Raw genomic sequence first — 144179 nt, forward strand, 5'->3', positions numbered from 1 at the left:
TTTGGAATATGTAAAACATTGGACAAAGGAAGGGAAGGAGTGCAGTTAATGATTCCTTTTCCAGAACTGGAGGAAAGGGAACCATCAGCCACCTTGACTTTGTCTTTCCCAGAGGTAGGAGAATAACGATGGAAGAGGCTAGAGGACCCGGTCATGTGATCTGTAGCTCCAGAATCAATGATCCAAGGATGGGAAGCTACAGAGGCACAATGACCACCAAACGAAATACCTAACCGAGCAAAGTGTGAACCTAAAGGAGTAGACGAAGTGGCAGTAGCTGGTGTAGTAGAGGCAGCAGCAGTGGAAGACTTTAGCACACGTAGGAATGCCTGTAAATCCTCCCGAGATAGGCCAGTGTCAGAAGTAGGGGCTGCAATGACAGACTCCGAGTGATTGGCCTTGGTTTTTGGTTTTCGCTTGGCAGCCCGTTTAGCCTCAAAGTCAGCAGGCTTCCCATGAAGTTTCCAACATTTGTCCTTGGTGTGATAAGGCTTATGACAATGCTCACAAGTAATAGTGCCGATAGTAGTACCACCCACAGAGAGAGTGCCATGGTGTAGAAGGAGCCAGTCGATGAGTCGAAGGGCTGATCTGTCGGGGACAGCGGGTGCAACATAGCAGCTCGGCGATTTTCTTGAGAGGAGACGAGGCATAAGACTGCTCAAGTTTGGGAAAAGGGGAATGGCCCAACACTTGAACACGAATTGGGTCATACTCAACATTGACCCAACCAAGAAGTCATAGACCACGATTTTATCCACATGTTTCTTATAGGCAGCGGATTAGTAGCATTATCGGGTTGGTAATCGGAGAAGTGTCCATCTGTTGCCAAAGGTTGCGCAGAGTAGCATAATATTTAAAGACGTTAAGTCCCCCCGAGTAGTATGAAGAACCTTCTTCCGAGTTCATAGACTGTGCATCATCACCAAGTTGTCCGTACGTTTCCTTACAGGTGACCAAACCACGAGAAGCTGTATCAAAAGGAGGAACCCATGTGCAATGTCCGAAGTCATAGAACCAATCAAATAAGACATGAGAACACCATTGTTGGCAAGCCCGGAGTCAAGGCACCACTTGGGGCAGCGGCATGGGAGCAAAGTGCCATCAATGTGGCGGTGAGACCACGGCCAGCAATAGCAAAAGAGGCCGACCGAGACCACAATAGGTAGTTGCTGCCATCAAGTTTGATGGGATTGGGCTGAAAAGTATGATAATCTGATTTTTCATGGCCAGGTTGATTAGAAGTTGCAGTGGAATCAGCAGAGTCACCCATAGTTGCAACAAGGCTGTCGAGAATGAAAAACCAGCAATTACACCAAACCAAGAGCTAAAATCAAGGTCGAGTGGGCCAATATGAAGGGCAAAACAGCTTCCAAAAAATCAGCAGCAGCAGAGAGATCCCTTCCACAGAGATCGACAATGTCAAGGTTTTGGAAGAGAACCCGAAATTGGAGATCGATGTGGTGATGGGGATCCAAAAAAAATTGACGAAGAAGCTTGATCGAATCTGTCCAGGAACCTGTAGAGGATGTCCTTGATGAAGAGAAGAAGCTTCAATAAAAAAACAGCAACAAATAGCCCAATTCCCAAAAATCGATAATGATCAAGGTTTCAGAAAACCCTAAAAAAGAGGAATCGATTGGGAGAAGGGGTCTTCAACAACCAAAAAAGGCTTAAGGGCAGCTGGTCCAGATCGCAGATGAGTGTCCAATATGCAGAAAACCAGCCTTGATCAATGGTAGTGGCTAGGGCTTCAAAATTCTGAAAACTCCAAAAATCGCAGACAGGAACCAGCAGCAATCGAACCAAATAAATTATCTCATAAAAGGGAAAAACAGAGGCGGGAATAGGGCAGCAACTAGATCATATGATCACCTCGTAGTGCTGCCCTTAGGAAGGGAGGAGAAGCAAAGGGGAAAAAAGGAGAGAAAAGAAATCGAGAGAAGGGGAGGAAAGAAAAAACGATAGGAAGGGGGTGGGTTTTGAAAACTTAGATCAGAGAAATTTTGGCTCTGATGCCATGTTAACAAAATAGGTTTGTGGAATAATGCTTGAATGATCAATGAGATCAGTCAAGCTCTCTATTTATAATAATAATAAAAGAGATTATAAGGGAAAACACTATTCACGATATTGTTCATGACACTGTTCACGTGAACAGTGTCATAGCCCTAATTACATTTCTACCCTTGCTCATAAATACATAAATAAAAAATAAATAAAACACCCAAAGGTATTCTGGTGTACATAATTTAACAATATGGATGGTGCTTTTCGGTCATATTTGGACAGCCATGGGATCATTCATCAAACCTCTTGTGTTGATACTCCTTCTCAAAATGGGGTGGCTGAACGCAAGAACCGACATCTTTTGGAGGTTTCTCGTTTGCTTATGTTCACTATGGCTGTTCCTCCTCGTTTTTGGGATGATGCTGTCCTTATAGCAACATATCTTATCAATCGGCTTCTCTCCCGTGTTTTGGATGGCCGCTGCCCTTTTGATGTGCTCTGTGGGAAATCGACTTTTGTTGTGTCTCCCAAAGTCTTTGGTTGTGTCGTGTTTGCTAGGAATCACCATGTACATGGCAAGTTTGATCTCAAGGGATTGCAATGCATATTTCTTGGTTATTCTGCTACCCAGAAGGGGTATAAATGCTATCATCCTCCTACCCGAAAAGTGTTTGTCATTATGGATGTAGTGTTTCGGGAGTCCGAGGCTTACTTTAAATAACCGGAACCTCTGCAGGAGGAGATTATAAGTGGTGAAGAGGTCCTTCTGATTGCTCCTCTAGACATTGAGATACCTACTATAGAGGATGCTTCTATTGAATTTGAAGATGGAGTTACAAGTCAAGAACAACAACTGGGACAGTAACAACAGGCAAAGGGGGGAAAAATCTGAACACTCGAGAAACTGATTTTCCTTTGGATGGCCCTTTGTACAAAGAGATCACCACCACTAATCCTACTCAATCGGCATCTGTTCCTGCTCCAAGTCTTGCTCCTAGTCAGATTTCTGGTAGGCCTCCTCTTGATCCCAGTCTTGATTTACCCATTGCTATTCGAAAATCAAAGAGAAGTGGTACATTGCACCCTATTTCCAACTTTGTGTAATACAACTCACTAACTCCTGCTTTCCATGCCTTGTATCTTCTTTATCCTCTGTTTCCATCCCTAACCATTGGTAGGAGACAATAGCCGAACAGAAATGGAAGGATGCAATGAATGAAGAAATGCATGCCCTTGAGAAAAATCAAACTTGGGATTTGGTGAGTCCTCAACTAAGGAAAAAACCTATTGGTTGTAAATGGGTCTTTGTTGTGAAGCATAAGGCTGATGGCTCAGTGGAAAGGTACAAAGCAAAACTTGTTGCCGAAGGGTTTACTCAAACCCAAGGAATTGACTATTAAGAGACCTTTGCTCCTGTAGCAAAGATGAATACTGTACAGATTATTATCTCTTGTGCTATGAATCAAGGATGGGAAATCCAGCAACTTGATGTGAAGAATGCCTTCTTGCATGGAAACTTGGAAGAAGATGTCTACATGGAAATACCTCCTAGTTTTATTTCTTCAGAAACTCAGGGAAAGTTATGTAAGCTGAAAAAGGCCCTATATGGTCTGAAATAGTCACCAAGGGCTTAGTTTGGCCGGTTCCATAAGGCTATGATTGCTTATGGGTATGAACAGAGCAAAGCTGATCATACATTGTTTGTTAAGAAGATAGGACAGTAAGTGACAATGTTAATTGTCTATATTGATGACATAATGTGTTGGCAGAACTAAGAGTTAGAGAGAATTAGAGAATAGAATGTATTAGTTTCATTGATAGGTAAGCCCCTCTATTATAAATAGAGGGGAACGTTACAAAGGGACTGAAATAGACATAATTACCCCTAACTAGCTGACTCTATAAAAGCAGCAACTTAATCATAATATCATAAGAATAAATCTACCCCAAAAGGACCAGAATACCCCCACGGTATTCTTGATTACATATTCCAACACTCCCCCTCAATCTGGATTATACATACAAGTAAAGAGGGAGGATCCCGCTTGAAATAATAAAAAAAATTTTAAAAAAACTCCATAATAATGCTAACACTCCCCCTCAAGTTGGCGCATACAAGGCACTAATACCAACTTGAACAAAACGAGAAGAAACAAAGTTGCAGCAGCATCCAGCTTGACAGATGAATGCAGCTCCCAAATAAACCTTCAAGAACTTGAAAATTAGATCTTCAAAACCTGGGCAGACTTGACTAGCAAATTAGGGCTGGAATATCTTCTAAAAGTCTATGGTCTGAAGTGCTTCTCCACGAGTGAAAATTATGGCATGATTTTGATTTTCAGGCTTCCCTTCACCAATATCTGTTGGAGGACCAGGGAGCTTGATGCGGTAAATTTCCTAAGAAAGAAGCAAATCCATATTTAAGGAATCAGGTTAGAAAAAAAAGATATGGTGTTGTATCATAGAACAAATATCAAATTCTTAACCACAATATATGTATGTATTGGTTATTTGGGGGGGGGGGGGGGGAGCAATACAAAATGCAACATATATAAATTGTATTCAGACCTTTGGGATGAAATTTCCAAATGGCAACCTCCTTGCCCCTAGGATCTACCCCTGTTTAATACTGTTCTGCATTTGAGAATCGAACGAAGCATATGGTCTTTCTTATTCAATTAATTATGTTTTGGCTCTTTCGAAAGTTCGTAGTAGTAACTATCGCTTCATCCAACCCCAAAAAGAAGCTATTGGGCCCAAAATATTCTGTGGGGGAATAGACTCACTGAAGAGTCTATACATTCAGTATCCCTTTTATTTTTTGGTTGTATTCAGAGTAAAAAGAATGTCCCAATGCACGAGGCTCCCACAACTGCAGGGTCTGGGAGGGGCAAATGTATGCAGCCTTACCCCTACTTCACGGAGAGGTTGTTTCCATGTTTTGGAACCCGCAACCTAATGGCTGCAATTGGGCAACTTCACTGTTGCGCCAAGGAATATTTTTGAATTCAGTCCTATTTCACATAAGGAGTTTGTATTTTGAATTATCTGATATTAGATGTCAGAAATTATTCAGTTATCCGATGTCCCATCATACACATATTCCATTATTGATTTTAGCTCTCCAATGGATATTTAATTGGATTCATGTTACACGAGATTCAAAGTAGGATATGCCTATATCTGCACCAAATTTGTTTCAAATTTCTCCATTTACATTCATATACTATAAAACCCTAAATTTTGCCTAAGGGTATTTTTGTCTTTTCACCTGTTTCAGGGTTAGGACAAGTTGGACTGTGAGAAGTTTGGGCTGGTTGGGAGTTACACTTACATAAGCTTGGTAAGTAGTCAGCCCTAATGTGCCTTTTATTTGAATTATGTTATTATTTTTTGCCTAATATGTAATTAGGGCCTAATTGGGATAAATATTTGATTTTATCTGTTTATAGCATAACTTGTAGTTTAGTCTAGTGGTTTGAGCCTTTAGTGCAAGAGTCGGAGTTCAAGTGATCAAAACTTGTTGGAGGCTTTTGTGAGGGATTGTAAAAGATAAATTTCCAGAATTTAACTGTTTTTCTTTTCCATTGCTTACTAGCCTTACAAGATTTTGGTAGCTTGGTGGTTTGATTTGGTCAATCTTTGATCAACGAAAATAGGAAGTAGAGACCTTCTTTGGTTCAAACTAGAAAATAAAAGTTACTTTTGTGAGGGATTGTAAAAGATAAATTTCCAGAATTTAATTGTTTTTTTTTCCAAGGCTTACTAGCCTTACAAGATTTTGGTAGCTTGGTGGTTTGATTTGGTCAATCTTTGATCAACGAAAATAGAAAGTAGAGACCATCTTTGGTTCAAATTAGAAAATAGAAGTTACTATAATTAGGGATTCTTATTATGGACTACCTTGTTATTAAAATAAAAGATTCCAATCTCTATTATCCTATTGGTTAGTGTCACCATACTAAAATTTGAAGGATAATTGCACTAAATAGGATTATTCTTGTAGATAAAATCTAGAGTAAATATCATCCCCCTCCCCTCAAGGTATCCATAATATCAAACCCCTCCATCGGGTTTTGAATAATGATAATGCCCTCCCCTACTTTTGAAAGATTCTATCAACTGTACCCTAATCGTTAAGAAACGCCATTATGTGATGACATGGCATTTAAAATTTTCTAAAACCCCATAATACCCTTAATGTAATTTTATTCCAATTTTACCCTCTTCAACCTAATGGGCCTTTACACTTGGAAATGGTATAAGGATCAATTCAAGAGAGCAAAGAAGGTAGGAAGTGAGAAGAGTAGAAGAGAAGATGAGGAGGGAAGAGAGGAGAAGAAGAGAGAAGAAGAAGAGAGAAGATATGCAACCAAAAGTTAGGGAGAGAAGATTCCTCTCCCCTATTTGATTTACTAACATGAAGTAAGAATTATATATACCTATCTAGGGAGGTAAGAGGTGAAAAAGTAAATTACAACATAGGACAATAAGATACTAACTAGTGCCCAAACTACCTTTATTACAAACCCTAACACTCCCCCTCAAGCTGGAGAATAAATGTCATACATTCCCAGCTTGTATAAAAGGGCACTAAACTGATTAGGGATGAGCTCCTTGGTAAAGATGTCAGCCCATTGATCATCTGTCTTAACAAAAGGAGTACAGATGTAGCCAGAGTCAATCTTCTCCTTGATGAAATGTCGGTCCACCTCAATGTGTTTTGTTCTGTCATGTTGTACAGGGTTGTGTGCAATAGTTATGGCAGCCTTGTTATCATAATAAAGTCTCATAGGTATCAAATCCCAACTCTTGGACTTGCCGTCTCAACCATTGGAGTTCATACACTCCATGAGCCATAGCCCTAAACTCTGCCTTTGCACTAGATCGGGCCACAACAGGTTGTTTTTTGCTTCTCCATGTGACTAGGTTACCTCCCACAAATCTACAATATCCTGATGTAGACCGTCTATCAGAAATTGAACCAGCACAATTTGCATCAATGTAGCCCTCTATTCTCAGATGGTTGTGCCTGGCATATAAAAGTCCTTTTCCTGGGGTAGACTTCAAGTACTTATGGATACGATACACAATATCTAAGTGCCCGCTCTTAGGGCCATGCATAAACTGACTCACCACCCCAACTGCATAGGTGATATCTGGGCGAGTCAAAGAGAGATAAATCAATTCCCTACAAGCCTCTGGTATTTCCCTGCATCAACAAGGGAAGGTCCACAATCTTCTCCTAGCTTATAATTCTAATCAATAGGAGAATTTATTGGTTTGCAACCCAACATCCCTATTTCTTTCAACAAGTCCAGGACAAACGTCCTTTAACATATATTTATTCCCTTCTTAGACCTTGACACTTCAATCCCCAAGAAATACTTTTAAGGGACCCAAATCATTAATCTCAAACTGTTGAGCCAAGTAAGTCTTCAGCCTAGCTAACTCAGCCGTGTCTTCTCCAGTCACTACAATGTCATTAACATAGACAATAAGGGCTGTGATGGTACCATTACCTCGCCGGGTAAATAAAGTGTGGTCAGCTTGACTCTGGGAATACCCATTCTTCAAAATGGCCTGTCTAAACCTCTTTGTTGAAATCCTTGAATAATGGCTCAAGTCAGAGTGACTACAACCGTCCTTTATTTATAATAAGATAAAGAATGTTCTGGAATAGGTTCAAGGACAATATTACCCCTATGACCATTTTACCCTTGAACCCATGTTACAACACTCTCCCTCAAGTTGGTGCATACATGTTAAACATGGCCAACTTGCTAACAATAGAACAAAAATAATTTACTACCAATTCCCTTAGTAAGAATATCAGCCACTTGATAACCAAACTGAACAAACGGAATACAAATGACTCCTTGCTCCAACTTCTCCTTAATATAGTGCCGATCAATCTAAACATGTTTGGTCTGGACATGTTGGACTGGATTATGGGCAATGCTGATTGCAGATTTGCTGTCGCAATAGAGTCTCATGGGAAGATCAACTGACATTCCAAGATCTTGAAGAAGCCCCTTGGGCCATAGAAGTTCGCAGATGCCTTGTGCCATGGCTCTAAACTCAGCTTCTACACTTGACCGAGCCACCATTGCCTGCTTCTTGCTTCTCCAAGTAGTTAAGTTACCTCCAACATAGGTGCAATATCCAGAACTGGACCTTCTATCATCAGGGCTGCTTGCCCAATCTGCATCAGTATAAGCTTCCACTTGGAGATGAATATGTGAGGAATATAGAACTCCTTTACCAAGAGAGGACTTCAGGTACCATAGGATCCGGTATGTTGCTTCTCAGTGAGAAGAGTGAGGATCATGTTAAAAGTCATGTAATAGGGGTAGTTTAGGAACTAGTCCCATTACTAGTTGCCTTATTATGTAATTATGTTTTTTCTTCTTTATTTCCCTTGTACCTCCCTAGGGAGGTGGATGTAATTTCCTATTTGTTATGATTGAATTAATATAGGTGTATGGAGAAGCCTCTCCAACACAATTGATTACAACCCAAATATTCTCTTCTCTCTTCTCTCTCTTCTCTTGCTATCTTCTTCCTCCAACTTCTTCCTTCTCTCTTCTGACCTCCTTAACCTAAAATCTAACTTGGTATCAGAGCAGGCTCAAGGTTTGAGAGTCGTGTTCAGTCCCTATTTTCATTCTTTCTCTTCTCTTTGAAATCCTTTGTGTCTAAGGATTCCAAAGAGGAGATTCCTGTGTACAGCTTTGCTTAAAGAGTATGGAATAAGCTCATTCTAGCCTCTTTTGATGATCGAAGGATATACCTGAGCTGTTTTGAAGCTCTCTTGAAGGTTTAGATCTCACACAGCTGCGGCTACAAGTTCCGCCAGGTTCAGGTTCAGGTTGCAGCTGCTGCTATTCTCGGATTGCTTTTGTGTCTTGGTCAGGCTCATTTGCATCGCCCTAGGACACTTATGAGGACGGCTATGATCTTCCTTGCTGATTGAAGAAGCCATATGAGCAGACTTGCTTCTTGTGTGGGATCCTCTGTTCTGCCCAGGTAAACCCGAGAGTGTTTACACTTTTTTCTTGCTTTGAGCTACAGTTTGATGCTCTCTTGGTTGAGGGATGTGTATGCACAGCCTTTGTGAGGCCTTTCCTCTTGTTTGGAGTTGATACTACTCTTTGCAAGTTTTGTGGTACAGTATTATAAGGGACTGCTTGCTGGACTGATGTTGGAATGCACTAGAAGTGCTTGATTTAAGTCCTCTTAGAGATTTGCTGCTAGGACTGCTTCGGCAGTGTGCTATCCTAGGCTGCTTATTGGACTTTTTGCTTGTTTGGGTTGAGTGTATACTCCCCATTTGTCTTTGGTGTTCTTGTTTATTGTCAAATCCCTTCCATCATGATTGCTTCAGATGCATCTGTGCTTGGTACTGCTGATTCACAGCCTCCTACTGTTGTCCCTCAGTTGGCTTATGAGAGTACTTACCAACAGATTTCTTTTGTGAAGCTTGATGGTACTAATTACCTAGATTGGTCACATTCTGTGAGATTTTCTCTTAGGAGTAAGGGAAAACTTGGATATATCACAGGTGCTATCAAGGCTCCCACAGCTGGTTCACCTACTTTTGATAAATGGGAGACTGAAAATTCTACAGTTATGACATGGTTGATCTTCTCCATGAAGCCCAAGATTGGGAGAAGGTTTATAAGGAAGGAAACAGCCAAAGCTATTTGGGATTGTATCTCTGTGGCCTTTGACAGAGTAGGTGACACTGCCAAAGTCTATTAGCTCCATCAAAAAATTCACTCATTGAAACAAGGTGACAACACTATTTCTGAGTACTACAGTGCATTCCTTAATCTTGTGGAGGAGTATGATCACTACAAGGACCTTCATTTGACCAATCCAGAGGATGAAGCAACAGTGTATCTGACTCTTGAAAAGGAGCGTGTCTTCTCTTTACTTGGTGGTTTGAACCCTGACTATGAGCCAGTTAGACTCCAGCTGTTAGGCCGGTCTCCCCTTCCCACTCTTAGTGAAGTCTGTAGTTACTTATAGAGTGAAGAGACCAGGCGGCTTACTATGGCACCACCACCAGCATCATCTGAGAGGTGAGCCCTCAATTCTAGTTCAAATCGAGACACTCGTGGAGGTGGTAGAGGCCCAGGGCCTAACCGTGAGGAAGCCAGTATGGTGGAGACTGTTGGTGCCAGTGGAGATGGGTGAGACAGATTTAAATGTGATCATTGTGGACGCACTGGACACACCAAGGATAGTTGTTGGTCTCTCCATGGTCGTCCTCCTGGTATGCGTGGTCGTGGTGGCCATAGAGGGGGAGCTCGGGCTCATTCCGCGGCGGCGACTGATGCTGATGCCCTTCAGGATGACTCCACCTTCATGGATGCAATGGTTCGTAGGGTTGTGTCACAGTTGAGCACATCTTCTACATCTAGTATGGCTGGATCCTCATCATCCTCAGCTTTGCAGGTCTCCACCTCAGCTTCTACTGCCACCTAGTCTTGCGTCATTGACTCGGGTGCCATAGACCACATGACTGGTACGTCTCATTATTATGATTCCTATACCATTTGCTCTGGTAAGGACAAGGTTAGGGTAGCTGATGGCTCCCTTTCCTCCATATCTGGTAAGGGTAATATCCCTTTGACATCATCTATTTCCCTCTCTTCTGTTCTTCATGTCCTTAACCTTACACTGAATCTTTTATCTGTGAGTCATCTGGCTAAATCTCTCAACTGTTGTGTCACATTTTTTCCTTCTCACTGTCTTTTTCAGGATTTGGTGACGAAGAGGATTATTGGTAGTGGATGTGAGGAGCAAGACCTCTACTTTTTTGATCCGTTTTTGCCCACAGCTCCATCTTTTGTTGTAATGAGGAAACAATTGCCTCACTTATTTTCTTCCATTGCCTCTTCTCATGTTTTTCAATGTGAACCATGTATGTTTGCCAAACATTGTCGGTCTTCATATCCTTATCATGGTAATAGAACTGTTGCTCCTTTTCATATTGTGCATACTGATGTTTGGGGTCTTTCCCCTACTACTTCTTTATTCGGCTTTCATTACTTTGTGTCATTTATTGATGATTTTTCCCGTGCCACATGGACTGTACTTTTGAAGCATAAGAGTGATGTTTGTGATGCCTTTCAGAATTTTTACCAAATGATCGTTACTCAATTTGAGACCCGCATCAAAATTGTGCGATCTGATAAAGGGGGAGAGTACATGTTTGGTGGCCTTCAAACCTTCTTTACTACTCATGGCATTATCCATCAGCTAGCGTGTGTTGACACACCCCAACAAAATGGGGTTGCTGAGAGGAAAAATCGCAATCTATTGGAGGTCACCCGTAGTCTATTGTTTGGCATGCACGTCCCCAAGACCTTTTTGTACACAGCTCTTCTCACTGCCTCCTTTCTCATCAATCGTATGCTTACCAAGCTTCTTAATTTCAAATCTCCCCTGGACATCTTATCTCCCAAGGCCTCTGCTTTTTCTCTTCCTCCTAGAGTCTTTGGCTGTGTTTGTTATGTGCATGTTAACAAATCTGCCCATACTAAACTTGACCGTAAAGCTCTAAAGTGTCTCTTCCTTAGGTACTCTTCTACTACCAAGGGGTACAAGTGTTATCATCCTTCTTCCCGCCGATGTATCATTTCCAAAGATGTTACCTTTCTTGAGTCAGTCCTTTTCTTTGTCCCTTCTCAGCATCCTCTTCAGGGGGAGAATTGTGGGAGTGAACAGGCTACTGATGATTTCTTTCTTTCTCCTCTACCTACATCTCCTTTTATGCTTAACATTGGGAAACACAGGACTGTAGATGTGGTTGAGGTTGATGACCAACCACCAGGGGGGAATACAGATTTGGTTGTCGAAAGTGGTCCTGGTAAGGCGAAGGATTATCACATTACATACAAAAAAGGTGAAGGCTTGCATAATACAAGAAAGAAGACCTACCAATAGTCCTCTTCAAATCCAGATCCACATCCTGAGATTCATTCTTCTCGATCAAGTGACATTTCTTCTCCTCCATCTGATTTGGACCTTCTTATTGCTATTAGGAAAGGGAAAAGAACTTGTACTAATCCTATATCCCAGTTTGTTTCCTATGATGTAATTTCTCCCACAGGCCTTGCCTTTATTACTGCTCTCTCTACTGTTTCCATTCCCAAGAATGCCATTGATGCTATATTTGACCCAAAGTGGAGACAAGCCATGTCTGAGGAGATGATGGCACTTGAGAAGAATGGTACTTGGCAACTTGTTGACCTACCCAAGGGACGTGTCCCAGTTGGACGCAGATGGGTCTATACAATCAAGTATAAATCTGATGGCAGTATTAAGAGATACAAAGCAAGGTTGGTGGCCAAGGGGTACAATCAAGTATATGAAATTGACTACCGGAAGACATTTGCTCCTGTGGCCAAGCATAACTCAATAAGAGTTCTTTTATCCTTGGCTGCCAATAAAGATTGGCCTTTATATCAGTTGGATGTGAAGAATGCCTTCCTTCATGGTGATTTGGAAGAAGAAGTGTACATGCACACTCCACCAGGCTTCAAGATGCCTTCAGCTGAAGGGAAAGTGTGCCTCCTTAAGAAAGCCCTATATGGTCTCAAACAGTCAGCAAAGGCATGGTTTGAGCGCTTCCGACAAGCTATTCTGAAGAATGGATATTCCTAGGGCCAAGCTAATCACACTCTCTTTACCAAGCGAAGTAATGGTACTATCACAGCTCTCATTGTCTATGTTGACGATATCGTGGTCACAGGAGATGATACAACTTAGATAGATAAATTGAAGAGCTACTTGGCACAGCAATTTGAGATCAAAGATCTGGGTCCCTTGAAGTACTTCTTAGGAATAGAAGTATCAAGGACCAAGAAAGGAATCAACATATGTCAGAGGAGGTTTCTCCTTGACTTGTTGACAAAGACAGGGATGTTAGGCTGTAAACTAGTAAACTCTCCTATTGAGCAGAATCATAAACTAGGAGAGGACTGTGGTCCTTCTCTTGTTGATGCGGGGAAGTATCAAAGGCTAGTGGGGAAGCTTATCTATCTCTCTATGACTCGGCCAGATATCTCTTATGCAGTGGGAGGTTTCAGCCAATTCATGCATGCTCCCAAGAGTGGCCATTTGGATGCTGTGTATCGCATTCTAAGGTATTTGAAGTCCTCTCCAGGGAAAGGACTGTTGTATGCAAGGCACAACCACTTGAGAGTGGAAGGTTTTATAGATGCCGATTGGCTGGTTCCATTGGAGATCTAGTTCCATGGAGGTAACTTAGTACTGAGGAGTAAGAGATCTACCTGGTTCGCGAGATCTACCTCGCTATTGTACCTTTGTGGGAGGTAACTTAGTCACCTGGAGGAGTAAGAAACAACATGTTGTGGTTAGATCTAGTGCCGAGGAAGAATTTAAACCTATGGCACATGGAGTGTGTGAGCTCATCTGGCTAAAAAGACTTGTTTAGGAACTGGGATTCGACACTGAAGGACCCATGAGATTGTACTGTGACAACAAGGCTGCCATCAGTATTGCTCACAACCCTGTTCAACATGACCGGACTAAGCACATTGAGCTTGATAGGCATTTCATCAAGGAGAAGCTAGACTCTGGCTGTATTTGTACTCCTTTTGTGAAGACTGGTGATCAGTTGGCAGATATCTTCACCAAGGCTCTTGGCTCTCCTCAGTTTAGTTCTTTCCTAAGCAAGCTGGGAATGCATGATATATATTCTCTAGCTTGAGGGGGAGTGTTAGAAGTTATGTAATAGGGGTAGTTTAGGAACTAGTCTCATTACTAATTGCCTTATTATGTAATTATGTTTTTTCTTCTTTATTTCCCTTGTAATAACATGCAAGCTCGGAATTCTTCAATGGTCGGGGCTATCTTGACTTTTCCAAACTGGAAAACATGTAACTGAGGATCCCAATATTGGAATGCTTTTTGAAGTAAGTCATAATGGAGTTTAAAGCATTTGATTCTTCCCAATATTGGTAGCTTGACATCTTCTAATAATGTAGGGCCATCCATATGCATACGAAGAGTCCATTGGCGCTATTGCTCATCCAATCCTTCTTTCTTTGGCTCACGCATAATATCTGCATCAAGGATTCCTGTTAGTGTTGTAGACAAAAGTGATTCCTTAGTTAATAGCCAACTCTTATTATTTCTAGACAAACCCTAGGTCAACATGACAGGGGAATTTTGAAGGCCAATTGGCGGAATTTTCCTTTGTCGAAGGAATGCCAATTGGCAGAGGCATGAAACGGACTATCACAATGTGCCCTCCTGATATATATATATATATATTTTGAGACCGCACTTGGACAAACCAAGTTACCTACGTATCCCTGGAAAGGAATCAGGTCGAACGTAGTTCAAGTTGATCCATAATTTAGATGAAATATTTCTTCAAGTGATCCATATTGACCAATCCCCAAAGGTCTTCTTCGTCTAGGTCTGTGAGACGCACTGCATTGCTTGGTAAGACTATCTTCATCCTATAGGGACCACTCCAATTGGGTCGGAACTTTCCTCTTGGATCGTGTATCGGAGCTCTTTGTTCCCTCAACACCAGAACTCCTACATTGATATCTCGAGGACGTACACCTTTATTGAATGCTTTAGCCATCCTTTACTGATATTTCTTAAGATTATCCATAGCCTTCATTCTCTTCTCATTTAAGAGATTCAGTTCTTTATATCTGGCCCTCATCCATTCTCCTTCAGAGAGTTGATTGTCAAACAATATCCGGAGAGAGAGTACTTGTATTTCCACGGGCAAAACAACCTCTACTCCATACACCAGAGTACCTGTACGAATGGACGTTCGGTAAGTCCACAATGCCAGGGGAAGCTTATTAGCCCAATCCCTGTGTGTGTCAGCCATTTTTTGCAATATGACTTTTATATTCTTGTTGGCTGCCTCCACTGCACCATTAGTCTAAAGTCTATATGATGTAGACCTATGCCTTTTTATACTGAACTTGTCGCAGATTTCTTCCGCTTTTCCTTGAAAATGCATTCCTTGGTTTGAGATCAACTCATGAGGCACACCATATTTGCAGATGATATTTTCCTTTATGAACTTTGCCACTTTGGCAGCTGTCAAGACTGCATAAGACTAAGCTTCCACCCATTTTGTGAAATAGTCTATAGCAACCAGGATGAACTCATGTCCATTAGAAGCTTTTGGATTTACTTTTCCGATAACAAAGAAATCCTCATGTGACTAGAGCACTAATCCGTTTTTACTTCTTTCAGTCTAATTTTATATTTTTGTAAATAGTCTCTCTGCAAAAGTGCAAAGCAAGGGTAAGGCTGTGTACATTATGACCCTCCCCAGACCCCGAAATGGCGGGAACCTCATGCACTGGGTACGCCCTTTTTTAGTCTAATTTTATACTTTTGCAGCTAGACCATTTTACCCTTGAAAATAAAGTTAATAGTTCAGTATTTCTAGTCAATGTTTTTAGAAAATAGACTAGGGTAGTAGGGTGTAGTCCCTTTTGAGGGCAGTACAATATTTCTATTTTTGTATCTCCTTTCATTTGCAATAAAAGTTTTTCCATTATTTATCCAAAAAAGGAAAGAAGACAACATTTCTGACTTTGAGAGTAATCACAAGAATCTGTGGTTTATTTTGTTGTATTAAAAAGGAAAAACAATAAATAAAAGAAAAAAGAAAAAAAGGAATTGAGATAGAATTGGAGGGGAGGGAAAAAGACTAGGGCAACTCCCCTACCCCACAAACAAAGGAGAAAAAATCACTGCTGCTGTGAGATTTATAGGTCAAAAGGCAGATTGAAAACATCTAAAAATTCAAGATATTAAGGGATAATTATCAACAAATTATAGCTGAAGACTAAATACTATTTTTTTAAGAAAAAGGTCACCAAAACTCTGTAGGAAATAAAAAATGGATTATCAGAAAATTGATGGGGAATACAAGTTAGATTCTAGGTTTAGGAAATAGGAAGGGAAAAGAAAGAAGTTAGAGGACGAAGATAGCAAGAGAAGAGAGAAGAGAGAAGAGAGAAGAGAATATTAGGCTGTAATCGATTGTGTTGGAGAGGATTCTCCATACACCATATATTCGTTCAATCATAATTAATAGAGAATTACAAGCACCTCCCTAGGGAGATATAAGAGAAATAAAGAAGAAAAACAGAATTACATAATAAGGCAACTAGTAATAGAACTAGTTTCTAAACTACCCCTATTACATGACTTCTAACACTCCCCCTCAAGCTGGAGAATATATATCATGCATTCCCAGCTTGCTTAGGAAAGAGCTAAACTGAGGACAGCCAAGAGCTTTGGTGAAGATGTCTGCCAGCTGATCACCAGTCTTCACAAAAGGAGTACAAATACAGCCAGAGTCTATCTTCTCCTTAATGAAATGCTTATCAACCTCAATGTGCTTAGTCCGGTCACATTGAATGGGGTTCTGAGCGATACTGATGGTAGCCTTGTTGTCACAGTACAATTGTAGCGACCCAAATTTTGGGTTTGACCCGAGAGTCAAATGGGTTGCTGGCTGATCCATCAAGAGACCGTGGAGAACAAAAAGAAAAGGAAAAAAAAAAAGGGGAAAGAAAAGAAAAGGAAAGAAAAAAAAAAGGAAAGAGGGGAAGGGGGAGGAATCGTGCCTGATTTTCCTTCCCTATTTCTGATTGAGTTTTGGATTTTTATATAGAGGAGAATAAACCTTTTGGAGTGATTCCATCTTGGCCTGAAGACTTCAAGAACAAGAGAGGGCTAAGGAGATTGGAAAAGGATCGGAGGAAGGCTAAGAGGAAAGCTGCTGAAGAGAAGAAGGAGGACGTTGGCCTTGCTTGAGGTAGGCTTCCTATCCTAATCTTTGTTATGGTCTGAAAAGAAACTCAGATTTGGATAGACTAAGGTTCTTGTCTTGATTTCGTTTGGATTTGGAATTCATAGGCTAAGGGTTATAATGGGTTAGAGCTATATACAAATCTGCCCAATGCTATTGGTTATGGTGTCTTAAAAAAAACAAAATCTGATTTAGCTTCATTCCTATGAAATTGTTTAACATTGTTTATACCTTGTCTTGACTTCATCTTATGTATTTTAAAAATTTCTGTTTTAAAGTCTACTATGCTGTTTTTGTTTTTTTTAAAAAAAATACTGTCATGCGCTTTAAAAATAAAAATACTGTTTGGGTTCCAAATACTGTTATGAGCTTTAAAATACTGTTTTGGTTCCATATGCTGTTATGTTGCTTAAAAACACTGCATTTCTGTTTTAATTTCTGCTTTAGTTTCTGTTATGGAATCCTATTTATAAAATTCTGCATTTCTGCTCTAGTTTCTGTTATGGAATCCTATTTATAAAAATTCTGCATTTCTGCTTTAGTTTCTGTTATGGAATTCTATTCATAAAAAAAAATTCTGCAGTATGGATTAATTTCTGTTTTGGGATTTCATTCACAAAATTCTGCAGTTTTGATTTAAATTCTGTTTTGGAATTTTATCCAGTAAAAATTCTGCAGTTGTATTTAAACGCTGTTTTTGGTCTATGCCATGTTACGTGGTGTTATAATTCTGTTTTGGTACACATGCTTTTATGTACATTAAAATTATGCTTGGGTTTACTTCATGAATCGGTCCAGTACACATATGGTTCAACCCTGTTTTGGGGTCCTTTCTTACGTGACTGGTCTAAAGAACTTTCAAGGTTTTACTCTATTATATTTTGAGAATACATTCGAGCCGAAAGTGGGGCTGATTTATCAGTCCTTAGGGGTGGCTGCCCCCAAAAGATGGTTATGGTCCTACCGGTAGAGTCCCTTTTGTTGCTTCTCACTAGAAACCCCGTACGACGGTATGGGAGGTGAAAGCCCTTTGCTTTTGAAACTAAATTGTTTTGCAAGTCCTATCCCACCTTATGACGGGTAAGGATTGGGAATAGGCCGGCATTTGTATTCGTGCCGTATTAGTAAAATAGTCTAGTGGGCTATACTTGTACCACTAGTTATTTTGGTGAGTTTTGCCCGTCTCTATGAATTTAGTATAGTTGTCATTTGATTTGGATTTTTGAAATGAAATTAATGAGTATCGTATTTTGGAAATTTATAGATGTAAGAATTTACACGTGCATACATTGCACCTTGTTACTCAGTTAGTCCTTGTACCACTGATATTATATCTTCTCAAGCATTTCTTTCTTTAGAAGGTAGCCTATTGAGTTCCACAACTCAGGCAGAATGTGATGTTTTGCAGATGAGGGTTTTGGCCAAGCTTGAGATGAGGACGTAGATGTAGCCAGAGAACCTTGGGGAAATGTGGTTGAGCGCAAGTGATTGGAAGAGTCTGCCCAAGAGAAATCTTATATTTGTGATTATCTTCAGAGTAGTATTTTGTGTTCCTTGAATTGGATAGTCTAGGTTGAACTTGACTCTAATTCGGTTTATTTGGTTTGGAACATTGGTTATGTTTCTCCTTTGAAAGACTTGGACATTTATTTTGGTTTTAAATTTAATGACTAAGTGAATTTTTTTTTTATCTTAGGTGTTCATTGTGTTGCCTTGAGGTGTAACAGGTTAATTTGAGTTAACGACTCGAAATCCGAAAGTTCGGGTTTTGGGGCGTTACAACAATCTCATGGGTCCTTCAGTGTCAAATCCCAGTTCCTGAACTAGTCTTTTCAGCCAGATGAGCTCACACACTCCATGTGCCATAGCTCTAAATTCTGCCTCGGCACTAGATCTGGCCACAACATGCTGTTTCTTACTCCTCCATGTGACTAAGTTACCTCTCACAAAGGTACAATCGCCGGAGGTAGATCTCCTGTCTGTAATGGAACCAGCCCAATCGGCATCTGTGAAACCTTCCACTCTCAAGTGGTTGTGCCTTGCATACAACAGTCCTTTCTCTGGAGAGGACTTCAAATTCCTCAGCCTTTGATACTTTCCCGCATGCATGAATTGGCTGACGACTCCCACTGCATATGAGATATCTGGCCGAGTCATAGAGAGATAGATAAGCTTCCCCATTAGCCTTTGATACTTTCCCGCATCAACAAGAGAGGGACCACAGTCCTCTCCTAGTTTGTGATTTTGCTCAATAAGAGAATTTGCTGGTTTGCAGCCTAACATCCCTGTCTCTGTCAACAGGTAAAGAATAAACCTCTTCTGACATATGTTGATTCCTTTCTTGGTCCTTGATACTTTTATTCCTAAGAAGTACTTCAAGGGACCCAGATCTTTGATCTCAAATTGCTGTGCCAAGTAGCTCTTCAATCTACCTATCTCAGCTGTATCATCTCTTGTGACCACGATATCATCAACATAGACAATGAGGGCTATGATAGTACCATTACTCTGCTTGGTAAAGAGAGTATGATCAGCTTGGCTCTGGGAGTATCCATTCTTCAGAATAGCCTGTCGGAAGCGCTCAAACCATGCCTTTGGTGACTGTTTGAGACCATATAGGGCTTTCTTAAGGAGGCACACTTTCCCTTCAGGTGAAGGCATCTTGAAGCCTGGTGGAGTGTGCATGTACACTTCTTCTTCCAAATCACCATGAAGGAAGGCATTCTTCACATCCAACTGATATAAAGGCCAATCTTTATTGGCAGCCAAGGATAAAAGAACTCTTATTGAGTTATGCTTGGCCACAGGAGCAAATGTCTTCCGGTAGTCAATTTCATATACTTGATTGTACCCCTTGGCCATCAACCTTGCTTTGTATCTCTCAATACTGTCATCAGATTTATACTTGATTGTATAGACCCATCTGCATCCAACTGGGACACGTCCCTTGGGGAGGTCAACAAGTTGCCAAGTACCATTCTTCTCAAGTGCCATCAACTCCTCAGACATGGCTTGTCTCCACTTTGGGTCAGACATAGCATCAATGACATTCTTGGGAATGGAAGCAGTAGAGAGAGCAGTAATAAAGGCAAGGCCTGTAGGAGAAATTGCATCATAGGAAACAAACTGGGATATAGGATTAGTACATTTAAGTACAAGTTCTTTTCCCTTTCCTAATAGCAATAGGAAGGTCTAAATCAGATGGAGGAGAAGAAATGTCACCTGATTGAGGAGGATGAATCTCAAGATGTGGATCTGGATCTGAAGACGACTCTTGGTAGATCATCTTTCTTGTATTATGCAAGCTTTCACCTTTTTTGTATGTAAGGTGGTAATCCTTCTCTACCTTCTCTTTACCTGAACCACTTTCAACAACCAAATCTATATTCCCCCCTGGTTGATCGTCAACCTCAACCACATCTACAGTCTTGTGTTTCCCAATGTCAAGCATAAAAGGGGATGTAGGTAGAGGAGAAAGAAAGACAGTAGCCTGTTCACTCCAACAATTCTCCCCCTGAAGAGGATGCTGAGAAGGGACAAAGAAAGGGATAGACTCAAGAAAGGTAACATCCTTGGAAATGATACATCGGCGGGAAGAAGGATGATAACACTTGTACCCCTTGGTAGTAGAGGAGTACCCAAGGAAGAGACACTTTAGAGCTTTGGGGTCAAGTTTAGTGCGAGCAGATTTGTTAACATGCACATAACAAACACAGCCAAAGACTCTAGGTGGAAGAGAAAAAGCAGAGGCCTTGGGAGATAAGATGTCCAAGGGAGATTTAAAATTAAGAAGCTTGGTAGGCATACGATTGATGAGAAAGGAGGCAGTGAGAAGACCTGCGGACCAGAAGGTCTTAGGGACATGCATGCCAGACAATATGCTACGGGTGACCTCCCGGAGATGGCGATTTTTCCTCTCAGCAACCCCATTCTGTTGGGGCGTGTCAACACACGCTAGCTGATGGATAATGCCATGAGCAGTAAAGAAGGTTTGAAGACCACCAAACATGTACTCTCCCCCTTTCTTAGATCGCACAATTTTGATGCGGGTCTCAAATTGAGTAAGGATCATTTGGAAAAAATTTTGAAAGGCATCACAAACATCACTCTTATGCTTCAAAAGTACAGTCCATGTGGCACGGAAAAAATCATCAACAAAGGACACAAAGTAACGAAAGCCAAATAAAGAAGTAGTAGGGGAAGGACCCCAAACAACAGTATGCACAATATGAAAAGGAGCAACAGTTCTATTACCATGATAAGGATATGAAGACCGACAATGTTTGGCAAACATACATGGTTCACATTAAAAAATATGAGAACAGGCAATAGATGAAAATAAGTGAGGCAATTGTTTCCTCATCACTACAAAAGATGGATGGCCAAGACGGCGATGCCATAACATAACAAAATCCACAGAACTACTATCATTTCGACCACACACATAGGAATGAGCTGTGGGCAAAAACGGATAAAAAAAGTAGAGGCCTTGCTCCTCACGTCCACTACCAATAATCCTCCTTGTCACCAAATCCTGAAAAAGACAGTGAGAAGGAAAAAAAGTGACACAACAGTTGAGAGATTTAGTTAAATGACTCATAGATAAAAGATTTAGTGTAAAGTTAGGGAAATGAAGAACAGAAGAGAGGGAAATAGATGATGTCACAGGGATATTACCCTTACCAGATATGGAGGAAAGGGAGCCATCAGCTACCCTAACCTTGTCCTTACTAGAGTAAATGGTATACGAATCATAATAATGAGATATACCAGTCATGTTGTCCGTGGCACCTGAGTCAATGACTCATGACTGGGGAGCAGTGGAAGCTGAGGTGGAGACCTGCAAAGCTGAGGATGATGAGGATCCAGCTATACTAGATGTAGAAGATGTGCTTAACTGTGACACAACCCTGCAAACCACTGCATCCATAAAGGTTGAGTCATCCTGTGGGGCATCAGCATCAGTTGGCGCTGCGGAATGAGCTCGAGCTCCCCCTCTACGGCCACCACGACCACGCATACCAGGAGGACGACCATGGAGAGACCAACACCTATCCTTAGTGTGTCCAGTGCGTCCACAATGATCACATTTAAATCTGTCTTGCCCAACTCCACTGGCACCAACTGTCTCCACAGTACTAGCTTCCTCACGGTTAGGCCTTGGGCCTCTACCACCTCCACGGGTGTCTCGAACAGAACTAGAATTGAGAGCTGACCTCTCAGATGATGCTGGTGGTGGTGCCATAGTAAGTCGCCTGGTCTCTTTACTCTGTAAGTAACTACAGACTTCACTAAGAGAGGGAAGGGGAGACCGGCCTAACAGCTAGAGTCTAACTGGCTCATAGTCAGAGTTCATACCACCAAGCAAAGAGAAGACACGCTCTTTTTTAAGAGTCAGATACACCTTGGCTTCATCCTCTGGGTTGGTCAAATGAAGGTCTCTGTAGTGATCATACTCTTCCACAAGACTAAGGAATGCACTATAGTACTTAGAAATAGTGCTGTCACCCTATTTCAATGAGTGGATTTTTTGATGGAGCTGATAGACCTTGGCAGTGTCACCTACTCTGTCAAAGGCCACAGAGACACTATCCCAAATAGCTTTGGCAGTTTCCTTCCTTATAAACCTTCTCCTAATATCGGGTTTCATGGAGAAGATCAACCATGTCATAACTGTAGAATTTTCAATCTCCCATTTATCAAAAGTAGGTGAACCAGCTGTGGGAGCCTTGATAGAACCTGTGATATATCCAAGTTTTCCCTTACTTCTTAGGGAAAGTCTCACAGAATGTGGCCAATCTAGGTAATTAGTACCATCAAGCTTCACAAAAGAAATCTGTTGATGAGTACTCTCATAAGCCAACTGAGGGACAATAGTGGGTGGCTGTGAATCAGCAGTACCAAGCACAGATGTATCCGAATCATTCATGATGGATACCAACAATAAACAAGATCACCAAAGGCAAGTGGGGAGTACATACTCAACCCAAACAAGCAAGAAGTCCAATAAGCAGCCTAGGATAGCACACTGCCGAAGCAGTCCTAGAAGCGAATTTCTAAGAGGACTTAAATCAAGCACTTCTAGTGCATAACAATAGCAGTCCAGCAGGCAGTCCCTGAGAAGAGGCCTCACAAAGGCTTGCAAGGTGTAGTAATAACTTCAAACAAGTAAAAAAGCCTCACAAAGGCTATGCATACACATCCCTTAACCAAGGGAGCATCAAACTGCAGCTTGAAGCAAGAAAAAAAGAAGTAAACACTCTCGGGTTTACCTGGGCAGAACAGAGGATCCCACACAAGGAGCAAAACTGCTCATATAGCTTCTTCAATCAGCAAGGGAGATCATATCCACTCTCATAAGTGTCCTTGGGCGATGCAAGTGGGCCAAACCAAGACACAAAAGGAATCTGAGAATGGCAGCAGCTGCAACCTGAAACTGAAACTGGCGGAACTTGGAGCAGCATCTATGGGAGATCCAAATCTCCAAAGAAGCTTCAAAAGGTCTCAAGTAGATCCTTCAATCATCAAAAAAGGTTAGAATGAGCCTATTCCATATTCTTTAATCAAAGCTGTACACAGAAATCTCCTCTTTGGAATCCTTAGACACAAAGGATTTCAAAGAGAAGAGAAAGAATGAAAACAGGGACTGAACATGACTCTCAAACCTTGAGCCTGCTTTGATACCAAGTTAGATTCTAGGTTTAGGAAATAGGAAAGGAGAAGAAAGAAGTTGGAGGAGGAAGAAGATAGCAAGAGAAGAGAGAAGAGAGATGAGAATATTAGGCTGTAATCGATTGTGTTGGAGAGGCTTCTCCATACACCATATATTCATTCAATCATAACTAATAGAGAATTACATCCACCTCCCTAGGGAGGTATAAAGGAAATAAAGAAGAAAAACAGAATTACATAATAAGGCAACTAATAATAGAACTAGTTCCTAAACTACCCCTATTACATGACTTTTAACAATACAGAAGGCAAACTCATGAAGATATGTAAAATAGCATAGAGAAGTGGCAGGAAATGGTTAAAAAACCTAAACAGTGGATATAACTCTTACTGTGTTATATTTTCGTCATCGATGAGCGAAAACAAAATTATCAAAATGTCAAATTTTGGTCGAAATAATCAAAATGACACATTTCTTTATTTAAAATAAAAAATTTCAAATTAAATGGGTCGAAATTAAGGAAATGTGTCAAAATTGCTAGAACAATTCAAATTTCTTTGAAAATTTACATTCATTGAGGATTCAAACCTCTCCAAACTCATCTAAGTTCCCATGACATGATTGCAAAGGGATTATCAATAGATATACGTCTCTATATCTTTCCATCTTGATTCAAATTTTTCGCTAAATTATACAAGGGAAATGATACAATATGCAACAGTATACACTAGCAACCTAGGTTCCAAATCCAAACTACCACTTTGGGTGTTGTTTTTTCCAATCTATGAATTCAAATGTGTATTCATGCTTAAATGGGCACTCCCAGAAGTTACAAGCCAACATTCCACTTTTTGGGCACAGAAATGGCCATTTCTCTCTTTCAGCCATGGATCAAATTTCGGTGCTGTTTCAACCATTTCTTCGAATTATATTTCAGCTTCAACCATGGTCGAAATGGTCACCAAAATTGAAATTTAAAACCTTGGTCCATCCTTACTTTCGTTGCATTTGGTTAATATAGAAAACTCTAACCCATTGATGAAATCTAACTCTGTGTCCCAGAAGAAGTAATAGGAAACATCTTATATAGATCATAATAATTAATACCTCATCGTATTTATCCCCTCCCTTGAGAAGAACAGAGTAATAAAACTTTTCAGGTTTCCCATTAACATTCTCCTCTCTCTCATCTATGTAAGCAACACGCAATGATCGATACCTGTAAATATGTATAGGATTGAATGATTGACAGTCACAATTAATCAATAGATTTGCATCTAGAGTAAAAGAACTACTAGCATCCTATCAAAAAAATTTATAGCTTACTGTAGCATGAGATTTAAAATGTTCTGGTAACAACTGCGGTCACGAGCTTCACTGGATTTTTTCTGTTGGCCATAGATCTGACAGGAAACAACATAGGTAAACTTCATATCTGCAACAGCTTCTGAATGGGTAGCAAGAGCTGTTTGCTCCCTATGGTCTACTGTCCTGTAACCACCAAAAATGGCTGCAGGAGCATACATTATAGCTCAAGGTCATTCATTCAGTCAATGGCTATTAAGAATTTAAGATGATTACAAAAGGAGATGAAGGTCAAATAAATGTGAAGATACTGAAGATCCAGGGGAGAGGAGCAAGGAAAAGACAAATCTGTAGCAGAAAGCCACTTACCAGGGTCTTCTGCCTTGTCCAGGAAGCATTGAAGTTCAAGTGCCTGCCTATAATACATCATCCCTCTCACTGGATAAAGGTATAATGATGTTATGTCAAAGTAACAAAATACGAAAAGACAGACTGCACAAGTGCTGTGGTGCCCAAACCTGTTCTAGAAAGTGTCTGGCCTCTGTAAGATACCCATTGACGAGTTAACTCCGCCTTGGTATTATCATCCTTCTCATCATTACGACGTTCCAGAAAATTGCTCCATTCATCTAGTTTCCAGTCATAGAAAACACTTGATACAATTAATCACTAGATTGAATCCACATTAATTCAAGAAAAAGAAGAGCACATCATATTTGAAGTGCCCTAGGAGTTACCAGGATATATCTTCTGTAGGTAAAACAAAATTGATATTCCATCCTCATTTTCTTTGTTAAGTTCCTCCACAGAATAGAGGACATCTTCTTTGAAATATGGCGTCAAGACACTACACCATAGAAAGGAGTACATATTAGAGCAACAAGCCAGACCACAACCCTCCAGCATCTAGTAATCTCCTATCCACACGTAAAATATTAACAAATCAAATGTGCTTATTGGTGAAGGTGCAATGTACGTTTTGTACAAGCTTACTCAACCAAAGTACATCTCCAGCTATCACACAAGATGAATTATGCAAAATGCAAAGAGAATGCAAACTAAAATGGAGAGAGACATTAAAAAAAATGTGGCAATTGGCATTACCAGGGGGAGCAAGGTGAGCCTACTTTGAAGACATTTACAAGAGGAACGTGGCATAAAAAAAAGCAAGTTGACAATACCACTACCACTGCTCCTAACCAATTGGCATTACCAGTCTCAAGTCCTTTTAGTACCCCTGTTCCTTCTGGTGAGTCTTCTTTCGATCCTAGTATTGACTTACCAATTGTTATTCGTAAGCCACGTAGAATTTGTACTCAACATCCCATTTCTAATGTTGTTTCATATAACTCCCTTTCTCCATCTTTCTATGCGTTTGTTTCTTCCTTATCCTTTGTTTCCATCCCTAACACTTGGCAGGAAGCACTAGCTAATTCAAGGTGGAAAGAAGCAATGAATGAAGAAATGAGTGGCCTAGGAAAAAAATGACACTTGGGACTTGGTGACTCTTCCCCTAGGAAAGAAACCCGTAGGCTGCAAGTGGGTTTTCGCAAATAAGCAGAAGGCTGATGGAATGGTGGAAAGATACCAGGCAAGGCTGGTTGCTAGAGGTTTTACTCAGACTCATGGGATCCACTATCAGGAAACAATTGCCCAGTAGCTAAGATGAACACTGTCATGGTAATTATTTCTTGTGCTGTTAACCAAGGGTGGGACCTCCAACAACTTGATGTGAAGAATGCCTTTCTCCATAGGGAGCTCAAAGAAGAGGTGTATATGGATATCCCTCCTGGCTTTACTGTCCCAGAAACTCAAGGCAAAGTGTGTCGTTTGAAGAGAGCTTTATATGGCCTAAAACAATCCCCAAGAGCTTGGTTTGGTCGTTTCCATAGAGAATTGATGTCGATTGACTATTCAAAAAGTAATGCTGATCATACGTTGTTTATCAAGAAGACGGGCTAGTATTGTTATCTTTTAGAGAGCAAGAAGGAGAAGAGAAGAAAACTGAAGAGAGCAGCCACGGTTTTGGTTTGGTGTGTTATGTCTCAAAACAAGAGACTAACATGCTTATATTGAAAAGAATATATAATTACACTCAGGCCCTTGGCCTTATACAAATGACACATAAAGTACATAAAACAGGGGTTATGTACATATATACCCCTGATACAACTATTCTTAACACTCCTCCTCAAGCTGGGTGGTATATGTCATATATACCCAGCTTGTCTAACATAAAACTGAAGTGATGAGAGCTAAGTCCTTTGGTGAAGATGTCTGCCACTTGTTCATTTGTCTTCACAAAAGGAGTACAAATAGTCTTAGATTCTATCTTCTCCTTGATAAAGTGTTTGTCAACCTCAACATGCTTTGTTCTGTCATGTTGAACCGGATTGTGAGCAATACTTATTGCTGCCTAGTTATCGCAGTAGAGACTCATAGGCTCAGTTGTCTCAAACCCCAATTCTTGAACAAGTTTCTTCTACCACAAGATTTCACACACACCATGAGCCATGGCTCTAAACTCTGCTTCAGCACTTGACCTTGCTACCATAGGTTGCTTCTTACTTCTCCAGGTGACTAAGTTTCCCTCAACAAAAGTACAGTATCCAGAGGTGGACCTTCTATCAGAAATAGACCCGGCCCAATCAGCATCTGTATAAACTTCGATTCTCAAGTGACCATTCCTAGAGAAGAGAAGACCTTTTCCAAGACATGACTTCAAATACCTGAGGATCCTGTAAACCACATCAAGATGTCCCACCTTAGGTGCATGCATAAACTGACTCATCACTCCAACAACATAGGTTATGCCAGGTCTGGTGAGGGAGAGATAGATTAGCTTGCCTACTAATCTCTAGTATTTTTCAGCATCCACAAGAGGTTCAGCACAATCCTCCCCTAGTTTGTGATTCTGCTCAATAGGGGAGGAGATTGGTTTGCATCCTAAGTAGCCTGTCTCTGTAAGTAGATCAAGGACAAACTTCCTTTGGCAAACATTGATCCCTTGCTTGGATCTTGAAACTTCAATCCCCAGAAAATACTTCAATGGACCGAGATCTTTGATCTCAAACTGCCGAGCCAAATAAAGCTTAAGTTTTGAGATTTCAGCTTCACTGTTTCCCGTGACCACAATGTCATCAACATAAACAATGAGAGCTGTAATAGTGCTGCCCTTACTTTGTATAAACAAAGTGTGATCAGCTTGACTTTGAGTATACCTATTTTGTAGGAGGGCTTGTCTAAACCTCTCAAACCAAGCCTTGGGAGACTGTTTGAGTCCATAGAGAGCCTTCCGAAGTCGACACACTTTCCCATTGTCACCAGGATGCTTGAACCCAGGAGGAGAGTACATATATACTTCTTCTTCTAGGTCACCATGTAAGAATGCATTCTTTACATCAAGCTGGTACAATGGCCAATCAAGAATTGCAACCATTGAGAGAAGTACACGAATGGAGTTATGCTTGGCCACCGGAGCAATGGTTTCCTGATAGTCAATGCCATACACCTGGGTATAACCCTTGGCAACAACTCTTGCCTTATTCCTCTCCACAGTACCATCAGACTTGAACTTGACTGTGAATACCCATCTGCATCCAACAGGGATTCTCCCTTTAGGGAGTTCAACAAGGTCCCAAGTGTGATTCTTCTCAAGAGCCAGCATTTCTGTGTTCATTGCTTCTCTCCATTTTGGATCTGCCATAGCCTCTGCTACATTCTTGGGAATAGAGATGGATGAGATAGCCACAGTAAAGGCTATACCTGTAAGGGAGATAGAATCATAGGAAACAAACTTGGCAATGGGATTAGTACATGCCCGAGTTCCCTTGCGGTAAGCAATAGGAAGATCTAAGTCTGAGGAGAGGAAGGTATACCTGTCTCGCTGAATGGAAGCTCAGGATGAGGAGACGAAGAAGGATTTTGGCAGGTCTTCTTTATAGGAAGCCATGAAGAAGGATTTCTCTTGTCCTTCGTATACACCAGTAGCTCCTCCGTTCTCTGTTCTCCTGTGCACTAGGAGGCTCCCCCTCAACAACAGTATCCACAGAATTTTTCTTTCCTTTGTCAATCTGAAAAGGGGAAATAGGGACAAGAGAGGAGAAAGGAAATGAAACAAACTCGGGAACCTCTTCACCCTCAACACTACCACCAAGAGATGAATACTCCCCCTGAAGAGGTGACTGAAAATACGGTATGGTTTCAAAGAAATGGAGATCTTTGGAGAGAAGCCACCGACGAGTAGGAGGATGATAGCATTTATACCCTTTGGAGGTGGAGGAATACCCAAGAAAGATGTACTTCATGGCCTTAGGATCCAATTTAGTGCGGGCAGATTTGCTAATATGTACATAGCAAACACAACCAAACACCCTTGGAGGAAGAGAAAAAGAAGAAGACATTGAGGGTAGAACATCAAGAGGAACCTTGAAGTTCAAGACACTAGAAGGCATGTGATTAATAAGAAAGACAGCAGTGAGTAGGGCATCAGACCAAAAGGTTTTTGGAACATGTATGGTAAACCAAAGGGATCTAGCCACTTCAAGGAGATGGTGATTTTTCCTTTCAGCCACCCCATTTTGTTGTGGGGGTATCAACATAGGCCACTTGATGAATAATGCCATGGTCAGAAAAAAGGTTTCCAAACCACTATACATATACTCCCCACCTTTGTCAGAGCGGAAAATTTGGATCCGAGTGTGAAATTGGGTATACACTAACTCATAAAAATTTTTAAATGCAACATAGACATCACTCTTATGTTTCAAAAGGTAAACCCAAGTAACCCGAGAATAGTCATCAATGAAATAAACAAAGTAGCGGAAGCCACGCAAAGAGGTAACAGGGGAAGGTCCCCAAACATCAGTATGAATAAGATGAAAAGGTGAAGTAGATCTATTTCCAGTAGATGGATAAACTGTTTTACAACTTTTGGCAAATAGACAAGGTTCACAATGAAAAACATGAGTGACAGGAAAAGAAGTAAATAAATGTGGCAACAATTTCCTCATAATAGAAAAGGAAGGGTGCCCCAAACGACGATGCCAAAGCAAAATATCCTCCTTAGTACGTACACCTTCTTGCCCACAAACATAGGACTGAGCTTGCTCAATAGGGGAAACACCAGTCTCCAAAACATATAAGCCGTTAGCTTCATGACCACTGCCAATCACCCTCCTCGTCACCAAATCCTGAAAGAGACAATGGGTAGGAAAGAAGGTGACAAAGCAGTTCAAAGATTTAGTCAATTGACTAACTGAAAAAAGGTTAGTGGCAAAGTTGGGAACATGAAAGACAGACTTCAAGGGTAAAAATGGTGCAACTTGGATATCTCCCTTACCAGAAATAGAAGAAAAGGAACCATTAGCAATTTTTACCTTATCTTTCCCAGAACAAACAGAATAGGAGTTATACAGCTGAGACCTACCAGTCATATGATCCGTGGCACCTGAGTCAATGACCCAAGGTGTAGTACCGAAGGAGGAAGAGGCCTGCAGTGCAGTGGATGTAGGAGTAGTAGAGGAACCATCCAGTGAAATGGAGCAATGTCTTCTTTGGAAAGAGAGGAGGGATCAGATTCAAGGACTCCAACATGAGCCTTAGGTCCCTTCTTCCGCTGCCCTTTCAGTCCCCCAGAGGAACCAGAAGGAGGCTTCCCGTGGAGATCCCAACAAAAGTCCTTCGTATGCCCAGATTTGCCACAATGGTCACATAAGAAGCGGCCCTTCGCAGCTCCCTTAGCAGCCCCCTTATCAGCTCCCTTAGTGGAGTCCTGAGGGGTGGAAGAAACCAGAGGAGAGTGCTCAACAGTGGGAGCAGTTTCCATGGCATCCCTACGGGTCTCCTCACTTTGTAGATATCCACACACCTCGTCCAGTGAGGGAAGACTTGGGCGGCCAAGGATTTGTACCCTAAGAGGTTCAAAATCAGAATTAAGGCCTCCAAGGAGAAATAAGACCCTCTCTTTCTCAAACTACCGGTGCACTTTGACCTCATCATCAGGACACAACTGAAGATCTCTATAGTGATCATACTCCTCCCACAAGCGCACAACAAGACTATAGTAGTCAGAGATGCTTCTATCACCTTGGCGCAGGCTAACAATCTGTTGGAGAAGTTGGTACACCTTTGTAGAGTCCCTAACTCGATCAAAAATACGGGCCACACTGTCCCAAATGTCTTTGGCAGTCTCCTTGCCCATAAATCTTCTTCCAATCTCAGGCTTCATTGAGAAAAGAAGCTAAGCCATCATAAGAGAATTCTCAGTGTCCCATTTGGAGTATCCTTGGTCGGTAGGGAGAGGAGCCTTGATGCTGCCATTGATGTATCCCATCTCCCCCCTACACCGAAGAATCAATTTCATGGATCGGGACCAATCCAAATAGTTGTGGTTCTCAAGCTTGGCAATAGGAAGTTGGATATTGGGGCTCTCAAAGGAAAAAGGGAGAGAAGGAGCTGTTTCCACAAGGGGCAAGGGTGTTCCAACATTTTTCTCACCCATATTTGATCTTAAATCAACCACTTAGAAGATGTAAACAGCAGCACTTCAAGCAAACATATTTCTCTCAAAACGGTAGCATAAAACAGGGCAAACAATAGCCAAAAAAGGCTAGAAACACTTGTAGATCTTCAGAAAATACTCAAACAGCAGCGGAGTAAAGATGAGTAATGCTCCTTACCAAAAAACGATGCAAATGAACCATAAACAATGGCCAAACAAGGCTCTATTGAAGAGCAGGTGCCAATCTAGACTCTAGCTAGTAGAAATTCTGGGCAGAACAGCCAAACCGAGATCTCTTAGTGGATGAATGGATGCTTGCAGAAGGCTTAAGAGGAGCCAAGGAGATCAAAGAGGACCCCCAAATGAAACTAAAGCACTAAGAAGCACTCCATTTGGTTTCCAAACAAGAGAGAAACAAGTTGGAGAAGATAACCTAACGGACCTTGAACAAAGAAACCAAGTGAAAGAAAACCTTCTTCACTCCCTAAACTTCCTTCGAACACTTGCAAACAGCAGGATCAATTCTCTGATACCATGTTATCTTTTAGAGAGCAAGAAGGAGAAGAGAAGAAAACTGAAGAGAGCAGCCACGGTTTTGGTTTGGTGTGTTATGTCTCAAAACAAGAGACTAACATGCTCATATTGAAAAGAATATATAATTACACTCAGGCCCTTGGCCTTATACAAATGACACATAAAGTACATAAAACAGGGGTTATGTACATATAAACCCCTGATACAACTACTCTTAACAAGTATATCATAGTTTTGATTGTCTATGTAGATGACATAGTAATTACTAGGAGTGATGCTGATGAAATAAGCAAACTGAAGACATACCTGGGGACAGAGTTTGAAATAAAGGACCTGGGAAAACTGCGATATTTTCTTGGAATCGAAGTTGCCCATTCAGCTCAAGGTATCTTCCTATCTCAACGGAAGTATACACTTGACCTTTTGTCGGACACAAGGATGTTGGGATGTAAGCCTGCCAATACTCCATTAGAGCCTAACACTCATCCAAAGAGTAAGGCTGGAGAGCCAGTGGATAAGGGTAGCTACCAGAGGTTGGTAGGACGCCTAAAATATCTTTCCCACATGCGGCCAGATATAGCCTTCACTGTGAGTGTAGTTAGGCAGTATATGCATGATCCTCACTCAACTCATCTAGAGGTAGCATATAGAATCTTGAGGTATTTGAAGTCTTCCCCAGGAAAAGGTGTTCTTTTCTCTCCTCAAAATCACTTGCGAGTTGAGGCTTTCACCGATGCAGATTGAGCGGGATGTCCGGCTGATAGGAGATCCACTTCAGGTTATAGTAACCAAGTTGGAGGAAATTTGGTTACTTGGCAGAGCAAGAAGCAAGCTGTAATTGCTCGATCTAGTGCAAGACCAGAGTTTCGGGTTATGGCTCATGGTATATGTGAACTCCTTTGGCTTTAGGGACTCCTACAAGATTTATGTGAGATTGATCGTCATTTCATCAAGGAGAAGCTGGAACAAGGAGTCATTTGTGTCCCGTTTGTTCAATCTAGTGAGCAATTAGTTGATATTCTCACTAAGGGAATTAGTAGTAAAAATTTTAGTTCTATAGTTAGCAAGTTGGGCATGTTTGATATTTATGCACCAATTCGAGAGGGAGTGTTGTAATATGAGTTCAAGGGTATGTCCTAGGGGTGTTTTTGTCCTTGTACCTATTCTAGAATGTTCTCTAGTTCATTATAAATAAAGTGGGGCTATGACCATAATGTCATAAGCCATATTTCTCAAATCTCCACACCCACATATGACATGAATAGAAAGATACTTTTTAAAAGGAATCCTAATCAATTCTACCATGGGAACTCCAATAATCAGCAGTCGACACACACATGGGTCCCTCAAACATTTCCTACGACAAGCTAAACTCACCTTCAGAGCTGTAAAAATAAAATTTCATAAATACCCTTGATTACATGATTAATCCTCACATACATGAGAGAAAATCTGGCCCCTCCATTGGGTATCCCAAGATGCTACTGAATGACTGCATCAATATGAAGAGATATTGCCATTGCTCTTGTGGATTGGGCATATGAAAGGGTGAAATGCATAAATGAGATAATCTTGGCAACAATTATGGCCTATAGTTGTAATCTAAGTGCAAATAGTTTTAGATATGTCAGTGCTGTCATGGGTGAGCATAATGCAGTGCTAAACTCGAACTAAGGGTAAATCCAGTGGGAGATTAGCTTGTAACAGGATCGCAGTAAAAGGACAAAACAGGTTTGAGAGAAAACGGATAATTCAATTTAAACAATTCTGATCAGTCTGAATTCCAATCAAATGAACAATACAAGCAGTAAATCGAATCTGTAAAAAATGATCTAAATCTTAAATCTTAAGGTAGTGATAGAATCCTTCTAAGACTAGGATTCTTAAAACCCAGAAACCCAGAGAATTCGATAGCAGAAATTAAAATAGCCTACCCTGGAGGTTGTCTTAACTGATTAGGATACTATAAAATAATGAAGAAAACAACTTGAAACAAGGCTGGAATCAAATACCTAATCTAGGCCAACTAAAACACTTATATAACAATTAAAATTAGAGGAATAGAACTCTAACTAGACCAATGGTCCTCCCTCCTAACCGTTCTAGCTTACTAATTTATCCAATTTTCCAAAATTCACAAAAAGTAGATTTACACACATTTCCCTAACTAATAAAGTAAATCCCAAATTCCTACCTCCTAAACATAGTTTTAGCCCATTAAAGTGGCATATTGCAATAAAAACCCATTGGACTAAAGGCCCATATATATGTAACCCAACCCAAGGCTTATTACCATTAAAATAAGCCCACTTCTGTGTTTTATCTGCATCAGACCAGGCACCATACATGAGTTGCAAAACAAAGCCAAGTGCTTGAGTTGCACCTTGCCTCCATGTCCCGCACAGTGATTTAATCAGGGGCTGCACTTCGGTGCCTTCTTTGTGGTTTGCTTGGTTCAGGGAATTGGTAGAGGCACTTGCTTGAATAATGAAATGTGATTTTGCTTAATTTCTTCATAGTTTAAACTTAATAGTTGATATTCCATTGTAATTTTGCCCCAATTCAGCATATGCATGTCTTCCATGTTCAACGGTATCTTTGTTGAAACCTTATGAACAAGTCTAAGGAAAGGGGGGGGGGAGGTTCGGGAGAAACTGAATATAAGAGTAATTGGACTGAAGCTTTCCTCCACCAACGACTGGAAGCCAAGTACGCTTTCACTTCTTTGATGAACCCTTATGACTGAGTCTAAGGAGAAAAAAAGGAACTCAGTAGCTTACTGTTCTTCCTCTACCTCCTCCCTTAATTCTCCTCCTTTTTCCACTTTCTCATTTTTTTTTTCATGTTGCAACTTGAAATCAACTTGGAGCTTGCTCCATTTGTTCAGAGAGATTCCCCAACAAATAAAGCTGTGATCTTGTTCATTTGACCAAAGCATCCACAAGGGACACACTGTCCAAACAGATGGAATTGCTGATTGATCAATGCTCACCCCGTTTTTTATTCCGTTTCAACCTGACCCCTTTTTAGTTCTGTTAGCATGACTTACTAAAAGCAATACGTGGCAAGGAAGGCTTGACAGTTATAGCAGATTTCAACTTTTTGTCTAAGCTTGACCATCAAGGTACACTTTGGCATCATATCATATATGGGAGGATGGAAATTCCATCATCCTGGCCATGGTAATATTTTTTAAAAAAAAAAACACAATTCTGCTTGTCCTTCCTCCTTTGGTCCTTCCCTTTCTCCCCCTGTTGGAAAGTGCATGAAAACAGATCTTTAGCCAGTGCTCTCCTATAGAAGCTCTATCCAGTACTATATAAACTTCATATTAAAATTTCATTTCATACATGCTATAATCAACCTAACAAATAGGTTAGCTGAGTAGGTTAATATCTTAATTATTTCCATATTTTAGTTGCAGAATGAAGATTATAATCCAACAACTTGAGTTATGAGTCAAGGAAAACTTGATAATTTGTAATTTGATGTTACGTTTGTGTTTTTACTGTTTTGATAAATATACCTCATTCGTACATGTTTATAGAAATTTCTTTCCCACAGATTTCTTTAATTGGGTGTGCATTTCACTTTACGCCTTGCACTTCAGGCCTATTGGAGGCCACGTGCCTTTTTTGTGCTTTTCAATATGTATAATTTCTGTATCTAATGTTGAGATCTGTTTCAGCATAATACTTAAGCATTCTTAATGAATGACAATACTTTCATTGCCAACATATATAACAGAATTACTAGGACTTTGATTCAAAGGACCAAACCTGAAAGATAGCATGTTTCGGACTTTTGGAGCTCTTGGCATTTTCATCAATAAAGAGTTAGCAAAGAAAGTGATACGGCGGCGTGCTTCCAAATTCATGGGCACGTTAATTGCAGATTCCTTAACAGTCAAAAGCAAGTGAAGCCTAATAACCTGAAGATAAAAAGGTGGAAACACATAACAAGAAGAAGAATTGACTAAAGCTAAAGATGCAATGGTTCAAAATTTCAGATGAAGGCAACAAGCCAAGGTGTACCTTCTCCATCCAAGAGCTATTTTGCATTAGGTGGAAGTTTATCTTTCCAAATTTTTCTTCTTTTCTGTCATTGTCCTTTTTGCCTCTATGAGATCTTTCCATGATTCTATAAAAATGATGAGAAAAAGATAATTAGATACCAAGTCATCAAGGCACATTTTGCAGTATCGAAGTAATCATTTGAATGGAATGTTACTTATGTCCATTAACCATGACATCCTCTGTAATGATCTCCATAATATCCTGAAGGACATTGATTGTTTGGGTCCTATATGACTCAACATTGTCTGTATCACCTTTCTGTCAACATGCGACATCAAGTAAGTCAATGGATGGTACCAATGAGACAGAACTACACTCCAACTCACTACTGAACAATTAAAGAATAAGAGAGTTGAAACAAGATCACGACCAAATGAATTAGAAGTCTTTCCAACTTAGAGCTGAGATTAGGCAGTTCACTCATCCTGAATTCATTCAAGAATCTATGCTCCTCTATGCTGGTATCCAGTTCATAACATATGTGTTTGACAACCCTGGTAAGGAAGAAAAGCCACAAAATCATAAAGCGTTAATTAAAAAGAGACAATTAAGAGAAGATATCTTCTTATAATCAAAACAATGTATGTAAACAAAAGCACTATTTCTCACAGTTTATCCTCGTCATCATCCAAAAGGCCATACAGTATGTCTCTGAGAGCTTCATAGCATTCAATCACTGCCGAATGCATGTAATCATCTCTATTAATCTTTTTAAATAAATCAATGTCTGACTTCCCCTTGAAATCTTTCGCCATGTTCAATGCTATAGGTATCTACTTAAAATGAAATGAGAGGACAATGCAGAGTCAATATCTTGATCATATCATTTAACATAAGATTCCTTGCATAAAACATACTTTACTCGCTAGAAGAAAAGGTGGCCACTGGACAACAGATATGTCGCTTGAAGAATATGGTACAAGAAGCAGGTCCCTCTCCCTGGACAATAAAAAACCACCTAAGAAATAACTTAAACCTATGGGATAAAATACAGAACACAATAAGAAAGAGCAGTCTCACCGATTACTGATCAAGTCCTCCATGCGCATACTATTGATGAACTCATTCCACACTTGAGAGAACTTTGCTATATTCCTTCTTTCCAATGAATCATCCTGATAATGCACAACATACATCTTTAGCAAAACAGATGTCATCATTTAGAATGGATAGAAATTAGGTGTGGAATATGTTCAACTGACTAGCAAAAACAGACATAAACCATAGTCAGATCCAAAAGATCCCAGTCCAGCATTCTTAGAAGCACTTTGTCTGGATCCAACTGATTCATATTCAATCCAATGGAACTTAAATGAAGAGCAGATCCAGGTCGGCTCGGAATATTGTGCTTAGTGTTAATGTGATGAAATCTTTGGGAGAGAATAATGACTTATGTCAATGTGACACAGGCCAGCTTTATTTATAATAGAGAATAGAAAGATCTAGAATGGGAACAATTACAATATTATCCCTAGGACAATTCTACCCTTGAATCCTGTATTACAACACTCCCGCTCAAGTTGGTGCATGGTAATCACATATTCACATATGCCCAACTTGGAAATAACAGACTGGAAAATTTGACTACTAAGACCCTTGGTATAGACATCTGCCAATTGATCTGCAGATTTAACAAAGGGTATACAAATAAGTCCTTGCTCAATTTTCTCCTTGATAAAATGCCGGTCGATCTTCATATGCTTGGTTCTATCGTGCTGTACCGGATTATGGGCAATGCGAATGGCTGACTTACTATCACAATACAACATCATAGGGAGCAGTGGAGAAATAACAAGATCTTGTAGAAGGCCGTTTAGCCAGAGCAACTCACAAATACCAAGCGCCATTAATCGAAACTCAGCTTTTGCACTTGATCTTGCAACCACAGTCTGCTTCTTACTTCGCCATGTCACAAGATTACCTCCAACAAAAGTGCAGTAGCCAGTAGTGGACCTCTGATCATTCGGTGAACCAGCCCAATCAACATCAGTGAAAGATTCTACTTTCATATGGCCATGTGGAGAGAAAGAACTCCTTTACCGGGGGCAGATTTCTAATATCATAGAGTACGATATGCTCCCTCAAAGTGCTTGGTACGTGGGTCGTGCATGTAATGGCTCACCAGACTCACTGCATTTACTGTATCAGGCCAAGTATGGGAAAGATAAATCAGCCGACCAACTAGTCGTTGGTATTGTCCCTTGTCAACCGGATCTCCATCATTGCTCATTAAGTGAGAATTAGTCTCAATAAGTACATCACTTGGACGACTCCCGAGCATCCCAGTTTCAGACAAAAGATCTAAAGTATATTTCCTTTGGGATAAAAAAAAATATACCTTGACTTGAACGAGCCACCTCTTTGTCCAAGAAATATCGAAGCTGACCCACATCCTTAATTTTAAACTCTTGACCAAAGTATTTTTTAAGGTTGGAGATTTCTGTAGAGTCACTTCCTGTCAAAACTATATCATCAACATACACAATGAGAACAGTGATATGCGGGCCAGATCGTTTAATGAAAAGGGTATGATCTGCATTGTCCTGTGTATAATCCACGGATATCATCGCCTTGTGGAAGCGGCCAAACCATGCTCTGGTTGACTGTTTTAACCCATATAATGCCTGCTTCAGCCTGCATACCTTCTCGTGAGTCTCTTTGCATGCAAAACCATGAGGAATTTCCATGCAAACTTCCTCTTCAAGCTCCCCATGAAGGAAAGCATTTTTTACATCAAGCTGTTGCAGTTCCCAACCTTGATTCATCTTTGCAACAGGTGCAAAGGTCTCTTGATAGTCTATGCCGTAGGTCTGAGTGAAGCCCTTAGCCACTAATCTGGCCTTATATCTGTCCACAGTGCCATTGACCCTCTGTTTTATGGTAAAAACCCATTTGCAGCCCACAAGCTTTTTTCCCTGAGGAAGAGTTACAAGTTCACAAGTATCATTCTTACCAAGTGCCTGCATTTCTTCTGGCATAGCTTCTTTCCAGCGAGAGTGTGTCATAGCTTCCTGCCAACTTTGAGGAATGGAAATAGAAGACAAGGAAAGCGCAAAGGCATAATAGGAAGGAGAAAGAGAATTATAAGATATAAATTTGGATATAGGATGTTGAGTGCACGTCCTAGTTCCCTTTCGAACAGCAATGAGTAATTCAAGTGAAAGATCAAGTGAGGGAAGAACATTATCAGAATTAGTTGGAGGAGGGCTTGGATCAAAGGGCTCCGATTGAGGTGGTAGAGCAGTAGTGGAAGTGGTGTTATCTTGCTATTTGGGAAAGCGACTCCGAACAAACCGTTAGAGTTTATGCTATAAAGGGTACTTTTGTAACTGGCTTGTTATAAGTCATATTAAGTTGTATGTTCTATCTTTTGTTCTTATTTCCTTTTACCTTCTCAGGGAGTTATGTAATTTCAAGAATGTTGTTAAAGAAGAAAATAGGTGAGTGGAGAAGTCTCTCCCTCACAATCGATTCTCTCCCAACTCTCTTCTCTTCTTCCTCTTTCCCTTGCTGTAAATCTTGTTCTATTGCTTGAATCTATCCATTCATAGATTCTAACTTGGTATCAGAGCTTGGTCCTCTGGTTTGAGAGTCAAATAAAGCTTGGTTGTTCTATTCACCTCTTCTTGGAACCCTAGAAAGGTAGAGGGTTCCAATAGAGGCTATACTATGTGAAATACCACACATATTACATTCTTTGGAGCTATATCCTTCAAACCAACATCAATGGAGGGATGAGGACTGGAGCATTTGGATTTAAAGCCCTAGAAGCTGGACAGCAGATTACAGCCAGCCTGTAGAGTCTTCTGTTTGATTCTCTCTCATCTCTTCACTATTTGGGATGAGGACTGGAGCATTTGGATCGCCTGAGGGCCCTCTTTCAGACCCCCAACAGCTCGGTAAATAATAGGAGCTGATTGAAGAGCATAGCTCAACTCATTGGTGCTCCCCATGTATCGTCAGATTCTGGTTTCTCTTCTTATTGAGCATTCTATGGCTGTAATAGGTGGAATGATCCTGTTGAGTTATGTAACCCGATAAGGGTATTTTAGGTATTTTCTTTATTTTTCCCCATAGCTAGTATAGTCGGCTATGTAGGGATTTACTTGTAATTCTGCCTCTCTCATTAAAAATTATAAATAAAGGTGCTTAGTGATCACATTGATCATTCAAGCCATTCACTAAATTCTGTTTTGTTAACTTGGTATCAGAACCAAAATTTTCTTTGATCCAACTTTTCAAAACCCACCACCCTCCCATCGTTTTTTCTTCCCTCTCTCTTTCCCTTGATATTTCTCTCCTTTTCTTCTTGGTTCTCATTCTTCACCTTAGGGCAGCACTAATGAGGTGATCATATGATCTAGCTGCTGCCCTCAACCTACCTCTTCTTTCCATTACCTAACCATTAATTCTGCTCAATAGTTGCTACCACAATTCTCTGCGATATTGGAATTCTCCATGTTTTGAAGATCAAGCCTCTATCACTTTTGAAGGTTGATTTTCCCCTTGTTGGAGATTCATCTGCAGTCTTGACCAGCATCTATCCCAGCTCTACTACAATTTTTTGAAGCCCCCTAACCTAAATCGATCTCCACTTTCAGGGTTTTCTAAAACCCTGACACCTATCAATTTTTGCGTTAGGGCTGTCCACTGTTGCTGGTTTTCTTCACACAAAGGGCCCACTCGATATTAATCTCAGCAAGGTTTTCTGAGTTTTTTTGCAAACTTCAGATTTCCTTTTATTTGGATCGAATTCTCCCAATATCGATTCCAGGTTTTTTGGTTCTTCATGGCTGGCTGCATCGATTCCTTGCTTGTTCAAGTTATTGTTTGGCTGCCACCATGATAGGCTCAGATTCTTATTTTGTAACTTCTGAGATTGATGGATAGACCCGCACTGAATTTCTCCCTCTTGCTGCTCCTATCAAGCTCGATGGCACCAATTACCACATGTGGTCTAGGTTTACCGGCTTACTGGACATATTGTTGGGAGTACCCCTATGCCAGCTGAACCTGGTTCTCTCCAAGACCGATGGGTGTCCCATGATGCTATGGTGATGTCCTATTTGATCCACTCTATGCAACCTGACCTCTCCAGCAACTACTTATTACTGGAAACAGCCCATCAAATATGGAGTGCTGCCAAGGAGACTTATGGGCAGGTAGGGAATGATGAGTTGAAACTCAAGGGTAGATCGAATCTGGTAAGAGGAGAAGTTTACAGCAATAAGGAGGGAAGAGAGAAGAAGAAGAAGAAGAGAAGAGAATGGGAGAAATCGATTGTGTGTGTTGAGTGAGTCTCAACACACATACTAGCTTCATTAATTTAAGTCTTCCAAATTACATAAGCCTCCCTAGGGAGGTAAAGAGAAATAAGACAAGAAAGTAAAACTACCTCTAGGGAGGTAAATACAACTTAGCCATGTCTTATAACTAGACAGTGACAGAACTACCCCTATACAAGATATTCTAACACTCCCCCTCAAGCTGGAGAATAAATGTCATACATTCCCAACTTGCACAATGGGGTACTAAATAGACTAGGGGAGAGATCCTAAGTGAAGATATCTGCTACTTGATCACCTGTCTTCACAAAGGGAGTACAAATGCACCCAGAGTCCAGCTTCTCTTTGATGAAGTGACGATCAACCTCAATATGCTTGGTTCGATCATGTTGAATCGGATTATGGACAATGCTTATGGCAGCTTTGTTGTCACAATAAAGTCTCATGGGCCCTTCAGTTTCAAAGCTCAAGTCCTGAAGAAGCCTTTTTAGCCATATGAGTTCACATACTCTATGGGCCATGGCTCTAAACTCGCCTCAGCACTGGATCGAGCGACAACTGGTTGTTTCTTGCTCCTCCAGATAACTAGATTACCACCCACAAAGGTACAATACCCAGAGGTAGATCTCCTGTTTGAGACTGAACCAGCCCAATCAGCATCGGTGTAGCTTTCAATCTGCAAATGGTCATGCCTGGCAAATAGAAGACCTTTTCCTGGACAGGATTTCAAATATCTAATGATGCGATACACTGCATCCAGATGACCACTCCTGGGAGCATGCATGAACTGACTCACCACTCCAACTGCATAGGAGATGTCTGGTCGAGTCAAGGAGAGATAGATTAGCTTCCCAACTAACCTTTGGTACTTGCTTGCATCTATAAGAGGAGAACCACAGTCATCACCAAGTTTATGATTCGGATCAATGGGGGAAGTAGCTGGTTTGCACCCCATCATCCCTGTCTCTTTCAGAAGATCCAAGACAAATTTCCTTTGACAAATGTTGATCCCTTTCCTTGATCTAGATACCTCAATTCCCAAGAAGTATTTCAAGAGTCCAAGGTCTTTGATCTCAAACTGTTTAGCCAAATAAGACTTCAATCTATTTATCTCAGCAACATCATTCCCAGTCACCATAATATCATCAACATAGACAATGAGGGCTGTAACTGTACCATTACCTCTCTTGATAAACAAGGTGTGGTCACCTTGACTCTGAGAATAGCCATTCTTCAGAATGGCTTGTCGAAATCTCTCAAACCAGGCCTTAGGAGACTGCTTTAGGCCATAGAGAGCTTTCTTCAGCAAACACACTTTCCCTTCAGCTGAGGGACACTTAAAACCAGGTGGAGGTTCCATGTATACTACTTCTTCTAAATCTCCATGAAGAAATGCATTCTTCACATCTAATTGGTACATTGGCCAATCTTTATTGGCTGCTACAGAAAGAAGAACCCTGATGGAGTTATGCTTGGCTATAGGGGCAAAAGTCTCCTGGTAGTCAATCCCATATACCTGACTATACCCTTTTGCAACCAGCCGAGCTTTGTACCTTTCCACTGTACCATCGGATCTATACTTGATTGTATAAACCCATCTGCATCTAACAGAAGTTCTCCCCCTGGGGAGATCAACAATTGTCTAAGTATTATTCTTCTCTAGAGCCACCATTTCCTCAGTCATTGCTTGCATCAACTTTGGATTGGATAAGGCCTCTGCAACATTTTTTGGAATGGAAGAAGACTCAAGAGCAGTGGAAAAGGCAACACCTGTAGGAGAAATGGAGTCATAGGAAACAAACTGGGCTATGGGGTTAGTACAGGTTCTCTTCCCCTTTCTCACAACAATGGGAAGATCTAATTCAGAAGGAGAGGGATTACCTGAGTGAGGAGAATGAGACTGAGGATGTGGATCCAAAGAGGGATTTTGGCAGGGTTGCTTATACCATGGTTGCTTCCCTTTTCCATTCAACAAGGATTCACCTCTTGTGAATACACCATCTTCTTTGAATCTCATACCCTTGTATTCTGTTTCCCTGCTAGCATCACCACCATCAATATCAACAACATCCACCTCTTTGTACTTTCCAATATAAAATAGGAACCGGGAGGTGGAGGTAGGCAAGGGAGATAGAAAGGGAATGACATCCGCATTCTGTTCACTGGTCGTACTCTCCCCCTGAACAAAATGGCTAGGGGAAGGAGAAAAAAAAGGAATAGACTCAAAGAAGGTGACATCTTTAGAGAGAAGTCACCTTCAGGAAGGAGGATGGTAGCACTTATACCCTTTGGTGGAATCAGAGTAAATCAGAGTAGCCCAAGAAGATGCACTTGAGGGCTTTGGGATCAAGTTTGGTACGGGCTGAGTTTTTGACATGTACATAACAAACACAGCCAAAGACGCGGGGAGCCAAAGGAAAAACTGAAGATTGAGAAGAAAGAAGAGCCAGGGAGGATTAGGAGCCTAGGAGTGGAGTGGGCATCCGATTAATAAGAAAGGCAGCGGTAAGAAGTGCATCAGACCAGAAGGTCTTAGGCACACGCATAGCAAAGAGAAGACCTCTGGTGATTTCCAGTAAGTGGCGGTTTTTGCGCTCAGCTACCCCATTTTGCTGTGAGGTGTCAACACAAGCCAATTGATGGATAATACCATGATCAGAGAAAAACTGTTGGAGCCTCCCATACAGGTACTCACCCCCCTTATCAGATCTAACAATCTTGATGTGAGTACCAAACTGAGTACTGATAAGTTGATAAAAATCCTTAAAGGCATCACAAACATCACTCTTTTGTTTCAATAAAACAGTCCAAGTAGACCGAGAACAGTCATCCACAAAGGAAACAAAATAACGAAATCCAGATAAAGAAGTAGTAGGAGAAGGCCCCCAAACATCAGTATGAACAAGAGAAAAAGGTGCAGTAGATCTATTACCACGATAAGGATAAGATGTGCGACAATGTTTAGCAAAAATACAAGATTCACACTGAAAAACATAAGATGCAGGAAAAGAAGTAAACAAGTGGGGTAATTGTCTCCTCATAACAACAAAAGAGGAATGACCCAAACGCTGATGCCAAAGCATAACAGACTCCACAGTACTACGGTCATTCCGACCACAAACATAAGCTGCAGCAGTAGATTGAGCAGGTAACTGTGGCTCAAGAAGATAGAGTCCGCCTTTCTCAGTCCTACTGCCAATAACCCTCTTTGTCTCCAAATCCTGAAAAACACAATAAGAAGGAAAGAAAGTGACACAACAATGTAAGGATTTGGTTAGGTGACTCACTGATAATAGGTTAGTAGCAAAGTCAGGAACATGAAGAACAGACTCGAGGGAAATAAAAGGAGTAACCTGCACATTACCCTTACCAGAGACAGAGGAAAAGGAACCATCAGCAACCCTCACCTTGTCCGGCCAGAGCAAATGGAATAGGAGTCATAGTACTGGGACATACCAGTCATGTGATTAGAGGCTCCAGAGTTAATAATCTAGGTGGGTGCAGTAGGGGTAGCAGATGAGACCTATAGAGCTGAGGCAGAAGTGGTAGACCCTCCAGAGCTAGAACCAGTAGCTGACCCTCTAAGGTGAGACATCAACCGACGTAGGGCTGCAATGTCATCCTATGAGAGGGAATTAGGAGCAGGCTGCAGTCCAGGTGGCTCGGACTCAGATGTCACAGAATGAGCCTTAGCTCCCCCTCGCTTGCCTCCACGGGCATTAGATGAACTACCACGCGTACTAGGGGGCTGCCCATAAAGATCCCAGCACCGGTCCTTAGTATGTCCAAGCTTGCCACAATGGTCACATTTGTATCTCTCACGGCCTTTCCCCCCACTTTTCCAGTCTTTCTGGGAACTGGAAACAAGAGCAGACCTCTCTGTTGATGGTCCAATATCCATAGTAGTCCTCCGGGTTTCCTCACTTTGCAAATAACTGCACACATCATCCAAAGATGGAAAGGGAAATCTCCCCAATATTTGTAGGCGAAGAGGCTTATATTCAGAGTTAAGACCACCAAGCAAAATAAGGATCCTTTCCCTTTCTTGGCTCTTGTAGACTTTTGCCTGATCCTCAGCATTGGACAACTGGAGATTGTTATAATGATCATATTCCTCCCACAAGCTAATAATAGAGTTGTAGTACTCAGATATACTCCTATCACCCTGTTTCATATGAATGATTTTTTGGAGAATTTGATACACTTTTGTTGAATCTCCAACTCTCTCAAAAACTCTGGATACACCGTCCCAAATATCTTTTGCAGTCTCCTTACTCATGAATCTCCGACCTATCTTAGGTTTCATGGAGAATATCAACCAAGTCATAACAGTGGAGTTTTCAGTCTCCCACTTGAGATAGCCTGCATCAATAGTAGCAGGGGCTGTGATAGACCCAGTAATATACCCTAACTTTCCCCTACTGCGTAGGGACAACTTCACGGAACAGGACCAATCCAAATAGTTGGTATTGTCCAACTTCACAACTGAGATCTGGGTGTTGGGGTTATCAAAGGAAGCCATGGTTGGGAAACCACCACTTGGACTGCCGACTCTAATTGGTCCACTGACCTCAGAATCTTGTCCAGACACAGTGGACATAATAGGCAAACACTTCAATAATCAAGATAAGTTGTTTGCACAAGTGGGGAGTATACTCAACCCAAACACAAGGAGGCAAACCAATACACAGATGGTTCTCAATCAACTAAACCACTAGGCTGAGACCAAGCCTAAAAAACCAGCAAGCATATGAAAAGCAAAAAATTGCATAACTCAACCCAAATTCCTCTAGTAGCCAAGAACCTTTAGTCTATAACACCCAATAATCAAGATGTAATACTATCACATTCAGCCATCCAATACAGCAGACCTCAGAGAAAGCAAAAAACAGAGCAGCCGATACCTGTATACCAGCAGAAAAAAGTGGTAGTAGTCCTCTGATGCTCCCCCTTCAAGGGCAGGCTCTTAGGGCTTCAAAGAAGCACTCCCATACGACACAAATGGGACAAGGTCCAAGGCTATCCAAGCTGCCAAAGGCAGAATCGAAACCGAGACACTCCTAGGCTGGCAGAAAAACAAAGCCTGGTTTCAAGTCTTCAAGACATCTGGCAGTAAGGCAGCAGGTCCTTTCAACAAACAAGAGCTTTGGGGTTTGAAACAACACCCCTAGGCGATGCAACTCCAATAGGCCTCATACCAAGATGTAGAGAAGAGAAGGAAAACCAAGGAGAAGCTTCACAGGCTGGCGGTAACTTGCCTGTCTTCCTCCATAGCCTCAAGTCACCTTCGCAGCTCCTAAACTCTCCAACTTAGAGAATAACACTCCCAAAACTGTAAGGAGTATAGATCTCACATATACAGCCTCTAATGGAACCCCCTTTACATTTATAGGGTTCCAAAGAGAGGAGAAGATGAGGACTGAGCTAAGCCGACTCTCAAACCAGAGAACCTAGCTCTGATACCAAGTTGAAACTCAAGGGTAGATCGAATCTGGTAAGAGGAGAAGTTTACAGCAAGAAGAAGAAGGAGGGAAGAGAGAAGAAGAAGAAGAAGAGAAGAGAATGGGAGAAATCGATTGTGTGTGTTGAGTAAGTCTCAGCACACATATTAGCTTCATTAATTTAAGTCTTCCAAATTACAAAAGCCTCCCTAGGGAGGTAAAGAGAAATAAGACAAGAAAGTAAAACTACCCCTAGGGAGGTAAATACAACTTAGTCATGTCTTATAACTAGACAGTGACAGAACTACCCCTATACAAGATATTCTAACATGATGCTCAGGTGTATGAGATTCGCAAGAAGGTTCATGACACCACTCAAAAGGAGCTGTCCGTTTCTAAATATTATGTTGCCCTCAAGAATTTAGAGTAGCAATTGGATCATTACTCAGATTTTCAGCCCTCTACTGCTACTGATATTGCTGCCTATCGCAAACACCTTGACAAAATCCATGTGTATGACTTCTTGGCAGGTCTAAACATTGAGTATGACCTTATTCGAGTACAAGTGCTTAGCCAATCTCCATTTCCTACACTAGAGCAGTCCTTTGCTTTGGTTCATACAGAGGAGACTCGTAGAGCTGCTATATTGCACAAACCTATTGTTGATCGATCTGCCTTACAAGCTGGTTCCCCTCCTACTTCTATTACCATTACTGATGGTGGTAACACTGTCTCAAAAGAGCCTGTAAAGTATGAACATTGCAACAAGCACTATCACACTAGACTCAATGCTGGAAATTACATGGGAATCCTGCTGACTTTGAGGCGAAAGTGCAAAACGTGGCCGTGGGTAGTCCAAACCCAAGGCTAATCATACTGAATCTACTGCTGCTGCCCCTTCTACAGACATTGGTCTCACTCCGGATGAACTTCTGGCTTTCCGTCGCATGTTACAGGCCTCTTCCGCTGCACCTACTACGGCTTCTGCACCTACTGCTCCTTCTGGTTCTCACTTTGCTTAAGGTATTCCAATCGGTAGTCATTGTGCATCGGCTGTCTCCAATCCTTGGATTATAGACTCCAGTGCTACTGATCACATGACTGGCTCCTCCCATGTATTTCACCAATATTCTCTCTCTTTTGGGAAAGACACTGTTCGAGGGGCTAATGGTTCCCTTTCTCCTATTAATGGACAGGGTTCCATTCGCTGCTCTCCTACCCTTACCTTATGTTCTGTTTTGCATGTTCCCTCTTTTTCTACTAATCTTCTTTTAATTAATAGTCTTACCAAAGAATTAAATTGCAAAATCACTTTTTTTCCTTCTCATTGTGTCATTTAGGATCTGGTCAAAGGGTACACGATTGGGGGTAGTAAGATACATGGTGGTCTCTACTTACTCGACACGGGTCAGACTTCTCTTTCTCCAGCTTCATCTCCAGCTGATCAATTACATTCAGCCACTTCTCCTGATCTCCATCTATGGCATTGTCGGCTTGGCCATCCTCCACTTAGAACTTCTAGCCTTTTATTTCCTCAGTCAGTAAAAGATTGGGGGTGGTAAGGCACATGGTGGTCTCTACTTACTCGACACGAGCCAGACTGCCTTTCTTTCCTAGTTTTTAGTTTGCAAGAAGAAAAAAAAAAAAAAAGAGAAGAAAGTGGTGCAGCTGGTTGGATCCAGCCTATTCTTGAAATAAACAACTTGCACACATTCCCTTTCCAAAAAAGATCAATACACCAAGCACTACACTTCAATTTATTGGATTTGTTGCTAAAATATCGGTATTAAACCCGAAACTCTCGGTGAGTTACCAAGGAACCATGCATAGCACTGAATAGGGAGCTACTCGTGGCTGCTGGCACAGAGTTAGCCAATGCTTATTCCCCAGATCCACAGCTCCGGGATTAATGTGCTGTTTTTTATGCTGGAGTCATGAATCGCATCTTTGCACAATTAGTTTCTAATTAAACTTTTTTCCATGTTCCTCCTTTTAGTAGAAAGCGAAATAAGAACAATGAGAATCCTAGTAGTAGTTCCACGCTCCCTCTCGCCCCTTAAACCAACCATTCTCTTCTGCCAACTTCATCTCCAGCTCATCAGTAACATTCAACCACTTCTCCTGATCTCCATCTATAGCATTGTCGGCTTGGCCATCCTCCACTTACAACTTCAGCTTTTTTATTTCCCCAGTTAGTCAAAGATTGTAAAACGGATGAGTTTTTATGCGAGGCCTGTGTTTTGGCCAAACAAACTTGTTCCAGTTATTTTCCTTTGAATAAAAGAAGTGTTTCTCCCTTTGCTTTAGTTCATACTTATCTGTGGGTCCTTGCCCGCCATGCTTCCATTTCTGGCCATAGATGGTTTGTTTCCTTTATTGACTGCTTTACTCGGACCACTTGGGTATACATGATGCACAAAAGTGAGGTTTTTCACTGTTTTCAGCTATTTCATCGTATGGTTCAGACCCAATTCAATGCCACCTTGATCCAGATCCACAATCTGCTACACCATCTGGTAAGGATCCTTCTCTTGACTTACCTATTGCTGTTCGTAATGGCATCAGGTCCTATACCCAACATCCCATCTCCAATGTTGTTTCGTATGATTCTTTGTATTCTTCCTATCGTGCATTTGTGTCTTCTCTTTCCTCTGTTTCTATTCCTCAAAAGTGGCAGGAGGCGATTGTAGATTCAAAGTGGAAAACAGCCATGATGGAAGAGATGAAGGCCTTATCCAAAATGAGACGTGGGAGCTAGAGGTTCTTCCTCCAGGTAAGAAACCAGTCGGTTGTAAATGGGTGTTTGTTATCAAGTAGAAGATGGACGGGACAATAGATAGATACATAGTTGTCACGGAGGTTAGGTGACCCAAGGCGTTGGAGAGGGTAAAAAAGCAAGATGACAGCAAGCAGGCGACCAAGGCGTCCGCCTAGGTGATCTAGGCCCCCAAGTCGACCAAAGTGCCTAGATGCCTAGGCGGCGCCTTGAAAACTATGGATAGATACAAAGCCAGACTTGTGGCCAAGGGTTTTACTCAGACCTATGGGATCAACTATTAGGAGACATTTGCCCCAGTTGCAAATTGAATACTGTTCGGGTTTTACTGTTATATGTTGTAAATTTAGGTTGGGATTTGCAGCAATAGGACATAAAAAATGCCTTTCTCCATGGAGAACTAGAAGAAGAATTTTATATGGAGATTCCTCCAGGTTTTTCTTGTGACAAGACTCATGGGAAGGTTTGCAGGCTGAAGTAGGTGTTATATGGGCTGAAGCAATCTCCTCAGGCTTGGTTAGGCAGTTTCCATGAAGCAATGATCTCTGTAGGACACAAACATAGTAATGCTGATCACACCTTGTTCATCAAGCGAAATGGAGATAAGATCACTCTTCTTATAGTTTATGTTGATAACATAGTTGTGACTGGTAATGATGCAGATGAAGTTTCTTACTTGAAGACTTTCTTGGGACGAGAATTTGAAATAAAAGATCTAGGATAGCTAAGTTATTTCCTTGGGATTGAAGTTGCCAGTTCTCCCAAAAGAAGTATGTTGTAGACCTACTCTCAGAGACTGGTTTGTTAGGATGTCATCCTTGTGATAATCCTTTGGAAGCTACTACTCATCTGTAGGAGAAGGATGGTGATCCGGTTGATAAGGGTTGATATCAATGCTTAGTGGGAAAATTGATTTATCTCTCCCACACCAGACCGGACATTGGATTTGTAGTAAGTTTGGTCAGTCAGTTCATGCATGATCCCTACTCCACTCATATGGCTGTTGTTCTTCGTATTCTCCATTACTTGAAGTCAGCTCCAGGAAAAGGGATTCTCTTGTCTCTGCAAAATCATCTTCGTATTGAGGCTTACACTGATGCTGACTAGAGTGGTACACTGATGCTGATTGGGCTGGTTCAGTTTCTAACAGACGATCCACGTCTGATTATTGTACCTTTGTAGGTGGTAATTTGGTTACATGGAGGAGTAAAAAACAACCAGTGGTAGCTAGATCTAGCGTTGAGGTAGAATTTTGAGCCATGGCTCATGGGGTGTGTGAACTCATATGGCTGAGGCGGTTGATTCAAGAGTTGGGATTTGACACCGAGGGACCTATGCGGATTTATTGTGATAACAAAGTTGCTATAAGTATTGCCCATAATCCTGTGCAACACGACCGAACGAAGCACATTGAGGTTGATAGGAACTTCATTAAAGAAAAGTTGGATTCTGGTTGCATTTGTACTTCCTTTGTGAAGACAGGTGATCAAGTGGCAGATATCTTTAACAAATGTCTCATTCGTAACCAGTTCAGTACCCTCTTATGCAAGTTAGGAGTGCATGACTTTATTCTCCAGCCTGAGGGGGGTGTTAGAGTTTATGTTATAAAGGGTACTTTTGTAATTGGCTAGTTATAAGCATGGTTCAAAATCTCGCGATATTTCGCCAAAATATCGCTTAATTTCGTATATCTTGAGCTTACCGAGATGCGAAATCAGGTCGAAATGAAAAAATACCATATTTTGTCAATATCTTGTGAGATATCGATGATATCGACGATATCTCGATATCTCACGAGATATCGAGTCGATATCTCGTGAGATATCGACGAAATATGGTATTTTGGCTTAAAGTGTCACGTGAAGGGGGGCTTTAATACAATATTTCGCAGATTTTGGTCCATATTTCGACCAAGAGCTGCATTTGCTAAGGAATTTCAGTCTTCTGCCTATTCTTCCACTCTTCCAAGCTCTCATCCAACACTCTAGCCATTATTCAAGCACATTGTTGTCGGATTTTCGCCGGTAAACTCATCGGAGGGTCATCTAAGCTCATCATCCAAGCCTTTTTCCACTATTTAAGGTAAATTCTATTTCTCTAAAACTATTTTTTTGAAAAGACTATGTACAAATTTTGTTGGATGGTGATGATATTAATATCTGTTAGACACCGGAGGCCGATCTATAGCCTCACGGTGTCGAAATTTTTTTTCCATATGTTTTTTATTTTTTTTTATTTTCTGGTTTTAAAAATTCATTTTCCTACAATTAAAATAGGAAATAATTAGGGGTAATATGACTTAGATGGTAATGAATTAAATATATGTTAGACACCAATGGCCGATCTACGAACCGACTGGACATTGGTGTGCCCCATCTTTTGACGCACATACCACTCCATTGGCATCGGATTATGGTGCATCACAACCTTACGGTGGATATGGATATGGATCATCATCATATGGGCAGTTTAGTGGGGTAGGGGACTATGACTACCAGTCCCAGTCCCAGGGACATACTGGATCATCTTTTGTAGATAACATCTTTGCATATCCTAGCGGACCTAGCTACCAACCTCACCAGCCATACATGCAGCCAATGCCATCGCCTCTTGCGCCGGCGCCAACATCATATCACAGTGGATCATCTTCTTCACGGACTGGATCGATTGGTAACCCTAGCTTATATCCTAGGATAGGTTACCTACAGTATGTTGATGATTCCATTTACGTGACACTTGTGGATGACTACACTCGTTTCTTCTCCGATTCTATACCGTGGTCCACATATGTCCTTCAAACAGAGAGCAATGGACGTCGACTCCAGCGAGGCATGAGTGGGATTGATCCAGGGAGGCACAACAACTACTATTAGCAGTTTAGCACTTGTAATTTGTAACTTAAGTTGTGATTTCATTGATCTATGAACTTGTGAGTTGTGACTTACGAGTTGTGAGTCTTGTGACTTACTGACTTTGACACTTAGTGTATTGCCTTTAAGGCTTTAAGCGAGTTATTGAATATTATGGAGTTTATGAGAATCATGGTACTCATCAATGTGTATTGGCTTTAACTTGATATGTGATGAAGTCAAATACTATTATTAAATATTAACTGCCTAATCTATGTGTATTTAATTATTTATACATTAGGGTCGGCGACCGTATGTCAATCAAGGGTGCAAGCCCAAAACACCAATTTGAATTCACATTTTTACAATTTTATGGTTTAAATGTGTTTATTAAGCTTAAATAAGGCTGTCCATGAAGTTTCAGGCCTAGATATGGCCAAATACCCCCCGAGATGGACCCCCGAAATATTGCAGAAAAAATGCAATATTTCGGTCATATTTTGCGATATTTCGGGTATCTCGGATATCTCGGTAGGCCCGAGATACCACGAAATATTAAACCTTGGTTATAAGTCATATTAAATTGTACTTTCTATCTTTTGTTCTTATTTCCTTTTACCTCCTTAGGGAGTCATATGTAATTTCAAGAATGTTAATGACGAAAATAGGTGAGTGGAGAAGTCTCTGTCTTACAATCGATTTTCTCCTAACTCTCTTCTTCTTCTTTCCCTTGCTGTGGATCTTGTTCTATTGCTTGAATCTATCCATTCATAGATTTTAACTCAAACATCTTCATGGGTTTGCTGCCTCTATTCTCCCCCTGAACCGAAGGATCAACACCAATAGACTCCCCTTCAACAAGAGGATCGGTTTCAGCTGGAGGAGTCAAGGACTCATCAACTAAGGTGTCAAAAGGAAAAATCAGCACATCTTCACTAGTACTAGACTCCCCCTCAAGAGGTGATGACCGCGAGTAATAGGCCTTGGTCTCCTGAAAACCACATCCATTGTGACCAGCAGGTGGCGAGACGGAGGATGGTAACATTTGTAACCCTTCTGAGTGGGCGAATAACCAAGAAAAATGCAGCGAAGCCCATGAGGATAAAATTTCCATTTCTGATGGTGATTTCTGGCGAAACACACACAGCCGAACATTTTAGGTGGGATAATGAAAGTAGTGTTACCTTGAAGAGCCTCTAAAGGAGAGCTACCACCTAAAACACGAGATGGCATACGATTGATTAAATAGGCAGCTGTGAGAATAGCGTCACTCTAGTACATTGAGGATACATTCATTTCATACATCAACGACCAAGCCACTTCCAACAAATGGAGGTTTTTCCTTTCGGCAACCCCATTCTGGGCAGGCGTGTCAACACAACTTGTTTGATGAATGATACCTTGGTTTGCCAAATAAGACTAAAATGTACCATCCATGTACTCCGTGCCATTATTACTCCGAAGAGACTTCACTTTGGCATCAAATTGAGTCTTGATCATGTTGTGCTGCCCATTGTATAGACCTCATGTTGAACGATATGGGGAAGATCAAATAGGTACATTATTGTGGAAAAGGCAAGACAAATGACCAATTTTGTATACAACCATAGGTTTGCATTAAACCTCTTGAGTGAGAAGTGTGGGGGTGACTTGGTGAGGCCGGACATAACTAGATTCGCCATCAACTACATTGCACTCAAGAGTATTGAGACCAAGAAGTTCGGACTTAGAGCTATGTTTGCTTCTGAAGAATGGTTTGACTGGAACGGGTCCAATACCCAAGGTGGTAGGGAAGCACATGCTACCATTCATCAGATGACTTTTGGACAAAGCTGCATAAAGTGGTACAAATTTTGGACCCAATGGTCAAGGTCTTGCATATAGTTGACTCTGCTTTCAAGGGGCCAACCATGCCACATTTGTACGCTGCCATAGACTTGATGAATGAAAGTGTGTACACTGCGAATCCACGAGATAGCAAACACATCCTCAAAATTATGAAGGATCGCTGGGAAAATCAACTTATGCATCTGCTACATAAGGCTGGTGAGTATTTTTTTTTATGCAATTGCATCTTTTAAAGTTAATTGAAAGATATATTACTAACTAGTAAGGCATTGACAGTATGTAATGTGAATTTTAGCATACTATTTGAACCCCAAATAAGTTAGATTTTAGGTTTAGTTAGAAGAGAAGAACAAGGTGAGAGAGAGGAGAAGAGATGAGAGGAAGAAGGAGACCAAGAGAGAGTGTTACGGTTGAACCTCTTGTGTGTTGGAGATTCTCCACACTCTATATTACTTGAATAGAACTACAGAGTTATTACATCCACCTCCCTAGGGAGGTACAAGGTAAATAAGACAAACAAGATAAAAATACAAAACAAGGCAACTAGTTCACAGCCTAGTTCCCAAACTACCCCTGTTACATAGTTACTAATAACTCTAACACTCCCCCTCAAGTTGGAGAATATATATCATGCATTCCCAGCTTGCTTAGAAGAGAATTAAACTGAGGAGAGGCAAGGGCCTTGGTGAGGATGTCTGCCAACTGATCACCAGTCTTCACAAAAGGAGTACAAATGCAGCCAGAGTCTATCTTCTCCTTGATGAAGTGCCTATCAACCTCAATATGCTTAGTCCTGTCATGCTGAACAGGGTTGTGGGCAATACTGATGGCAGCGTTGTTGTCACAATAGAGTCTCATAGGGCCTCCAGTGTCAAATCCCAGTTCCTGAACAAGTCTTTTCAACCATATGAGTTCACACACTCCATGCACCATAGCTCTAAATTCTGCCTCTGCACTGGATCTGGCTACAACATGCTGTTTTTTGCTCCTCCATGGAACCAAATTACCTCCCACAAAGGTACAATAGCCAGAGGTAGATCTCCTGTCTGCAATAGAGCCAGCCCAATCTGCATCAGTGAATCCTTCCACTCTCCAATAATTGTGTCTGGCATACAACAGTCCTTTCCTTGGAGAAGATTTCAAATACCTAAGAATGCGATATACGGCATCCAAGTGGCTAATTTTGGGAGCATGCATAAATTGGCTCACCACTCCTACTGCATATGAAATATCTGGGCGTGTCATAGCAAGATAGATAAGCTTCCCAACAAGTCTTTGGTACTTTCCAGCATCAACCACAGAAGGACCACAATCTTCCCCTAGTTTGTGATTTTGCTCAATAGGAGAATTTGCTAGTTTGCAACCTAACATCCCTGTCTCTGTCAACAAATCAAGAACAAACTTCCGTTGATTTATGTTGATTCCTTTCTTAGTCCTTGATACTTCAATCCCTAAGAAGTACTTCAAGGGACCTAGATCTTTGATCCCAAACTGTTGTGCCAAGTAGCTTTTCAGTGTACCAATCTAAGCTATATGATCTCCTGTGACCACAATATCATCCACATAGACAATGAGAGCAGTGATGGTACCATCGCCCCGCTTGGTAAAGAGTGTGTGATCAGCTTGGCTTTGAGAATATCCATTCTTTAGGATGGCCTGTCGGAAGCGTTCAAACCATGCATTAGGTGACTGTTTGAGACCATATAGTGCCTTCTTGAGGAGACACACTTTCCCTTCAACTGAAGGCATTTTGAAGCCTGGTGGGGGCTGCATGTACACTTCCTCTTCCAAGTCACCATGGAGAAAGGCATTCTTCACATCTAACTGATATAATGGCCAATCTTGGCAGCCAGTGATAAAAGAACTCTTATAGAGTTATGCTTAGCTACAGGGGAAAACGTCTCCTGATAGTCAATCCCATAGACTTGACTGTACCCCTTGGCAACCAACCTTGCCTTGTATCTCTCCACAGTACCATCAGACTTGTACTTGATTGTATAGACCCATCTGCATCCAACTGGGACACGTCCTTTAGGTAGATCCACCAACTGCCAAGTATCATTTTTCTCAAGAGCCATCATCTCCTCAGACATAGCTTGTCTCCACTTTAGGTCAAGCATAGCATCACTGACATTCCAGGGATTCTGGGAATAAAGGCTGTAGAGAGAGCAGTGGTAAAGGCAATACTTGTAGGAGAAAGAGCATCATAGGAAACAAATTGAGTTATAGGATTAGTACAAGCTCTTTTCCCTTTTCTAACAGCAATAGGAAGATCTAAATCACATAGAGAAGAAGGGAAGTCACCTGACTGAGAAGGATGAGTCTCAAGGTGTGGATCTGGATCCAAAGAGGACTCTTGGTAGGTCTTTTTTCTCTCATTATGCACGCCTTCACCTCTCTTGTAGGTAATATGGTAATCCTTCTCCTTATCAGTACCACTATCAACCACTAAATCTGTATTCACATTCACATCCACAACCCTGTGCTTTCCAATGTCAAGTGTAAAGGGAGATATGGGTAGAGGATAAAGGAAATCAGCAGCCTGTTCACTTCCACAATTCCCCCCCTGAAGAGGATGCTGAGAGGGGGCAAAGAAAGGGACAGATTCAAGGAAGGTGACATCCTTTGAAATAAAACACCAACGAGAAGAAGGATGATAACATTTGTAACCCTTGGAAGTAGAAGAGTATCCAAGGAAGAGACACTTGAGAGCCTTGGGATCAAGTTTAGTACGGGCAGATTTGTTTACATGCACATAACAAACACACCCAAAGATTTTAGGAGGAAGAGAGAAAGCAGAAGCCTTGGGGGATAAGATGTCCTAGGGAGATTTGAAATCAAGAAGTTTGGTAGGCATGCGATTGATGAGGAAAGAGGCAGAGAGAAGAGTAGTGGACCAAAAAGTCTTGGGGACATACATGCCAAACAAGAGACTACGGGTGACCTCCAATAAATGGTGATTCTTCCTCTCAGCAACCCCATTTTGTTGGGGGGGGGGTCAACACACGCTAGCTGATGGAGAATGCCATTAGCAGTAAAGAAGGTTTGGAGACCACCAAACATGTATTCCCCCCCTTTGTCGGATCGAACAACTTTGATCCGAGTGTCAAACTGAGTCAGAATCATCTGATAAAAAGCTTTAAATGCATCACAAACATCACTTTTATGCTTCATAAGAACAGTCCAAGTGGCATGAGAAAAATCATCAACAAAGGACATAAAGTAACGATAGCCAAATAAAGAGGTAGTGGGAGAAGGTCCCCAAACATCAGTGTGCACAATATGAAAAGGAGCAGTGGTTCTATTACCATGATATGGATAAGAGGAACGACAATGTTTGGTAAACATACATGGTTCACATTGAAAAACATGAGAAGAAGCGACAGAAGAAAATAAGTGAGGCAATTGTTTCCTCATTACAACAAAAGACGGATGGCCTAGACGGCGATGCCACAACATAATAGACTCCATAGAACTACTATCATCACGTCCACATACATAGGACCGAGCTGTGGGCAAAAAAGGCTAAAAAAAGTAAAGTCCTTGCTCCTCACGTCCACTACCAATAATCCTCTTCGTCACCAAATCCTGAAAAAGACAATAAGAAGGAAAAAATGTGACACAGCAGTTTAAAGATTTTGTCAAATGACTCACAGAGAGAAGATTAAGGGTAAGATTAGGTACATGAAGAACAGATGTAAGAGAAATAGATGAGGTAAAAGGGATACTGCCCTTACCAAAAATGGAGGAAAGGGAGTCATCGGCTACCCGGACCTTATCCTTACCGGAGCAAATGGTATAGGAATCATAATAATGGGACGTACCAGTCATGTGGTTGGTGGTACCAGAGTCAATGACCCAAGACTGGGCTGCAGTAGAGGCTGAGGTAGAGACCTGCAGAGTAGAGGATGAAGAAGAGCTAGCTACTGTGGGTGTAGAAGGTATGCTCAACTGTGACATGACCCTACAGAACACTGCATCAGCCAAAGTAGAGTCATCCTGCGTAGCATCTGTTTCTGCCACAACAGAGTGGGCACCTCGAGCTCCCCCGTGACTACCACTACGAGTGCCACCGCGTGTACCAGGAGGACGGCCATGAAGAGTCCAACATCTATCCTTAGTGTGCCTAGATCTCCCATAATGGTCGCATTTAAATCTATCTCTGCCACCACCACTAGTACCACCTGTCTCCACTGCTCTGTCCTCCCCATAAGTAAGCCCCTGGCCTCTTACCACCACTATGTGTGTCCCGGAATGAGGAGGAATTGAGAGCTGATCTCTCAAGGGATGATGCTGGAGCAGGTGCCATAGCTGCACGCCGAGTCTCCTCACTTTGCAAATAGCTGCAAACCTCATCAAGAGATGGAAGAGGAGACCTGCCCAAAATTTGGAGCTTGATGGGTTCATACTCTGGATTCAGCCCACCAAGAAGAGTGAAGACACGCTCCTTTTCAAGAGCACGATATTCTTTGGCCTCATCCACTGGGTTGGTCAATTGGAGATCCCTGTAATGATCATACTCCTCCAACAGGCTAATATAGGCATTGTAGTACTCAGAAATAGTCTTGTCGCCCTGCTTCATTGCATTAATTTTTTGATGAAGGTGATAAACTTTGGCGGAGTCACCCACCCTGTCAAATGTCTGGGCGACACTGTCCCAAATAGCCTTGGCAGTTTCCTTTCTCATAAATCTTCGCCCAATCTCGGGCTTCATGGAGAAGATAAGCCATGTCATGACTGTGGAATTTTCGGTCTCCCATTTCTCATAAGTAGGGGAACCAAGAGCTGGAGCAGTAATGGTGCCAGTAATATACCCAAGTTTCCCTTTGCTCCGAAGGGAAAGCTTCACTGAGTGGGACCAATCCAAATAATTGGTGTTGTCTAATTTTACAATGGAGATCTGTGGGTGTGAGTTCTCAAAGACAAACTGTGGAGCAGCTGGAGTAGGTTGTGATTCAGCCATGCCAAGCCCAGAGACATCAGAATCAGGCATCTTGTGGGGATAAAAGAGGCACTTAACCATACACAAGGAAGTCCAAACAAAGTGGGGAGTACACACTCAACCCAAATGAAGATTCCAATCTCAAGAGATAAATTCCAGCAGCAGAAAAAACAGAGGAAAAACTGAACAGAACTTCACCCAATCATTTTTAAACAAAAACATCCACTCATACAAGTTGTAAGACCTTTAACAAGGTATGCATACATACTTTTAAGCCAAGAGAAGAGTCCACGATGCTTCAAATGCAAGAAAAAAAGACAATAGCAGTCACAGTCGATACCTGGGCAGGAACAAAGAGACCACGAAAAAGAGCAAAGCCCCAGCAAGAGAGCCCTTCAGCTAGGAGATACACAAGGGGCTTGAAAAGCACACTTGTACGATTCTAACAAGCCATTCCAAGCTCCAAACCCATGCCAAGAGAAGGAAATATAAGAGCTGCAACCCTGAGATGGCAGAAAAATCTGGGCAGAACAGAAGCTCACGAAACTGAGCTATGTTCAAAGGAACTCAGCAACCATCAAAGGAGGACCCAGGAGGCATGAAGAGGACTTAAAAACGATCTCAGTAAGCTGCTCCATGGTCCAAATACATGCTGAAATGCAGGTGAAACAAGGCCTGCAACAGAGGACTGGCGGAAGCCCTAGCAGGTCTTTGGTTGTCTTCAAAAACCAAACAAAACTTCAAGGCAGCTCAAATAACTTCATCCAACATTGAAACAGGTTGTGTAGAACCTTTCTCATACCATCCCAACAAAACCTTTTTACATATGGTCCTTCTCCTTGGAATTTCTTGAGTTTTCGGATTCCAAAGAGAGGAAAAAAAAATGAGAAGCAAAAAAGGGTAATACGACTCTCAAACCCTGTGGTGGCTCTGATACCAAGTTAGATTTTAGGTTTAGTTAGAAGAGAAGAACAAGGTGAGAGAGAGGAGAAGAGATGAGAGGAAGAAGGAGACCAAGAGAGAGTGTCACGGTTGAACCTCTTGTGTGTTGGAGAGACATCTCCACACTTTATATTACTTGAATAGAACTAAAGAGTTATTACATCCACCTCCCTAGGGAGGTACAAGGTAAAAAGGACAAACAAGATAAACATACAAAACAAGGCATCTAGTTCACAGCCTAGTTCCCAAACTACCCCTGTTACATAGTTACTAACAACTCTAACAAAATACCATTATAGTCATAGGCTTGGGTTGAATACTAGTCTTATTGAAGCAATGCAAAAAGTAGTTGCCAAGTTGGAGCCAGACAGTAAATTACAAGCTATCTACAACACTGAGGTGAGTCTTATAATTCATTTGGAATTATCTCAGTAAATAGTATTGAGTCATTACTAATTTTAAATATTTTCCAAATGAGTATAGATGAAGAGTTTTAGGGATGCGTTGGGGAGTTTTGGAACCGATGCTGCAGAGCAAGGCCGGACACGCAGTGATGCTGGTACTCATTACTCAATTCAATAACTTATTCTTTAAATTACGTATGTATTAAAACCAGTGAAATGAATTTAACATGTCTTTTGTTGTAATGCAGCTGAATGATGGGTGTTGTATGGGGGTACAATAGAGAATTTAAGAAAAATAGCTATTAAGGTCCTCTCCCAGACATGTTCCAGATCTGGCTATGAACGGAATTGGAGTGCATTTTCTCTCATCCACTCTAAGAGGTGAAACAAATTGGGTTCCCAACGTCTATCTGATTTGGTGTATGTGCATTACAATTTAAGGCTGAAGATGCAACACATACGCATGGGACAAGAGGGTATCAGGAAAAATATCGATCTCGCCAACATTTTCCAGGTGGATTCAGATGATGAAGATCCTATTGTGGATTGGGCGAAGGATAGAGGTGAGCCAGTGTTGGATCAGGCTGTAGATAGGCCTGATCCCTGTTTCCTTCATTTTCCTCTTTGTCTCTCCATTCACTACCATGCTTTTTCTAAAGCTGATTAATCACAATTCACAACTCAGTTTAAATTTTGTTTGCATTCAGGATGGATACGATCCCTACCAACCTATCCCCACCCCTACATTGCATTGCCAAGTAAACAGATCTCAAGAAAAAAATTCATAGAGTTGTTATGGAATTTTGCAATTTAAATCTGATTGATAGTTTACACATATTGAGTAGTGAAATATATTAATATGTATGATAAATGATCCAAGACTGTGTATCTCATATAAATACTCGTACCGAGTGGTTCCTTTTGACATCCTTGATTGGCAGTGGCACAAGACGTTTAGTGAAAGCTCCTGGCACAGAATTAAATCTTGAGCGCAACATCCCAAGAGTACGTATCTAAAGAAAAGCAAAAAAACATAAATGATGGCCAGCATGATACATTATTTCTCACAACTATCAATCAAGTTTATTTCTCCCTATTGAACTAAATATCAGTGGCCTTCGGAAGATTTACTAAGAAGAATTTGGAACAATTTCTGTAACATGTTTCCTAATGGTACTGAAGCAGACTGCTAGTTTGCCACTAACCTCACCCAAATGGCTGAAGGCTCCATGGATACCACCAAATATGGTGGAGAAAATAGCATACCATATCTGCGCATCCATTAAATACACCTACATGCAAACAATATAATATGAAGATTGAAACTTACAATCTAAAGATGGTCCAAATGTCATTTCTCGAAAATTTGTCTGGAGTTTCTTACCAGAACAATTGGTGCCCATATGGAAATAACAACACCAATATTATACCTTACTGCATCAGTTTCAGTATATTAGGATAGGCAAAAGCCACTCAAGAAAAGTGAAACAAGCTAGTGACAGAGTTAACAAAATTTAACCATTAGGAAAAAACTCATGCCACGTGTAAGTAGTAACTTTCAACCCCATGATCAGCTTTGTAGGTCCAATTAATGGTAATATCTGCATGCAGAAAGTGTACCATTAGAGTTCAAAAAATTTGATAGCTGCAAAGAATATTTGTAAAATCAGTAACTTTGTAATTGCAAAAATTAGAAGCTTGGAACAAAAGATAAACCAAAACATTCAAAAGATGTTTAACACAGGAAATATGTTTTCTTTAATTTTCAATATAGGCCAAAAAATATATTTATTCACAATATTAATAGACAAAACATGGTAATTACTAATCTGAATCCTAAGAATAGACAATTGCGGGAAACAAAATCACCTCAACATAGTAGCTGAATGCTAACTTGCTGATTAGCAGAAGGATCCAAAACAGAGTATATCTAAGCAAATGAAATGTTTCCCTGTCAGCAAAACAAAAGGCATTATCTTCAACACTGAACTTGTCCTTTTCTTGCGTCTTACCTGAGTAGTGAGAACAAGTTCTCATGCATGCCCCTTCCAACATACAGTTTTGGCTGCAAAAAACCAAAGTAGGGTAAAGAAAAACACCAGTCAAATAAAGGAAAAGACAGGAAATAAACACTAATTAAAAGACAAAGCATAGACTTGCCTGAGCCCACCACATAATAAGTACTATAATGTGCCAATTTGAACGCTCCAATTGACTCCGTAATGGTGGTAGAATGAATAGCAATGCAGCCAATATATTGGGCATCATAAAAATTGCAACGGCAAAGTTAAAGAAAGACTGGCTTTGCCAATTACCTGCCCAATCACTAAAGTACCTGACAAGTCCTGTCGGATTCTGCACAGAGCTGGAATAGCCTATGGGAAGGATTACTACCCATACAGCTGCAGCCGCGAATTTCAGGAGATACCGAATAATTTGGGTATATTTCAAGCTTCCCCAAGCTCTACAACTAAGAATTATATCCAGAGTAGCTGCATTACATAGAAGGTACAAAGGATAAGATAACGGCAGAGAATGCTAAAGAAACCACTATCCAATGACAGATGGCAGTTCTAGGCCCCCATTATAGTAAAACAGCTAAAGAGATGCATGAAGCAAAAAAAGATACAGCTATGAGCTCAAGTTTAGAGTCTACAGTATACATTAGGCATATGTGAACAATGCATTCCCGTTTTAACAAGAATATCATAATGACCGCAGAAATATTAAAGAAGTTAAAAGAGATTCAGACACTACACCTTGCAAGAAATTCAGTATAGAATAGGTGATAAAAATGCTCATAACTTTTCTAAACACATCCGCATCAAAAAGAGCTGTGAGTGATCCTCCATTGCTCCATGCAACTATTACCATAGCCTGAAGACCAAATGAAAGTATTACTATAGTTGTATTCCATACAAAGGCAAAGTCAAACTTTTACTTCAATGAATCTATAACTGAACATACCTGGAAAGACAATATAAAGTATACCCACATTCGGTCAAAACTTCTATAAAGATGCCAGAATGTTCGGACTTCAACAAAATTTGTCTTGGGCTTTCTCTTTCCAGCAGTGACATTGTTAGGTCGCTGCCCGAAACAAACAAGCATGAAATTAAAAATGTCTCTTAAAGTGCATATAACTTCCATGGTAGAAGCAGAAAGTTACACCTCAAACCAAATAAAAAGAATGAAAGGAAGTTGAAAAAGCTAAAATGTAGGATCACATCCTAGAATCGCAAACCGACATAACATTCTAGTGATAACTCAATAAATTATTGTTTTTAAGGGATTTCTGAGCACTCAAACCATGTCTGATCATCCCCTAAATCATTAAGTGTAGAACCCCTTAAAAAGACATTTACTTTTCAGCAGGACGGCCATTTATTCAGTCTCTGCAGCAGGACGGCTCAAAAAATGACGATTAATGTGTCTCCCCTTCTTCCCAATATAAAATCCTTGATCTTTCAAAGTTGATGTGAAATCCAGTGTAAATTTGAACTTTGGAACACTTGTGTGATTTCAGGTTCTAGTTCAGTGTCTATGGTTGCTTCGATGCTGTTGGCTGCATCAGTGGAGGATGCAGATCAATTCTCTGACTCACCTATGGAGGATTCCGGGGAGTCATCATAGCAAGCCATTCTTGACTCTGAGGGTTCGACAGGCTGCCTGCATCTGAGCTACGTGTGTCAGACATGCTTGGATGCACAAATGCAGAAACTCTGTATTGCATAGCTTGAGTGGTAAGTATTATATTGTTCCTATAAGCTTATATGTAGTTCATTTGTTTAATTTATGTATTAGGGGCAGAATGGTAATTTACCCTTATTGGACCCACCTCCCAGTAAGGGATTCAGCTTCCCATAGTCTACCTCAGCTGGATCCCTATTGGTGTCATATGACATAACCTGTATGACTTAGATATAGGCTGATTAAGTAATTAAATTCTATAAAAATCAGATTTGGAAAATGTTTCTTTAAAACTAATTTTAAGTTAGACTAAGGCATACATGCCTTAGTTAGACTTTACTATATAAACTATACTTAGTTTTACATTTCATTCCTACCAAAACTAAGACCAAAATCGTTTCAGCATTGAGAGCTCTAGAGAAAAAGAAGAGAAAAGGAAGAAAAGAGAAGGAAGAAGGGAAGGAGAAGAAGAGGACTTAGAGGCCAAGGCTTAGAGATTGATCTTAGAATTGAAAGGAGGGGCTGACATCACCAATTATACCTTCAAATTCAGGCAGGCTTTAAATCTGATTGCTGTAATGGTTCATATCCTCTCTTCCTCCTTCAATTTTTCCTTTAGGGTTTAGGTTTATAGAACCCTAGCATAGAATTCAATCAATTATTGGTAAATCCCAAAATTAATGAGTGATTTTGAGTTTAATTAACCCAATACCACTTACCCATCTTAGATTAACCCAAAAACCTGAAATTGGGTCCATGCATTTGGAGCAAAAGCCCCAATTCTGACTGAGCAGCCAGATGGAGTTGCAAGCTCCATGGCGGACGTCCGGCCCTCTGGCAGTCTGCATCCGGCTGCCCCTTTTGATGTGTTTGTTGGACTGATTCCTTAGGGTTTGACCTAGACTACTACCCTAACTGATATATGATGTTTCCATGTCTATTTAGGACTGGTTTACTCCATTTTTGGTGAGGATTACTTGAACTTTTGGGTTTCTATTTGACTAGTATTATCAATTATCTCAGGTAAGGGAATTTGACCTTAATTTTGGTGTGTTTGTGAAATTAATTGCTGTTTTGTTAAGTATGCCATATCATGCATCATTCCTACAACTCTATTCATATAGTTTATTAACTTTTATTTCTTTGCATTAGATGTGCATGATTTAGGATGCATCTGCATATTGCATTGCACATATTATTGTTCTTGGAAATGTATGGTTTATGATGATGTTACTGGACAGCTTATAATATTACTCTTATAGAAACATATGCCATCATATTAGACTACATATGGTTAGGACTAGCATAAACCCAGTACTATGGCCCTTACCAACAGGGGAGAGGTGTTGGATAACCCGTGGTAGGTCCGAAGGGATGATTCCGGAATGCCATTCACTGTCCCATTTCCGAAGAACATTACAGGAATGGGAACAAACAGTAGAGTTAGTTACTGAGGGTTCGTTAGCGCCAGATGTTTGATGCCGGAGCTGCCGAGTCTCCACCGTAGTAGAATGGTTTCGCTCGGGTGGCCGACGTCTGGTTATGTGTTTCTGGGACCGAGACTATCATTCTATTACAGTAGTACTTATACATTATGAGACCTAGTATCCATGTTAGGAGCATCTTTAACTTAGGTCATACATCATGGACTATCTGCATATGCTTGCATGTGGTAAGGTGGTTGGTGGTCTATATGTACTCAAAGTGGTGTTTTGCGTTTGCACCCTTGATTGACAGTATACGGTTAGACCCTAATGCATAAATAGTTAAATACACATTGTATAAGTACTCAAAGACATAATAACAAATTAAAACAAAGTAATGAATAAAAAATAAAGTCCAATGTAGCCTTTAGTTTAAACTTTGAATTCAAAAATTCATAAGTGCATAAAGTCATTAGTTTAATACTCAATAGTAAATACACAAAGTCACAAGTTCACAACTCACAAGTCATAACTCACAAGACTCACAACTGTCATGAAACAAATCCAAATAATAATTGTTATGCTTTCCGGGATCGACCCCACTCATGCTTTGCTGGAGTCGACGTCCATTGCTCTCTGTCTAAAGGACATACATGGACCACGGTATAGTTTCGAAGAAGAAACGAGTGTAGTCATCCGCAATTGCCATGTAAATGGAGTCATCAGCATACTGAAGGTAATCTATCCTAAGTTATTGGTGAACAATCTGTGACTGAAGAAAAACCATGACTACCTACTGATTCAGTATGACATGATGTCGATGCTGGCAGCATGTATGGCTGGTGAGTTGCGTAGCTAGGGTATGAAAAGATGTCGTCCACAAAAGATGACCCAGTACGTCCCTAGGGCTGGTACTGGGACTGGGAGTCATAGTCCCCAACGAACTGCCCATATCCACCTTGAGGTTGTGATGCACTATAATCCGATGACGATGGAGTGGTATGTGCGTCGAAAGATGGGGCACGCCAATGCCCACTCGATCCTCCCTCCCTACCATCCATACTCAATCCGCCAACAGAGCTAGATAACTCATCAATATCCATATAATCAGCAACCTGTGTCTACCGACCCCTACACTTCCTTATGTATGATAAGGGGGTACATGAGGGTGCGGGTGCGGGTATAGCCTCACGTGCACCGTGGTCCATATCTTGTGTGGCATAATCAAATTGTGTTTCTCCGGTAAATCGGACTGGCTCTACAGGCGTTGTCTGCTGGTCTACCACATAATGCTCTCGTATTCCATCAAATGCTTAACCACCACCACCATCATCATCACTGCCATCATCATTACCATCACCATCAATTCCAGTCTAAGTCTGAGTCTGAGTCCGATTCCTACCAGTACCACCTGAAGACCTGGACCAGTCATCATCCTTATCAGCATTGCCGCCTATGGGTTGGAATGGTATGGGTGATGCTTCCCGTGCATGTATCTGACCCTCTTCAGCCATATAGTCATCCACATCAGCACCCATCTCAGAAGCTATCATGGGGTTTGGCCTACCTCCCTCCTGATCTAACACCGGCTCACCTCTATCCCTCACCCAATCCACAATAGGGTCCTCATCGTCTGAGTCAACTTGAAAGATGTTGGCGAGGTGAATAGTGCCCCTTTATCCCTTATGTCCCAAGCATATGTGGTGTGGTTTCAGCCTCAAGTTGTAGTGCACATACACTAAGTCAGATAGACGTTCGAAACCCAATCTATTGCGCCTCTTAGAGTGGATGAGCGAAAACGTACTCCAGTTCCTCTTACGGCCAAATGCGGAACATGTTTAGGCAAGGACCTTGATTGCTATTCTCTTTAATTTCTTAGCCAATTCCCCATACAATACCCACCATTCAGAATAAGATATGTGTCAAAATTTTCACAACTTTCAACTTTCAATACATATGTAATTTAAAAGAATAAGATATTGAATTCAGTACCAGCAGCATCGCGTGCTCTGCCTTGTACTGAAGCATCAGTTCCAAAACTCCCCAATCCATCCCCAAAAATCTTCATTTATACCCATGTGGAAAATTAGTAATGACTCATTACTAATTAGTAATTACTACTTACTAATTATATTCCAAATGAATTATAAGACTCACCTCATTATTACATATAGATTGTAGTCTACCATCTGGCTCCAAGTTTTTTACTACTTGTTTCACAGCATCAATAAGTTGAGTATCCAACCCAAGCCTATTATTATATTGATACTTAGGGTTTAAGTAGTATGCTGAAAATTGACATATAGAAATGAGATATTGTTAAATGCATAGGTAATTAGTAATATTACTAAGATATGAATTAGTTACATAAACAAAATTACTCACCAGCCTTATGCAATGGATGCATAAGTTGATTCTTCCAGCGAGCATTGATAATGTCCAAGAAGTGTTTGCTACTAGTGGAGTCCGCTATATGTAGAACTTTAACTACTGGCTCAAAACTTTTCACCACTTTACCTAGCTTTGTCCAGAATTCCTCAGAGGACATGGTTGCTTGTGCTTCCCTCCCACTTGCGGTATTGGAACCCTTCCATGCAAACCACTCCTCAGAAGCAAACATAGATCTCAGCCCGGCCTTCTTTGTCTCAAAGCTTTTTAGGGCAATCTAGTTTGTGGCGAATCTAGTGATGCCTGGCCTCACCAAGTCACCCCCACATTTTTCCCTCAATAGATTTAGTGCAAAGGAGTGGTTGTATACAAAGTTGGTGACTTAACTTGCACTTTCCACCACAGTCTTCACCAACTTTAACTTCTCCATATCCTTCAGCATTAGATCAATGCAATGGGCCGCACAAGGAGTCCAGAAGAGCCGGTACTTATTATTATTCATCATCTTTTCACCGGCCTTCTTGAAGTTGCTTCCGTTATCCGTAACGATCTGGACAACGTTCTTTATTCTTACATCTTTTTCAACCACTTCCTTCAACAATCTATAAATGTATTTTGCATCCTTTTTCTCTTTGGATGCATCCACAGATTTGAGGAAGACTATCCTCTTATCACAGTAGACCATAAAATTGATGATGGACTTTCTTGTAGGCCCAGTCTAACCATCTGCCATTATAGTCACCCCATATGTCTCCCATATACTCCTCATTTCACCAATGTACTCATCAATCTCAGACTTCTGTTGAGGTAAATAAACATTCATTACCTCATATAGAGTGGGCCCCTTGAACCCTGGGCCAGCCTCTGCAATTGTATCATCATGGTATCATAATGGGGGCCTTGTGCGGTGTTTGCTGGGATGGTATGGTATAGCATCCACTTAGCTATTGACTCTTTCACTAACCCCTTCATATTCTTCCATGCTCCTTTGATTTTTGGTTGAGTGCTTCCCTTCTTCCTATGTAGTTTAGTATCTGATGCTGATGGTGATACTGGTACAGATAGAGGTATTGGAGTTGCCTTTATACTTTGTGATCTTTTAAAAGGATTCAATAACCCACCAACTCTAGAACCTCCAGATGTGCCAGCTCCTCCACTACCCCCTACTCTTTGTCTCTACTGATCATGTTGAAAACTAACTTTACTCCTCGAAATAGACCGTCGAAAGTCCCTAGCCTCCTGTGATGTTTGTATATCATCAGGCACATAGATGGGGTCATCACTATCATCATCATCAGAGTCGTCACCATCATCATCATGGTATTCTCCTTCTCCTCCTCCCATTCAACTCCTCATTGCCTCCTCAAGTTGTTCCCTTACCCTCTGCTTGTCAGCCTTCCTCTTATTCTTTCCCCTCAAACTGTCACCAACTTCCCTAGCTACTTGAGTAGGGACCATATGGTAACCTTCAACATCTTTAGATCCTCCAGTCAGATGTTGTTTAAGTCTACTAGACCCACCTCCCAAAAACTTCATGTGACAATAGTTACATTGAGATTTTTTCTTACCCCATCAATTGGAGTGCCATGTAACCATGCAATGTCACCCTTAGGCTGCCAGGCTAGCCTCTGCTCTCTCTGCTCCCTCTGTTGACTACTTTCCCCTACCTTCTGGTTTCCTTTAGCACGTTGTCTTTCACGATCCGCCATAATAATACTTGTTTACTACAATGTATGTAAAACAAATAATTAAAAACTTAATGTAGAAGCACTTCAATTGATACTTTGAGAATACTAAAACAATTGTATAGCTATTTATTTTTCCCCTAACCTTTATATTTTTCTCATAATTAAAAACAATTTTTTATAAATAACTTTCATATAAATATTGACCTAACACAATAAATGTGAAAACCACTGTAAATTTGAACTTTGGAACTTGTGAGATTTCAGGTTCCAGTTCTGTATCCATGGTTGCCTCGATGCTGTGGGCTGCATCAGTAGAGGATGCGGATCAACTCCTCGATACACCTATGGAGGATTCCAGGGAGTCTTCCCAGCTTGCTATTCTGAAGTCTGAGGACCTTGCTGGTACCTTGGACCAGAGCTACCTGTGTCGGATCTGCTGGCTTGACCGCATGCAGAACCTTTCTATTTCCTAATCCTACTGTAAGTACTAACTTATCTTATTGTATATTGTATAATATTGATCAATAAGGGTATATAGGGGCAGTATAGTAATTCCACCTGTGGGACCCACATCCCCAGTGGGGAATCCAGTCCCTAGTAGTTACCCCAGATGGATTTCCCCTGATGTCATATGACATCATTTTATACTCAAAAGAAACTAGTTAAGTAAATAATTCTAATTAGAATCAATTTAAGAAATTAATTTAGAAAATAGATTTTGGTTAATAAAACAAACAAGCCTTAGTTAACTACTTATATAACCAAAGTTATTAGTACTATTCACTATTCCTAAAGCTAATAGAATCGATTCAGCATAAGAACTTGGGAGAAAACTGTAGAAGGAAGGAGAAAAGAGAAGAAGAAGAAGGGAAAAGAAAGGGCTACACTTGGGGCTTTTGATCTAGTACTTGGAATTGAAGCTTTGGGACCTCCATTGGAGACCTTGCTGCATAAATCAAGGCTGCCTTCACCTTTTTCTCACTGCTATACTCAGGTAAGCCATGATTCTGCTGTTCCCATCTTTATCTTCTCCATTTTCATCCCTAATTGACTCCTATACCCAATTCAGCCATTAAAGCTTGGAATTAGTGGGTTTAATTGATCAAATCCCATATTTTAACCCTAAATTGAATCAAATTTTGGTTCAGGTGTGGCTGTGACCTTAGAATTGCATCTTAAGAACCCAATTCACAGCTGAATTGTTCAAATTACAAACCCTAGGATGCTAATTAGGGTTAATTAGCCAAAACCCCCATATTGATTATGATTTTTGGAATTAAACTGTTAATTTGTATTGACCCACCTTAGAATAGGTCCAAAAAGTGAAATTGGGACCTTGCATGTCAAGATCCATGAACCATAGACAAAAGCCCCAATTCTGACTTTTGGACTGGATGGAGTTGCAAGCCTGCAACCGGTCGACCGTAGGGCCTGGGCTCTGAATCTGGTTCAGTATGTTTACTCCATTTTATACCCTAATACTTAGGTTTTGACCTAGGACTCTTCCTAAGTCTAATTTATGATGTTTTGTGTTAATTAGGGCTTTATAAATCTGTTATTGTGTGGTTTGTCTGGACTATTGGAGTTTTGCTGGCCTAGACTAGTCTATTATATCAGGTAAGGGAAATTTGAACTTAATTTTGTGTGTTTATTGGCTTAATTATCATTTGTTAAGCATGCCATGTCATGCATCATAAATATAACTCAGATTATGTAGTTTTATAGTTTTTAATTCTTTGCATTAGTTGCATGTGAATGAGGATGCATCGGCATGCTGTATTGCATTGATACTTTACTTTGGAACTGTATGAATGATGATGATGTACTGGTTAACTTATAATTATTCTATTGATACATATACCATCATGTTAGACTGCATATGGTTAGGATTGAGATAACCCAGTACTACGTCCCTTACCAATAGGAGAGAGGTGTTGGATAATCCGTGGTAGGTCCGAAGGGATGATTCCAGAATGCTATTCACTGTCCCATTACCAAAGAACATTACAAGAGTGGGAACAAACAGTAGGGTTAGTTACTGGGGGTCCGTTAGCGTCAGATGTATGATGCCTGAGCTGCCGGGTCTCCACCGTAGTAGAATGGTTTCGCTCGGGTGACCGACATCTGGTTATGTGTTTCCGGGACCGAGGCTAGCATTCTATTACAGTAATACTTATACCTCATGTGACCTAGTATCCATGTTAGAAGCATATTTGTTTTAGGTCATTCATCATTGACTATCTGTATGTGGTTGCACGTTTTTCTTTACTGGGCTCAGTAGAGCTCACCCCCGTGGATATCCCTATTTTTTAGATGATATTACTGCTGCTGTTGCTGGTATTTCTGTGGGAGTCTCTTCTGCTCATGACACTCCTTCAGCTCTCGGAGTTGATACTCCTCTTGTAGTAGAGCACGAAGCAAGAGCACGATGCTTCGTGCTCGTTTTGATGACTGCGCGTTCTCCTAAACCTCCTGACAGACCAGGCTTCTTCCTTCTTTTTGTTATAACACTTTTGTATATAGACTTGTGTAGATATGTCTTTTGGTTCTAGACTACTGTGTGGATCAGTCTTGTAACTCAGTTTCTCTTTTATATACATATCAGCTTTATTACTAGTTCCCTTTATTACTACCTTATCTCTATATTTAAATTGCTTCTGCTCCGTTTAAATTCTGTATTGTGATAATGATTGTGAATAGGGTACTGCACTTGCGATCCTGGTGGGTTGGTTGGATGTCAGAGACATGCAGTCACACTTGGTCCTTATAAACTGGGCCGGGGTGTGACAACAAAACCGAAATGATTAATTATAATATATATCTAATGCACTTAAAAAACATGTAGAAATTACTTTCATATTTTTTCATGATTTTTCAAACCAAAACCTAATATTTTTCCTTTATTTTTTTTTTATTTTTAAATATTTTTCTTAATTTCCAAAAATAAAAATTATTATTGATGGGCAGAAAAATATTTTTGGCACCGTGAAGCCATAGATCAGCCATTGATGTCTAACATATATTTAATTGATCCCCATCCAATTTATATTACCCCTAATTTTTTCCTATTTTTGTTGTAAGAAAATCAATTTTTAAAATAAGAAAATTAAAAATACAAAATACATATGTAAAAAAAATTTCGACATCGTGAGGTTGTAGATCGGCCTCCGGTGTCTAACATATATTAATATCATCACCATCCAACAACTCTTGAACATAGTATTTAAAAAAAAAATAGGTTTAGAGGAAAAAAATTACCTTAAAAAGTGAAAAATCCTTCACAATCTTGCTAGGAGGGGTTTCCGACGTGTTTAGGCGATGATCCGTCGAAAAAGATGAAAAACAAGTTGGAAGATGCTTAGAATCCAAGTTGGAAGAGTGGAAAACAAGAAAAAAAACCCCCAAAAAGAGCCTCCGCCCAGCTCTAGGTCGATAATTCGACCGTTAGCAGCGAAATATGGCTTTTATAGGAGGCCTTTAATGAGTCATGTGGGGGGGGAGGGTTGTAACATTTTGGCGATATTTTGGTATATCGCCGAAATATGCCGAAATGGCCCGAAATTTTGTCGAAATCTTATACTTTTTCATTTCGCCTAGCCATTTCGTCTCAGACATGTCGAAATTTCCGAAATTAACTGATATATCGCCGAAATATCGTGAAATCTGGAACCATGGTTCCAACCATTAAGTTTTAACCTTAAATGCCATGGGTAAAACCCTCCCCACCCGGACATGGAAACGAGTTTGCTAAGTACTTATGACCAGAATGAAGAGTAAGAGACTGATTGACTTGTTAGATACCCTTGAAAAAAGGATGATAGTTTGTGGGGAGCCACATATAGTGATTAAGAAATTTTACAGAGGAAATATACTCATCATGAAATTTCTCCAGTCAATCAAAACCTATCTTCATCACACACAAGCAAAAGCAACCCATATGGTCGGATGGTCCTAAGCCTTCTCTAAGTCGATCCTATAATAAGCGCTTGCTTTGAGAACTTTTCAGAATAAAACAAAAGGCCTTCATCTACCACTTTATCCAAGCTAGAAAGAAGGCCAATCATCTTGTCAACTATAGTTCTTTTTTATTTTCAATTTCTTCTTTGAAAAAAGAGATGAAGGTAGGATTAGACCCCTTAGCCAATTTCCTCTTTCATCAAACTCCAACAAAACTTGATCAAATCCTCCCTGATTATGCCTTTTTGTAGAAGACTAAAGTAAAGCAAACAACCTTCCTATGGCCATTAAAACCTTTATGGTTGCCCATGCCTCAATTCCTCCGCTTTGAAATGCCTAATCCCATTGTTGAGACTGTCTACCCCTTGGAAAACATGGATAAGTACAACATTGTTTGTTACTAACATATAATCAGTACCATACTACTATCAGGTGCCTACACTAGAATGAGTGATCTTATCTCTCACTTTGTGGCATCAGAGCACGAAAAGATCATGTTCTCAATGTGTTAGCAGATCTGAATTAGAAAATTGCTTGAGTGATCAATATGATCAACCAAGCCTTGTATTTATAGTAAAAAGGATTACAAGTTAATGACCAAAATACCCCTAGTACAGCCGACTTAACTAGGAGGTACAGATAAAGTAAAATACAACTCTAAAATGACCAGAATACCCTCCCCACGGTATTCTGGTATACATAATTCAATACTCCCCCTCAAGTTGGTGTAAATATATCAATCATGCCCAACTTGACTAAATTAGGATGGAACAATTTCCCAGACAATCCCTTGGTGAAAATATGAGCAATCTGATCAGTAGACTTCACAAAGGGAACACAAATTAACCCTTCTTCCAATTTCTCTTTAATGAAATGTCTGTCCACTTCAACATGCTTAGTGCAATCATGCTGTACCGGGTTGTGTGCAATGCTGATTGCAGCCTTGTGGTCACAGTTCAACATCATAGGAAGATGAACAGGAACACAAAGGTCTTATAGCAAGCCTTTCAGCCAAAGTAACTCACAAATGCCTTGTCCCATAGCACTAAACTCTACTTCAGCACTAGAACGAGCCACCACATTCTGCTTCTTGCTACACCAAGTGACAAGATTGCCACCTACAAAAGAACAATACCCAGAGATAGACTTTCGATCTGTAGAACCAGCCCAATCAGCATGAACAGAGAAGTATAAACCTCAGATCAATATTTGCAGGGTTTTGAAAAAAACCAAAATGAGAGCAAAATCGATCAGGGAGAGAAGTCGCAGTATGGCAGGAGATAGAACCTTGTCCAATATAAATCTGCTGCAGTTCTTGAGCTTCAATAATGTGGAGAGATTCTATGGCAGATTAGATGAATCAGTCCAAAAACTTGAAGTCTCCAAATATCGCAGACAGTGTACAAGCTCCTATCGATCTGAAAATTTCTTTTATAACATGAATGAGGTGATAGAGGGCAACAACTGGATCTGTAGATCACCTCATCAGTGCTTCCCTAGTGGGAGGATGAAGAACAAAGGGAAAGAAAGGGGAAGAAGAGCTCGAGAATGAAAGGAAGAGAGGGGAAATCGAGAATGGAAGGAGAGGGGACTACCCTAATTCGAAACCTGCTCTGATTGCCATATTAGCAGATCTGAATTACAGAATAATTGCTTGAGTGATCAATATGATCAACCAAGCCTTGTATTTATAATAAAAAGGATTACAAACTAATGACCAAGTACAGCTGACTTAACTAGGAGGTACAGATAAAGTAAAATACAACTCTAACATGACCAGAATACCCCCATGGTAGTCTGGTATACATAATTCAACATAATGTCATCTGGGAAAAGAAGATCCAAAGCCAGCTTAGTATGAAAAATTATTGTATACAATACGACAATATTTAGCCAAGTAGCTAGAGAAAAAGGAAAGATAAAACATGATTTATGTAACCAGTTGCAATGGTATGTATGGATTAAACCTCATTTCTCAGCTGTATCTCATCAGAATGCACAAAAAAGTCTGCTTTACGGTCCATTGGCCACCCCAATTTAAAACATTTATCTGACCTGCAATAAAACGAGAAATTTCAACTACAAAGTATGAATACTGAGCAAAACATAGAGCATGTGAAGAAATTTAAGATAATCTATACTCCAAAGACATCCCAAAAAATAGAAAATATAAGCATTCTTACCAAAAATATTCATTTAGATCATCATAATTTCTCCACTTTGAATGGCTTGCTTTGCCTCCTTGGTTTCTCTTGGCTTCCTTTTCCACAAAACAACAGATGCTCAGATTTGACCTTGATTGGAGCATAATGACCACAATCGCAACATGTAATTACCTTGCGCAAGACCTGGTAAATAGGTGTCACAACTTCACGCAGAAATGCATCCTCACCCTGGTGTGCTGGTTGAATTGTGCCTCCACTAACTAAATGCACATTGCTGCGCAGAATTCCATCTAGCTCTTTTGCCATCTTATTAGTTCACAGAAAAAAGGATGATTAGCATTTATAGATGAGAAAAGATTATTATTTCTGATACAAAGATGTCAGTAGCAAAAACAGAAATAACCTATCAGCCAAAATAATGGCATTAACACTTTGTAAGCTCTTGTTGTAATATGGGTTCAAGGGTATTTTAGTCTTTGGGGGTATTTCAGTCCTTGTAACTATTCTCGAATTTTCTCTTCATTATTATAAATAAAGGTGGGCTGGTGTCCTAGGACCTAAGCCATTATTCTCAATTCCCACAAGGTATCAGAGTTGGGATCCACATCGGGATCCTAACCCTAATGCCTTCCATCACGAAACCCTAGACATCTCTACTGTGTCCTCTCTCTCTCTCTCTCTCTCTCTCGGTCTTTGAGCCATAAGCACCAACACCACCACCTCCTGCCACTGTCTCTCTCTCCTCTCGGTTTCAGCACCACCGTCGCCTCTGCCAGCCACCACCGTTAGCGCCACCCACTTCTAGTGGTCCCTCCACACACTGTTGCCTTTCTCTCTTCACCCTTGATGGTGAGTTATCTCCCACCAAGGGCTTTTTCACCTGAAATGATCTATATCCCTTATTCAATCGGGATTTGTAGGTGATTTTTCCTGGGATCCATTGTGCAGTGTTGATGTTTTGTTGAACCTGTCTTGACCAGAAACCGTGGCGACTGATTTGACCACCACATCTTCTGGACAGGAAGGAGTCAGTTAGAGTGACTTTCCTTCGTTCCCTCTTAGCTCCATTAAACTTGATGGGGAACAATTACTTGATGTGGTCACGTTCTTGCTATCTCGCGATTGGTTCGTGTCGCTATTCAGGCTACCTCACAGAGGCTCACAGAGGAATCTGTTATGCCTTCTACTGCTGATGCTGCTCAAGATAAATGGGTCACATCTAATTATCTGATAATCTCATCCCATCAATCCATGGATCCCACCATAGCCATGGGCTATCTTCTTCTAGACACTGCTTCTAAGATCTGGAAGACAGCCAAGACACCTATTCTCAAGTAGGTAATGTTGCCCAATGTTATGAACTCCGAAAGAAAATTCATGAGACCAAACAACAGGAGTTATTTCTATCCCAATGTTATTCAACCTTGCGTAGCCAGTGGCAAGAGTTGGATTTCTATGGGTCTTTGACAACTACCAATAATACTGATGCGACTGCATTTAAAAATGGGAAGACAGTCTTCCCGTCTTTGATTTCCTTGCTGGTCTCAACATTGAGTTTGATCAGATTCTGACTCATGTCTTGAATCATGATCTCTTTCCATCACTTGAGCAAGCTTATGTCATGGTGCAATCAAAAGATAGTCGTTGCAATGCCATGGTTCATCCGGTTATACAGGAGCTATCAGCCCTGTATAACATAGATCATATATGGCAAGAAGCAGATAGTTGTGCATAGCAAGAAGCAGAATGTTGTGGTAAGGTCCAATGCTGAAGTAGAGTTCTGTGCCATGGCACAAGGAATTTGTGAACTTTTGTGGCTTAGAGGATTGTTGCAGGATATTGGTGTTGCTGTCCATCTTCCCATGATGCTATACTGTGATAATAAAGCAGCCATTAGCATCGCTCATAATCCTGTCCAGCATGATCGTACTAAGCATGTGGAGGTTGACCGACATTTCATCAAGGAGAAGCTCGAAGCTGGACTCATCTGTGTTCCATTTGTGAAGTCTGCTGACCAGTTAGCCAATGTGTTAACTAAGGGACTGAGTGGCAAAGTGTTTCATCCTATTTTAGTCAAGTTGGGCATGTATGACATATATGAATCAACTTAAGGGGGACTGTTGGGTTGTATGGGCCAGAATACCGTGGGGGGTATTCTGGACTTTTTTATGTACAGCCTTGTCGGCTCTATTAGGGGCAATTATGTCCATAAAATTTTGATCTCTTTATTATAAATAAAGGCTTGGGGTCTGTCTAAGATCATTCAAGCATTATTCCCCAAACTGTTTTGTTAACACTCTGGCACACAAAATTCATCACGAGGGGGTCTTTCTCGTGGTACTAGTAATCGTTCTATATCTGACAGAGTAATAGTGAAATATGATTATTGTAGAAAGGAAAGAAACACTAGAGACAAGTGCTAGAAATTACATGGGCGTCCCACTGACACTTGGGGTTGTGGGCAAGGTTGTGCTTCTTTGGCCAGGGCTCATCACACTGCATCTGAGGACACTGATACTGATCCATCTCTTTCTTAGGAGGAACTACAGATCTTGCGTCGCTGATGACCAGGCTGGACTCATCTTCTTCACCAGCTCCATCTGCAGCTTTTGCCATATCCTTGCCAGGGACCTCTGCTCCATCTTTCTCTTCCCATTTAGGTATTTCTTTTGGTGGCTATTGTGCCTCAGTCGTATCTATTCCCTGGATAATCAACTCAGGTGCCACTGACCATATGATGGGATCTCCCACTCAATTTTTTTTCAGTATTTTCCTTTGTCATGTAACAGTAAAGTTCATGTGGCTGATGGTTCCCTCTCCACCGTTTTTAAGAAGGGCACCATTAAGTGCACTCCTTCGTTATCTCTTTCCTTTGTATTGCATGTTCCCAAATTTTCTACTAATTTGCTCTCTATTAGTAGTCTTACCTAGGACTTAAACTGTAAAGTAACTTTCTTTCCTAATCATTGTCTTTTCTAGGACTTGGAGACGGGTCGTACGATTGGCAGTGGTAAGGTGGTCTCTACTTAATTGATAGTTCTCCATCAACTTTGGTCTCTCAGGCTTCTCTTCCTAACTGATCTGCATCTGCTTTGGCGGAATTACATAGGTGGCATTGTTGTTTGGGTTACCCTCCTCTAGGTGTTTATCTACTTTTTCCTAATTTAATGAAAAATTGTAATCCAAACAACCTATTTTGTGTTGCTTGCACTTTTGCAAAGCAAACTAGAGTTTCTACCCTATTTCAGATAATAGAAGTTTAATTCCTTTTAGTTTGATTCATTTTGATGTTTGGGGCCCTGCCCATTGTGTATCTACATCTGGTTACCAATGGTTTGTCAATTTTATCAACTATTTTAGCCGAACCACTTAGATCTATCTTATGCGCCAGAAGAACAATGTGTTCACTTGTTTTCAGCTGATCCACAAGATGATTCAAAGTCAATTCGATGCCAAGATTAAGATACTTCAGACTGACAACAGGAAGGAATATATTGATGGATCTCTTCAGGTCTACTTATATACTCATGGAATTATACACCAGACTAGTTGTGTTGACACTCCAGCTCAGAATGGGGTGGCTGAACAGAAGAATCATCATCTCTTGGAAGTGGCCAGATCTTTCATGTTTGCAATGTCTGTCCCTCGGTTTTGCAGTGATGTCGTGCTCTTGGCAGCCTCTCTTACGAATCGGTTGCCCTCACGAGTTTTGACATCTCGCTGCCCTCATGAAGTGTTATTGGGATCGGTTCTGGGGTGATGTCGTGCTCTTAGTGGCCTATCTTATAAATCAGTTGCCCACTCGAGTTTTGGCATCTCTTTGCCCTCTTGAAGTGTTATTGGGATCGTCTTCTTTCGTGGTGGCCCCTAAAGTGTTTGCTTGTGTGGTGTTTGCTCGCAATCACCATGTGAGTGGAATGTTTGATCCAAAGGGCCTACGCTGTATTTTTTGGGTTATTCTGCTACCCAGAAGGGGTATAAGTGTTATCATCCTCCTTCCTGAAAAATGATTGTCACTATGGACGTAGTCTTTCTAGAGACTGAAGCCTATTTTCCATATCATGCACCTCTTCAGGGGGAGTCTACAAGTGAAGAGGTGCCCTTAATTGTTTCATTGGATGTGCCTACAGTGGAAGATCCGTCTGTTGAACCTGAGGATGGTATAACAGGGCAAGAATAGGAGATGCCTTTAGTCCAAGGGGAGCTTGGGGAGCCTAACACTTTGAAGATATTTACTCGAGGAACATGGCATAAACAAAAGCAAGCTGATATTACCACCACCACTGCTCCTAACCAGTCGTTGCTACCGGATCCAAGTCCTTCTAGTGATCCTACTTCTACTGGTTAGTCTCCTTCTGATCCTAGTCTTGACTTACCAATTGTTATTCGTAAACCCCGTAGAACTTATACTCAACATCCCAATCCCATTTCTAATGTTGTTTCATATGACTCTCTTTCTCCATCATTCCATGCCTTTGTTTCTTCGTTGTCCTCTGTTTCCATTCCTAACATCTGGTAGGAAGCACTAGCTAATTCAAGGTAGAAAGAAGCAATGAATGAAGAAATGAGTGCCCAGGGTAAAAATGACACATGGGATTTGGTGTGTCTTCCTCTAAGAAAGAAACCTATAGGCTGCAAGTGGGTTTTTGTAGCCCAAGAAGGCTGATGGAACAGGGGAAAGATATAAGGCAAGGCTGGTTGCTAGAGGGTTCACTCAGACACATGGGATCGACTATTAGGAAACATTTGCCCAAGTAGCAAAGCTGAATACTGTCAGTCATTATCTCATGTGTTGTTAACCAAGGATGGGATCTTCAACAACTTGATATGAAGAATGCTTTTCTCCACGAGGAGCTTAAAGAGGAGGTATATATGGACATCCCTCCTGGTTTTGGTGGCCCAAAAACCCAAGGCAAAGTGTGTCGACTAAAGAGAGATTTATATGGTCTAAAACAGTCCCCAAGAGCTTGGTTCGGCCATTTCCACAGAGCCATGGTGTCAATTGGTTATAAAAAAAGTGATGCTGATCACACTTTGTTTATCAAGAAGACGGGTCAACATATTACAGTTTTGTCTATGTAAATGATGGTGTAATCACTGGGAGTGATGTTGATGAAATATGTAGACTGAAGACCTATTTGGGGGTGGAGTTTGAGATCAAGGACCTAGGAAAGATAAGATATTTTCTTGGTATCGAGGTCACTCATTCAGCTCAGGGTATCTTCCTCTCTCAACGAAAGTATACACTTGATCTCTTATCTGACAAAGGAATGCTGGGGTGTAAGCCTGTAGATACTCCATTAAAGCCTAATACTCATCTACAGAGTAAGGATGGAGAGCTAGTGGATAAGGGCAGCTATCAAAGGCTGGTTGGACGACTGATATATCTATCCCACACACGGCCAAATATAGCATTTGTTGTGAGTGTGGTTAGTTAGTATATGCATAATCCTCAGTCCCCACTTAACTCATCTAGAGGCAGCATATAGAATGTTGAGATATTTGAAGTCTACTCTTGGAAAAGGTGTTCTTTTCTCTCCCAAGGATCACTTGCGAGTTGAGGCTTTCACCGATACTGATTGGGCAGGATGTCCAGATGATAGGAGATCTACCTTAGACTATTGCACTTCTGTTGGAGGCAACCTAGTTACTTGACGGAGCAAGAAGCAAGCTGGAATTGCTCGGTCTAGTACAAAAGAGGAGTTTCGGGCTATGGCCCATGGTATATGTGAACTCCTTTGGATCCAAGGATTCCTTTTGAGCTGCCTATGCGCTTGTATTGTGACAGCAAATCAGCAATAAGCTTTGCGCATAACCGAGTTCAACATGATCGCACTAAGCACATTGAGATCGATCATCACTTCATCAAGGAGAAGCTGGAACATGGACTAATTTGTGTTCCATTTCTTCAATCTGGAGACCAGTTAGCTGATATTTTCACTAAGGGGATTAGTAGTAAAGGTTTTGTTTCTATTGTTAGCAAGTTGGGCATGTTTGATATTTATGCACCAACTTGAGGGGAGTGTTGTAATATGGGTTCAAGGGTATTTGAGTCTTTGAGGGCATTTCAGTCCTTGTACCTATTCTAGAGTATTCTCTTCCTTATTCTAAATAAAGGTGGGCTGGTGTCTAAGGACATAAGCCATTATTCTCAATTCGCACAGCTTTGAAATAGTACATGTCTAAAGCCCTGATTTTCATTTAAAGTTTCAAAGGCACTCATTTTCAATTAAAACAAAAAAGAAGATGATCATTGCTGAGTGTGTTGGCTTATCTTATTCACTAGCCAGGGGTATTCTTGTAATTTTCCTATCATTAACATAATCACTAATAACATATGTCAAGAGTCGAATGAGTTAGATAGAGTCGATAGACTTGCGCTCGATCTCCTCTCCTCCCCCTTCTTTTTCTCTTCTCTCTCTTTCATGAAAGAACTAAGCACATTGAAGTTGATTGGAATTTTATGCATGATGTATAAGATTATTACAACTTCATGTATGAATTCTTCAAGCCAGCTATGTGATATCTTCACTAAAGCCCTTTTAAGGGTGTATTTATATAGTTTTGTTTCAAGCTAGGCATGAAATATATATACGCTCCAGCTTCAGGGGCCAAAAACGCCGGTTTAACTTATTAGCTAATTGTGTGAAAATAGGGTATTGGGATTAGCGCCAGCGCTAATCCTGATATGCCTTGGGTATGAGGTTATTTCTTTTACTTTTGTTTTTCCCTTTTTACCCTTAAGTGATTAGTATATAATGAATGGAATTAGGCAGTCCCAATACACGGTTGTGACTCCCTAGAGTTGCAGCAACACTTTTCTTCTTCCCTTTTTTATTCTTTACATGGTATCAGAGCAAGATCCTTAGTTACTGCTACACATTCACGAAGGATTTATTGTTCATCTCTTTTCTGTGATCTCAATCAATATTGATTTGACTGAATCAATATATTCAGGTTTGTGCTTCTCAAGGTTTTCAGTTTGAAGGGATGCAGCACCCGAGGCTGCTATTTGGTTGCTCATAAAAATTAGTTCATGATCAAACAAAAGAACTGGGTCTCTCTTTTGGTGGTTGTATATTTTACATCGGTTCAGATCTCTTTGAGTGCAGTTTTTAGAATCGAGTGTATCGATTTTTGGTGGTTGTGTAATCTTTGCTGAATTGATTTGGTAAGTGTTTAATTATCAGTCTGTGGGATCCCTTTTCAGTTTGGGCAGCCCATGGAAACTCTAGACCGCGTTTGGTTGGAGGATTCTTCGGAGATGGATTCAACGGAATCCGGATTCCCAAATTTTTGGAGTGTGGTTTCTCGGAACCCGGATCCGTGTTGGATTCCAAGAATCCATGAAAATCCATGTTTCAGTGTAAATTTGGGAATCCACAAGAATTTGCCCCTTGGGGTGAATTCCAAATCGAGTCCAGGATTCTAGGCCTTCATATAAATGGCATGGATTCTTGTGGACTCCAAAACTCGGGATTGAAAACAAAGTTCACGGCTAGGGTTTGGTCTTCAGCGGCTCTTCACGTTTCTTCTCCAAGGAACCGAAGACGATGCTAGTGTCTGCAACTCTCTTTCCCTCTTTATCGTTCTCGTTTTTTGTGTATGTGATGAAGAAAATCTGCAACTCCAACCGCAAGTTCTTCTCTACTCTGTCCCTCTCTATCGTTCTCATTTTTTGTCCCTGTCTCTCTCATTATCTCTGTCTCGGTGTCTATGTAGTTAGGGTTTTTTTTTTAAAAATTAAAATTATTGATTGCTGACTATTTTTTTCCCCATTTCAGGTTCTACGAAGTTCGATATACTCATTTCTCACCACCAGTTCAGGTTAGTTCTCCATTATTTTCCCTTCTTCCTGGCAGTACCCTGTTTTTACCCTTATTTTTGAGCTATGTAATTCTTCTGTAACTTCTTATTTCCTTTTTCTTTTGAACCAATACTAATTTTCCCTTCTCCTGGTACTAGTAGGATAGTTCATATTTTCTGATCCAGCGGTTGGATCATTCTCAGTTTTCAGCAGCTATTCCACCCCCAAAATACTGAACTTGATTTGATTTTCAGCCCCATCTATCTATCTGATTTTGTGTCATCTAATTTTTCCCTAACCTGAACTTATTCTTTGATAAAGATCTTGTTATTTGGTATTGTCTTGATCTGTCAAATACAATATTATATTAGCTTTGCTTGGCGAGATGGAAAAGTTCACTCTGCCAATATGAAGATATGGGTTGAAGTCAGGGGCACAGCCTCTTTGTGCAAAAAATGCAAAGTTTAGGACCAACTCCAGTCCACCCCTTTGTGGCCCTGCGAAAGTGGGAATTGCATCAGGTTTTTAACCCTTTCTGAAGTCGCTTGACTAGCCAAGGGTTTTCATAACCACTACGCAAAGTTGGCTACTCAAAAAGTTCACTGAAAGCTGGTGACCGGGACATTGATGTCGAGACTTTCACAATTACACTATAGGCTACAATTTATGGTTAATATATGTTCCAGAAATTCCTCATTATGCCTAATTATGAAATTTCCTAGCAAAACAGAAATTGACTTGAGAAATCTGAAACTTTTGATTCTTTGAGAGATCCAGAGTTCCCTAGAAGTGCAATTATAAGCTTCACTGAATATACCTTGTCAGTGCTACCTCTTGGTATCAATTCTCATTGAATCTGATAAAAAAAAAGTCAGATTTAAATCCTTTCATGTCTGTCGAACTAGTTGCTGTAGTTTACTTTGGTATACAATTTAGTGGATTAATGTTGAATCTATACTCTGTTCACAGTGAACATCCCTTTCATCTCAATCTTCTTGTCTTTTCTTCTATTTAAACAAGCTTCATTATTAGATTTAGTCTATTTTGCTTCCTAGTTGTTTTGATCGATTTTTCTAATGGTCAGAGACGTGACAGAATGTGGTCTCAGATATTAATGCCAAATTAATCCACTATTCTTTCCTGTAATCTGTCTTTTGTTTAATTGCTTCTACTTGTAGATCCTGAAACTTGATTAATGGCTCTCTCGGTGTCTATGTAGTTAGGAACCCAGTGTGAGGTATCCTTCTTGAATGCTTCTTTTTTGTTAGGGGTTCTGTTCCCATATCTTCTTGTTTTCTTTGTATTCGTCCGGCTGGGAATACCTTTAGCTCGCCAATATAATTGTGAATAGTTGGAAGAATTTAGAGAGAATAATCTTTTCCTCCACCTTTTCTCCCCTTTTAAATAAAAGCCCCTTAAAATGAATCACAAGGAATTTCAAAATGTTTTTGTCCTCAAACATTTGGTTGTCTAGAAACATAGAATTTTCTATTACCCATTTATGTCTTGAGCATTCAGTTATTGACTGAGGTCATTTTATTGTTTAATTATTCACTATTTGTTTGTTAACCAAATCAGGGCACACCCAACGCATGAGGAGAACCACCAGACTAGAAAACCCCCTTTCGGTTCTGGTTTTGGGATGTAACAATGGTTTAGTTCTGGTTCTCCAACTGTGGGTTAGTTTAAGGCATGTTTATCTTTTTATTTTTTTATTAATTAGTTTCCTTGTAAAGGCTGGAATCCTTGCTATAAATTCCAGTCCTTTTTCTATTCTGTTTTGGCAAGTCCTAGTCAGTATAGGACAGCTCCTATAGCTTGTGATGTAGGAGAGGAGTTTTCCTGGTTGATAAGAGAAAAGTTAATAAAAGATAATAGCATTATAATAAAAGAGAAACTTTTCAGATCTGGATCTCTTAGCCTTTGTCATTGAGGCAATTAGTTAACTGTTTGAGATTAGCTACAAGAATCCAATCCCCATTCTTTATGGGGCTTCAACATCAGTTAAATCGCAAGGCTCTAAAACTTGCACCAAAATCATTCTCTACTATTGTTGCATTGGGGTTTGCTGCATAAGACAACTAGAAGCCAACTTCCCAGCCATCAGGAGAAAGGAAGGTATTCTTTTCTTTCTTCCCATCCCTTTTTGGGTAAGTTATATTTGATCAACTTAAAATGAATCATCTTATTAGAGAAGATGGGGTTGTATTTGTATTAGCAGAAGCTGGAACACCAGAAGGTGTTAGGCAGCAATTAATTCTTGTTCCCGCTACTATATTTTGGGAAGGAAGTGAATTTTTGGAGTAGCATTGGGTTGGGTGGGAAATATTGTACTGTCCTGAAAATGAGGAATGTTCTATGGATTTTAGAAGGTTAGAAGTTGAGAAGTATATAGCATGAAAACACTTTGGAGGTGTTGCAAGGTGAGAATATTTTAAACTATCTTAGCCTTATCCCAACTAAATGGCAATCCAAGATGGTGAAGCCTTTCCCGCAGGCCATAGGTAGTGAAGCCCTTGGTCATAGCCCCCCCCCCCCCCCTTGGTCATTCCCTTCCCCTTCTACTCCAATCGAGCCAACTTTAGCACCATTGCACTGATGGATTGAGAGCTATGTTAGTTTCCTTTACTTTCCATTTTCTGTCCATGTGTGTTTCTCTTAATTGGGATAAGGCTGAGTTGTATTTGTTGTTGTGTGTTTATACTCACCCCATTAGGACCTTTGATATATGTAAGTTTCAGCCCCATCAGATTTATGGTTTGCAAGTTCTAATCACATTTAGTTTCTGCCATATTCATAGTTTTCTGGTTCACTTACAATTCTGGTTTCTCTTAGGTTTGCTAGTTTTTGTTACTTTAGTCTAGCTTACTTCAGCAGTGTTTGATAGGGTGGCCATGCGTTTCAATATCCAACATTTTTTTTGTAGGGCCAGAAAATAAAAACTGATCATGGATATGTATCCACTTGCTGCATATGCTTTCTTGTTTGGGTTTAGCTTTGTAACCCCCAATGCCTCCGTCGGGGAAGGCAGTTCTCTGGTTCTAAAAATCTGTATTTTTCCAGGAATGCTCTTATAGTCTCATGGTTTGCTCAACTGTTGAAAATGTTCTTGTTTGTAAACATTACCTAGATTTTATTAATTGTTAGATATTAGAGCTTAGTAATCATGCGCCACATGGATTATGGAACTGTGTTGATTTCTTTGAAAATTATTTATAATTAGAGAATAGAACCTTATGAATATTCATATTGGAAACTAACTATATTGTTGATAAACTAATTAACACCCTATGAAAAATCTCATGGTTAACATAGAGTAAACTAAATCTCTAAGTATTTATTTGGTGGAAGGAGGATATGAACCTTGAGAATGGTTTATCCCACTTCAAGAAACTTATCTTGACTCAGTCTGAAATGTTGGAATTAAGAGACAAACTTTTGTATTGTATTATTGGATTAAGTATGAAGTGGGTTAGATCCTTTGTTGTGGATGTCTATTGTCCTCCATACTTGTTATTCCTTTAAGCTTACTTCATATATAAATGGCTCTTGCTCTATTTTTTCCTGGGGTTTCACCTTTGTCTGTGTTTGTGGATTTCACTATTCCTGCAACCTTATTTCCTATTTTTCCTGATTAAGATGAAATTAGACCTACTAGACCTTGGATCAAATGCTGGGGAATGCAGCCTAGCCCGGGCAAAAAACTGGTTGGGCTTGATCAGCCCCTACCAGGCAAAAAACTGGTTGGACTGATACATAATGTGGACAACAATACCCTACTTGTGCTGAGATTAAAATTTTCAGTTGGGTGTTGCCTTGTGATATAACCTAATTTATATCAAATAAATGAATAGTTGTTAAGTAAAGACTGTTAATTGATGTCATCGCATTTTGTTATTTTTGTTTTGGTTCTAGATGGATATTGACCCCGAGGATGAAGAGATGATATTGATCTGGGTACTTACCGCTGTTGTTATAGCAGTAGAAAAGTATCACAAATTGTTCCTCACAAAACAACCTTATCGGCTTGAGGGTAATCGTGGATGGATTGAGACAGAGAGAATAATTGGTGTTTCCGACACGACTTGTAGAGAGATAATAAGAATGAGTAGAAGGTCTTTTTATACCTTATGTCAAAGGCTACAAGATGGTAGCCTTTTGTTTCACACCAACTCAGTTCGAGTCGAAGAACAATTGGTGATATTTTTATTTACAATTGCCCATAATGTTAAGAACCGAGTTATGAAGCTGCATTTTGGACACTCTGGTGAGATAGTAAGTCGGTATTTTAACAAAGTATTACATGCAATTCTTAAACTGTACCCAGTGTTACTGACGCCTCCAAGTACCACAACCCATGAAAAAATATTGAATAACCGAATAAGCTACTACCCCTACTTCAAGAATTGCATTGGAGCCATAGATGGGTCACATGTACCAGCGTGGGTTCCAGTTGCTGATCATTGCAGGTTTCGTGATAGGAAAGGAATTATAACTCAAAATATTTTAGCTGCTTGCGATCATGATAGAAGGTTTACATACATACTATCTGGTTGGGAAGGATCTGCAGCAGATTTTAGAATAAGAGGAAGCCATTCATAGACATGATGAAAGCAAGTTAGTGGTACCTAGAGGTAAATTTTATCTAGTTGATGCTGGGTTTGCCAATAGAACGGGGTCCTTGAGACCGTATCGTAATGTTAGGTACCATTTAAAGGAGTGGAAGGATTCAAACTTGTCACCAACAAATAAACAGGAATTGTTTAATCTGCGGCATTCTAAGCTGCGAAACGTTATTGAATGGGCATTTGGTAATTTGAAGTCAAGGTTCAAGATATTGAAGGCTCAAGCAGAATACCCATTCAGGACTCAAGCAAAAATTGTCTAAGCATGTGTTCTACTTCATAACCATATTCTTACACAGCACAGTATTGAAGAAGAAGATGAGTGGTTAGATGCAGATGAGGTGGCTACAGGGCCTAGTTCCAGTGTTCAACCAAACCAACATATTGATACATAATGATGATGATGATGATGATGAAGTTGAGGATGATTACAGTGGTGATGCCCTTAATGCTGAACAATTCAGAGAAGAAATAGCTGACAACATGTGGGCTGACTGGATGGCAGTCGATACGGATGATGAAGAAACTTCTACTTCTGTTGATGATTACTCTGATTGATAGTTAAATGTATTTGGTGTTTAAACTTTTGTCATGTTTCTTTTATATTTGGTTTATGGACTTATGTCATGTTGTGTTAAGTTTTAGGTTTATTATGTTTCATGATCTCAATGTTGAATGGATGATTGGATTTTAATGATGAATGATTGTATTAATACAGTATGTCATGCAATTATTGTTTTTGTGTATGAAGATATGCATAATTTTTGTATATTAATTTTATTACTAGTCATACTTAGAGTTGAGTTATTGCATTGAACGTGAACCACAGGGCATAAACAATGGCTACACAAGAGAGAACCCAGTCTAGATCACAACCCATTGCAAGTTGGCCACTTGAAGTATCTCATCATATGTTGGAATTATGTGTCACACAACATAAAACTGGAAAGAGTGGAGACAATGGGCTAAGGAAGGAGGTATGGCTTGACATATCTAAAAGGTTAAATGAGAAGTATGGGATGACATACGATTGGGAACAATGCTGAAACCATTTCAAGATTTGGAAGGTAAGATTTAAAGCACTTAGTGATTTGCAGAAAAATAGTGGCATGGGTTGGAATGCTCAAGAAAATAGGTTTGATGCAGGCCAATATGTTTGGAATGAATTCAAGGTAATATTGGTGATCATTTCAATGATTATAAATTTATGTATATGGCAAGCTATAATAATAATGTATCTGAATGTTTGACAGAAGAAGGAGCAACGATATTGGAAAGACCATAGCGTTCTACCAATTCATGTTGAAGTAGCTATTTGGCTAGGCAATGAAGTAGCCACAGGGGCAGATGCCATACACCCTTCTGATGGAGCCAATGATGAAGACATTGAGTTGTCTTTCCATGAACGGGCATTTGATAATATTAACCTTGAGAGTGAAGGCATGGATCTTGAAGTAGAATGTAATTCTACTCTCAATCAGAGTACAAACCATTCAGGGAAAAGGGCTTCTACATCTGGAAAAAATCAAACCCACTCAAAGACAAAGAAAGCAGGTGTTGATAAGGTTGCCAGTCCATTAAAAATGATAGCTAAGGCAATATCTATCATATCAACCAAGGAGAGTGATTTTGCAACTAGGTTACATGAAGCAATTGGTGCCATTCCAGGGATTGACTTTGACAAGAAAATGGTTATCAAAGAGTATTTGATGGAGAAGAAGGATAAGGCTAATCTATTCTTGACTGCTTCTTCTGAAGAGAGGCCTCAAATGATTGACTATTATCTTCAAATGATGGAGTAGAAGGGCAATTTTATTTAATGCTTTGGGTGGAAAACTTGGTTATGAACTTATGACTTTCTGTTTCTAAGATATTAAGCAGTTGACATAGATGTTTTGTGACTTTGTGTTTATGAACTTATGACTTAGAGTTTATATTTGTGGTGGTTGTCTTTAGAATGGTATCTTGGAACAATTTTATCAAATGGTACTGTTTGTTTCATTTTAAGAACAGCTCTATGTGTTTATTTCATTTATGTTTCTATCATTGTTTTATGCTTGACATGGAGGTGATAATTTTGATTATTTTCCTAATATATTGAGGCATTATTGCCCTCCCAAAGAAGGTCCTTCAACCTTTATTATCTGGGGCTTTGAAAAATCTCCTCAAATATTAGATGTGATCTCAGATTCTGGTTTTTTTTAGTTCTCACCCTATAATCTGCCATTGGATTGTTTGCTATTTACTTATGTTCTTTAATTTCTAATATACCCAGATGGACATTATTGGTAGATGCGAAATTTGTCAAAGTCGATGTAACATATTTACATCAACTACGACAAATAATCCGGGAAGAAAATTCTTCAAATGCCCTGTTCACGTCTTTTTTTATGTGGGTGGACCACTTAAGAATGTGTGACTGTGGAAAAGGTCAGTGCAAGGTCCGTAGGTGCACAAGAGGATTAAACATAGGGCGAGATTTTTGGTGTTGCCCCAATTCCACTGTAGTATGGCTATCATACAATTTTCCTCTTTAATATTATTATCATTGTAATAATTCATTCTTACTCATTTTTAACAAAAAAAAAAAAATTTTCATTTTCTAGCAGGGAAAATATACTGGTTGTGGATTCTTTAAATTTATAAATGATGAACAAACATCCTCCTCAAACAACCAAGCGGGGAATACTGACAAACATGAACCAACCATCCTACCAACTTCAAGTCAATCCAAAGAAAATCTAGAGAGAATCCTTACTAGTAAAATCAAAGATTCAAAACAACAAACAAGATTATGTGAGCATCATACAAAGACGTTGGAGGAGATCCTTGATGCTGTAAAAACATTAGATCTTAACAAGTGATGTATTGAGAAGATGAGAAGATGAATATGTATTTTCTCCATATGTATGTACTTCAATTTAATACAATGTATTCCATATTTGGCTGTGACTTATTAACCATGCGTTTTGTGGACTTGAAATACCATCTCACCGCTCACTACAGATTTTTATATTAGTATGGATACAAAAAAAATTGGGAAAGACCACATATTGAAGTGTCATGTCACTACTTACAATTTTAATTCAATTTTTTTATCTTATTTTTAATAAAGTATCATTAAATATATGCATATGTTGTATACCAAAAAAAAAATTTAAAATTAAAGTTATTTAAAAATAACATATTTCAAGTAGAATCCAACTAATGGATTCATGGGTAACCAAACAATTTTGAATATGGATTCAGGAAGAATCCAACTGTTAGACTCAGGGTAACCAAACAGTCTTATATATGGATTCAGTTGGATTCCACCTGACAGAATCAGAGCAACCAAACAGTTTTTCAGCCGGATTCCACTGACAGATTTTGGGTAACCAAACAGGTTTTTTATCAGAATCCAAATCCACATGAACCAGATTCTTAAGAACCCGATCCAATTTAAGAATTTGACTCCTATGACACCTCCAACCAAACGCGATCCTAATGATTCTACACTGGTTGACAGTTCAGCCCTTGCAACTTATGCTCCTAACCGTGGGAATGGCAATGGAACTAGTAATGGTGGTACTCGTGGTCGTGGGAATGGTAGCCGTTTTGGTAAAAATTCCCAATCCTAGTAGTACACAGGCTACTTTAGATAGTTCAGGTTCTGTGAAGACGTCCCCATTGTGGTCAACTGGGTCATATCCAACGATTTTGTTGGAGACTAGATGGCAAACCATCTCAGCAATAGTTTGCCAATTCAGCTGCTAGTACTGAACTTGCTGCTCCACCATCTTCAAAGTCTGAGAGTAGGATAGTGAAGATGTCTGATGAAGATTATGCAAGATTTACTCAACTTCAGATCTCTCAACCTTCCCAACCCTCCAGTGCTACTTTTGTCCAGACAGGTAATGCCACTACATGTTTCTCCTCTTCTTCTCGTCCTTAGATCATTAATTCAGGTACATCTGATCATATGTTTGGAGTTTCAGGTAGCTTTTCTTCTTTTCACACTACCAATTCCAGTGTTACATTAGCCAACGGTTCTTTAGCAAAGGTTACTGGCACTAAAACTGTTCATCCCAACTCTTCTTTGTCATTATCTTTTGTTCTTCATTTACTTGATGTCAATAATAAGAGGAAAAGAGACAGAAAAAGAAGAAATATGTAACTTGGGAGTTACCCGATATGTGTAATCTCCCACTAAACTTCATTATATATAACCACTAAGGGCATAAGTGTATAACAGTAAAAATAAAATAAAAAGAAATAAGAAAGCTTGACTAAACTGCCCTTCTCACCTGTCTCGGTATTAGTGCCTGGGGCTAATACCGAGACTTACATAAGTCTCGTTAACACTACCCCTCAAGCTGGAGCATAGATGTTAATCATGCCCAGCTTGTTACAAATATAATCCACTCTTGCACTCCCCAAAGACTTTGTAAACACATCTGCAAGTTGTTCTCTTGTATGAACATGACAAGGAGAAATCAACCCTTGTTGTAGCTTTTCTCGAACAAAATGACAGTCAACCTCATTGTGTTTCGTCCTTTCATGAAACACCGGATTTGAAGCAATAGGGATAGTAGCTTGGTTGTCACACCACAGTTTCAGCGGAGAATCATCAACAAAGCCAAGTTTAGCCAATAACTATCTTACCCACATCAACTCACAGGTAGCATGTGCCATAGCCCTGTACTCATAGTTATCATGGCGTCGCCATATCAACGCCATGGCGGCGCCATGGCGTCATATCGCTGGAGAAGTGGGCATATCGACCACCGATATGGATGATGTAAGAATATCGACCGATATGGCGTCCATGGCGGCGCCATGGGCGACATGGTTGTTTCAAATTATAAAACTTTTTTTTTTTTAACCATTTTTTATTTTAATGCTTTTTACTTTACATAAAAATAAATTAAAAAAACATCAAACAGAAAACACTAATACATATTCACATCAGCAATTTTTTTTTTTTATTTAGATGGGTTGTTTATTAGCTTTATTCACTAAATATAAATTACGTTCTTGTAATTGTTTTTTTGTTTTGTTACTTTTGTAGTCACTTTCATATGAATCATATCTCAACTCTCATGATTTTTCAACTTTATTATCAGCAAGACTATTGCTATCAATTATTTGATAATCCATGATTTCATATACACTAAAGGATATTACACTTTCATGAATTAAACCATAGTAGATTAGTAGTATACTTCCATGTTAATTTTTGATGTTATAGGGTATATATTATAGCATACTAAATAACATTAAAGATAGAGAAAATAATAAATAAAACATGGTCGATATGATCGCCATGGCATTGCCATGGCGGGTGACATGTCAATATATCGACATGACACCCCTCCACCGACTTGGATCGCCGTGACGACGCGACAACTATGCCTGTACTCTAACTTCGCACTAGAATGAGCAACTACTGTCTGTTTCTTGCTCTTCCAGGAAAAACAAATTCCCTCCAACAAACATACAATAACCTGTAGTAGACCTCCTGTCGATCGGAGATCCTGCCCAATCAGCACCTGAAAAACCCTCTATCCACCCATGGCCATGATCACTATAGAGAAGACCACGTCGAGGAGCCTTTTTGAGATAACGTAAGATATATATAACAGCCTCCCAATGAGACGTCCGAGAAGCAGTCAAAAACTGACTCAACTATATTAGGCCTAGTCACCGTTAGGTAATTTAACTTCCCAACTAGCCTCCGATACTTCTCAGGATTAGGCAAGACATCACCATCATCAGCAATAAGCTTCAAATTGGGATCCATAGGAGTATCTAGAGGTTCAGAACCCAACATTCCTGTCTTTGAAAGCGAAATTCCTTTCTTCGACTGAGCCACTTCCACACCCAAGAAGTACTTCAACTTTCCCAGATCCTTAATCTGAAACTATTGCTGTAAGTGTACCTTCAAACCTTCAATACCAGAAACATCATCTCCTGTAATAACTATATCATCTACACAAACCGAAAGAAACATTTTTCCTGCACCAGACTGGCGGAAAAACATAGAAAAAATCACTACCACATCATGTCAGCCCAAACTCTAACACAATCTCACTAAGCCTGCTGAACCAAGCCCGAGGGGACTGTTTCAGCCCATATAAAGACTTCTTCAACTTACACACCAAACCAGATGACTCCTGAGCAACAAACCCAGGAGGTTGCTCCATATAACCTTCCTCATGGAAATCCCCATGTAAGAAAGCATTTTTCACATCTAACTGGTACAACGGCCAATAATATGTAGCAGCAAGGGAAATCAAGATATGAACAGAAGTAAGCTTCACCACAGGAGAAAAAGTATCCAAGTAATCTACACCATATACCTGGGCATAGCCCTTCGCTACAAGACGAGCCTTCAAATGAGCCAAGGACCCATCAGGGTTCACCTTTACCACATACACCCAACGACAACCAATAGCCGATTTACCTCAAGGTAAGGGAATAAGATCCCAAGTCTGATTTTCTTCCAAAGCCTACAATTCCTCATTCATAGCAGCCCTCCAACTAGGATGAGATAATGTCTTTGAAACAAACTTAAGAATATGATGATTTTCAACAGTATGCAAACAAGAATGGAAAGTAGAAGACAAACCAGCATAGGACAAAAAGTTAGAAATGGGGTGTTGGGTACAACTCCAAATGCCTTTACGAAGAGCAATAGGAATATCAGGATCAGTAGAAGGTTCTAAGGAAGAAGTACCTATTATAGGATCAGCCGGCGAAGAAGTAGATGGAGCAGAGGCAAAGGCAAAGGCAGCTTAAGGGAAATTGAGGTACATGTAATACGGAAGAAAGAGAAAGGTTAGAGTTAAGGCAAACAGTACTATGCCCAGTAACAGGTGTAGAAGAGCCATTGGCAAGGATAACAGGTGGAGTATGAGAATTTGATGAAATGGAACTGAAAATAGATGACTTACCAGTCATGTGAGCGGAAGCCCCCGAATCAATGATCCAGGGAGTGGAAGTGGTGGAAAGAAAGGCAGGTGTACACCTGCATGAGCCAATGTGGCAGTGGAAGTAGATGCCCCAGTAGTGGAAGTGGATGACTCAAGACTCTTTACGTGACGCATCAGCTGATGAACCTCATCACGAAGAGCGGTGGACGATTCTGCCATGGCTGAACGTGATTTAGTATCACTGGATGCAACCATGTATGTACCATCTTCAGGAGCTGCATGATTGGCCAAGTGGTGAGCCCATTCTGGTTTCCCATCCTTGGACTAGCATGTATCAACAGTGTGATTGAATTTCCCACAATAAGAACACCGCCGGACAACTTTGTCAATATGCTGCCCACCAGATCCACGGCCTCCAGTACCATGTCCTCCCCCTGAACCATGGCCTCCGCCACAGCCTCTACTAGTAGTGAATGCTGAGTTTTCCTTGGGGATGGTGTCTGGTTTGGAATTACGAGAGACAATATGCTGCAGCGTAGAATAAGTATCATTAAGAGTGGGAACTGAATCACCAACAAGCAAGTGACCCTTCACAGCCTTCAGAATAGGATTCAATCCAGCCAAAAAATTTGAGACAAAGAATTCATTCCATTGGGCCTTCAATTTTTCAATATTAGTGGTAAGGGGCTGAAACACGTTCAATTCTTCAATGATCCCCTTAAAAGCACTGTAGTACTCCTGAAGAGATTTATTGGACTGTGGGAACTGGAATAGCTTCTCATAAAGCTCATAAATACGGGTCATACTCTTCTCTCGAGAATATGTCTCCTTCAAGTCATCCCACACTCCTTTAGCAGTCGTGTGAAACATGACATTAGCTGCAATGTCGGGTTCCATGCTATTCCACAACCAAATCAGAATTATTGCATTCTCCTTCACCCAGGTGTTGTAATCCATAGAATCTGAAGCCATAACGTAGACAAGGACAGCTTGGGCCCACAGTAGATAGTTAGAACTCCCCTTGAATTTGATAGACGTAATCTGAACATTGACATTGTCTGTATTCTTTGTAGCAGCCATTTAGAAGAGATGGATCTTCAAAAAACAAAAACAGTAAGGGCAGCAGCAACTGGTTCACGAAATTTTTCAAACACCTATAAGGCAGCAATAGTAGATAATTCAAGGAGCAGCTAACACAACTAACTCCAGTATTGTCGAGGTAAAAAAGAGAAGAAACTGACTCCAGTAGGTAGAAGAGGTTAACTCCAATCAATAAGAAGAAACAACAAGCAAAATATAAGGTGAAATCAAAGAGACCAGCCAAGGGGAGATCGATATCAAATACCACCAACTTCAAATATGCAGCATAGGAATGAAAATTGATATGCAATCAATTGCAATCACCAACTAAAAACCATAGCATCACAACCTTGAATCGGCATAGCTCCAAAAACATCCATTCAAAGAAAGTCGATTTTGTCAGGGTTTTGCTAGAGATCGACATTGGCAGTCCTTGGCTGTAGATGATTGAATCTTCAAATCAGTGTGCACCGTCAGTGTAGGTAGGGATAAAACACTCCATTAATATTGAGAGGATTGGTTTTAACTCATTGCAAAAGCAGTAGTAGGTGGCTGCACACCACAAGGGAAAACCAAGAAGGAGAAATCAGCAGAAAATCGTGGGAGGGTCCTCCAATCTGATTATAATTGCTTTGATACCATGTTAGAACATTAGAATATTATAACCAGATTGGGAGTTGCACCAATCCAGGACAAACTCCGTGAGAGCTGCTTGAGGTGGTATGGTCATGTCCAACGGAGATCCATGGATGCACCAGTAAGGAAGAGTGACTAGATTCAGTTTGAAAAAGCTAAAAGAGGTAGGGGCAGGCCTAAAATGACTATTGGGGAAGTGGTAAGAAAGGATATGCATGTAGTAGGGATCGATCCTAGTATGACCGCAGATAGAGTTGTTTGGAGGACAAGGACCCATGAAGCCGACCCCTTGTAGGGGGATGTTCCTGGGATGCTGTTTTGACTGCTGTTTAGACTTTTCCCCTAGTAATTTTACTTTATCTTTTTTAATTCCTTTTACGCCTTTTTACTTTTATTACTTTTTTTACTCCCTTCTACTTTTATTATTTCTATTACTGTGATTACCTCTTCAGATCAATGTAGCCAACCCCATTTAGTTGGGATAAGGTTATGGTTGTTGTTGTTGTTGTATTAGAGGGATTAAAGAAAAAGAAGAAGAAACAGAAAAGGAGAAGAGAGAAGATGCACGCAAACCTCAAGAGACGGGAAAGAACCTGCGGCTAGAACAGAATGTTCTGCCGCAGGTCTGTCCCTATTATATTTATAATCAAAACAAAATAAAGGTAAGGACAATAATATCCCTACTACTAACCGACAGTACATAAGACTTAAGTACTGACAGAAAACAAGGGAAAAGACTAAACTGCCCCTAATATCAACACTTCAACAGTCACCATAGAACCTTTTCAATGAGTTAATTGCAACTTTCCCTAAAGGTCACTGGCTCAGAGTTGAGCTATGATCCTCGATCAGGATTCATCTCAAACCCTGGTTGGGTATATTAATTTAAAATATAATCTTCTCCTTTCATCAACTAATAAATTCTATGCTAACCAAGGGAAAAGAAATAACACAGACAAAATCAGTATGAAAAATTGTATCATTTCATCAAAATAAAAGGAAACGTACATTGTGGAAGATGTAGCAAATACATTCTGGCATGAATCGAATATTTGAAGCTTCACCCCAAATAAGAAGATACAGTCCAATATAAAGAAGCTGTAACTGTTGGCTGTCAGCAGCATTATCTGGGATGCTGCAAATGAAAATAAGAAAAGAAATAAATGAAAACATCCAGAGCTTCACATGGAAAAATCAAGAAAACACATAACAAAAAGAGAAGAAAAAAAAAATCAGTACTTCGAAGGTCATACATATGATATGAATTGCAACCACTTACTTGATATTGTGTTTATGATGCAAGTAGTTACACCATGAGAAATAATTTTTCAATATTTTCTGCATCAAATCCTCTACAGTTCTATTATCCAGCTGCAATAAGTATATATGTTAATCCACAATGAACTATGCAAGTCCAGAGTGCTAAAAGCAAATAGACCAAACTAAAATTGTTCCTGCCAACAGGAGAATTACCAGAACATATTCTTCTTCCTGCCTATTCCTTGAATCAGCATTTGCAAGCAACAATATTAAGTGTTCCCTCTGATTTGCAACATTTCCTTTCTTTGATGTCGAACATTTATGACAAAAGCAGAAAAATTCAGAGGATCAATGCTGTTTATTTACTGTTCACTCATAAAAAAAAATTAAAACTTGTGGAGAAGAATAGAGTTCCATACCATCTATCCAGACCAACAGATGACACGCATCTTAAAGTCAGCACACAAATCATTTGCAAAAAATTCAAATCCAACAGTTGACCAGCCCACCAAGAATATCATCAATTAAAAATTTATCTTATCAAATCATTGTAACCACGTACTGTTTATTATTTCTATTGGCTATTAAGAACTTCCAAATGGTAGGGAAGTTTTCCCTACAATTTGAGTTTGGCATTGTTGAGTAAGTGATAGAACAATTCTTTTTACAGGGGGGAGATTAATAGCAATGAATGTGTCTCCTTTATTTACAAGTGGTTTTCTAGTGAATGGGCTTTTACCCCCACATAAGTAGCAGTATTTTCTGGAAGTTTACATAAGTCAAAGATATCAAGTAATAATTATGGAAGTGATGACGTAGCAAAACAGAACCCTAAACAACAGAACTGAGAGAATGGAGTAGAGAAAGGGGGACTGTCTAGAGATAATGGATCGAACTAGCAGTCTCGTCCCCCCCCCCCCCCCCCCACAGGCCTTTATTTATATAGAATCAGCATACAAGCAAAGATTATTAATCCTACTAGGAATCACTAAAATAGAAACATAGTTACAACAGGAAACCAAACTGGACTAGGACTAGACTAACCATAGATAACTATGACTGACATTAATTACAAATATAAAAGGGAGACACATAGGAGGTAGGTATCTCTATTAGAATAAGGAATATTATAATCGAGATAGCCTACAACCCTAGTGCTCGATATACACTTTAACAATCCCCCTCAAGCTGGAGAGTACAAATCACCTAGGCCCAGCTTGGAATAACATCTCCGAAAAGCAGGTCCAAAGAGCAGTTTAGTAAAATATACCACCGAGTTGGTTGGTAGTTGAAACAAATGGAGTAGAATCCAAATTCTTCATAACAGCATCCTGAACAAAGTGACAATCAACTTCAATGTACTTGTCCTCTCATGAAACACTAGATTGCTTGCAATATAAATAGCGGCTGGATTATCGCAAAACATCTTCATAGGTTGAGTGATAGGAAACCCCAGCTCATGAAGCAATGACTTTATCCACATTAAGTCAGCTGTAGTATGTGCCATTGCACGACACTCAGCCTTAGCACTAGATCTCACGACAGTAGTTTGTTTCTTGCTTTTCCAAGTGACAATGACCACCCACAAAGGTACAATAACCAGTAGTAGAATGTCTATTATCATCAACACCAGCCCAATCAGCATCAGAAAACCCAACCAAATAAGCATTTTGATTAGGTCGATAAATAAGACCCTTGCCAGGTGTACCTTTTAGGTAACGTAACATATGGCAAACAACAACCCAATGAATTTTCTTTGGTGTTTGCATAAATTGACTAATAATTCCAAAAACAAAGGATATATTTGGTCGAGTAACAGTAAGGTAAATAAGTTTCCCAACTAATCTTCTATACCGATATACATCTGTAAAATCTTCACTCTAACTGCAACCAAGCTTTTGATGGAGATCCATGGAAGTATCTGCCGGTTCGTAAGCAAGCATTCCAATTTCAAATAGATAGGTCAAGGACATTTCCTTTTTGATAAGCTAATTCCTTTCTTGCTTCGTAAAACCTTAATACCAAGAAAATACTTGAGAACACCCAAATCTTCCATCTGAAAATGCTGATGAAGATAGGACTTAACTTGAGCAATACCAAAAGCATCATTACCAGATATAATAATATCATCCACATAAACTATCAACACAACCACCTTTGAATTCTGGCAACGAACAAAGACAGAATGGTCAGAATAACACTGTGAGAACCCAAATTGAGTTACAATGGAGCTGAACTTATCAAACCATGCTCTTGGAGATTGTTTCAACCCATAGATTGCCTTAAGAAGCTTACATACTTTGGTGGAATTCTCCCACTGAGCAACATACCCTGGAGGTTACTCCATATAAACCCCCTTTTGAAAATCACCATAGAGAAATGCATTTTTAATATCCATCTAATACAAGGGCCACTCTAAGTTGACAGCCAAAGAAATAAGGATATGAACAGAATTTAAGCGATGACAGGTGAGAAGGTTTTAAAATAATCAACACCATAAGTGGAAACAAGTAAAGGCCTCGGATAGTATGGAGGAGATAAACCCAGGTTAGACAAGTGCAGTTATCAATAAAGGAAACAAATCATCTGAAACCACCCTGAGCGACAATGCGAGAGGGTCCCCAAACATCAAAGTGAATAATAGAAAAAGGAAAATCACTTTTATTTCAACTTGGGGAATAACAAGAACAAGTATGTTTTGCTAACTGACAAATATCACAAACAAACTTGTCCGAGCTACATTGTTTTATTAAAGAAAACAAAAAACCCAATGTGAAAACCACTGTAAATTTGAACTTTGGAACTTGTATGATTTCAGGTTCCAGTTCTGTGTCCATGGTTGCCTCGATGCTGTGGGTTGCATCTGTTGAGGACGTAGATCAACTCCTCGACACACCTATGGAGGATTCCAGGGAATCTTCCCAACTTGCTGTTCTAGAGTCTGAGGGCCCTGCTGGTGCCCTGCACCAGAGCTATCTGTGTCGAATTTGCTGGCTGGACAGCATACATAACCTTTCTATCTCTTAAACCTATGGTAAGTACTATTTATATATATTGTATATTGTATTATATTGATCAATTAGAGTTAGTAAGGGAAGAATAGTAATTTACCTCTGTGGGACCTGCATCCCCAGTGGGGAATCCAATTCCCAGTAGTTACCCGTGTTTGGATTGCCCCTGATGTCATATGACATCATTTTTATATTTAAAAGAAGATAATTAAGTACGAAATTCTAATTAGAATCAATTTAGAGAATCAATTTAAGAAACAAATTTTAGTTAATTAGGCAAACATGCCTTAATCTAATTAACTATATAACCAAACTACATTACACTATTCACTATTCTAAAACCATAGAACCGATCAACCTTAAGAAAGTTAGAGAAGAAAGTAGAAGGAAGAAGAAAGGAGAAGAAGAAGAAGAAGGGAAGAGAAGGTTACATACTTGGGGCTTGTCTCTCTACTTGGATTTGGGGAATTGGACTGCAATTGGGCACTTTGCTGCATATTTCAAAGCTGTTTACAAGCTGATTTCACTGTTGCACTCAGGTAGGCCCTAAATTCAGTTCTTCCCATGTTGCTCTTCTCCAATTTTCAGTCCTAATTAACCCCTAAACCTAATCAGTCATTAAAGCTTAGAAATTCTAGGTTTATTTAACCAATTTCAGTATATAAACCCTGTTTTGAATCAATTAATGGTTCAATTGTGGCTGTGACCTGAAAGCTGCCCCTTAGGAACCCAATCCCTAGCTAAATTGTTCAATTTATGAACCCTAGTTTACAAATTGGGGTTTAATTGTTAAACCCCCAAATTAATATTAGTTTTTGAAATTAAATAATTATAATGGATTGACCCACCTTAGAATAGGCTTGGAACATGAAATTTGGACCTTGCATGTCAAGATCCTGGGGTTACAGACAAAAGCCCCAATTCTGCCTTTTGGACTGGATAGGGCCTGCCGGTCGACCGTAGGGCCTGGGCTCTGAATCCGGTTCAATGTTTTAACCCCAAATCGCCCCCCAATGCTTGGGTTTTGACCTAGGACTATTCCTAATTCTAATTTATGATGTTGTGTTATTTTAGGGTTGTATAAGTCTGTTTCTGTGTGTTTTGTCTGGATTGCTGGAGTTTTGCTGCCCTAGACTAGACTGTCATATCAGGTAAGGAAATTTTGACTTAATTTGCGTGTTTATTGACTTAATTGTATCCTTGTTGTGTATGCCATGTCATGCATTATGAAAATTACTCAGATTCATGTAGTTTTATAGCTTTTGGTTCTTTGCACTAGTTGCATGTGAATTAGGATGCATTGGCATGCTACATTGCATTGATATTTCCTGTGGAACTGTATATATGATGATAATGATGCACTGGTTAACTTACAATTGTTCTATTGATAGATATGCCATCATATTAGACTGCATATGGTTATGATTTACATTACCCAGTACTACGTCCCTTACCAACAAGGGAAAGGTGTTGGATAACCCGTGGTAGGTCCGAAGGGATGATTCCAGAATGCCATTCACTGTCCTATGTTACCGTAGAACACGCAAGTGTGGGAATAAATAGTAGGGTTAGTTACTGGGGGTCCGTTAGCATCAGATGTATAATGCCTGAGCTGCCGGGTCTCCACCGTAGTAGAATGTTTTCGCTCGGGTGACCGACGTTTGGTTATGTGTTTCCGGGACCAAGGCTAGCATTCTATTACAGTAGTACTTATACCTCATGAGACTTAGTATCCATGTTATGAGCATGTTGTTTAGGGACATTCATCATGGACTATTTGTATATGTTTGCATGTTTTTCCTTACTGGGCTCAGTGAAGCTTACCCCCGTGGACGTCCCTATTTTTCAGATGATGCTACTGTTGCTGTTATTGGTGTTTCTGTGGGAGTCTCTTCTGCTCAGGACACTCCTTCAGCTTTTGGAGTTGATACTCCTCTCGTGGTGGAGCACGATGCTTCATGCTCGTGCGTGGACTGCTCTTTCTCTTGAGCTGCCTGCCAGATTAGGCTTCCTCCTCCCTTTTGTTATACACTTGTGTATATAGACCCGTGTAGATATGTCTTTTAGTTTCTATACTGTTGTGTGGAACAACCTTGTAACTCAGTTCTCTTTCATATATATATATATCAGCTTATCACTAGTTTTCCTTTATTACTGCCTTAATTCTATATTTAAATTGTTTCCGTTGCATTTAAATTCAGTATTTGTGAATATGATTGTAAATAGGGTCTGCGCTTCAGCGATCCAGTGGTCCATCGTGGGTTGATTGGATGTCGAGACATCCGGGGCACACTGTTAAATTATAAACCGGGAGGGTGTGACATTTAAAAAATCATCGAAGCATCGGAAGAAGAAATCAAAAGATAAGCTCTACTCCTATTTACAATCAAGTTCAGCCAGGTATGGCGACTCTTAGACTCATTGACCAAGGTGAGTCCAGCTTTAGGGTTAATTAAAAACTTCAACTAAAACAAACTAAATAAAATAAATTTAAATGTAAAATGTAAAGGAAAAGATAAAAACCATGTATATATATATATGTCCGAGTTGTACAAAATGTCAACAACTAGGCTGATTGGGTTACATCAGGTTAGCAGACTGTATACAAGAGGACATAGTCCTTACAAAAAAAGAAACTAAAAAGTAAAGACTAGACTAAAAAGACATGAAAACATCTCCTGATCACTGAGGAGGTGGACCCTGTCCAGAAAAGTGAGATCTCCACTCTGATAGCTGGGTCTCCACTGCACTCACCCTCCCACTCAGCTGTGAAAAGCTCTGGTGCATTGCCCTCTCTAAGCTGTCCAACCGGCTGAAGAGCTGACCCCATGTAGTGCCATCACCAGAGTACTGCGGGGCAGTAGATGAAGAAGAGGCACTCGGATGTCCATGTGGTGCTGTAGGCTGAGGCACTGTAGGATGATCAACAAGCAACTCTGTAGGTGCATCATCATCCTCCTCCTCATATACAGGTATCTCCTCTTCAGCTGCAGGCTGACCCACCTTTGTGCAGTTTGGATGGCCTAGCTCAAGAGAGAAAGGTGGCATCGGAATACGCATCTTCACCAAAGTCACTCTGTTAACATTCAACACCTTCTTGGTTAAATGTTCCTCATCTAGCAGTGGCACACTGAAGCTCCTGAATACCCTGGTAAGGAGTCAAGAATATAGTAGGTTCCCCGACCTCGGGTGATCGTGCAAATATGCCATGGTGCGCATGATCAGGTAGGGCAGGCAGATCTCATATGCGCAATACAAACTGTAGGTAGTGATGATCTGCATAGAAGACAACTCGGTACGATGGCCTGACTTAGGTGCAACACAATGACCGCAAATCCTGGAGAGTACTCGAGCTGATGGGATGAAATCTAGCTCAGATAGTACTCTGTCATAAGCATGGTACAAAATCTCGCGATATTTCGCAGAGATATCGCCTAATTTCGTAAATCTCGTGCGGTCCGAGACGAGATGGCAATCCGAAATGAAAAAATACAATATTTTGTCGATATCTCGTGAGATATCGACGATATATCGTGGACTCACGAGATATCCACGAAATGTTGCACAATCACTTAAAGTGTCACGTGAGCTGGGGCTTTAATACCTTATTTCGCAGGTTTCGATCGATATTTCGACCGAGAGCTGCTTATGCTTAGAAATTTCAGTGTTTTGCCTCTTCTTCCACTCTTTCAAGCTCTCATCCAAGACTCCAACCATTGTTCAAGCACTTTGTTGACGGATTGTCGCCGGTAAACTCATTGGAGGCTCATCTAAGCATATCCTACAAGCCTTTTTTTCACTATTTAAGGTCAATCTCTTTCCTTAAAAATTATTTTTTTGAAAGTACTATGTACTAGAGTTGTTGTATGGTGATGATATTAATATATGTTAGACACTGGAGGCCGATCTACAACCTCACGGTGTCGAAATTTTTTTTCCATATGCATTTTTTTTTTTTTAATTTTCTGGTTTTAAAAATTGATTTTCCTACAACTAAAATAGGAAAAAATTAGGGGTAATATAACTTAGATGGGAATAAATTAAATATATGTTAGACATCAATGGCCGATCTACGGCTTCACGGTGCCGAATTTATTTTTTGAAAGTAATTTCTACATGTTTTGAAATGCATTAGATATATATTATGTTTAATAATTTTCGGTTTTGTTGTGTTAGGTCAATATTTATATTAAAATTATATATAAAAAAAAGTTTTTAATTATGCTAAAAATATAAGGGTTAGGGGAAAAATATTAAATAGCTATACAAGTGTATAGTATTCTAAAAGTGTCAATTGAAGTGCTTCTACATTAAGTTTTTAATTATTTGTTTTACTTACATTGCAGTAAACAAGTATTATTATGGCGGATCGTTAAAGACAACGTGCGAAGGGCAAGCAAAAGGTGGGGGAAAGTAGTCAACAGAGGGGGCAGAGGGAGCAAAGAGAACAGAGAGAACAAGAGAGACCAACCAGTCAGCATAGGGGTGACATTGCATGATTACATGGCACTCCAATTGATGGGGATAAGAGAAAATCCCAATGTAACTATTGTCACATGCAGTTTATGGGAGGTGGGTCCAGTAGACTTAAACAACATCTGACTGGAGGATCTAAAGATGTTGTAGGTTGTCATATGGTCCCTACTCAAGTAGCTAGAGAAATTGGTCACAGTTTGAGGGGTGTTAGAACAATATTTCTTCATTATTTCTTAATGGTTATCCAATGTGGATATATATATAGATAGATAGAAGATGATAGAGGATCCCTAGTTGGTCTATCAAAGATTACAATCAAAGATTACAATCAAGGATTACAATCAATCGGATTACAATCAAACCAAATTCCATATTTGTTTCATATCATATGTGGATATTTAATGGGATTGCAATCTGATTTAATGGGATTGCAATCTGCTAAGTTGGCCATGATTATCACATGTTGATATTGAGAGATTGAGAGAGTTGGGTAGACCAAAAATGAGAGAATCCGATCTTGAGTATCCATTTGAAGAGCGATACTCAAGATCGGTTGATACACCCCCTCAAGTGGAAGGCCGATGACAGCAAATCTTCAACTTGTCTCGTAAGAACTGGAAGCGTGCACCGGATAAAGCTTTAGTCATTATATCTGCGACCTGATTGCTGGTCGAGATGAACTGAACCGTCAATTGCTTATTGGCCACTCGATCACGCACAAAATGAAAGTCGATCTCGACGTGCTTTGTGCGGGCGTGGAAAACCGGGTTGGCCGAAAGATAAGTGGCCCCAATGTTGTGGCACCATAATATCAGTGGGGATCGGACCGGAAAACCAATTTCTTTTAAAAGGGACTCCAACAAAATTAACTCAGCTGCAGCATCGACTAAAGCCTTGTACTCTGATTCGGTTGAGGAACGGGCCACTGTTTTCTATTTCTTTGAGCCCTATGAAACCAAATTTGGGCCTAAAAATATTGCAAAACCACCTGTAGACTTACGATCGGCCCCATCCCCGGCCCAATCAGCATCAGAGAAGGCCTGAAGACGAAAGTCTAGTGTCCTTTGAAGAAGAAGTCCATGGTCTCGAGTTTCTTTGAGATAGCGTAGTATACGCTTCACCATTCCCCAATGTTCTTCAGTAGGAGCATGCATAAATTGGCAAACCCGATTCACTGCAAATGACACATCTGGCCTGGTAAGAGTGACATACTGCAGTGCCCCAACAATAGATCGGTATAAAGTCACATCAGAAAATGGAGCACCCCCTGCATTGGACGGTTTTGATGTTATAGCCATAGGTGTGAGGACCCCTTTACAATCTGCCATTCCAGAGCGAGTAAGAAGATCTCCAATGTATCTGGACTGGCTGAGCAGCAACCCTTGGGAATGAGAAATAGCCTCAATCCCTACAAAGAAATGTAATGGGCCCAGATCTTTTATTGAGAATTCCTGAGTAAGGGATGAAAGGAGGCGGGTTATCTAGGCCGGTTTGTTGCCAATGATCAAGATGTCATCTACATAAATGAGAACATAGGTCAAGACACCACCACGATTGTAAATAAATAGTGATGGGTCGGTTTTGGAAGCACTGAACCCATAAGAAACCAGGAACTGGGTGAGCCGATGGAACCAAGCCCGGGGTGCCTACTTAAGACCATATAAGGACCGATGGAGATGGCACACATGGTCTAGATGGTTCGGATCAATAAAGCCAGGAGGCTGAGTCATGTACACTTCTTCAGTTAGGTGACCATGTAGGAAGGCATTATGCACGTCCAGCTGGCGGATCGACCATTGATGAGCAACCACCAGTGACAAAATGGTGCAGATAGTGGTGGGTTTGACCACCAGACTGAATGCATCGGTGTAGTCAATTCCATGATGTTGGTGGAACCCCTTAGCCACCAAGCGGGCTTTGTAACGTTCCAGGGTACCATCAGCCTTGCGCTTGATGCGATATACCCATTTACAGCCCACAAGGTTCATTGACGGGCGACGGGGAACCAGTGTCCATGTGCCATTGCGCACCAAGGCATTGAATTCATCAGTCATGGCCGTTCTCCATTCTGGAACTTTGTTAGCTTGGGTGAAACAGGTAGGTTCGGGGTTAAAGATGGTAGGCGTAGAGGTCAGGGCTTGTGGGTTTTGGGTTCTAGAGCGAAGTTGCATGGGATGAAGTTGTGTGGGTGGAGGCGGTGGTACAGGTGGAGGTGTGGAGGCTGGTGGGGAAGGTGTAAGTTGGGCCATTGGAATTGGGGAAGGTGGTAATGCCACAGGTGAGGGGTCCAAGGACAATGGTGATGGAGAGGGACTTTGAGTCTCATGTGGTAGTGGTGCAGCCATGACACGGTGGGTGGGAAAAACACCAATGGGGGCTATACCCCAAGGAGAGCTAGTGGGTGGTGGGCATGGCGGTGGACCAAGGATGGAGGAAGATGCAAAGGGATAGTTCGATTCATCAAATCGAATGTGGCGAGCAATGTAGAAACGATTACTGGCTCGATCAAGACAGCGATAACCATGATGGGTGGAGCTGTAACCAAGGAAGACACATGGTACGGTCCTATAGTCCATTTTATGTCTATTGTATGGTCGAAGAACAGGGTAGCATAAGCACCTAAAAACACGCAAGAAATTGTAGTCTGGGGCTTTATTATGGACCAATTGGAAAGGAGAAAAATTATTGGTAACCTTGGAGAGCATGCGGTTAATAAGATATACTACGGTTTCAAACGCAAAATGCTAGTATTGCTTAGGGACAGAAGCATGGGCAAGGAGTGACAAACCCGTTTCAACAATATGACGGTGGCGTCTCTCCACCGAGCCCTATTGCTCATGGGTGTGAGGGCAGGAAACCCAGTAGGAGATACCAAGATTTCTAAAAAAATGTGGGAAGAGAACGGTACTCGCCCCCCCAATAGGTTTGGATAGCTTTAAGGGGGTGAGAAAATTGTCGTTCAACCAATAGTTTAAATTGATGGAAGACACCAAAAATTTCAGATTTAGCCTTTAAAGGATAAAACCAGATAAATTTCGAAAAATCATCAACAAAAATGATAAAGTAACGATGTCCATCACAAGAAAGTTCAGGGAAGGGCCCCATACATCACTAAAAATTAATGCAAGGGGAAATGAACTACGAGAACTGGTTTCATGTAATGTGAGACGGCTAGCCTTGCCTATTTGACATGCAGGGCACACAGAACAGAGGCGAGAAGAACGGCAGGGTAGATTATTTTGTCTTATCATGGTACGCAAGATACGCTCGTGAGGATGTCTGAGACGAGAATGCCATCCATCCAAGCTAGTCCTTTCAGCAATACTGGCAGTTAGGGAGGATGTGGAGGAAGAGGGAAGGATGTATAGACCACCCTTACTCGGACCGGAAAGAAGCGTCACCATGGTGACCTGATCCTTAACACAAAAATAGGAAGGATGAAATTCAAAAAAGACCCCATTATCTTGTGCAAAACGTTGTACGGAAAGAAGAGGTTTAATGATGGAGGGAACATGTAGAATGTCAGATAATTGAAATGAAAGAGTCGGAGAAGAGATTTTACCACTACCAACATGAGATATGTGTAAACCCTTACCATTACCCACATGCAAATTGTCTGGACCATTGTAGCTGTAATAGGATGTCATGGAATGAAGATCAGGAGTAACATGATGGGTGGCACCCGTGTCTGGGTACTAAGTTAGGGTCGATGATGGTTAAGGGGAATGGTATGGAAATGGTGGCGGTTGAGCATAGTGGGCTTGGGGAGCATAGGGAGAGGGACCATGGGTTGTTGGGTTGGATGGGTGATAGGGGTAAGGACTTTGAGATCTGTAGAAGCAGTTTTGGGTTTGGTGGTTGGTGCGATTGCAAATGGTGCAAAAGAAACGGCCATACTGAGGGGGGCCACGACCCCCACGACCCCTACCAGATCTACCACGCCCCCCACAACCCTTATAAGAACCACGGCCTGATGATGGAGAGCCGGATTCGGTTGAGGGGGGGGATTGTTGAACGGTATTGGCAGCTAGAGGGGTAGATGTTGGAGCAGCATCAGTAAAGGATAGCTTCTGAAAGGCCCACATACTCTCATGGCTTAAAGGAGGCCATGGAGTTCGGGATAAGATGGAGGTTCGGGCCGATTCAGAATGCCAGAGACTACATCTTGGAGATCCATCACTAAGAGCACGCAGGACGTGCATATTGAATTCAGCATATCTTTGAGTCTGAAAATCCGAGGAGCCAGAATAGCTAGTTATCCTTGAGTCTGAAAATCCTGCCGGGTTCCAGCATATCAGTTTCTTATGCCAAACATGCTGGGTCGAGCATATGCGGAACCTCACCATATCCTAGGCTAGTATATAGGTAAGAATCCCAAACTATGTATATATATATATATATACTATCTTTGTTTAATTACTGTACTAGAGACAGAATTGTAATTTTTACCTAGTGGGACCCACAACCCTTTGTAGATCTAGACTGCTTAGGCGCCAACATACCTGGGCCCACTTCCATTACCTTTAAAATCCTAAGTTACAACTTAAAAACTTGAATTAAGTAATTAAATTACTTTAAAAACAGTTTAGGAAATTACATTTTTAAAAACTGATTCTAATTAACATGTAACAAACAGCCTTTAGTAGACTTCCTATATAAGAAATCCTTAGCTTAGGATTTCATTTCTACACTAAATAGAAATCGATTCCGGCCTTGGGAGCTTAGAAGAAAACTAAGGAAAAGAGAAGGAAAGCTGGGATTACTCTCTTCCAACCTTGAGATTCAATTGGAATTGGAAATTGGGGCTGCCATCATCAAGAACCCTCTCAATTCAGGTAAAGCCTCTAAACCTGAACCTGTTTTTCCCAAATTACTCTCTCTCTTTTCTATAATGGATGAACCCTAGATTAGGTTGTTCAAAACCCTAATTGAAGACCTAATTAACCGATCTATTGTCCTAGGAACAACCTTCAACCCTAAATCCCCAATTTCTCAACCTTTTCTCTATATGTCATGCTGATTTCTTCTTAGAATTAAGACCGGATTCAGCCTAGACCTAATGGTTTAGATGGCTTTTGATAAAATCCCCATTTAAGACTTAGATATAGCTTGGTAGGTTACTAAAATGAGGCTATAATACAAATCCCTTATCTCCTTCTTTCATTTCATCCATTTTCTCAAAAATTTGCAGAATTTATAATTATTAAAATTTTATTTGAAACCCTAATTTGATCCTACACGCAAATGGGTCAAAATCTTCCAAATGTTGTAATCTATCAAAGCCCTAAATTAATTTTGGGAAGGTAGCCCCCTAATTGAATGATTCATGGATTTTGGATCCCAAAATAGTCACTAGTAAGTGAACCGGATTCACATACCTGGGTTATAAAGCTAACTGGATTCAGCCAGTTCTGAATCCGGTTCTACCTTTTCACTTGGTTTAGGTTCTTGGGTACCTTAGGCTTTTACCTAGGACTATATTAGACATAATATTTGTTATATATTGGTTATTTAGGGACTAATAATCATCAAGTGGTGGGGTAATTGGTGTGTATTGGAGCTTCATTTATCTAGGCATAATCTCTAGTATAGGTAAGGGAATTCTGACTTTCTTTGGAATGTTTCTTCTTTAATTTTTATTTATGCTGGCTGCCATGTACATCCATCATCCTAATAGTATATTCATGTAGTTTTTATAGCTTTTGTTTGCATTAGAAGTATGCATGTTATAGGTGTCATCTCATTTTTGCATTTGCATACTTTTATTATGATCTATTGTGATATGTTGAGAAATGATGTTGGACTTCTAAATTACTATCTATCGCTGCCTCATATGACATCATGTTTAAAAATGCATATGCTTAGGCTATCATTAACCCAAATGCTACGACCCTTGCCAACAGGGGTAAGGTGTTGGATAACCTGTGGCAGGTCTGAAGGGTTAATACCAGAATGTCATTCACTATCCCTGATCTGATGAGTACATACCGGAATGGGAACAACAGTAGGGTTATCACTGGGGGTTTGTCGGGGTCTAATGTGTATATTCCGTAACCGGCGGATCCCCACCGTAGTAGAGTGGTATTCTTGGGAAGACCGATGAGTTCATTCCGTGACTGGGAATATCATACCTACTACAGTAGCATTTATACCTCATGAGACCTAGAAATTGATGTTAGTAGCATTCTTAGATATAGATCATGCATCATGGACTATATGTTTGTGTTTGCATGTTTCCCTTGCTGGGCTCAGTAGAGCTCACTGCTAGAGTTGTTAGAATATCTTGTATAGGGGTAGTTCTATCATTGCCTAGTTATAAGACATGACTAAGTTGTATTTTTACTTTCTTGTCTTATTTCCCTTTACCTCCCTAGGGAGGCTTGTGTAATTTGGAAGAGTTAATTAATGAAGCTAATATGTGTGTTGAGAATCATTCAACACACATAATCGATTCTCCCATTCTCTTCTCTTCTTCTTCTTCTTTCCTCTTCTCTCCCTCTTCTTCTTGCTGGAAACCTCTTCTCTTACCAGATTCGACCTACCTTTAAGTTTCAACTTGGTATCAGAGCCAACATCTCTAGTTTGAGAGTCGGCTGAGCTCAATGGTTATCTTCTCCTCTCTTTGGAACCCTATAAATGTAAAGGGGGTTCCATTAGAGGCTGTATATGTGAGATACTATACTTCTTACAGTCTTTGGAGTGATATTCTCCAAGTTAAGTCCATATGGAGAGAGTTTAGGAGCTGCTGAGGGTGATTTGAAGCTATGGAAGACGACTACCGAGTTACCACCAGCCTGTGAAGATTTTTCTTGGTTCTCCTTCTCTTCTCCATCTCTTGGCATGAGACCTATTGGATTTTCATCGCCTAGGGGTGTTGTTTCAGACCCCTAATCTCTTGTTTTTTGAAAGGAATGCTACTTAGCTTCCAGATGTTTTGAAATCTTGGAAGCAAACCTTGTTTTTCCGCTGACCTTGGGACATCTCAGATTCGAGTACTGCTTTGGCAGCCTGGCTGGCCTTGGAATTTGTCCCATTTATGTCGTATGGGAGTGCCTTCTTGAAGCCCTAAGAGCCTGCTCTTGAAGGTGGAGGATAAGAGGACTGCTACTGATTTTTTCCTTCTTGCTATTGTATCGCTGCTCTGTTTTCTTGCCTTCTTTAAAGCTTCTTGTATTGGATGATTGAATGTGATTGAGAATGGAATGCATTGCATCTTGATACACTTATTGGGTGTTATGGACTAAAGGTTCTTGGCTGCTAGAAGAATTTGGTTTGAGCTATGCAATTTTTTGCTCTCTATATGCTTGCTGTTTTTTAGGCTTGGTCTCAGCCTAGTGGTTTGGTTGATTGAGTACCATTTGTGTATTGGTTTGCCTCCTTGTTTGGGTTGAGTATACTCCCCACTTGCGCAAACAACTTATATTGATTGTTGAAGTGTTTGCCCAGATTCTGAGGTCAGTGGACCAATTACAGCCGGCATCCCAAGTAGTGGTTTCCCAACCATGGCTTCCTTTGACGACCCCAACACCCAGATCTCGGTTGTGAAGTTGGACTATACCAACTATTTGAATTGGTCCCGTTCTGTGAAGTTGTCCTTACGCAGTAGGCGAAAGTTGGGGTACATTACTGGGTCTATCGCAGCTCCTGCTACAACCGATACAGGCTATCTGAAGTGGGAGACTGAGAACTCCACTGTTATGACTTGGCTGATATTCTCCATGAAACCTGAGATAGGTCGGAGGTTTACGAGTAAGGAGACTACGAAAGATATTTGGGACAGTGTATCCAGAGTTTTTGATAGAGTTGGAGATTCAACGAAAGTGTATCAAATCCTCCAAAAGATCATTCATATGAAACAAGGTGATAGGAGTATATCTGAGTACTACAACTCTATTATTAGCTTGTGGGAGGAATATGATCACTATAACAATCTCCAGTTGTCCAATTCTGATGATTAGGCAAAGGTCTACAGGAGCCAAGAAAAGGAAAGGATCCTTATTTTGCTTGGTGGTCTTAACCCTGAATATGAGCCTCTTCGCCTGCAAATCTTAGGGAGAACTCCCTTTCCATCTCTGGATGACGTGTGCAGCTATTTGCAAAGTGAGGAAACTAGGAGGACCACTATGGTTATTGCACCATCAAAAGAGAAGTCTGCTCTTGTTTCTAGTTCCCATAAAGACTGGAAAAGTGGGGGGAAAGGCCAAGGGCCACCTTGTGGTGATCACCGTGAGAGATACAAATGTGATCATTGTGGCAAGCTTAGACACACCAAAGACCGGTGTTGGGATCTTCATGGACAGCCCCCTGGTGTGCGTGGTGGTTCATCTAGTGCTCGTGGAGGCAAGCGAGGGGGAGCTAGGGTTCACTCTGTGACGTCTGAGTCTGAGCCACCTGGACCCCAGCCGGCTCCTGATTCCCTCTCACAGGATGATATTGCAGCCCTCCGTCGGTTGATGTCTCACCTTGGAGGGTCAGCTACTGGTTCTACCTCTGGAGGGTCTACTACTTCTGCCGCAGCTCTACAGGTCTCGTCTGCTCCTCCTACTGCACCCACCTGGATTATTGACTCTGGAGCCTCTGATCACATGACTGGTATGTCACAGTACTATGATTCCTACTCCATTTGCTCTGGCCGGGACAAGGTAAGGGTTGCTGATGGTTCCCTTTCTTCTGTCTCTGGTAAGGGTAATGTGCGAGTTACTCCTTCTATTTCTCTTGAGTCTGTCCTTCATGTTCCCGACTTTGCTACTAACCTATTATCAGTGAGTCACCTAACCAAATCCTTACATTGTTGTGTCACTTTCTTTCCTTCTTATTGTGTCTTTCAGGATTTGGAGACAAAGAGGGTTATTGGCAGTGGGACTGAGAAAGGAGGACTCTATCTTCTTGAGCCACGGTTACCTGCTCAATCTACTGCTGCAGCTTATGTTTGTGGTCGGAATGACCGTAGTACTTTGGAGTCTGTTATGCTTTGGCATCAACGTTTGGGTCATCCCTCATATGTTGTTATGAGGAGACAGTTACCCCACTTGTTTACTTCTTTTCCTGCATCTTATGTTTTTCAGTGTGAATCTTGTATTTTCGCTAAACATTGTCGCACATCTTATCCTTATCGTGGTAATAGAGCTACTGCACCTTTTTCCCTTGTTCATACTGATGTTTGGAGGCCTTCTCCTACTACTTCTTTATCTGGATTTTGTTATTTTGTTTCATTTGTGGATGACTATTTTTGGTCTACTTGGACTGTTTTGTTGAAACAAAAGAGTGATGTTTATGATGCTTTTAAGGATTTTTATCAACTTATCAGTACTCAGTTTGGTACTCACATCAAAATTGTTAGATCTGATAAGGGGGGTGAGTACCTGTATGGGGGGCTCCAACAGTTCTTTTCTGATAATGGCATCATCCATCAACTGGCTTGTGTTGACACCCCATAGCAAAATGGGGTGGCTGAACGCAAAAACCACCATTTGCTGGAAATCACCAAGGGTATTCTCTTCGGTATGCAGGTGCCTAAGACCTTCTAGTCTGATGCACTTCTTACTGCTGCCTTTCTTATTAACCGGATGCCAACTCCACTTCTTGGCTCTGAATCCCCCCTAGCTCTTCTTTCTCCTCAATCCTCAGTTTTTCCGTTGTCTCCACGAGTCTTTGGTTATGTTTGTTACGTACATATCAACAAATCAGCCCGTACCAAGCTTGATCCCAAAGCTCTCAAGTGCATCTTCTTGGGCTACTCTAATTCCATCAAAGGGTATAAGTGCTACCATCCTCCTTCCCGAAGGCGACTTCTCTCCAAAGATGTCACCTTCTTTGAGTCTAATCCTTTTTTTCTTCTTCCCCTCGCCATTCTATTCAGGGGGAGAGTACTAGCAGTGAACAGAATGCTAATGTCATTCCCTTCCTATCTCCCTTGCCTACCCCCACTTCCGCATTCCTATTTGACATTGGAAAGTACAAAGAAGTGGATGTTGTTGATGATGGTGTTGTTGATATTGATGCTAGTAGTGGTGGTGATGCTAGCAGGGAAACAAAATACAAGGGTATAAGATTCAAAGAAGATGGTGTATTCACAAGAGGTGAATCCTTGTTGAATGGAAAAGGGAAGCAACCATGGTATAAGCAACCCTGCCAAAATCCCTCTTTGGATCCACATCCTCAGTCTCATCCTCCTCACTCAGGTAATTCCTCTCCTTCTGAATTAGATCTTCCCATTGCTATGAGAAAGGGGAAGAGAGCCTGTACTAACCCCATAGCCCAGTTTGTTTCCTATGACTCCATTTCTCCTACAGGTATTGCTTTTTCCACTGCTCTTGAGTCTTCTTCCATTCCCAAAAATGTCACAGAGGCCTTATCCAATCCAAAATGGATGCAAGCAATGACTGAGGAAATGGTGGCTCTAGAGAAGAACAATACTTTGACACTTGTTGATCTTCCCAAGGGGAGAACTCCAGTTGGAAGCAGATGGGTTTATACAATCAAGTATAGATCCGATGGTACAGTGGAAAGGTATAAAGCTCGGCTAGTTGCAAAAGGGCATAGTCAGGTGTATGGCATTGACTACCAGGAGACTTTTGCCCCTGTAGCCAAGCATAACTCCATCAAGGTTCTTCTTTTAGTAGCAGCCAATAAAGATTGGCCAATGTACCAATTAGATGTGAAGAATGCATTTCTTCATGGAGATTTAGCAGATATAGTGTACATGCAACCTCCACCTGGTTTTAAGTGTCCCTCAGCTAAAGGAAAAGTGTGTTTGTTGAAGAAAGCTCTCTATGGCCTAAAGCAATCTCCTAAGGCTTGGTTTGAGAGATTTCGACAAGCCATTCTGAAGAATGGGTATTATCAGAGTCAAGCTGACCACACCTTGTTTATCAGGAGAGATAATGGTACAGTTACAGCTTTCATTGTCTATGTTGATGACATTGTGGTGACTGGGAATGATGTTGCTGAGATAAATAGATTAAAGTCTTATCTGGCTAAACAGTTTAAGATCAAAGACCTTGGCCTCTTGAAATACTTCTTGGGTATTAAGGTATCTAGGTCAAGGAAAGGGATCAACATTTTCCACAGGAAATTTGTCTTGGATCTTCTAAAAGAGACAGGGATGATGGGGTGCAAACCAGCCACTTCCCCCATTGATCCGAATCATAAACTTGATGATGAATGTGGTTCTTCTCTTATAGATGCAAGCAAGTACCAAAGGTTAGCTGGGAAACTAATCTATCTCTCTATGACTCGACCAGGCATCTCTTATGCAGTTGGAGTGGTGAGTCAGTTCATACATGCTCCCAGGAGTGGACATCTGGATGCAGTGTATCGCATCATTAGATACTTGAAATTTTGTCCAGGAAAAGGTCTTCTATTTGCCAGGCATGACCATTTGCGAGATTGAAGGCTACACGGATCTTGATTGGGCTGGTTCGATCTCTACGGCAGGAGATCTACTTAAGTGCTGTACCTTTGTGGATGGTAATCTAGTTAGCTGGAGGAGCGAAAACAACCAGTTGGTGCTCGATCCGATCTCTGAGGCCGAGTTTAGGGCCATGGCCCATGGAGTATGTGAGCTTATATGGTTGAAAAGGCTTCTTCAAGACTTGAGCTTTGAAACGGAAGGGCCAATGAGACTTTATTGTGACAACAAGGCTGCCATAAGCATTGCCCATAATCCAGTTCAACATGATCGAACCAAGCATATTGAGGTTGATTGTCACTTCGTCAAAGAGAAGCTGGATTTTGGGTGCATTTGTACTCCCTTTGTGAAGACAGGTGATCAAGTAGCAGATATCTTCACCAAGGGTCTCCCTCCTAGTCTATTTAGTACCCTATTGTGCAAGTTGGGAATGTATGACATTTATTCTCCAGCTTGAGGGGGAGTGTTAGAGTTGTTAGAATATCTTGTATAGGAGTAGTTCTATCATTGTTTAGTAATAAGACATGACTAAGTTGTATTTTTACTTTCTTGTCTTATTTCCCTTTACCTCCCTAGGGAGGCTTGTGTAATTTGGAAGAGTTAATTAATGAAGCTAATATGTGTGTTGAGAATCACTCAACACACATAATCGATTCTCCCATTCTCTTCTCTTCTTCTTCTTCTCTTCTCTTCTTCTTCTTCTTTCCTCTTCTCTCCCTCTTCTTCTTGCTGTAAACCGCTTCTCTTACCAGATTCGACCTACCTTTAAGTTTCAACTCTCACCCCTATGGTACCTCTTCTCTTTCAGATAGTGCTGCTGGTTTTGAGAAACCAGATGATGTTGATATTACTGCTTCTGACTTCCACACCGAGGGAGACCGTGCGGTGTAGAAGTTTGAAGTTCATGAAGCCTTCTGTGGATGCGATGCATGCGCGTTCACTTGATCTGGCCTAATGGAGCAGGCTAATCTTTTTGTGTTTATAAACTTTTTGTGAAATATAATATGTAGTTACTGTTCTACTTTTGTACTTGTGGTGCCTTTTGAGAACTATACATTATATCACAGATTTCACTTAATATAAATATTCAGTTATCATCTAACTCATTTATTATTATTGTTATTGTAATTGTTTATTCTCTTCCGCTGCAATGATTTACTATGTTTATGAACTGTGATTTGGAGTACTGCACTAATTGATACTGGGGGATCGATTGAATGCCAGTTGGCATTCGATCACACCTTGCCCTTACTAACCGGGCCGGGGTGTAACATTTTATCTTTACAGAATTTTTCTAAAATCTAAATTATTTTGTACTCTTCTTAATTTCTGAAGAAAACTTTATCAATTCTATGACTTGAATCCGAATTTATATACTATCCCGTTCTTTTCCCAATCCTATTTTATTTTGTCAACCATTTGTTTTGTTCTTTATCAATGCCCCCTTCATAGAATCCCTTCAAACAGTCACCAAAAAGAGATGACAGTATTTGTCTCCCTCAAAAGAAATTGATATAATGGCTTTGTCCACCAAAACAAGATTCTTTTTTGTTTTTTTTTTTCCTGTGGAGGGGGTGGGGAGAGAAGGGGGAAGGGGTACCAGGCATTTTCTTCATCACTTTACATGTGAACCATATGCAAATATAAGCATGGAACAGGACATTTAGGCCTACTGGCATGGGACACTAAGTACTCAATGAAAAGAAATTCACAATTATAGTGTCAAAGAAGAAATCTCCAGAAATAGCGAAACAATAGGATATAAATCAATAGAAACTCAAACTGCAACTTACCTGAAACCCAAAAGCTAGCCAAAGCCAATCAAGCAGATCATGGATGGCTATTTCCACGTCTTCAGGCTCATTAGATGGAGCTCTGGGCTTTGGAAGGTTCTCTACGTTACCTAAAGCACTAATCGAGGCTTTGATCTATATTTCCAGTACTTAAAAGTATTAAGCAGTGTTCAGATGGAACAATAAATTTGCAGCCCAAAAAAAATTTAAGAAAAGATATGCAATACAGATCAAACCTCAGGAAGTTCCATTATTGCAGGCTTAGCACCAGTTGCATACAAGGGAAGAATGTTGTAGTGTACATACTGCTTCTTTTTCATCTCAACTTCTCTAGCATAATAGTTTATCTGCAAATAATTTTATTTTTAAAATGAAAAAATATTTAAAAAATTAAACCATCAACTAATATAAAAAAGAAATAAACTGACCTGTTCATCAACTTTCTCAGGCACCACAGTTCTCACAACATCATATAACACCGAAGCAATCTGATAGATCTTGGCCATCTCCTCCCTATAAATGACTGTCAGTATAAAGACAGAAAAACCAGAAAAAATAGATACTTTACATTGAATATTAAGTCTTACGGTTTTCTCCGATGGTGGCTGTCTCTGATGTTTTGTTCATAGAACATCTGATAGTACTTCTGTATTTCCCTGGGATCATTGTTTGCAAGCTTAGGTTTTGTTTCCACTTCTTCCTGGTGCCAAAATAATCTCAAAAAGTTTTAAAGAATGTAAACACTTACAATTGAAGCTCACATATGATATAAGCAAACGATACAAAAGATTCATAAAGGAAAATTTAAATGTAAGGTACTCCCTCCATTCCTTAAAACTGTCCGCTTTGGGATTTTTTACTGTTACAAAATGATAGTCCACTTCAAGCATTTAATGCAATAATTTGGTTGCTTTTCCATATTACTCTTTGACACCATATCCCAAGTAATTCTACTTCCTATGATGTAAATGAAGGTCAACTTGGAATCCATGTTCTAGATTAAGGGTGAACTAGGAAATAAATTTACATAAGTAGGAAGTTAGAGTATTAATTACTATCTCTTAAAATGTGTTTTTTTTTTTCAAAGTGGACAGTTTTTAAGGAATGGAGGGAGTAGCAAAGTAGCAGACTATAGAATTTTTCCAATATGTAATCTACTTTTATCTTAGATGGTTGTAGTAAGACTAGAATTATGTTGATTTCATTCTATTATTTACATTTTTTTCACTAAGTGAAGGGTATCCTGTCACTGGACTTGGTTATTAGTTTTTCTTTTCAATATCAATAACAAAATAATATAACTATAAAAACACTTTTTCTTTCAGGATTTGCTGTGATAATGAGAAATATTTTTGCATATCCGCCCAAATCAATTGATAATATCAAAGTCTAAACTGTGGGAAAGAATAAAAGATTTTCAAACATATAAATACTTCACATACATAAGCTGTAAATTAGAGGGTGGACCTCGGTGCAACAGTAACGTTGCTCAATTATGACCTAGTGGTCGTGGGTTCGAGTCGGGAAACAGCCTCTCCACGAAGTGGGGGTAAGGCTGCGTACATTATGACCCTCCCCAGACCGTGCAGTGGTGGGAGCTTCGTGCACTGGGTATGCCCTATAGTTGTAGCAATGATATGGTGTCAAAGGGGAAGTGACATGGTTTGTACACCATTTGTAGGTAAAATTATCATTGGCATTTCGCTCTCACAGTTGAGAAGGGGAGATATACAAAAGATCATGGTTGTAAATGCGACTAGGTGACCCAAGGTGTTGGAGGGGCACCTCGGCGACAAGGCGCCCACCCGAGCACCCTAGGTGTACACGATATGTAATATAGCAATGATAATTTTATATAATTGTGCTTATATGCACCATAGAAGCTATATCAATGCAATATGATATAATTAAGTTAGATTTTAGGTTTAGTTAGAAGGGAAGGACAAGGTGAGAGAAAGGAGAAGAGATGAGAGGAAGAAGGAGACAAGGAGAAACAAGAGAGAATATTTCGGTTGAATGTATTGTGTGTAGGAGAGACTTCTCCACACTCTATATTACTTGAATAGAACTAATAACTTAATACATCCATCTCCCTAGGGAGGTTAAAGGTAAAAAAGATAGATAAGATAAAATACATAATAAGGCAACTAGTCCACAGTCTAGTTCCCAAACTACCTCTGTTATATATCTACTAACAACTCTAACACTCCCCCTCAAGCTGGAGAATATATATCATGCATTCCCAGCTTGCTTAGGAGAGAACTAAACTGAGGAGAGGCAAGGGCCTTGGTGAGGATGTCTGCCAGCTGATCACCAGTCTGCACAAAAGGAGTACAAATGCAGCCAGAGTCTATCTTCTCCTTGATGAAGTGTCTATCAACCTCAATATGCTTAGTTCGGTCATGCTGAATAGGGTTGTGGGCAATACTGATGGTAGCCTTGTTGTCAAAATAGAGTCTCATAGGGCCTTCAATGTCAGATCTCAGTTCCTGAACAAGTCTTTTCAACCATATGAGTTCACACACTCCATGAGCCATAGCTCTAAATTCTGCCTCTGCACTGGATCTGGCTACAACATGCTGTTTTTTGCTCCTCCATTCCAAATTACCTCCCACAAAGGTACAATAGCCGATAGTAGATCTCCTGTCTGCAACAGAGCTGGCCCAATCTGCATCAGTGAAACCTTCCACTCTCAAGTGATTGTGTCTGGTATACAACAGTACTTTCCCTGGGGCAGACTTCAAATACCTATGCAATACACAGCATCCAAGTGGCCACTCTTAGGAGCATGCATGAATTAGCTCACTACTCCCACTGCATAGGAGATATCTGGGCGTGTCATAGCAAGATAGATAAGCTTCCCAACCAGCCTTTGGTACTTTCCCACATCAACCAGAGAAGGACCACAATCCTCTCCTAGTTTGTGATTCTGCTCAATAGGAGAATTTGCTGGTTTGCAACCCAACATCCCTGTCTCTGTCAATAAATCAAAAAGAAACTTCCGTTGACATATGTTGATTCCTTTCTTAGTCCTTGATACTTCAATTCCTAAGAAGTACTTCAAGGGGCCCAGATCTTTGATCTCAAACTGTTGTGCCAAGTATCTTTTCAGTGTACCTATCTCAGTTATATCATCTCCTGTGACCACAATATCATCAACATAGGCAATGAGGGCTGTGATGGTACCATTGCCCCGCTTGGTAAAGAGAGTGTGATCAGCTTGGCTTTGAGAATATCCATTCTTCAAAATAGCTTGCCAGAAGCGTTCAAACCATGCCTTTGGTGACTGTTTAAGACCATATAGTGCCTTCTTGAGGAGGCACACTTTCCATTCAGCTAAAGGCATCTTGAAGCCTGGTGGGGGTTGCATGTACACTTCCTCTTCCAAGTCGCCATGGAGAAAGGCATTCTTCACATCTAATTGATATAATGGCCAATCTTTGGTGGCAGCCAGTGATAAAAGAACTCTTATAGAGTTATGCTTAGCCACAGGAGCAAATGTCTCCTGATAGTCAATCCCATAGACTTGACTATATCCCTTGGCAACCAACCTTGCTTTGTATCTCTTAACAGTGCCATCAGATTTATACTTGATTGTGTAGACCCATCTGCATCCAACTGGAACACGTCCCTTGGGAAGATGCACCAATTGCCAAGTATCATTTTTCTCAAGAGCCATCATCTCCTCAGACATAGCTTGTCTCCACTTTGGATAGACATAGCATCATTAACATTCCTGGGAATAGAAGCTGCAGAAAGAGCAGTAATAAAGGCAATACTTGTAGGAGAAAGAGCATCATAGGAAACAAACTGGGCTATAGGATTAGCATAAGCTCTTTTCCCTTTTCTAACAGCAATAGGAAGGTCTAAATCACATGGAGGAGAAGGGATGTCACCTGCCTGAGAGATGAATCTCAAGATGTGGATTTGGATCCAAAGAGGACTCTTGGTAGGTCTGCTTTCCTTGGTTATGAATGCCTTCACCCTTTTTGTATGTAATGTGGTAATCCTTCTCCTTACTAGGACCACTTTCAACCACCAATTCTGTATTCACACCTGATTGATCACTAGTATTAACCACATCCACAGTCTTGTGTGTACCAATGTCAAACATAAAGAAGAGATAGGGAGAGGAGAATAAAGGAAATCAGCAGCTTGTTCACTTCCACACTTCTCCCCTTGAAGAGGATGCTGAGAAGGGGCAAAGAAAGGAACAGATTCAAGGAAGGTGACATCCTTGGAGATAAGATACCGGCAAGAAGAAAGGTGATAGCACTTGTAACCCTTGGTAGTAGAAGAGTACCCAAAGAAGAGACACTTAAGGGCTTTGGGATCAAGGTTAGTGCGTGCAGATTTGTTTACATGCACATAACAAACGCAACCAAATACCTTAGGGGGAAGAGAGAAAGCATAAACCTTGGGAGATAAGATGTTCAAGGGAGATTTGAAATCAAGAAGTTTGGTAGGCATGCAATTGATGAGAAAAGAGGCAGTGAGAAGAGCAGCAGACCAAAAGGTCTTGGGGACATGCATACCAAACAAGAGACTACGGGTGACCTCCAATAAATGGCGATTCTTCCTCTCAGCAACCCCATTTTGTTGGGGTGTGTCAACACACGCTAGCTGATGGAGAATGCTATTATCAGTAAAGAAGGTTTGGAGGCCACCAAACATGTATTCCCCCCCTTTATCAGATCGAACAACTTTGATCCGAGTGTCAAACTGAGTAAGAATCATCTGATAAAAGGTTTTAAATGCATCACAAACATCACTTTTATGTTTCATAAGAATTGTCCAAGTAGCACGAGAAAAATCATCAACAAAGGACACAAAGTTACGATAACCAAATATAGAGGTAGTAGGGGAAGGTCCCCAAACATCAGTATGCACAATATGAAAAGGAGCGGCAGTTCTATTACCATGATATGGATAAGAGGAACGACAATGTTTGGCGAACATACATGGTTCACATTGAAAAACATGAGAAGAAGCAACAGAAGAAAATAAGTGAGGCAACTGTTTCCTCATTACAACAAAAGATGGATGGCCAAGACGACAATGCCATAACATAACAGACTCCACAGAACTACTATCAGTATGGCCACACACATAAGACAGAGCTGTGGGCAAAAAAGGGTCAAAAAGATAAAGGCCTTGCTCTTCGCGTCCACTACCAATAATCCTCTTCGTCACCAAATGCTGAAAAAGACAGTGAGAAGGGAAAAATGTGACGCAGCAATTCAAAGATTTCGTCAAGTGACTCACAGATAAAAGATTAACTGTAAGGTTAGGAGCATGAAGAACTGAAGTAAGAGAAATAGATGAGGAAACAGGAATACTACCCTTACCAGATATGGAGGATAGGGAGCCATCAGCTATTCTAACCTTATCCTTACCAGAGCAAATGGTATAGGAATCATAATTATGGGATGTACCAATCATATGGTCGGTGGCACCGAGTCAATGACCCAAGACAAGGCTGCGATGAGAGGTCAAGTAGAGACCTGTAAAGCTGAGGATGATGAGGAGCTGGCTACAGAAGGTGTAGAAGATGTGCTAAGCTGTGACATGACCCAGCGAACCACTGTCTCCATAAAGGTGGAGTCATCCTGTATAGCATCTGCCTCAGTCATCACAGAGTGAGCTCGAACTCCCCCTCTACGGCCACCACGACCACGTGTGCCAGGAGGACGACCATGAAGAGACCAACACCTATCCTTGGTGTGTCCATTTCTCCCACAATGATCACATTTAAACGGGTCCCGACCAACTCCACTGGTACCTATTGTCTCCACTGTATTGGCTACCTCTCGGGTAGGCCCCGGGCCTCTACCACCTCCATGGGTGTCTCTGGAAGAACTAGAGTTAAGGGCTGACCTCTCAAGAGTAGATACTAAAGCTGGCTCCATAGCAACACCCCCAGTCTCCTCACTCTATAAGTAACTACAGACCTCACTAAGAGAAGGAAAGAGAGACCGGCCTAAGATCTGAAGCCTGATGGGCTCATAGTCAGGGTTCAGGCCACCAAGTAAAGTGAAGACACTCTTTTTTAAGAGTCTGATATACCTTAGCCTCATCCTCTGGGTCCTTCAAGTGGAGATCCCTGTAGTGGTCATATTCTTCCAAAAGGCCAAGAAAGGCATTATAGTACTCAGAAATGGTTCTATCACCCTACCTCATGGAGTTAATCTTGTGGTGAAGCTGATAGACCTTGGCAAAGTCACCCACTCTATCAAAAGTCTGTGAAACACTGTCCCAGATTGCCTTGGCAGTCTCCTTTCTTATAAACCTTCGTCCAATCTCAGGAGTCAGAGAGAAGATCAGCCATGTCATGACTGTAGAATTGTCGGCCTCCCATTGGTCATAGGTAGGTGAACCAAGCTCTGGGGCTGTAATAGTGCCTGTAATGTACCCCAGTTTCCGTTTGCTTTTCAGTGAAAGCCTTACAGAGTGTGACCAGTCCAAATAGTTGGTACCATCAAGCTTCACAAAGGAGATCTGTGTAGGTGTGCTCTCATAAACAATGGGAGGAGCTGTGGGAGGGGGCTGTGAAGCAGCCGAACCAAGCTCAGATGTAGCTGTATCAACCATATTATATGGGAAGGAACACTTGACCATAAAACAGATAACTAACAGCAGTTGGGGAGTACACACTCAACCCAAAAAAGAAGAGTCCAATCACCAAACTGAAATTCCAGCAAGGAGAAAACAGAAAAAAAAAATGGGCAGAACTTCACCCTAACACTTTCCAAGAAGGAGAATCCACTCAAACCAGCTCCAAGACCTCAACAATAGGTTTCCATAATCATCCCACAAGAAAGAAGAAAGCCCATATTACACAAAAGGCAAAACACAAGCAACTAGTACCAGTCTCTGTTTTACCTGGGCAGAACAGAAGTTCACGAAACTGAGCTATGCTCAAAAGAACTCACCAACCAGCAAGAGAGGACACAAGAGGCATGAAGAAGACCAAAAAACGATCTCAGTGGGCTGCTCCATGGTTCAAATACATGCTGAAATGCGAACGAAACAAGAACTGCAACAGAGAACTGGCGGAAGCCCTAGCTGAGTCTTGGTTGTCTTCAAAACTCCATAGAAACTTCAAAGCAGCTCAAATAACTTCATCCATCATTGAAACAGGTTGTGTAGAACCTTTCTCAGACCATCTCAGCAAACTTTCTTCACATAGGGTCCTTCTCCTTGGAATCCCTTGAGCTTTCGGACTCCAAAGAGAGGAAAAGAATGAGAGAAAAAAAGAGTAATGCGACTCTCACACCTGTGGTAGCTCTGATACCAAGTTAGATTTTAGGTTTAGTTAGAAGGGAAGAACAAGGTGAGAGAAAGGAGAAGAGATGAGAGGAAGAAGGAGACAAGGAGAAACAAGAGAGAATATTTCGGTTGAATGTATTGTGTGTAGGAGAGACTTCTCCACACTCTATATTACTTGAATAGAACTAATAACTTATTACATTCATCTCCCTGGGGAGGTAAAAGGTAAAAAAGACAGATAAGATAAAATACATAATAAGGCAACTATTCCACAGTCTAGTTCCCATACTACCCCTATTACATATCTACTAACAACTCTAACAAATTATGCTAGTAATGACCTAATATGAGAAAACCAACATATAATAAACAAAGCATAGGGTATGATATAAGCATATTCTTCAAAAAACAAAGCAATTAATATAAATCAATGTAAACTTGTGAAGTATCAAAAAACTGATATAATATAAGATGTGTTGTCACAAAGCCACAAGGCGATGTTTAGGTGTCCAAGGCGGTTGCCTTTCTAGCATAAAACAAGCCGTGTTGTCGCCTTGGACCCAAGAAGGCATCTGGAAGCCTAGACGGCACCAAGGAGACTCCTTGATAATTGTTTTAATATGGGGTCAAGGGTATTTTTGTCCTAGGGGTATTTCAGTCCTTGTACCTATTCTAGAATGTTCTCCATATCATTATAAAAAAGAGAGGCTGTGATCATAAAGTCACAAGCCATTATTCCTATTCTCAACATGGTATCAGAGCTAGGATCCATAACGGAATCCTAACTCTAATGCCCACCATCACAAAACCCTAGAACACCTTCCTCTCCCTCCCTATCTCAGTTTCAAAATGCAAGTGATGCAGATTTATCATCAAATTGGGCTTCTTTGCTTAGGAATAAGTGTTGGTTTGTAAGGGCCAGAATACCGTGGGGGTATTCTGGACATTTTTTTCTTTTATTATGTTGCTTTTGTATGTGGGTTTTAGTCCCATATCGCCTATTGTAATTCTGTCCTATGTTTTTCAATATTATAAATAGAAGAGCATGGGGTGATCACAATCATCCAAGCATTATTCTCTAATTCTTAATCTCTCAACATGGTATCAAAGCAGGTTATGAATTAGGGACCTTCCTCTCCCCCCATTCTCGATTTTTTCCCTCCCCTTCCCTTCGAATTTTTTTTCTTCTTCTGTCTTCCTTCTTTCTTCTTCTTCTGTCTTGATCCCCTTGCTTTCATTCTCCCACGAGGGTAGCACTGATGAGGTGATCTACAGATCCAGTTGCTGCCCTCAATTACCTCTTTCCATGGTGCAATTTTATGCTCGATAGGGACACCACTACCTGTCTACAATATTTGGATCTTCAGTTTTTTGGGGACTGCTTCCATCTCTGCTACAAGGGACCACTCCTCCTCTTTGAAGACCAAGAACTGCAGCAAGCCATCTCCTTTACATCTGTTCCTATCTTCAGATCTGTTCAAGACCTCCTAAGATCGATTTTTCACAAAAATAGGGTTTTTTTTTCAAAACCCTGACAACTATCGATCTAGGGGCTGGTGACTTCTATTGGTTCTGATTTTTTGAAGGCTGGTTCTCTACTTATAAAGGCACACTCGACCTTGGTTGGAGCTGCAACACTTCTGTTTTGGGGCCTCTTATACCTTACATCGATTTCAGCCAAACAGGGTTTTTTTCAAAACCCTGCAAATATTGATCTCAGGGTTATACTTGTCTGATGCTACTGATTTTTGGAGACGTATCCTCTCACATTAAAAGGTGATTCTCCTCCAATTTTCAGCCCTTAACTTGAAAGATTTCTTGGTTTTCTCATCACAACAGCCCCTCTCTGCAATTTGGGCTTCTGTACTGTCTTCATGGATAACTCAGTGGATTCGACTGCTACTTCTATTGGTGATGGACAAGGCAAATCAGATTATCATACCTTTCCTCCTAATCCAATCAAGTTGGATGGCATGATTTCTATTTCAATTTCATGGTGTCATAAATTGAAATAAGGGTGTTTGGTATGGTTTTTTTACCTAATTTATGAGAAATTGAAATCAATTAATTCGCTATTTCACTGATTTCATTGAAACCACTACAAATCTATTTTTCGCTTTAGTGTTTAATGAGCACATGTTTGCAACAGGGGCAAACATGTTTTTCAACTCTTTATCTGACAACTACCTCTATATCTATTGATTTTCTACAGAGGAAGAAGAAGAAGAGGCAGTTGGGGACCCCCACCCCCTCCTTTCTTCAATCCCGCCCCACCCACCCCTCCCTGTTCTCCTGCCCCTCCCCTTCCTTTCTTCAATCCCGACCCACCCTCCTTCCCTCCTTGTTCTCCTGCCTCACCTTCCTCGCTCCTTCAGTCCCACCCCCCTCTCTATCTCCCCCCTTCAAAGATTAATTCTTGCAAAAAAAGAAAAAGAGATAGAATTCTATTTTCAAAAATTAGAGTTACCAAATGAATTTCCTATTCATGAAAAAATTCTCAATTTTTGCAATCAAACAATTTCAGTTTCTTGACAAAAAATCTATTTGTTGACTTATTTCAATAAATCAGTTTATTTTTTATATAGAAATCATACCAAAACAGCCCCAAGTAATTGTCATTATTTCACTTGTTTAAGTTATATTATTTAAGTTAAAGACATTTACGTATTGTAGAGGGTTTCCTTTTTAAGTGTCCTTGTCGTTTAAAGTTACCTAATGGCTATGTAAGTGTGATTAGATAGGTTTCTTACATAGCTAGGGATTCTTTTGTTTTAAATAAACAGCTTGTAAGGCTTATTTGCCAACCAACAATTTGATGATTGAAGTTTATTGGCTTTGCCTTTCGCTGCTGAGAGATTTAGCATGCTGTGACAGTAAGGAGTGAGAAGTTCTATTGATTGGAAGTGAATCATAGTTGTCACGGTGACTAGGCGACACAAGGCATTGGAGAGGGTCCAAAATCAAGGCGACACCAACAAGGCGCCCAAGGCGACCAAGGTGCCTGGACGCCTTAACAACTAGAGAATCTTATCCAGGCCTTTGGTGAGAGATCAAGGTCATATCCCCTTCGTTGCTGCTCTGTTTTCATGCAATTAAGTTCCTGTTTACCTATCCATCAGTTGGCTTTGCTGTGCTGTAATTGAATCTATAATTTTGATAGCCTAATCTCTAAGTACACTCCTGTTATCCACAGTAGATTCACTAGGGCTTATCATATATTAGGAACCTAATAAAAATATCTAATGGATTCTGTCTTTTGGCTTTTTTTGAGCAGAATATAAATCCCTCCTTGAGAAGGATCTAGCCATCGGATCATGGAAATATTTTAGGGTACTAAAGGCCGGCCCTAAAGTAACCTTTGACCAGGGTTTGAAGCAGATCAGGTCCTCTGATCTGGACTTATTCAAAATGTCCCAAATCTGGACTTTTTGTGACCAGATTCTGAAGAATCGATTACTGTTCTGCATCAAGCCATTGGATGATCATTTTATTTTGGGGATTTGATCTACTGTTGGTTTACCATACTCGACTAGATTTGGAGCCCCATTTGAAAGTTTAACACTGACTGTTGTAAATCTTTTTAATTTTGGTTTTAAGGCTACTTGTGATCCTTTTAAGGAGTTAGTTTCCTGAATCTTTGACTCCTTGTGTTCAGCATACCTATCCCCATCAATCTTCCATGAAATGTTTCGTGAACTTTGAAATCATTTGATTGTCTTAAGCATAGTTCAAAAACTCGATGAGATCTCGACCTGGTCGAGACGAGACTATATATGAAACATTGGACTTGCAATGTTTCGACTGAGACTACCGAGATTTCAATCGGTACTATTTGTACCATCTCACCGAAATGACAAACACATATATAAAAAGACCAAATCTTGCGAGTTCATTTAGAAATTTCGACTTCATTTTGTCTGTTTCATGGGTTTCAACCTGGAGAAGAGGGAAAAACCTGGAATCTTTATTATTTTGCCACATCACCACTCAATACTATTGGGATACACTATTGGGGGTTGCCACATCACTACGAAGAGATCAATTGCTGCTTATAAGGGAAGATTTGGCTACATTCAACTATTTCAGGTAAACTCACTATTCCCAAAACTATTTTTTGAAAAACAAATGACACACTTGTTGTATGGGGCTAAATTTTTTATATGTCAAGACACTGAAGGCTGATCTACGACCTCAAGGTGTCGAAAAATTTTCACTATTTTTCGTTGTACTTTGGAGTTTCTACTTTAAGTCTAACTATTTCTTATATAATTATTCAATATTATGTGTCTTCAGCCATTATTGTATAATTTACTTGTTTTCTTGCAATTAGGTCTCATAGCACTCGAACAATGTGTAGAGTAGGCAATATTACATAAGGGTTCGACGCTTACTGCCAACGAAAGATGCAAATCCAAAACACCAAATCTGGTGTTTTTTTTTACAATTTGGAGATTTAAATATATGTTTATTAAGCCTAAAACAAGCTTCCCCTAATGTTTCAGAGCTAGCTATGGCTATTTGCCCACCAGAACATCAAAATGAAACCCAAAAAAAATGCAATGTTTCGCTATGATTTTGGTTGTCTACAAGACAAGTTTTTGACTATGGTCTTAAGATAAAGCTTGCACCACCTGATGATACAAAACCAAGGGTGTATTCATGGAAGAAGAAGAAGAACAAGGCTGCTGCCCAGCAGCAGTCATGATTTTGAGTAGGCTACTGTCCAGCAGTAGCCCACGGTTCTATTAGGTTGTTTTGTTTTTAATTTTTGAGTCATGTAATAAACCAATGAATTGGTTGGTTCAATTTGTCAAGTTTTAAGTCATGGTCGAGTCTTGTGGACCAAGTTAGTAGTCTTACTTTCTATTTTCATTGTAGGGATTAGTTTCTATTGTAACTCAAGCAAGGGTTGAAATTGGAAGTTTCTAATTTTAAGACTTTCTAATTTTGTCCTGATGCTGATACAGCACCAGAAGAGGGTTATTTTGATGGGAATAAGTCTAGGGTTAGGTTATATACATGTGGGGCCTTTGGTCGCATGGGTTTTCAATGTAATAAGTTACTTTTATGGACCTAAAGTAGGGGTACATAGGTTGCATACGGGATTAGCTTCTATAATTGATTTATTTTAATGTTTTAATGTATTAAATTGAACCGGTCCAAAACTGGTTTGAACCAGTGGTTCTATTTAAGTGATTTTAGTAGTGTAAATTATGGAGATAGAGATAGAGAAGAGATGAGAAGAGAAGAAGAGAAGAAGAGAATGGAGCAGCAGCCGTAAATCCTCAATACCTCAATAACGAAAGAGATACAACATATATATTAGGGGTAGGGGCAAATAAGGAAAGACAAAAAGCTAAAATAGATTCTCGGGATTAGCGCAAGGCACTAATGCCGAGACCCACTAATGGGACTCAACGATACTTCTAATACCCTCCCTCAAGCTGGAGCATAAATATCAATCATGCCCAGCTTGTTACAAATATAATCAATATGCCCACTACCCAAAGGTTTGATAAACACATCTGCTAGCTGTTCTCCGGTTCTAGCATGGCTTGGAAGTATTAGGCCACTTTGCATCTTCTCACGAACAAAATGATAGTCAATCTCAATATGCTTCGTCCTCTCATGTAACACAGGATTTGAAGCAATATGAACGGCTGCCTGGTTATCACACCACAGCTGCATGGGAACTGAGGTTTTAAAACCCAGCTCAGATAACAACTGTTGAATCCACATCAACTCACAAGTCACATGAGCTATAGCTCGATATTCTGATTCAGCACTCGAATGATCCACCACACTTTGTTTCTTGCTTTTCCAAGAAACAAGATTCCCTCCAACAAAAGTACAGTATCCTGTAGTTGATCTCCTATCAATTGGAGATCTTGCCCAATCAGCATATGAAAAACCCTTAACTTGGTTATGACCATGATCACGATACACTATTCCTCTACCCGGAGCCTTCTTGAGATATCGTAACACCTGGATAATAGCATCCCAGTGAGGAGTCCGAGGAGAAGAGAGAAACTGGCTCACCACACTAACAAGAAAAGTAATATCTAGTTGGGTAACTGTTAAATAATGCAGCTTACCGATCAGTTTTCTATATCTTTCAGGATCATCAAGAACATCTCCCTCTTTAGCTGTTAGTTTTACATTGGGATCCATAGGAGAGTCAATAGGCTTGGACCCAAGCATACTTGTCTTAGTCAGCAAATCTAGGATATACTTTCTCTGTGACAGAAACACTCCCTTTTGAGATTGAGCTATTTCAATTCCCAAAAAATACTTCAACCTCGCCAAATCCTAAGTTTGGAACTTTTGTTGGAGATAAAACTTCAAATCCACAATACTTGTTGAATCATCACCAGTGATAATAATATCATCAACATATATAATGAGAAAAATCCTCCCTGCGCTTGAGTATCTATAGAAGGAGTGGTCACCACCACACCTAGATAGACCAAACTCAAGAACCACCTCAGTAAACCGACCAAACCATGCACGAGGGGACTGTTTCAGCCCATACAAGGATTTTCTCAATCGACAGACCATATAAGACTCCCCCTGAGCAACAAACCCAGGAGGTTGCTCCATATACACCTCTTCTTGCAATGTACCATGTAAAAAGGCATTCTTGACATCGAGCTGAAACAAAGGTCAATGATGGGAGGCAGCAAGAGATATCAAAATACGGACAGAAGCAAGCTTGGCAACAGGACTGAAAGTGTCTAAATAGTCCATACTATACACCTGAGCATAACCGTTTGCCACAAGTCTCGCTTTCAAACGAGCAGGAAAACCATCAGGATTAACTTTCACTGCATACACCCACCTACAACCAATAGCTGTCTTGCCCTGTGGCCGCAGAACTATTTCCCAAGCCTGATTCTCATCTAAAGCCGATAATTCTTCCTCTGTAGTTGTCCTCCAGCCAAGACTAGACAATGCCTCTGCCACAGACTTGGGAAGGGGATGAGACTCAACAATAGATATGAAAGAACAATACGGGGAAGACAACCTTGAGTAAGAAACAAAGTTAGAAATAGAATGTGTGGTACAGCTACGTTTACCTTTTCGGTGAGCAATGGGAATATCAAGATCAGAAAATATAGGTTCAGTTGAAGATGAACTCCCATCAGGATCTATAGTTGGAGAGTCATGGCAGTGTCCATGAGCACAGGGGGGCAGTAGCTACCTTTGGGTGGTGTCTATAAACATGGATAATAGGAGGACGACGAATAGGAGCAGCTGGAGCAAGACCCTGAGGCAAAGAAGACTGAACAATATAGATAGGAAAATCATCATGCAACTCAGAAGCATTAACAGGTTCAACATGATAAGGGGTGGACTCAAAAAATGACACATCAACCGTAACAAAATATTTTCGTAAGACAGGGAAATAACAGAGATATCCTCTCTGAGTACGAGAATAACCAAGCAAAATACATTTTATGGCTTTTGGATCCAGCTTGGATAGATCAGGCCGATGATCACGAGTAAAACATGTACACCCAAAAATGCGAGGTGGCAAGGAGAACAATGGCTCTTTAGGAAACAGCAAAGAATGAGGAATTCTCCCTTTCAAGATAGATGAGGGCTCAGTTATAGTGTTTGTCGGCTCTGGGGGCACAGGTTGTTTCGGTTCTGTAGGGTTTGGAGATGGCGACTCCTCCTCCTCGGGAGGAGCGCCCACCTGTTCCTGGGTCGATTTCTACTGCTACAGGGGCTTTGCCAGCCTCTTTCGCGGCTGTGGTTTCTCGCTCGTTGGCTGCTCCAAAGGTTGTCGTCAAGGTGAAGAAGGTTGACGTCCCACTTTGGGGATCCGGCGGTGTTCTTTTCTCAGGCAGAGGTGGATCTGTCAGAGAGTGCATTCTCGACAGCCCTGGTCACCAAATGTAGCTACGGGAGGCCATCCTTATTTTCGATCAAAGAGTTTCTGCAGAAGACGCTGTTTCTTCAAGGGGACATTATTGTTTCTCTTCTGGACCCAAGGCATGTCCTCTTGAGATATTCGATTCAGGCAGAGTTCGTTAAGGTTTGGATGAAGGGACAAGTTCATGTCTAGGGTTTTCTTCTTCGGTTCATAAAGTGGACTTCAGGCTTTGTCTCAGGGTGGGAATCGCCCTTTGCGCCTATTTGGATTTCATTGCCATGGCTACCGGTTAATTTCTACCATTGCTGGGGCGGTTGGAAGAGTTTTGAAGGTCGACAGCACTACCTCCAATTGTACTCGCATTGTGGCTGCCAGAGTTTGTGTTGAGGTTGACTTGCAAGCGTCCCTTCACTCGAGGGTTTGGATAAGGTGTGGTGTGGATGGGTTCCATTAGAAGGTGTTATATGAAGGCTTGCCTTTGTATTGTGTAAACTGCTCGAAGCTTGGGCACTCGAAAGGCGTTTGCAGAAAGTTGCATAAGGGTAAGGTAGGTGCAGGTCGTGAAGATGCAGGTGAGGTAGCTCCAGTTCTAGGGCTACTGAACGCGAGTTCTGCGGCGGTGGAGGGCGATGGTTCTCGGGACAAGGAAGGGGTTTTCATTCTCATGGGTGAGGGTTCCTCACGAGGTGCTCCCTCTGCTCTTAGGCGTGGCATTGGCCATGGCTCGTTGGGGAGGGGAGATCGCTGGAGACCTACTGCTCGAAGAGTCGACGTTGCTCCTTGGCTAGCTATGGAGGGACCTTACGACATTGGAATTGGAGGAAGTCTTGTTGCCTGTGCGTAGGGTGAGGCAGGGAGTGGTGATTCAAGTTCGGCGCAGCCTGGCACTGTGGCTGCTACTTGCGGCTTGCCAGCGGAGGTCTTGGAGGAGGGTGAGCTTCCTGTTGTTGCGACACAGGGGTTAGTAGATTCTTCTAGAGTTGGGAAGTCCATGGAGTCAGAATGCCTGGAGCCGTTGCAACTGCGCCTGGCGGTAATCGGCGAGGAGGTTTTGGAACAGTTTGGCACTTGTGAAGGGGTGGCGTCTAGATCCCAATTTATGGAGGTCCCTTCTTCTCCATTTTTTGGGAATAGGGGAGGGGGTCTTTGTGTTAGGGATCACTTGCAGTTGGAGCATGGTAAGGAGGCCCCCTTCGACCATAAGGTGCTGCTTGAAAGCCTGAGAGCCTTTCGTGCCACTTTGGGGGAGAGATTATGCAAAACACTCATGAGAATGGGCAAGGATGGGAGAAGGGAGGTGTTGGCAGAGCCTCCCAGGTTGAGGCGCAAGTCCCCTCGGACATCCTTCCGCTCGGCGGCTCAGGTGTACAAGAGGAAGAAGTTGAGGCGGGTTCGGCCAATGAAGGGAGGGCTCCAGAGGAGGGTTACGAGGTCCATGGGACTGGCGGCTTCTACGGTGGCTGGTTCTCAATGAATTGCTTGTACTGGAATGCAAGGGAAATCAGAAATAAGCCTAATCCAAGGTGGTTGAAAGCATTGGTTACTTTGCATAAGGTTGAGTTTGTGGCGGTTGTTGAGCCAAAAGCGCAGCCTTCTAAGGCTCGGGTAGTGATGAAAAGGATTGGGATGGACTCGGTGCACGTTACGGAGAGGATATGGGTGTTCTGGAGGAGCTCCATGAGGGTGGTTGTTGTGTAGGAGCACCGCCAGTTTGTCACTTTGGAGTGTCTGGCTACTAATGGGGTTCCTTTCCATATCTCTTTTGTTCATGGTCTTTGCTCGGCTATCGAGCAGAGAGATTTTTGGGCGGCTCTTGATCGGTTTTCTAGGACCATCCTTCTCCCCTGGTTAGCGAGAGATGATTTCAACGCGGTACTGTCGCCTTTGGAGAAAATTGGCTGTAGGCCGGCATGTTCTGTGTCCCTTGATTTTGGTAATTTTGCGAGTGGGGCAGGCTTGTTGGATGCAGGGTATGTTGGAAATCTTTGCACTTGGTCGAATAATCAAACTGGAGCGGGGCGGGTGTTAGCCAGGTTGGACCGTTTTCTGGTAAACTTGGCATGGGTTTTTGCTTTTTCAAGGTGTGAGATTTCCCATCTTAGCCGAGCCTGCTCTGATCATGCGCCGCTTTGGCTCTCTATGTCTAACCTTGGCACCTTTGTGGCTTCGGTTTTTAAGTTTCAGCAGATGTGGCTTGTTCACCCGAACTTCCAAGAGTTTGTTAGGAGCCAATGGGAGATGCTTATTGTTGGCTCGTCTTTTGTGGTGTTGTTTTTTAAGCTCAAGCACCTGCGTAGTGTGCTACGAACCTGGAATATGGAGGTTTTTGGCAACATCCATCAGAAGGTCAAGGATGCTGCGGATGCAGTGTGCAGGGCAGAGGCGATAAATGATCTTTAGACCATCCAGGAGACTTTGGATTCGCTAGTGGCTGCAAGGGAAGGTTTACAAGAGGTGTTACTGCTGGAGGAAATTTTTTGGAAGCAGAAGTCAAGTGTTGACTGGTTAAAGGAAGGGGATCGCAACACTCACTTTTTCCATACCATGGTTAAAGTCAGAAGGAAACAGAGTGGAATATACAAAATTAAGGCGGGGGATGGTTTGTGGATCACGGACCAGGAAGGGGTTCAACCGGTTGCAGTGAGCCATTTTTCGGACATCTTTGCTTCTCAAGGGTGCATAGTGGATGAGGATCTGCTTTCCCATATTCCATGGGCTGTCTCGGAGGAGGATAATATTTCTTTGCTTGCGCCTCCCAACTTGGAGGAGGTGTGGGAGGCAGTTTTTGCCGTGTCTTGTGACAGTGCCCCGGGTCCTGATGGCTTTTTTGGGTAATTCTTTACGGCATGCTGGGATACGGTTGGCAAAGACATATGGGCAGCGGTTAAAGAATTTTTTGTTGGGGGAGGGCTGCCAAGAAGCTTCACTTCTGCTAACCTGGTGCTCATCTAAAAAAAGGACAACCTGGAGGTAATGGCAGACTTTCGCCCCATTAGTCTCTGTAATTTTTCCTATAAAATTATTGCCATGCTTCTTGTCACCAGATTGGCAGGGCTGCTTCCCTCCTTGGTTGCAGAAGAGCATGGTGCTTTTGTGCAAGGTAGGTATATCCATGACAACATTTCCATTGCTCAAGAGGTCACCCAGGACTTGAATAGGAAGGCTAAGGGTGGAAACGTGATCCTCAAGCTGGATATGGTGAATGCGTATGACCGATTGGAGTGGAAGTTCCTCTACTTGGTTCTTGCGAAGTTTGGGTTTGCCGAGGCCTGGATCAGCTTAATAAGGATAATGGTTGAGAATTGTTGGTTCTGTATAGTTATGGGGGGCAGGGCATCGGGTTTTTTCTAGTCTTCCAGGGGCCTGAAACAAGGGGATACATTATCGCTTGCCCTATTCATTCTGGCGGAAGAAGTTCTCAGCAGGGGCCTAAAAAACCTATTCACAGAGGGGCGTGCGATGTATTTCTTTCTCCCCAGAGGATGCCCTGGTGTTTTCCACTACTTGTTTGCGGAGGACACCATCTCACTAGGGGTTTGAAGAGCTCTCTAAAACAGGTGATGGGGTTTATCAGTAGGTTTGAAGACTTTTCGGGACAGTTGGTGAACAAACAGAAAAGCTGTTTTATGCTTGGCAACAAGGTTTCTGCAGCGAAGGCTCGAATGGTGGGAGCGGTTACTGGGTTTAATAGGAAGGAGCTGCCGATATCTTACCTGGGGGCCCCGCTCCATGTTGGAAGACTGAAAATTGGTTTCTTTGATGATCTGATTGGGAAAATAAGAAACAAGGTGGCAAGATGGAAAGTAAAGTTGTTGTCTGCTGGGGGACGCATGACACTTTTGAAACAAGTGCTTACCTCCATGCCCATCCATATCCTGGCCACTCTGGAGCCGCCTAAGGCTGTCCTTAGGAGGATTTATAACATCTTTGTGGACTTCCTCTGGGGGTGTTTTGAGTGGGGAAAGTGTCAACACTGGGTTGGGTGGCAGAAGGTTTGCAGGCCTGTTGAGGAAGGGGGGGCTGAGGATCAGGCTTTTGGAGGATTTTGGCCTCGCTCTTAGGCTCAAAGGGCTTTGGAGGATTTTATTAGACCAATCTCTGTGGAGTGCTTTCTTCGGAGCCAAGTTTTTTAAGAACTCTAATACTGCGTTGGCTGGGCCTTGTGGGTCCGGCTCAAAGTCTTGGAGGAGTACACTAGTGCATAAGGAATTCTTGCTGGCGAAGTCTAGATGGTTGATTGGCTCTGTTAATATTTTTTTCTGGCTTGATAACTAGGTAGGGGATGGTCCTTTGATTGATACTGTGGACAATGCTCTTTCTGTTGACACTGACTCGCGGGTCAAGGATGAGATGGATGAGGACGGGGTTTGGAAGCAGGAGTTGTTGGACAAGATTGACTCTACTGTGGTACGATAGAGTATTGTTAATGAGGATTTTGCTGTCTCTCTTAAAGAAGATGTGTTGATGTGGGCCATCTCCAGTGATGGCCAGTTTACTGCCAAGTCTGCCTAGAATGAGGTGAGGGATAGAACGACAGAGGCTACCTATGCTAAGTGAATTTGGAACCGATCACTGCCAACGAGGATAGGCTTCTTTACTTGGCAGCTCCTGAATGGAAGGATCCCGACTGATGCATCTTTAATGCCTGTAGGAATTCCCTTGGCCTCCAGATGTGAGTCATGTGACTGTTGTGGAAGCCCAAGGACTGAGACCACAGATCATTGCCTGCTGTCGGGTGGCACTGCAACAAAGGTTTAGGGGTTTTTCTCTCGCGTCTTCGATGTTGTTGTTCCTCCGCATTAGGATGTCAGGATATGTATCCTCCTTTGGCATGGTTCGGCAGGTGGTAGCAGCCGTAGTGCCTACATTACTGGGTTCTTATGCTCAGATTGGGGATGGTCTCTCTTCCTATCTTTGGCTGGATCATTGGCATCCAAAGGGGATCCTCCTTCCCTTGATTACCCCTCGGATCATTTATGCTTCAGGTCTCCACAGGCTCTCTTTGGTAGTTGACATCTTAGATCGGTTTGGCTGGTCTCCTCCTCCTACCTCCTCTTCGGATCTTGCCCTCATCTGGAATGACCTTCCTTCCATCCTTAGAAGGTCTTTGGGCATATGCGACTATGTAAATTGGTTGGCAAACAAAACTTCTCTCTTCTCCTCAAAAAAAGCTTGGAATCTCATTCGGTTTAAGGGTCCTCTAGCCCCCTGGAGAAAGCCTCTTTGGTTCAAGCATCACATCCCTAGGCACTGCTTCACGGCTTTGAGGATCTTCAACAATTGTCTTCCAACTCTGGCCTTCCTTCTGCATCGCTACATCCCTGTCTCCCCCTATTGTTGCCTCTGCTGGAACAATGTGGAAGACACTGATCACCTATTCTTTGAGTGCCCTACAGCGGCAGCGATCTGGGAAAGCATCTTACTCAAATGTTGGCCACTCTTTAGAAGAATTCTTCCTTTCTCCCGTGAATGGATTTGGATCGACATGACCTTTGCGGGTCCCTCTATATGTGATACTATTGGAAAGCTTGCTTTTTGTGCAACTATGAACCATATTTGGATGGAGTGTAATATCAGGAAATGGACCTCCAACTTTAGGTTTTATCAGCAGATTTGGGATTCCATTTCCTTTGAAATTAAAGCGAAACTTTCATCAGTTCCTCCCTCCTTTTGTCCTGATACCCCGAGGAACAGGCTTATTGTTGTTTCTTGGGGTCTCTCTTCTGTCTCTCTTGTTTCTACTAGCCCTCATAGCTGAGGCTCTGCCCTCTTATTTTTTGTTTTGTTGCAACCCTTCGGGGGCCCTGTATTTCTTTTTTCCTCTTTGGTAATGAATTTCTTATTCACCCAAAAAAAAAAAAAAAGGAAAGGAATAACAGGAGACATAGAGAACATAGGCACTCTGCGGGTTCTATTATTGATTGCATCAGGGCTTGGGTTAAAGGCCTCCCCTACCCACCTAAGTGCTAGTCTTCCTCCAGAGATGGATTAATATTGCAGTGCTTTGGATTGGCAGCCCCCTCCCCCTTGTTGAGGCGCCCGTTCCCAGTTTATTGGTGTCCCCTTTTCGTGTCAGTAAAGCTTAATGTGGATGGAGCATGTAGGGGTAACTCAGGTGCAGGCAGAGGTGGAGGGGTTATCAGGTGTCCTGAGGGTATTGTTGTGGCAGCCTTCTCAAATTTCTATAGTGCTTGCACGAACTCGATTGCGGAGCTAAGAGCCTTGAGGGATGGGTTGAAGCTGTGCCAGGATTTGGGCTTTACAGGGGTTGTGGTTGACTCGGATTTGGCCTCCATTGTTAGAATGGTTAATTCCAAAAGGTGCAACCTATGGAAAGGTTGCTACTGGTTCCAGGAAATTTTAGCCCTGTTTGAGTCTACTCGGCCACTGATCTCCTTTGCTTTCAAGGAAAGTAACAGGGCGGCTGATTGGTTGGCGAATCTTGCTTGTGACTCTGGCTCTTCAATTGTGTTGCAGGTTGGAGGTCAGCTGTCAGGGGAGCTCCAGCGAATCATTAGGGAAGACAGAGCGGGCTTGCGGTTCTGTGGAAATAATGTAGTGTTAAGGTTTTATGCCTTGTTTTTGGGCTTGGGTACAACAGAGAGTAGAGAGTTGAGCTAGCTTGGGTCGGGGTAAGGCATTCTATCACCCCCTTGTATTCTTTATTCGTTTTGAATCTTAATAAAGTTCTAGGGGCTGGCCCGGGTCCCAGAGGTTTGGGTTAAAAAAAAAAAAAAAAAAAGAAGGATAGATGAGGGCATACGGTTGATAAGAAAATTGGCGGTCATAACAGCATTTGCCCAAAAAATTTTAGGAACTCGCATCTCAAATAACAGAGAACGGGTAACTTCCAATAAATGACCATTCTTCCTTTCTGCCACACCATTTTGTTGAGGTGTCAGAACAGGAGGTTTGATGTAACATACCATGCTGAACCATAAATGCAGAAAAAAGGTGTTGAAAAATATTCTTTAGCATTGTCACCACGCAATACTTTGACACACACACCAAATTGAGTTCGAATTTCAGAGACAAAAGCACAGAAAATAGAAAACAACTCAGAACAATTTTTCATTAAATATAACCAAGTGACCCTTGAATGGTCATCAACAAAAGTAACGAAGTATTTGAATCCCAAGTTGGAAGTAAGAGGACACGGACCCCATATATCAGAATGAACTAAAGAAAAAGGCAAAGTTGAACGCTTTTGGACTCGAGGGGGATAACTTACATAGTGAAGTTTCCCAAACTGACACGACTCACATTCAAGACTAGAAAGAGAAACAAAACTAGGATTTAATTTTTAAAGACTCTCCAACGAAGGATTACCCAACCGACAATGAATCTGATGATGAGAAGCTGTACTGGAGCAAGCAACCGAACCAGAACCAACCGAACCAGAACCTTCAAGTAAGTACAGCCTCCCTGACTCCCGTCCTCTACCAATCATCCTCTTCGTAGCAAGATCCTAAAAGACACAAGATTCATGGTAAAATGTTACTGAACAATTTAAAGCTTTAGTCAATTTGCTAACAGACATAAGATTAAATGGAAAATGGGGAAGGTAGAGACCAGAAGGCAAGGATAGAGGAACTGGGAATAACAGTACCAGTACCTTTAACCTAGGCTAAAGATCCATCGGCTAAAGTGACACTGGAAGATGGAGGGGACAAAGAAGAAAAGATACCTGACACGCCAGACATGTGATCAGATGCCCCGGAATCAATAATCTCGGGACGAGATGTAGCTGAGAGACACGCAGTGGCATTACCTGTCTGAACCAGAGTAGCAGTGGAAGAAGTTGGCTGGGATATTTGGACCTGATTGTACTGTGCAAACTCCTCAGCTGACATGACGACTACCTTACCCTCAGATGGTTGAGACTGAGGGGCTGATTCCATAGAAGTAATTGAGTTGGCGAATTGTTGTTGCTAAGCTGGTTTCCCATGGAGCTTCCAACAAAACCTCTGAATATGCCCAGGCTGACCACAATAATGACAAGTCCGTATATGACCATAAGATGTCGTACCTGATTGGCCGAAACCTTGCTGGTTTTAACTCCTGCCTGTCCCACGACCACCTCCACGGCCACGGCCACCTCCACAACCAACACCACCAGTCCTTGTTTGTGTAACTAGGGCTGAACTTTCAAGAACAGGGGCAGCATCATGAGAGCTATCCCGAGACACCCTAAGTACCCAAGAAAAGGTATCGGTGAGAGATGCAATAGTCTCACCCCCAAGAATTTGGGACCTAACCGAATCATATTCCTGCCCAAGGCCTCCCAAAAAACCCGTCACTGCCAATTGCTCCCTTTGAGTCTACATCTGTTTCACATCAGAGGAGATGGGAAGGAGAGACTTCAACTCCTCGTACATTCTCTTAAAATCAGCAAAATACTGTGTAATAGATCTCCCCTTCCTCTCTGTCCGATAGAAGTCCTGAGAGAGCGCATAAATCCGAGACAAGTTATTCTGGCCAGAATATAAACCCCTAAATATTCCAAAAGTTCCTTCACAGTGTCGATGTGAGTAACCAAATGGACTATGTGGTTCTCCATCAAATTCTACATCTGGCCTAGGATTCTAGCATCAATAGTCTCCCAGGTTGTATCATCAGCAGGTTTATTGCCTGTCAAATGTGCCTGCTGATCTCGACCTGTCAACACAAGTTGTACAATTTTCTTCCACTGCTGAAAATTTGTGACTCCTTCAAGCTTCTTCTCCTCGATTGGAGGACGAAGAAACAACCTCAATAACCATATTCTTCTTCTCATCATCCGTAGTGAGACTTTGCACAAACAACAAATCTCAACACTCACCAAAAAATTCAGGAAGCTCCACCAAAAAACAAAAAATCGAGAAAAAACCAGAATTAAATCACTGGCAGCCACCAACTGCTCCAATCAAATATCTCAGACACCAATCGAATCCCATAAAATTTCCAAAAGCAACCATTGGCAGCCACAAACTGCTTCAATCAAATATCGCAAGCTCCAATCAAATCACCTCCTATTGCCGCCATCAAATCCTGCATAATATCATCAAAAACAGCCTTCCACAATCTGCTTTGGTTTAATATTAATAGAAAAACAGATTTAAACCATAACTTCAATCCTCAAAACCGCAGCTAACACTCCAGCCAAAAGGAGGGGTGAAAACACCCCTGGTTTTTTAGAAACGCAAGTCGCTGGTTAGGAGAACCAGAGATCGCAGAACAGAGAAAAAGAGAGGAGGATGTCGCAGGCTGTGGACCAGTCCTAATAGACCTGCTCTGATACCAAGTGGATAGAGATAGAGAAGAGATGAGAAGAGAAGAAGAGAAGAAGAGAATGGTGCAGCAGCTGTAAATCCTCAATACCTCAATAATGAAAGAGATACAACATCTATATTAGGGGTAGGGGCAAATAAAGAAAGACAAAAAGCTAAAATAGATTCTCAGGATTAGCGCAAGGCACTAATCCCGAGACCCACTAATGGGACTTAACAATACTTCTAACAAGTAGTTTTTCTTTTAAGTGTTTAGTGGGGTTGGATTAGGACTTTATTTGAGTCTTTCAGTTTCCTAGTCAGTTTAAGTTACCTAATAGGTTAAGGATTGGGTTAGACCTTTCCTTGTTAGTGTAGGAGTCTATTTTTGAGTCTTTATATAAGGTTGTATGGGGAGCAAGTATTGAACACGAATTTTGATATTAATGAAAAGCTTTTGTTGCTCTTCTGCTCCATTGATTTGCTTTGTGTTTGATTAAAGCTGGTGGGATTGGTGTTTGGTCCAATCGACACCTTGCTGTGTGAAGCCTGGGTGGTTCGTTTGAAGGAATCAATGTTTGATCAAATCGACACCTTGCAGTGGGAAGCCCGGGTGGTTCTTTGAAGCTTTCTTTCAATTCTTTGAGGATCTCCTTTGAGTTCTTTGAAGACCTCCTTCGAGTTCAAGATCAAGATTCAATCTTTATTCAAGAACATCAACCAAACAAGCTGCTGCCAAGATTTCTCTGCAACGACAGTAAGTTTGATTCATCCCATCAATACCCATTCTTTTCCTAATCCTCCAAACCACCTCAAAACCCTAATTTTCCCACCCATTTCTTGAAACCATCCAATCTCCCAAAATCATAGTTTTCAAGGCGGCAAAGCGACCCAAGGCGTTGGAGGGGCGTCTAAGCACTTAGGAGACAAGGTGCTCGTCTAGGCGACCAAGGCTCCCCCAAGTATTATTTTTTAGTTCCCCCTTTTTTAACATTATTTAGTATGCTACAATATTTTAGTGTGCTACAATATA

At 40.9% G+C, this 144179-nt stretch overlaps 1 protein-coding gene across 1 annotated transcript; it reads right to left on the reverse strand.

The window, feature by feature from the left end:
• Nucleotides 1-4287: 4287 nt before the first annotated feature.
• Nucleotides 4288-119447, reverse strand: LOC122638882 (callose synthase 7-like). Its single transcript, XM_043831734.1, has 32 exons — nt 119338-119447; nt 119179-119263; nt 118987-119097; nt 118751-118885; nt 98274-98363; nt 98080-98171; nt 97809-97935; nt 75910-76044; nt 75757-75833; nt 75541-75628; nt 63394-63516; nt 63186-63303; nt 62587-62918; nt 62439-62491; nt 62296-62356; nt 61946-62027; nt 61811-61860; nt 61632-61718; nt 61335-61439; nt 36960-37054; nt 36797-36878; nt 36549-36712; nt 36310-36433; nt 36094-36197; nt 35898-36003; nt 35643-35794; nt 25565-25674; nt 25346-25456; nt 25197-25265; nt 24849-25032; nt 24630-24741; nt 4288-4407 (listed from the first exon to the last, which is right to left on the reverse strand). Exons 1-32 carry the CDS (start codon nt 119382-119384, stop codon nt 4288-4290), a joined length of 3531 nt encoding a protein of 1176 aa, XP_043687669.1. The 5' UTR covers nt 119385-119447.
• Between the last annotated feature and the right edge of the window lie 24732 nt (nt 119448-144179).

This window comes from Telopea speciosissima, chromosome 9 (assembly GCF_018873765.1).
Source record: "Telopea speciosissima isolate NSW1024214 ecotype Mountain lineage chromosome 9, Tspe_v1, whole genome shotgun sequence".
In the NCBI taxonomy this organism is placed as follows: Eukaryota; Viridiplantae; Streptophyta; class Magnoliopsida; order Proteales; family Proteaceae; genus Telopea; species Telopea speciosissima.

Coding starts and splice junctions, on each gene's coding strand:
- LOC122638882 (XM_043831734.1), bottom strand. CDS start 119,384: ATGTTCTATGAACAAAACATCAGAGACAGCCACCATCGGAGAAAACC. Junction 98,172..98,273: donor AGGAAGAAGAATATGTTCTG/GTAATTCTCCTG, acceptor TACTTATTGCAG/CTGGATAATAGAACTGTAGA. Junction 76,045..97,808: donor TTTGCTACATCTTCCACAAT/GTACGTTTCCTT, acceptor TGAACTAATAAG/ATGGCAAAAGAGCTAGATGG.